Genomic DNA, 133,750 nt, shown 5'->3' with positions numbered 1-133,750 from the left:
CATGATTTACCTTTATCATACTATTAAATTACTTTGACATCTTTATACTCATCTGCTAGAATAATTAATTTTAAATAACAAGTTAATTGTACCCTCTAAAACATATTTATCAGTGGAGACAGTCAAAATTGTCATTTGTTAACAATATTCCAAATATATTCTAAAAGCAGGTTTCTTACCTGTTTGTTATTGCTGGCTGGCCAGCCACAGAAGTTTAGGGCTTTTTTAAAAAAGAAAAATGTCAGATCATGTGACTGTTCAGTGCTTTGATAAATGTTTACTTTTTTATTATGAAATGGAGATATGCCTCTCTCATAGAACTGGAAGGGACCTTGAAAGGTCAAAGAGTTCTTCACAGCAGGACCAAATACTGAGCTGGACAGATTTTTGCCCCAGATCCCTAAATGGTCCCCTCAAGAATTGAAGTCACAACCCTGGGTTTAGCAAGTCAATGCACAAACCACTGAACTATCCCATGCCCACACAAAATGGTGTTTTCTTTGTATTACTCTGAGGGTTGTGTGTGATACCACTTCAGTTGCTAATGGCATCCTTAAAAAAAAAAACAAAAAAAACAAAAAACACATTTTTTTATTAAGCCTTGAGACTGATGTAGTGAAATACTGCCCCAGAAATGACAGGGCCATTATGTAGTGACATACTGAGGCACCCACTGCTGTAAGATACATTTTGAATCTTGGTTTTCTTCATAAATATCACGCATGCCAACTCATCAGGGAGACATTCCCCTCATATTATAGTATTTCATTGTTAGGTGCATTATGGGGTCGCTTTCCATGCTTAAGTATATAGCACTGGTCACTGCCAAAGACAGGATACCAGCTATGACCACTGGCAGTTTCCAAAGTCTCATCAGTTTCCATCAGAGAAGAGTCCAAACCAGAACATGTTGTTAGAACACTGCCAAATTTGGGGAAGTTCTGATCTGGATCCTAACTTTGCAATTGCTTCCACTGTTGGTCACGGAGTGAATGAAAACCCAGGATCAGAAAAATCCTTGAACCCTAAAAAAAGTTCAGCTCTGAGTCTAATCCATACAGCACAGGCCTATCTCCAAAAGAGGGAAACTGAGACACACTAGTGTATGCTGTGTAGGCAAAAAGCAGATGTTTATCGTTCTCTTGCTCCCTTAGCAATTGTTTTAATGGTTTGGTGCTCCTGGGAGACCATTTGACTTTTGCTCAGGTCTATGCTGTTCTCTTGTACTGCTGACTATACAGAAGGCTGAAGCTGTCAGCAATCTGCTTTTGGTATTATGGAAAGGAAAGGAAAGGAAAACCACACTGACCTGTCAAGAGAGTGCCAGGAATTTATTTTTTTAAAATATAAAGCATGCATGGAATCAATATTAGAAACAATGCTGTTCACTCCCATGGAAAATGCAAATCAGTCTGAAGCGTGGGCTCCCCTTCTTCCCTAGTGCAGCAACTATCCATTAAAGCAAATGGTACTTACTCTGCCGGGGGAGCATTGTTGGGAGTGGTTTCTGAAGCAGTATAGTAGTGATTATTGTGCAGTATTGCCCTTTAATAATTCAAGGAATGCACTGAATGTTAGGATCTCTGCTCTACAGCTAGAGAATTACTTCCCAGCAATTGGACCATGGAAAGTATCATTCACTTCAGTGGAAAAGTCTTTGTGTAGAGTGGTATTATTCTTTTTTAAACAGGCTGCACCACTCCTCCACAATAGGTGGCCTTGGCGGCTGCTAGCCAACTCTGGGTATCACTTATGAAAGTCACTTAACTGGCCACGTCACAGTGAAGTCCTTTGTTATCTGCAGCATCATAAGATCTGTGCAGCCACATGGGCATGCACGTTGGGCATTTGACAGCTTTATATTATTCTCCCTCTGCTGTTAATAAACTATGGGGGACAACAAAGAATTGCTCTGTGCAGAAGGAAGGCAGCGAGAGCCATCATCACTGAGATTGAGTTGTTTGGCATTTTTAACATATGCTGGTGAGTATGACAAAGGAACAAGCTGAATGGAGGGTAGTGCTGGTGGGCAGAGGGGAGTAAAGTTAAAAAAGAAGAAAAAATAGCAAGCCTAATTCAGTCTGGATTTCAGTAGGAGTTAGGCGCATTTGAAAATCCTACTAGGCACCTATCTGTACATTTAGGCACCTAAATAGCTTTCCAAATGTGCCTGTGTCATCCAGGTCCACGCTGATTAGGTGGTAATTAGCAACGTATATTTTCTTGGAGAGAGAGATTAGATTAGACAGTCAGCCCCAAAGAAGTTGGCTTCAGCCAAGAGGGCATGAGTAGCAGGCATCATAGGACTGGCACTAACCGTGATGATTAAGGCTGCAAGTTTGTCATGGAGGTCACAGACTTCTGCAGAACCAGTGTGGCTGGCTCCAGGGCCAAACTCCCCACTCTCCCTCTCCCCCACAGAGCAGCAGGAGGAGTTTGGGTGTGAGAGGGGGGGCTAGGGCCTGGGAGGGAGCGAGGGTTCTGAGTGGCACTTACCTTGGGGGGGACTGTCATAAACAGATAATTAAGGGTTAATGTCTCTTTTACCTCTAAAGGGTTAAGAAGCTCAGTGAATCTGGCTGACACCTGACCAGAGGACCAATAGGGGGACAAGATACTTTCAAATCTTGGTGGAGGGAAGTCTTGGTTTGTGCTTTTTGTGTGTTGTTGTTCGCTCTCGGGACTTAGAGGGACGGGACATCAATCCAGGCTCTCCAAATCTTTCTGAATCAGTCTCTCATGTTTCAAACTTGTAAGTAATTAGCCAGGCAAGGCATGTTAGTCTTACGTTTGTTTTCTCAACTTGTAAATGTTTCTTTTTGCTGGAAGGATTTTTACCTCTGTTTGCTGTAACTTTGAACCTAAGGCTAGGGCGGGGTCCCTCTGGTCTATAGGAATCTGATTGCCCTGTAAAGCATTTTCTATCCTGATTTTATAGAGATGATTTTTATCTTTCTTTCTTTAATTAAAAGCTTTCTTTTTTAATAATCTGATTGATTTTTCCTTGTTTTAAGATCCAAGGGGATTGGATCTGTGTTCACCAGGGATTGGTGGGGGAAAGGAGGGGGGATGGTTAAATTCTCCTTGTTTTAAGATCCAAGGAGTTTGGATCTCTGTTCACCAGGGAATTGGTAAAGTCCCTCAAGGCAACCCAGGGAGGGGACAAAGCTTTGGAGGGAGAGTGCCCTAGACACTAGCATTCTGAGTGGTGGCAGTGTATACCAGATCTAAGCTAGTAATTAAGCTGAGAAGTGTCCATGCAGGTCCCCACATTTGTACCCATAAGTTAGAGTGGGGAAAGAAACCTTGACATAGTGAGCATTGGTTTGGGATTTTTTAGGAACCAAAAGTCAGTGGGATTTTTTTTCTTTCCTTTCTAGCTGCTTGGAAAGCAGCCTGAGGGCAGAGGTGTTAAGTTTTTTAACAAGGGTCTTTGTTAAGAGGAGGCTTCAAGCTGTGAGCAAGCAGCCAGCAAAAGGGAATTTACAAGCTGAATTGTTTTCTTTCTTTCTACCTCTCGGGTATAGCTAGTTAGAAAATCTCTGTTAACCAAGCAGCCCTGAACTGAGTGCAACCCAGTTAGGGAGCTGCAGGGGGGTGTGGCCAGCACAAGAAAGCAGGAAAATGAGTACCAATGAAACAGTTAAACTAGAAATGGTTAGGCTGGATGCAGAAGAGAAAGCCAAAGAGGCTGATCACAGGAGAGCTATGGAGATGAGAGAAAGAGAAGAGAAAGCCAAAGAGGCTGACCACAAAAGAGCTATGGAGATGAAACAAAAAGAGATAGAGATAAGAGAAAAAGAGATGGAAGAGAGGGGAAGAGAGAGAAAGCATGAACTGGACTTAGCAAAGGCTAAGCCAGATGTACCAGCCAACCCTAACAACCCTTCTCCAAGTACTGTTTCCCATCCCAGAAAATTTCCCACCTACAAGGCAGGTGATCATACTGAGGCCTTCTTAGAAAACTTTGAAAGGGCCTGCCTTGGGTACAACATCCCTACAGACCAGTACATGATAGAGCTGAGGCCATAACTCAGTGGACCCTTAGCAAAGGTGGCGGCTGAAATGCCTAAGGAACAAATGAACGATTATGATCTTTTTCAAACCAAGGCCAGAATCAGAATGGGGCTAACACCTGAGCATGCCCGTCGGCGGTTCAGAGCCCTAAGGTGAAAACCAGATGTGTCATTTACCCAACATGCCTACCACATTGGAAAGAATTGGGATGCCTGGATATTAGGAGCAAATGCTAAATCTCTGGAAGAGCTGGCCTTCCTAATGCAAATGGAGCAGTTCTTAGAGGGTGTTCCTGAGGAAATAGAAAGGTACATCCTAGATGGAAGCCCAAAACTGTAACCAAGGTGGGGGAGATTGGAGCCAGATGGGTGGAAGTGGCAGAAAAGAAAAACACTACTAGCAAGGGGAACGACTATCAGAAGGGGCAAACCGAAAATAAACCCTACCACCGGGGGCAACCCAAGACCCCACCTACAACCCAAGGAAAGCTCCAGACACCCTATTGTCCCACCTCACCAGTCTCCAGCAACCCACCTCGGCCCAGTGACCAGTCAGCTGGGCGATGTTTTAAATGTAATGAACTGGGACATATAAAGGCCAACTGCCCCAAGAACCCCAACTGAGTACAGTTCATTACACCACCGTCACACCAAAGATCCCCAGGCCCAGATGCCTCTGAAATACCCTCGGAGTGAAGGGAAACCTTGAGAGTGGGTGGAAAGAAGGTTATCGCAAGGAGACACACAGGGGCACAAGTGTCAGCTATCCACCAATCCTTAGTGAACCCCAAATTCATCAACCCAGAGGCCCAAGTGACAATTCACCCATTCATGTCAAAATCTTTAAACTTGCCTACTGCTGAATTGCCTGTCCAGTACAAGGGCTGGTCAGGAATGTGGACTTTTGTAGTCTATGACAATTATCCCATCCCCATGCTATTGGAGGGTGGGAATGGTCACCAGCAGCCAGGCCAAGCAAGCTTCCACACCCATCCCTGTTCCTGAGCCGTCCACCAGGGCTCCGTCTCTGTTACCAGAGACCCAGACAGAGGTGGTGGAACTGGATCCCCTACCAACGACTGCAACAGCCATAGTGCATCCAGTCCCAGAACCAGAACTGGAAAAGCAACCAGCACCAGAACCGTTGCCAATAATGACTCCAGCACTTGCAAACCCATCTACAACTCCAATGCCAGAGGGCACCAGCGGGCCTGAACTGGCAGAAGCAGCAGACAACCCTACCCAAGAGGCTCAGCCAGAGCCTGAAATATCACATAGTGCACCAGTGGAAAGCAGTTCACAATCAATGAAAACAACCCCATCACCTACATCACTTCCAGAGGGACCAAGCCCAAGTCCACAGTCTAAGGAGGAGCTGATGTCTCCAGCCTCAAGGGAACAGTTCCAGGCTGAGCAGGAAGCAGATGACAGCCTTCAGAAAGCTTGGGTGGCGGCACGGAGCACCCCACTGCCTCTCAGCTCTTCTAACTGATCCCAGTTTGTTGTAGAACAAGGACTTTTATACAAGGAGACTCTTTTTGGTGGACACCAGGAAGACTGGCATCCTCAAAAACAGTTGGTAGTTCCAACTAAGTACCAGGTAAAGCTCTTGAATTTAGCTCATGATCATCCCAGTGGCCATTCTGGGGTGAATAAAACCAAGGACCGGTTGGGGAAGTCTTTCCACTGGGAGGGAATGGACAAGGACGTTGCTAATTATGTCCGCTCTTGTGAGGCATGCCAACGAGTGGGGAAGCCCCAAGACCAGGTCAAAACCCCTCTCCAGCCACTTCCCATAATTGAGGTCCCATTTCAGCGAGTAGCTGTGGATATTCTGGGCCCTTTCCCAAAAAAGACACCCAGAGGAAAGCAGTACATACTGACTTTCATGGACTGTGCTACCCGATGGCCGGAAGCAGTAGCTCTAAGCAACACCAGGGCTAAAACTGTGTGCCAGGCCTTAGCAGACATTTTTGCCAGGGTAGGCTGGCCCTCCGACATCCTTACAGATTCGGGAACTAATTTCCTGGCAGCGACCATGAAAAATCTGTGGGAAGCTCATGGGGTGAATCACGTGGTTGCCACCCCTTACCACCATCAAACTAATGGCCTGGTGGAGAGGTTTAATGGAACTTTGGGGGGCCATGATACGTAAATTTGTAAATGAACACTCCAATGATTGAGATCTAGTGTTGCAGCAGTTGCTTTTTGCCTACAGGGCTGTACCACATCCCAGTCCCATTCGAACTTATGTATGGCCACGAGGTTAAGGGGCCATTACAGCTGGTGAAGCAGCAATGGGAGGGGTTTACACCTTCTCTGGGAACTAACATTCTAGACTTTGTAAGCAACCTACAAAGCACCCTCCGACACTCGTTAACCCTCGCTAAAGAAAACCGAAAGGATGCTCAGGAAGAGCAAAAGGCCTGGTATGATAAACATACCAGAGAGCATTCCTTCAAAGTAGGGGACCAAGTTACGGTCTTGAAGGCGCAACAGGCCCATAAGATGGAAGCATCATGGGAAGGGCCATTCACGGTCCAAGAGCGCTTGGGAGCTGTTAACTATCTCATAGCATTCCTCACCTCAACCCTAAAGCGTAAAATGTACCATGTTAATTCTCTAAAGACCTTTTATTCCAGAGAAGTAAAGGTTTTTCAGTTTACAGCCCAGGGAGGAGATGATGCTGAGTGGCCTGAAGGTGTCTACTACAAAGGAAAAAGTGACGGTGGCATGGAAGAGGTGAACCTCTCCACAACCCTCGAATGTCTGCAGCGGCAACAAATCAAGGAGCTGTGCACTAGTTGTTCTCAGCCACCCCAGGACGAACCGAACATACCACTCCATTGACACAGGTAATGCTCACCCAATTAGAAGCCGACTCTACCAGGTGTCTCCTCATGCCCAAGCTGCTATAGAACGGGAGATCCAAAACATGTTACAGATGGGTATAATCCGCCCCTCTAACAGTGCAAGGGCATCTCCCGTGGTTCTAGTTCCCAAAACAGATGGGGAAATACGCTTTTGCGTGGACTACCGTAGCTAAATGCTGTAACTCGTCCCGACAACTATCCAATGCCACGCACCGATGAGCTATTGGAGAAATTGGGAGGTGCCCAGTTCATCTCTACAATAGACTTAAGCAAGGGGTACTGGCAAGTACCGCTAGATGAACCTGCCAAAGAAAGGTCGGCCTTCATCATCCATTCAGGGGTGTATGAATTTAATATGCTTCCTTTTGGGCTGCTAAATGCACCCGCCACCTTTCAAAGACTTGTAGATGGCATCCTAGCAGGATTGGGAGAGTATGCAGTTGCCTACCTCGATGATGTGGCTATTTTTTCTGATTCATGGGCAGAACACCTGGAAAAAGTCTTTGAGCACATCAGGCAGGCAGGACTAACTGCTAAGGCTAAAAAGTGTCAAATAGGCCAAAACAGAGTGACTTACCTTGGACACCAGGTGGGTCAAGGAACGATAACTCCCCTACAGGCCAAGGTGGATGCTATCCAAAAGTGGCCTGTCCCAAAGTCAAAGAAACAGGTCCAATCCTTCTTAGGCTTGGCCGGATATTACAGGAGATTTGTACCACACTACAGCCAAATCGCTGCCCCACTAACAGACCTGACCAGAAAAACACAGCCAAATGCAGTTAAGTGGACTGATGAGTGTCAGAAGGCCTTTACACAGCTTAACACAACACTCATGTCTGACCCTGTGCTAAGGGCCCCAGACTTTAACAAACCATTCCTAGTTATGACAGATGCATCTGAGCATGGTGCAGGAGCAGTTTTAATGCAGGAAGGACCGGATCAAGAATTTCATCCTGTCATGGTTCTCAGCAAAAAACTGTCTGAGAGGGAAAGCCACTGGTCAATCAGTGAAAAAGAATGCTACGCCATTGTATATGCCCTGGAAAAGCTACGCCCATACGTTTGGGGACGGTGTTTCCAGTTACAAATCGACCATGCTGCACTAAAGTGGCTTCATACTGCCAAGGGAAACAACAAAAAACTGCTTCGATGGAGTTTAGCTCTCCAAGATTTTGATTTTGAAATTCAACACATTTCAGGAGCTTCTAACAAAGTAGCTGATGCACTCTCCTGTGAGAGTTTCCCATAATCAACTGGTTAAAAATTGTCCTTGAAATGTGAAAAGTCTTGTAGTTTTACATATTTAGTAGTATATGTAAAGGTGCATGTGTTTTATTAATCTGTTTATTCTAAAGTTCTAGGAAGAATTCACAGCCAGTGTGGTTCCACACTGTCAGCGATTTGGGGGGCGTGTCATAAACAGATAATTAAGGGTTAATGTCTCTTTTACCTGTAAAGGGTTAAGAAGCTCAGTGAACCTGGCTGACACCTGACCAGAGGACCAATAGGGGGACAAGATACTTTCAAATCTTGGTGGAGGGAAGTCTTGGTTTGTGCTTTGTGTGTGTTGTTGTTCGCTCTCAGGTCTGAGAGGGACGGGACATCAATCCAGGCTCTCCAAATCTTTCTGGATCAGTCTCTCATGTTTCAAACTTGTAAGCAATTAGCCAGACAAGGCATTTTAGTCTTACATTTGTTTTCTCAACTTGTAAATGTTTCTTTTTGCTGGAAGGATTTTTACCTCTGTTTCTGTAACTTTGAACCTAAGGCTAGGGGGGGTCCCTCTGGTCTATAGGAATCTGATTACCCTGTAAAGCATTTTCCATCCTGATTTTACAGAGATGATTTTTATGTTTCTTTCTTTCTTAAATTAAAAGCTTTCTTTTTTAAGAATCTGACTGATTTTTTCCTTGTTTTAAGATCCAAGGGGTTTGGATTGTGTTCACCAGGGAATTGGTGAAGCCTCTCAAGGCAACCCAGGGAGGGGAAAGTTTTGGGGGGACAGAAAGTGCTCCAGACACTGAAATTCTGGGTGGTGGCAGTGTTACCAGATCTAAGCTAGTAATTAAGCTTAGAAGGGTCCATGCAGGTCCCCCACATCTGTACTCTAAAGTTTAGAGTGGGGAAAAAAATCTTGACAGGGACTCCCTGGAAGCAACAACACGTCCCTCCCTCAGCTTCTAGCTCTGCATGCTGCCTCCGCCCGCAGGCACCACCCCTGCAGCACCCTGGGAGCTGCGGAGCTGGCAGTGCACAGAGCTAGGAGCTTAGAGAGGGACAAGTTACCGCTTCTGAGAAGGCGGGTAGAGAGACTTCCAGCCCTGTCAGCCCCCCCAACCCAGCACCAGTGGGGGTCCCAGGTTGCTCCCACCCAAGCACTCAGTGTCCCCTGGACTTCCCCCACCCAAGCACCTGCGGCACCCCACTCCCTGGGCCAACCTTCTCTGCTGAGCACCTGGGGCACTCCCAAGATTTTGCCCGGGGTATATAGTACTATCACAGACTGGTCACGGACCGTGAATTTGTTTACCGCCCATGACCTGTCCATGATTTTTACTAAAAATACCTGTGACTAAAATGTAGCCTTTGTGATGATCCCCATTCTTCCTTCCTCAAAAAAAGCAAGGAGATGGATATGGTGTCAGTCATGACAAGAGGAGCAGGGGCTGGGCTCAGCCAGGCAAATGGCCTAAAGAGGCCTTGGCTCAGGGAAGGAGCACTATGGGACAGTGAGTAAGAGAAAGTAACTGAAGCAAGTCAGCAAGGAAGAGCATAGGAAGGATGGGAAGTGAAGGTAGGAAGACTAAGGGAAAGAAAAGGCTTAGGCTTTAGAGACTGAAGAAAGCGTGGCGGGACTGTACACTGTGGTACATGGAGAGGGGAGAAAGAAAAGGGGCATGAGGAAGTCTGAGTGAAGACAAAAGGAAAGAATTAGAGTGGGAGAGAGAAAAAAGGAAAAGAGCTGCACATGCCTGTGTGTTCACAAGTGTGTGGATATTAATGAGTGTCAGGGTCAGGGCCAGGGCCAGGGGTGGGGGAAGGGGGAGAAGAGCCATAAGATACAAATCAGCCTTTATTTTACTTCTCATTCCTACATGCTAGCGTGTGCTTTAGGAGTGGCTGGCATGGATGTGATTTGTACATTTAAAAATACTGTCACTATTGACTTGCAAAAACTATGGATCAAGCCCTAGACCCACTGAAGTCAGTGTTTTCACTGAGGTTTCATGTCATTTTTCAGCCATTGGCTTCAGCGCAGCCAGGATTTCACCCATTGTATTGCCTTAGACGAGCAGTTCTCAAACTGTGGGTCAGGACCCCAAAGTGGGTCACAGCCCCATTTTAGTGGGGTCACTAGGGCTGGCATTAGATTTGTTGGGGCCTGGGGCTGAAGCCTGAGCTCCATTGCCCAGTGCCAAAGTTGAAACCCAAGCCCCACCACCTGGGGCCAAAGCCCAAGGGCTTCAGCCATGGGCAATGGGGTTCAGGTTTCAGCTGCAGGCCCAGGTGGTGGGGCTCAGGTTACAGGCCCCTTACCTGAGGCTGAACCTTTGGGCTTGGCCTCCACCCCCCACCAGGGTGGCAGGGCTCAGGCATGCTCAGGCTTCAGTCCCCCCTCCTGGGGTCACATAGTAACTTTTGTTGTCAGAAGAGGGTTGTGGTGCAATGAAGTTTAAGAACCCCTGCTTTAAACACAAACATGCTTATGGCCCCTTGGAAAAAGAAACATTAAGAATATGCAGAAGCAAAGCCCTTCACATGCAATACCTTAGATTTTCCAAAGAAAAGGGAAAGCAGAACAAGTGCAACTTTCCAAAGCTTCCATAGCCGAAATGAAAGGAAATTGCCTTTTCTACCAATCAAAGGTTTGTTTTTTTTCCTCCAGTGGCAGCCTAAGCATTTCCCAAACACAGCTGCCCAATTCTACATGCACTGCCCCAGGATCACTTGAGGACTTCAGGCAATTCCATTTTAAATCACCGAAAAGTCATTCCATTGACTTAAATTGGGACTGTAAAGGCAAGAGACATTGTTTAATCTGCTAAACTCACACAGGGAAGAGCCTTCTATGGTTTTATGGACATGGTTTCATGGAACCCTAGATAGATAAGATTAGATAGGACACTATCAGAGCCAGACTCACTAATGCATCACTAACAAATGGAGAGAGAAGCTGGCTGTCTATTAAAGTAAAACAAAATTACTAAGCAGGAAATGGATGAGTAGCTTGAATAAATCAATGTCTAATAAGGCTTTAAATCTAATCAGTTTTGTATTTATATCCCAGAGCTGAATAAACTCATCTCTGTCTCCTGAACATTTCCTAGAACTTGGTCCCTCTCCATGATGCTAGCACACACTGGGTCAAACTTAGCCCAGGCGTTAGCAGGCACAACCTTCACTGGCTTCAGTGAAGTTACAAAATACTCATGCCTGGGAGGAATTGGCATTCTGACTCTGCTGTGCCACTGCTATCAGAAAGTGTTCTGTGACAGGTAGGAAATTTGCATTTCCATTAGCGAGGCCTTTGTCAAATGAGATTCCTAAAGGCAACTGAAGAATGGGGGAGACTGGGAGAGAGAAATGCATTGTATTACAAAAAATGGGAATTTATCGTACAGTTCAGTGAAACATAAGAGTGGAGATAAAAACATCAGGAAACAAATTTATGCTCCGGAGAGTTGTACAATGAGGGGATGATTATTTATGCAAGCTCTTGTCACAGGCCAGCCGAGAAAAGAAAAGCCTTGACAATTTTGCTGGCTGGCAATTCATCAAGGGCTCAATTCTGCCACCCTAGTCATGATGAGCACTTGCACAGTCTCAATGAGATCAGCGAGGCTGCTCAGGAACTAAGGGCATCAGAATCAGACCCTGAATTTGGGCTTGATCCATCCTCCTCTCAGAGGGCATTCTGAAGAATCAGACAACTTTATTTAGTTGCCTAAAATACAGATACAAGTTAAAACATACCCATTTCAAAAGGTTTGACCAAAATCATCTACACATTAATGATCTTTAAAATATCCCTTCATTAATCTGGTTCCTGTTGTTTTATAATCTGTCACCCTTACTCACGTTGAGATCAATGAAATATCAAGAATTCCCTCAAGGGGATTACTCACCAAGATAGATATTACTTAGCACGAGTAAGACATAAAAAGCTGGCCCTAAATGCAGTTTGATCAGCCCTTGAAGGCTGAGAAAGTTTATCTGCTGTTTGTGACTGGCCTTGAGTTTCTAGGATGTCAAGTTACTTCTCTGTTTACAGTACTGGATTTTATTATGACCAAGAGTCAAGTCTAATTACTTTTCTATGTGCTATTTCAAGCTGTGCATACACTAGTTCAAATGATGAAAGAGACCGATAAATATGTTAAATAAAATTAACGTGTTTGACATGAAAAGCGCCTTAAGAAATCTGTAAAAAGAAGAATACATACTTTAAAGAACAGTGTAATCCAGGGGTTTAATGTCCTCAAGTCATTCCAGTTGATGGTCTGTTCCCCTACCCCTTCCCACCGCCGGCAGGTACCCTGTTTCTGCAGTGTTACCCACCTTCTCATATTTCTTCCTTTGGGTACTTGTAATAAATCAATGCTTTAATTAGGGCTGCAGGCCAATCCCTATCCTGATTATTTGTTTTAGTTTATATACATGTATTTGTACAACACCAATAGTTTGCCAAGTTCTTTACATTTAGGTACGGAGACAAGGTCCTAGCCCGAAAGAGCTTGCAGTCCAAATGTGCCATCTATGGGCGTGCACTATGAACTATAAAGACACATACAGTTCACCAATGGAGCCAGCACAAATAACTCCCAGCCCTCAGGCTGGTTTCTCAGGAAAAGTCCAAGGGTTGGAATTTTGAGTGCACCTCATGCCTCATCTACACACAAAAGGTGTACTGCTTTAACTACACTGGAATAATTAAAGCAGTACAACCTTCCTAGTGTGGATGCAGTTATACCAATACAGTTTATTCCTATACAGGAATGCGAAGCTATGCCAGTATAAAGCATCTCTAGGCCAGTATAATTGCATCCACACTAGGGGTTGTACTGATCTAATTATTTCAGCTGATATATCTCATACCTCTATCCAAAGTAGTTATACTGGTACAAAAACTGGTGTGTAGACCAGCCCTTAGGAATGCAAGTCCCACTGACTTTGAAGCACAAGACTTTCAGTGAGACTTGTGCTCCTAAGGCATTTATGTGCTTTTGCAAATCCCACCAAGTAAATACAAAAGCTTTGCAACTCATCCTGAAGTGCAGGAAATGCTGACTCTGTCAGACAGAGTAGGAAATGAATTCCAGAAGGGAAGGTTTGAATGGTAAACAATCTGCTCTTGACATGCAAATCCAGGGCCTGTCACCTCAAGCACTGAAAGATTTCAATGGCTGGGGTTAAGGGGATGGCGGGGGAAGGAGGGGAGAAGAGAGAAGAAGTGCTCACTGCGGTAGCCTCTTATTTTATATGCTTTAAAAAAAAAAACCAAACAACACAGTTTCTTACCTTTCATGACACTTCAATAAAGCAGTAGGATTTCTGCAGACTCGCCAAAGTGTTTCCTTTCTGGGTGAGTTTTTTCTTCTTACTTTCTCCTGCCTCACTAACTTTATTGTTGGCAGTTTTGCAGCATTTCGGTTTCTCTTTCCCCCCTTTTCACAGAGTAATAAATATTATTCAGTTCAACAAATGCATACAAATGGTTTCCATCAGAATTCTAATCTACTCTCAAAATGAAAGAAAAGCTTAATATAAATCTTTTTTAAATTACCAGAACATAAATTCAGACAGGGATATCTCCACCTAGGCTGAGCTGAAGAGTTCACAGTCCTGTCCTCACTCATAAATTAATTGAGGTCTCTTGGTGCTGTAAATGAACAGTGCACCCAGGAAAAGATCATATCTGTCAAGATTGCAGATTGGTTCTATCAGAGTTTGCAAAAGTCACAGCTTACAATGCCTTCATTATGTCGATGAGAATGGCTTCCCAACTGGAAGAAATGCGTGTTTTGTTCGGTTGGGCCAAGATTTACAGAAAGCAATTTTCTTCTGAGCTTGAGATATGACAACCCTTCTGAAAAATGTCATTTCACAACTTCTTTCATTCGCTCACCTTTTTACAGACAAATGTATAGTCTTTCAGCTCCATGTGTACGCAGCAACTGTGACATTTAATGGCCAAGTAAGGTTAATCATAGGTGAGTGCATAGCAGCATATACCTTATGGATATTGCAGGCTGCATGGCTTTCACCTCCACGTCCTCAACTTAAAATAAGAGCAGCTTTGGGCAATCTGAGCACGTGCCTAGCAACCCAGGTTCCACTGGGAATTTAGAATTACAAAGAGTTTTCCTAAGGTTTCCAACTCCTGCTGGAGCATTCACAAACTCCTCTCAGAAACTCAAAGCCAAGGAAAATATGTGGCCCTTAAATCCTTTTGTTTCTGCCCCTTTGACTTTGCAACGCTGCTGTTTAGATGCATATGAGGCTAAACGAATGACAACACATCAGGCGTAGCATGTCTTCACTGCAATTAGACACCTGTGGCTGGCCCATGCTGGCTGACTCAGGCTCTGTGTGGTTCGGGCTGCGGGACTGTTTCATTGTAGACCTGCAGCGTAGGGTATCTGGCTGAAGCCCAGGCTCTGGGACCCTGGGTCCTAGACATATACTGTAGTCCAAAGCTATGGGTATTGCCACTAGCCACCCCTAATCATTTGTGAAAGATTCAACTCACAATTGAGTTTGAGCAGCTCCAAAACCATTTTATGAGGCTGGAATTGGGAGCAGCCTAAGATCCATCATGGACTGGTGCCCGAAACACTGAATGGGAAGCTCTGACTGGTAGAATAGGCCAAAAAATGCTGGGGAACTCTGCCAGAAACTGTACCGCCACGTGTAGAGCCATTGTGGTGAGGTGTGTACATACAAGACTAGGGAGGAGTTAGAGAGGCAGATGATGGAAGTGGTACAATGTCATAGCTGTTTTATGTAAATGTGTACAGAGCTTTTAAGAATGTAGATTACCTGCTAAACATTAATGGGCTTGTTAATCCCTCTTTAAGTACCTGTCTTTGGTACATTATCCTAACATTTACCATCCAGGATACAAAGGTTGCTGCCAAGCATGAATGCCAGCATGCTCAAAATCTATATGAAATGTATATTGGAAATTCATTATTTACTTGACATACTCATCAATGCTATTGAAAAGTGATTTGAGTATTTTATAAAACAGTTAAAATGCACCAAAACTCTGATCTCCAAGATGCTCCCTTGAGACATTTTTCATCATCACACCATGATGCTGCATCATGACTCAGCAGCACCATGCCGTGAGACTCGCAAAACTGCATTTTAACACAGGTCAGAGCTTTGCAAGTGTAAACCCTAGCAGCAGTCCTAGAACTATATTTTAGAAAGAGTTGAAAAGGATATTTTAAACATACAGTTGTTCAGTTCTGGGCTCACACTTAAAAGTGCCTAACTGCAGCTAGCAATAAATTTTTAATACAGCAGAATTACAAACCCTTGAAAATAGAGGACTATAGCGGAAACACTGATAACATTAACTCTAGCATTGACAAGGCATCACTGTATGAAACAAGATATTTTATGCAAATACCTCTGCAAACCTAACCAAAATTATACAGTTACTTAGGCAAATATTGTACCCGTCTGTTGGATCTAATGGTACCACTGCTGTCTGTTAGACACAAGGAGAAAAACCTCAAATGTTTGTTAATTTTAAGCATGTTGCACTATGATAAATCAGACTTTAAAGATGGAGAAAACTGACCTACTGATGGTCATCCAGACCATCTCTTTATTAACATGGGGTTGCTGCCTAACACTACATTTAAAAAAAAATCCAGTTTAATTTTAAATAAAAATAATGGAGGTGGCCACCACAGAGACTCTCTCACTCAGGTAGTTTTCTTGATATTCATTCTAATTGTTCCCTACCTAGCTATAACCCTCTGAACCAAATAGTTCCTCTCCTCATCTCTGAATACTTTTTGGCAATTCTGTTAGGGTTGCCAGTCCTCCAGGATTATCCTGGAGTCTCCAGGAATTAAAGATTATTTTTCAAATAAATAGGTCATGTGATGAAACCTATATGCTTGTGGTGATTCTGTTGAATCCAGAATAGGCAACCCTATTCTATGTCTCTGCTTCATCGTTGTTTATACCAGTTACTGTTTTAAATTTTTCCTCATAAGGTCTCTAGCCTCCTAACCATTTTTATGCTTTTTTCTCTAAACGGCCTGTCATAAACAGATAGTTAAGGGTTAATGTCTCTTTTACCTGTAAAGGGTTAACAAACAGGGAACCAAACACCTGACCAGGGGACCAATCAGGAGACAAGATACTTTCAAATCTCGGTGGAGGGAAGCCTTTGTTTGTGTTTTTTGGGTTTGGCTTTGTTCTCTCTGGGATCTAAGAGTGACTGGACGTACTACAGGCTCTAATTTTCTATTCAAGTAGTAAGTGCAAGTAGAAAAGCGGTTTAGTCTTTTTAATTGGTTTTCTTTAGTTGCAAATGTGTATCCGGCTGGTAGAGGTCTAACGTGTATTGGGCTGGAAGTATTTTAAATTGTATTTCTGCTGGAGGAGGCTTTTTCTCCAGTTTCTAGAAGCTAACAGACCCTGTAATATTCCATCTTGAATTTACAGTGATTTTCTTTATTTTTTTTCTTTTATTAAAAGTTTTGCTTTTAAGACCTGTCTGATTTTTTCCTCTTGTTGAGGCTCAAGGGAATTGAGTCTGTACTTAACAGGGAGGGAGAAGGGTGGAATCCCTTTGTTTTAGATTCACGGAGCTTGAATCTGTATCTCTCTCCAGAAGCCCAGGGAGGGAACACCTGGAGGGAAGGAGAAGGGAAGGGAAATGGTTTATTCCCCTGTGTTGTAAGACTCAAGGAATTTGGGTCTTGGGGTGCCCAGGAAAGGTTTTGGGGGGGACCAGAGTTTATCAGGCACTGGAATTCCTGATTGGTGGCAGCTTATCAGATCTAAGCAGGTAATTAGGCTTAGAGGAATTCATGCTAGTACCCCAACTTTTGGACTCTAAGGTTCAGATTGGGGAAAGATACTATGACATGGCCTATAACAATTTCTGTCTCATACGGAAGCAGCCAGAACTGGATTCAACAGAATCACCAGAGGCATATAGGAAGACGACAACTCCAGGATTGCATACTATGACTCTTGGCCTTGTCATTGGAAATGTCTCAAGCTTTCTGTCCTTATTACTGTTTTCGCAATTTTTCAATCCCAAAGGATCTCTGGTACTTTTCCTCAGATGTATTAGTTTGTTCCCCCTCTCAAAATAATCCCACTTTCCTATTTCTTTACCATAACTTTATTCTTTCTAGATCCCTTTGTATTCCCCCCGATGCCTGCAATGGTCACAACTCCCTTCATTTTAGTATCATCGTGAATTTCATTAACTTTCTATTTACTCTCTTTTACAGATAATTAATGGCCATGCTACATAAGACTGAACCTCATACAGATCCTTGAGAAACCCAACTTTGCTTCAAGATGTAAACCAATCACTAGCTGCCTGCAGTTAGGGAAAAACTTTTATGATGTTATTACATAGTTATTCATTACACCTTCACCTGAAGCTGCTCACCACTGGAAACAGGACACTTGACTAGATGGGTCATTAGTATGCTTAGCACACCTGATTAGGTGGGACAATTCTTGTTCCCAGAAAACTCCCCTAAAGTAGACCTGGTCTATGGAGTGGATAAAAGTTCCAACAGTTCCAATAGCTAGTTGCAATTCCCCTTTACTTCAAGCAATGCCTGTGTTTTTGGAGGAGAAAGTCACTGAAGCTTTGTTTACAATTTCGATTTTGTCAGTAACAGATGAGGAAGGAGTAAGTGAGGATGGGGGAGAGCTACATAAGTTTAGCCGACAAAAGTGCTGGTGTGGACAGTGCTATGTCGGCAGGAGAAACTCTCCTGCCAGCAGAGAGTCGCTACATGGGAGACCTTTCAGTGGCACAGCTGTAGCGGTACAGCTGTGTCACTGTAAGGTCCATAGCGTAGACATAGCCTGAGTCTTCTTTTCCATGTTGTGAGCTGGTGGTTGAGCATCCAGTGGGTCTCTCTCTAATCACAGCCATTTTTTTTCTTCCCACCTTCCCATTATTTTTAAAGGTTTTTTTCCAGTTGAGACTGGTTATTAATTTATTCTAATGAGAGAAATATCACTCTCAGTAGGGTCTAGCCATAAATGTAACTGACAGCTTGGATCACATACACATTTTCAGGGGGATTATGCACTACATGGGTAGTTAGAAGGTAGCAGAGGAAAAGGTTCTCCAGCTTTCCAAAACAGTGACAATGAATAAAGTTATAAAAGAAATGTACTGTGCATGGAATAAAATGTGTGCCAGATACTGCCCTTTGTCAAGAGATGGAACTTCTACATATACAGTGGGAATTAGCCATCGGCAAGAGAAGCTGGAGGAAACTATGCTTCCACTCAGGGTTACACAGATAATGTATAAGCCAGAAATATCAGACAGGAAGCCTATTTGGAGCAATGAATCTTCAGTCTTGCCTGAGCAGACATGAAAACTGAAATATCACCTCAGTTCAGTAGAGGGTGATGCTTTAAACACTAAAAATGTGCTAGCAAAAGGTCAAATAGCAAGTATTGTACCTGCCCATATCAATTCAGATTTATTCAGTAACTGGGAAATACATTCACCTCTGATGTGCAGAGGGAGGTGACTTCACTTAGCACAATGATGGCTCAGAAAGTTAATTCTCTATTTAGTTTGATAAACTATTTTGCTGAGCAATCAGTTTCTCCTCTTGCTGGTGGGTAATGAGATTGCATGCATGATCTGTGCTGACATTAGGTCTTGCAACTAGTCCAGAAAGCAGCTTCTACTTTGTAGAAGATGCATACTACTGACATGTTGGGTGTGGGAGGGGTTATAGTACTAGTATAGCCAGTTAATCAGAGCTGTGCCTTTAAATCAACACTGAAGTTAATGGGAATTACTCTGTTGTACGTAACTGACATTTGTCTCAGTTGTGAGTACAATCCCCCTCTCACATTAAGGCCAGAGAGAGAGAGATTTAAGACTGCAGTGTATTTACTGACTTGGTAGGGATGGAAGACTTAGAAACAATATAGCACTAAAAACTACACATATTGCCTACGTCCAATCTTTGACAAACAACTCACCTCTCCCCTACAGTCTAGTGTTCAAAAAGAGAATATTCACTTTATATAAAGTTACCAAACTGTATTCTCACCAATAAATTACATATAGAGAACCTTGAATATTTCATTTGCAGAACAGCATGCACTATTTTAAACGTTACTTTCTTCATCATAGCTTGTGTGTAGGCTCAGTGCAGGATTATAAAACAAACTACTGGTGCCTCAAGCAGCATTTTGAAGTACACTATCAACCAGAAACAGTTCTATTTATCAATCACATTTTTCCCCTCCCCTCTTTCTAACTGAGGAATTTTGCATGAAAACAGGATCTTTATTTCTCAAAAGTTCATCAGCTCCTACCCCTTAGAAACTATTTCTATGGATTCCAAATGTGTGAGATGTTACATACATAATATGACAGGCTGACAATATCCTGAACAATCCTTGTGGAATTTAGATAATTTTTCCTGAATTAAGTTAATTATTAAATTAGGGTTAATACCTTTGGTGGGTACATTATCTTAAAAATGCAAGTGTGTTATTGTGGCATTGTATGCACCTTCTCCACTAGGGAGGGGGATGATAATGCACTTTCTCTTACCAATCCTTTGAAGTCCCCTGGAGAGGTTTGCATATACCAGTTCAAACTGGATTCTCCAGGGACTATCAGATACAGAAAAGGGTTTTTGGATTAATAGCCTGGTTAAACAGGCTTAGGGCCTTTTTCCTGATTGAACAAACTGACAGGCCCCGTGGCCCCAGAGGGCCCCAATCCTTCAGGTAGAGTTTAGGGTGACCAGGCATCTGGTTTTCGACCAGAACACCCAGTCAAAAAGGGACTCTGGAGGCTCTGGTCAGCCCTGCCAACCAGGCCATTAAAGTTCCAGTTGGGAGTGCTGCGGCACTATTCTGGCACCACGCTGCATCCTGGAAGTGGCCAACAGGTCCAGCTCCTAGGCGAGGGAGGCCATGAGGCTCCATGAGCTGCCCCGAGCACCGGCTCTGCTCTCCCATTGGCCAGGAACCAGCTAATGGGAGCTGGGGAGGCAGTGCCTGTGGGTGAGAGAAGCACATAGGCATGGGGCAGGAGAGTCTACTAGCTGTTTCTGGGGTGTGTGTAACTCCATTTCAGGACAGGCAGGCAGTCTACCTTAGCCCTGCTGACTGGGAGCTGTGCGAGGTAAGCCCACGCATGAGCTCCTCCCCCAAACCCAGAGCCCTCACACCCCAACTCCCTGCCCCACCCCAGAGCACCTTCCCACATTCCAAATTCCTCAGCCCCAGCCTGGAGCCCCCACCTGCAACCCAAATCCCTAGCCTCATCCCAGAGCCCGCACCCTCAGCCAGAGCCTTCACCCTCTCCCACACCCCAAGCCCCTGCCCCAACCCAGTGAAAGTGAGTGAGGGTGGAGGAGAGCAAGCCACCGAGGAAGGGGGAAAATGTAGCGAGTGGGGGGCAGGGCCTCAAGGAAGCAGCAGGGCTAGGGTGTTCAGTTTTGTGTGATTAGGAAGTTGGCAACCCTCGTAGGGTTGGAAGGACCAGGCTCACTGAGATCTCATAAGAATGGGGGCCTTTTCTGAGCGAAAGCTGTGATGAACTTGTAACCACATGGAATCCCATTAGGCAGGGTGTAACAGCAGTGCATCATGGCTCACCTAGGGAGTTAGCTCACCACTGTCCATGCACTGTCCTTCAGTCAGCCCAGTTACTCATTCTGCAGCCCTTCTCTCAGTAGTCAGGAGCTTCCGTGCCTCTCCTTCATGACCTAGATCTCCAGCCAAGTCACAATCATACTCCCCTTCAGGAGTCTCAGCAGCAGCTCTTTCTACAAAGTCTCAGGCAGTCTCCATATTCACTGCACTGATTGTGCCACTCCTAGAGTTGCTCTTAGGGGAACCTGAGTCCATTCCCCCAGGTTCCAGTCCAGGTATCCTCAAATCAGCAGTACAGGTCTATACACCCTGTCTTTGCAGCTCCTTCCCTGGACTATTTCCTACACTCCTATTACAAGCTCCTACTCTCCCCCCTTTGTATTAGGGAGCCTAACTCCAAGCTTCCTCTCCCCCTTCTCTATTGCTAGCCCCCTGGCTTTACAGAAGCCCTGCCTGTTTTTACCCAGGTGAGCTTCATCCCCAATTAAGCCTCAGTGCATCCTAGCTCCCCTCCAGGTGTAGTCTTTGGCTAATTGGCCTCTTTTTGGCTACATTAACCCTTCCAGGGCTAGTGTGAGGTGAACTCCCCATCACATGGAGTTTGAAGGACTTCTCTTGCCAAAATACATGTGAGAGTTGGGATGAGCTCTGGGAACTTAATAAAAATCAATAAAAGGATCTGCACACACGTTAATATGTTTTCTCTGTAGAGTGTTTACTTTAAGAATAAAGTAGGCTGCATAGGAAGAACTGAGGTAACTTATAACCATAGCAATTACACCTGTTACCCTTTCTCTTCAGCGATGGGTATGGCTAGACTTGGAGATGTGCAGTGCTGGGAGTTACAGCTGTGTTCGTACAGCTGTGTAGGGAAAGCGCTGCAGTGTGGCCACACTGACAGTTACCAGAGCTGCAGTGTGGCCACATTTGCAGCGCTGTTGGGAGTGGTGCATTGTGGGCAGTTTTCCCAGCGTTCAAGTGGCTGCAACGTGCTTTTCAAAAGAGGGGGGTGGGGTGGAGTGTGACAGGGAGCTTGGGGGAGATAGAGAGAGTGCATTTTTGGAGCTGACACTGTTCTCAGCTCCCTGCCTTGCAAGTTCTAAGGACTGGAAGATACACAGTGCCTACCTTCAATCATTTTAAAAGTTTTGACCTTTCCCCCACCTGTCTCTTATTCACTAAATGCAAATTATGCACTCCTAAATAGTCTTTAGACCATATAAGCAGCTGCTCAACACTACCCCTCCCCTCTCTCCTCAAGCAAACAGCTGTGAACATTCCAAAGCAATTCCCCTGCCTCCGCTCTCTGGAGCAAAGAGCAGCTGTGTTTGTTTTTTAGCTAAGTAGTTACGGGGAGATCGGAGTTCAACCATTTTTCCGGTTTGTTGTGGACAGGAATTCTGGGATACCTCCTAATACCCTGGAGGCCAATAACAGCGCTTTTGGTGGCTACACTTGATGACCAGCGCTGCATCACCAGTGCTGGAATCGCTATACCCCAAGCAAACCAGGTGTACAGCCAGTGCTGCAACCAGGGAGTTGCAGCGCTGGCCGTGCTTTGCAAGTGTGGACACAGAGTGAGTTGCAGCGCTGCAACCCCATCACCAGCGCTGCAACTCTCCAGTGTAGCCATGCCCAAAGCAAGCAGGTGTCCTTGGGCAGCCTGTCTGTGCTGGGAATAACAATGAAGGCAGCCTAGAGATACCCCAGTTAGAAGAGAGAAAAATACATGTCTCCAACCAAGTGAGGTGATGGCAAGGGGAAGGAGGAGCCTGACAGTGAGTTCCCTGGCTGGATGAACTGAAGGGAAATACATGTGTAGTTGTACTGAACTGTTACACACATGACTAGAGGAGGCGGAATAAGGGAGACATCAACTAACTTCTTTATTCTTCAGCTGTGCTTTTGGGCAACTGTGTAAACCAATGGTCACCAACCAATAGATCATAATTGACTGGTCAATTGCCTCTGACAGTTGATCGCGCTCTCAAGCTGCTAAAAGTCTGGTGGCACAGTGAGGTTAAGGCAGACTCCCTGCCTGTCCTGGTGCCACGTCGCTCCCGGAAGTGGCCAGTACGCCCCTGCGGCTCCTGTGGGGGAGGATAGGGGTCTCCATGTGCTACTCCTGCCTGCAAGCACCGCACCTGCAGCTCCCATTCGCTGGGAATGGGGAACTGTGGCCAGTGGGTGGTGCTTGCAGGCCAGGCACTCAGGCAGCGGCACAGTCAGCTGCAGCGGCACAGGAGGCGGCGAACAGAGCGGCTAACAGGGGAGTTTCAGTGGGAGTTTCCAGGGGGAGGTTACAGGGGAGACCCAGGCAGAGGAACCAGGAAGGCAGACCAGAGAAGAGGCAGGGGTCTGCAAGCAGCCCAACCCTTGTTGGTGGCCTGCAGAGTGGTGTGAGGCGTGGATTGCCAGGCACAGAGTTGGAGTGCTACAATGGAGGCGGAGGCAGCAGGTGCAGACACGCTGAGGATGACTGGATGCGGTAGCTGCGGCATGTACATGGTCCTAGAGGGAGCACCTGAAAGGAGTTTCATCTGCATGAAGTGCCGCCTGATAGAGCTGCTGGAGGAAAAGGTCAGAGGACTAGAGATGCAAGTGGAAACTCTGGCTGAGTTTAGAAGGGGATTTGAGCAGATGATGGAACACAGACATGACGAGGAGCAGGGGACAAGCTCAGACAAACAGATAGAAGCAGGACCAAAGGACTCTGAGGAGGGGCTGCTGGGTGAGGAAAGTGGACGATGGAAGCATGTGACTAGGAGAACCAGGCAGAGGAAAAGACGGGCCAGCGATGGAGAAATAGAACTCAGGAACAGGTTTGCTGAGTTAGGAAATCAAGATGGAGCACAGCAGGCTACTGAAGGACAAAGGGCGAGGAAGAAGAGGCGAGCAGCTAGTCCTGCAGAAAGAGGGGAGGAGTCGATGGAGGCAACACCAAGTGTGAGCCCTAGGAGGACTGTAAGGGCGAATACAAATCAAGAGGAAATGCAAGCACCTGCTGTGGGGGATAGACCGCAGAATCGCACTGTCGCCAGGAAAAGGCAAGTTTACGTGATTGGAGACTCTTTACTGAGAAGAGTGGATAGGCCTGTAACTAGACCTGATCGGGAGAACAGAAGGGTGTGCTGTCTGCCAGGGGCTAAGATACAGGATGTGGACCAGAGGCTGAATACGATCTTAGCAGGAGCGGGAAAGAATCCGTTGATTATCCTTCATGTGGGAACGAATGATACGGCTAGTTACTCGCTGGACTGTATCAAGGAGGACTATGCCAGACTGGGGAAGAGGCTCAAAGACATCGAGGCTCAGGTGATCTTCAGTGGGATTCTGCCGGTTCCTAGAGCGGGGCGACGAAGGAGTGACAAGATTATGGCGATCAACAGATGGCTTAGGGAGTGGTGTTATAAGGCGGGCTTTGGGATGTACGGTCACTGGGAAGCGTTTACGGATAGACGACTGTTCGCTCAGGATGGACTTCATCTAAGCAAGGAGGGAAATAGAATTCTAGGATGGAGGCTCGCCGACCTCATCAAGAGAGCTTTAAACTAGGAAGTTGGGGGAGATGGTTGGGAGATGTTCAGGAGATCTCCACGCCGGAATGTAACCTGGAGAGGAAAGTAAACAAAGTGAGAGGGGATACCCTTGTGGTCCCAAGATTTGATCCAAGGAGGAATAGTGGAGAAACCAGAGTAACGGGTGATGCTGGTGGTAAAAGGTCGCTGCACGACGGAGGAAAGAATGTCACTGATGCCAAACGCCGAGAATTAAAAGGTCTGTACACTAATGCGAGGAGTCTAGGTAACAAGATGGAGGAACTGGAGTTACTGGTGCAGGAAGTAAAACCGGATATTATAGGGATAACTGAAACCTGGTGGAATAGCACTCATGACTGGAGCACGGGCATTGAAGGCTATGTGCTGTTTAGGAAAGACAGAAAGAAAGGCAAAGGTGGTGGAGTAGCCTTGTACATCAATGATGACATTAACTGTAGCGAAATAAGAAGCGATGGAATGGATAAGACAGAGTCTGTCTGGGCGAAAATCACATTGGGTAAAAAAGCAACTAGAGCTTCCCCTGAGATAGTGCTTGGCGTGTGCTACAGACCGCCGGGATCTGATTGGGATATGGATAGAGACCTCTTTAATGTCTTTAATGAAGTAAACACAAAGGGGAAATGTGTGATTATGGGGGACTTCAACTTCCCGGATATAGACTGGAGGACGAGTACTTGCAAGAATAATAGGGGTCAGATTTTTCTGGATGTGATAGCGGATGGATTTCTTCATCAAGTAGTTGAAGTACCTACGAGAGGAGATGCCATTTTAGATTTGGTGTTGGTGAGCAGTGAGGACCTCGTAGAAGAAATGGTGGTGGGGGATAACCTTGGTTCGAGTGATCATGAGCTGATTCAGTTCAAACTAGATGGAAGGGTAAACAAATGTAGATCTGGGATTAGGGTTTTTGACTTCTCGAGGGCTAATTTTAAAGAGTTAAGGAAATTAGTTAGGGAAGTGGATTGGACGGAGGAATTAGTGGATTTGGATGCGGAGGAGGCCTGGAATTACTTTAAGTCACAGCTGCGGAGACTGTCGGAAGCCTGCATCCCGAGAAAGGGGAAAAAAAACATGGGCAGGAGTCGTAGGCCAAACTGGATGAGCAAACAACTCAGAGAGGGGATTAGACAAAAGCAGACAGCTTACAGAGAGTGGAAGAAAGGCAGGATCAGTAAGGAAAGCTACCTTGGTGAGGTCAGAACATGTAGGGATAAAGTGAGGAAGGCTAAAAGCCGCATTGAACTGGACCTTGCAAAGGGAATCAAAACCAATAGTAAAAGGTTCTACAGCCACATAAATAAGAAGAAAACAAAGAAAGAAGAAGTGGGGCCGCTATACACAGAGGATGGAATGGAGATTAAGGATAACCTAGGCATGGCCCAACATCTAAACAAGTACTTTGCTTCAGTTTTTAATAAGACTAGTGAACCTTGGGATGATGGAGGGATGATAAACGGGAATGTGGATATGGAAATGGATATTACCGCAACTGAGGTAGAGGCCGTACTTGAACAGCTCGATGGGACGAAGTCGGAGGGCCCGGACAATCTCCATCCGAGGATATTAAAGGAACTGGCGCGTGAAATTGCGAGCCCGTTAGCGGAAATTTTAAGCAATCGGTAAACTCGGGGGTTGTGCCGTATGATTGGAGGATTGCTAATGTAGTTCCTATTTTTAAGAAAGGGAATAAAAGTGATCCGGGTAATTATAGGCCTGTTAGCTTGACGTCTGTAGTATGCAAGGTCTTGGAAAAAATCTTAAGGGAGAAAGTAGTCAAGGACATAGAAGTCAATGGCAATTGGGACGAATTGCAACACGGATTTAGTAAAGGTAGATCGTGCCAAACCAATCTGATCTCCTTCTTTGAGAAGGTGACGGATTACTTAGATAAAGGAAATGCGGTAGATATAATTTACCTAGATTTTAGTAAGGCGTTCGACACGGTTCCGCACGGGGAACTGTTAGTCAAATTGGAAAAGATGGGAATGAATACGAAAGTTGTAAGTTGGATAAGGAACTGGTTAAAGGGGAGACTCCAGAGGGTCGTATTGAAGGGTGAACTGTCAGGCTGGAAGGAGGTCACTAGTGGAGTCCCTCAAGGATCGGTTTTGGGACCGATCTTATTTAACCTTTTTATTACTGACCTTGGCACAAAGAGCGGGAATGTGCTAATTAAGTTTGCGGATGACACGAAGCTGGGAGGTATTGCTAATACGGAGAAGGACAGGGATACTATTCAGGAAGATCTGAACCACCTTATAAACTGGAGTAATAGAAATAGGATGAAATACAATAGTGAAAAGTGCAAGGTTATGCATTTAGGAATTAATAATAAGAATTTTGGATATACGTTGGGGGAGCATCAGTTGGAAGCGACGGAGGAGGAGAAGGACCTTGGGGTGCTGGTTGATAGCAGGATGACTATGAGTCGCCAATGTGATACGGCTGTTAAAAAAGCAAATGCGATTTTGGGATGCATCAGGCGGGGTATTTCCTGCAAGGATAAGGAGGTGTTAGTACCATTATACAAGGCGTTGGTGAGACCCCATCTGGAATACTGTGTGCAGTTCTGGTGTCCCATGTTCAAGAAGGATGAATTCAAACTGGAACAGGTTCAGAGACGGGCTACGAGGATGATCCGAGGAATGGAAAAACTGCCTTATGAAAGGAGACTCAAAGAGCTTGGCTTGTTTAGCCTGGCCAAAAGAAGGCTGCGGGGGGATATGCTTACTCTATATAAATATATCAGGGGGGTTAACGTTAGGGAGGGAGAGGAATTATTTAAGTTTAGTACTAATGTAGGCACGAGGACGAATGGGTATAAACTGGATATTAGGAAGTTTAGACTTGAAATTAGACGAAGGTTTCTAACCATTAGGGGAGTGAAGTTCTGGAACAGCCTTCCGAGGGAAGTAGTGGGGGCAAAAGACTTTCCTGGCTTTAAGACAAAGCTTGATAAGTATATGGAGGGGATGTTATGATAGGATTGTAATTTGGGCAATTGATCTTGGATTACCACCAGATAGGTCTGCTCAATGATCTGCGGGGAGTTGTTGGATGGCATGGGAACTGAGTTACTGCAGAGAATTCCTTCTTGGGTGCTGGCTGGTGAGTCTTGCCCACATGCTCAGGGTTTAGCTGATCGCCATATTTGGGGTCGGGAAGGAATTTTCCTCCAGGGCAAATTGGCAGTGGCCCTGGAGGTTTTTCGCCTTCCCCTGCAGCGTGGGGCACGGGTCACTTGCTGGTGGTTTCTCTGCAGCTTGAGGTCTTCAAACCAATTTTGAAGATTTCAATGACTCTATCCTGGGATAGGGGTTGTTATAAAATTGGATGGGTGGGGTTCTGTGGCCTGCCTTGTGCAGGAGGTCAGACTAGATGATCAGATTGGTCCCTTCTGACCTATGAGTCTATGAGAAGCAGTGTGCAGAGCCTCCTCCCTCCTCCCCAGGGGCATGATGGCTGCTTCCAGGAGTGGCATGGGGCCGGGGCAAGTAGGGAGCCAGCCTTAGCCCCGCTATGCAACAGACCGGGAGCCACCCAAGGTAAGTGCTGCCCAGTGGGAGCATGAACCCCTCCCCCACCTCAACCCCCAACCCTGAGCCCCCTCCCAGAGCCAGCATTCCATACCCCCTCCTGCACCACAACACTCTGCACCAGCCTGGAGCCCCATCTTGCACCCAAACTCCCTCCCAGAACTTGCACCCCAAACCCCTGCACTAGGCTCAGCCCAGAGCCCCCTCCCAAACCTCTGCCCCAGCCTGGTGAAAGTGAGTGAGGGTGGCGGTAGAGAGAGGGGGGATGGAGTGAGCAAGGTGGGGCCTTTGGGAAGAGGCAGGGCAGATCCTGGGTTGCACTTAAATTCAAAAAGTGATTTTGTGCATAAAAAGGTTGGAGACCACTGGTGTAAACAAAGCCTTGGCTGGCCAATTGATCCCTCCCCCACATATTATTTACCCCATCCTCCTCCCCTCACAGCCCCCAGTCATCTAAGATTCAGTGCTTACACTGCCCATGGTCTTTGAAACATCTTCCGCTCCTCAAGAATAGAACTTGGTCTTAAAAGGTTGTTTGTTTTTGCTACTTTCCAAAAAGAGTGTTAATTTGTTGTTTTTAAGCCTATCCTTATAGCTTGTTAATTTAGAGTCTTAAATGGTGACTCTATCATTTAAAATTATATTCAATTTTTTCTCTTTAAGAAAAGCTCTCTTGCTCTCAGGTAAATAGCCTAGCAGTGAAGACAGACAGAATACAACTTCTCCATTGAGGAAGGGGGAAAGAATATGTTTAGGATGACGCTAAAGTTAAAATGTTTGTACTTGGCTCATTAATACTTGAGCGATTTATGCAAGATATGCACATAGCTAGAAGGGGATGGCTATTTCCCTACCTCTTATGGACTTCAGCTCAGCACCAATCTGAATACTTCTACAACCTAGCTCTTCCGAGGAAGAAGCTTAGCCTTGATTCCACTTCTAACAAGCAAACTTTTGTGGGGGTGGGATTTACTTGGTTTCTCAAATGTTAGGTATTTCAAAATATATCCTGCATAAGATCTCTCAGATGCTGCACAAGGCATATATCCCCGTTAGTACTTATTTGGTGTTTTGTGGGTTGCTCAAAACATTCTACCCAGGTTGCTTCCACCTGCCTCTGGATATAACTATTCTGACCTCACTAGTGGAGCAGGCAGGAGGAACCACAGACTCAGAGTATAGAGGAACCTTGATGTTGTTCCTAGATAAGCCTGAATGGATACAGTGGAACTTTGGGTAATCCCACTGACTCATATAACTATGAAACCAACCTACTTCTACAGCCTCTTTCACGACAGGATCTCAAAGGTGGGGACGATCCCTATTTTACAGACAAGAAAGCAGGTGCAGAGGTCAAGAAACTTGACCAGTCAGAAGCAGAGTGGGGAAGAGAACCCCAGTCTTTAGAGTTCTAGGCTGGTAATCTAACAACTAGGCTACGCTGACATCCCAACTGCTAAATGAACACAGTGAAGACATTAAAATGGGGGGCACTATAAACATCTCCTTCACTATGCTCCTTGCAGTCCTCTCAGATGAATTCTCTGAGCTTCTTCCATATTGCTCTGTGTAGTTGAAGAGCTTCCCACTTCTGTCTGCTAATCACCCCCTCCTTCAAATCCCCCACTCTTTCCCTGTGTTTGTGTTCTAGCATATAAGCTCTTCTGGTCTGATCATTTTGCAAAGCATGTGTAGAGCTACAGTGTTAGATAAGTAATACATAATAATGAGCCCATACAAAGTTACACTTTTACAAACATTTTAACATATTTTAAGCATTCAAGAAACAATCTTTCCCTCAATCATTACTCCCAAATCAGGCTTCTGTGACTTAAGATTTAGTTTCAGGATTGTTTTTTTTCACCCATAGGCGGCACTAGCAAATTCTACATTAACTACAATTAAACTTCTGCACGTTACGCTGAAACGTTTCTTCAGTTACACTTGGTAACTGAAGAAACATTTGTCTGCCATCAATAAAAAGGCTCATTAAGCCCAGCATCATTCCCTCTCCCTTGCTTTTACTCCTCCCTCACAGTGCTCCATACCATGGCAAAGGGTAGCCATATCAGAACCTAGCTATAGCTTGCAGGCTCCTGCACTATGATGAGATTCACTAGCTGAGAAGGGTTAGACATTACTCCTAAAACAGCCAGAAGGGAGAGAGACTTAGTTTCCACACCCTCACTCATAGCATGGAAGATTCGGTGTGAATATGATGCTCAGATCCCACAAGTAGGAGCATGTTGTGCTACTGATAGTTTGCAGCTCTGGGCCACAAGAAGGCTAAGGAGTGTGGTGTAATTTTGTAATCTCCTCCTACAAGAATTTGAAAACCCAAATTTAGGTTCTGTGTATAGCTTTCAGCAGTTCCTCTCCTTTCCTCTATTCCTTAGTATCCTTAACTTTATCTTTAGAGTAGATATAAACTGTATTTATTTGTTAAAACTTTGAACTTCTTGAAGTCTGAGAATGTCCCTCCAAATAAAGTCTCAGTCTGCTTTCCTTAAATACAGCTTTTGGCTATTTTTAGAGGCTTCCTTTCCAGACACTAGGTTCTGCTGCAGCTTTCAAAGTTTTTTTCCCAAAATTGGAACAGACAACCCATATAGGGTTGACATGCTTTTAGAATGCTTGCTGCTCACATCAGAACATAACTAGCCAAACTTCCTACGTTCCTAGTCCATATAGCCACTGAGTGAGGAAAAGGGAGGTGTCAGTGGTACATATGTACAAACATGCACCTTAGACAGGACCATTTTGACAAGTATCAGTAAAACTGGGGGGGGGGGGGGGAGAAGAACCAGCAGGTTTATATGTTTATAAGCACCAAGACTGAAAGGTCTAACACACAGAAATACATGAGTGCAATTTGCTTTAATTTGTGTCTCTGTGTACCCTGTTCTAACTCCCATTAATGTGAATGATGGTATCTTATTCATTGGGATAGGTCTGTCTTCTCTACACTGGGCTAAAACAAGTTAAATTTGCCAGCCCAATTGAGATCGCTATGCCTTACCTTTAAATGATAGTGTTTTGGGTTTAAAAAAAAAAACTCTTCTAGACTAGGATGCTAGTTTAAAGATTAAACAAAATAAAACTCACTACACTGGTAAGGTCTTGATGCTGCACACAGTCCCTCTGACTTTTCTGAGAATCTACACATGGGGCAAGATCATGAGCTAAAATGGCTGTGGCTTTTCCCCTTATTGGATAGGTAAACAATGCCTTAACTATGTTAGCTAGAACTATATTTTAGAGCCTCAGCACCTGGACAGGGCCTTGAATCAGAACATGTTACAATATTGCTAAAGTATCACTGCTTTGGAGCGAAGGTGGTTATAATCACTCTTTTCATATCCAGTATCTCTTGGAGTCAGGAAGGAATTTAGCTTCCATCTCTGTATAGGCCCCAATTTAGGAATGCACTTGCAGACTGCTTAATTTTAAGCATTTACTTAAGTCCCATTGACTTCAATCAAACTTAAGCACATACTTAAGTGCTGTCCTGAATTGGGGCATAAAATATTGCACACTCTCTCTGTTTTAAGGTGCTTATTCACTGTGGTTTACAGGGGTCTAACTTATTATAGAGGAAGGCTGGGATTTGTCTTCTACTGAGCAGTATACTACACACTACTGTCAAAGGCAGGAGGGCCTGGACAATCTTCATCCGAGAATATTAAAGGAACTGGCGCATGAAATTGCAAGCCCGTTAGCGAGAATTTTTAATGAATCAGTAAACTCAGGGTTTGTGCCGTACGACTGGAGAATTGCTAACGTAGTTCCTATCTTTAAGAAAGGGAGAAAGAGTGATCCGAGTAACTATAGGCCTGTTAGTTTGACATCTGTAGTATGTAAGATCTTGGAAAAAATTTTGAAGGAGAAAGTACTTAAGGACATTGAGGTCAAGTGTAATTGGGACAAAGTACAACATGGTTTTACTAAAGGTAGATCGTGCCAAACCAACCTGATCTCCTTCTTTGAGAAGGTGACAGACTATTTAGACAAAGGAAATGCGGTAGACCTAATTTACCTAGATTTCAGTAAGGCATTTGACCCGGTTCCACATGCGGAATTATTAGTCAAATTGGAAAAGATGGGGATCAATATGAGAATTGAAAGGTGGATAAGGAACTGGTTAAAGGGGAGACTACAACGGGTCATACTGAAGGGTGAACTGTCAGGCTGGAAGGAGGTTACTAGTGGAGTTCCTCAAGAAGCGGTTCTGGGACCAATCTTATTTAACCTTTTTATTACCGACCTTGGCACAAAAAGCGGGAATGTGCTAATAAAGTTTGCGGATGACACAAAGATGGGGGGCTTGGCTAACACGGAGAAGGACTGGAATATCATACAGGAAGATCTGGATGACCTTGTAAACTGGACTAATAGTAATAGGATGAAATTTAATAGTGAAAAGTGCAAGGTCATGCACTTAGGGATTAATAATAAGAACTTTAGATATACATTGGGGACACATCAGTTGGAAGCAACAGAGGAGGAGAAGGACCTTGGGGTATTGGTAGATCACCAGATGACTATGAGCCGCCAATGTGATATGGCCGATAAAAAAGCTAATGCGGTTTTAGGATGCATTAGGCGAGGTATTTCCAGCAAAGATAAGGAGGTGTTAGTACCGTTATACAAGGCGCTGGTGAGACCCCACCTGGAATACTGTGTGCAGTTCTGGTCTCTCATGTTTGAGAAGGATGAATTCAAACTGGAACAGGTTCAGAGACGGGCTACTAGGATGATCCGAGGAATGGAAAACCTGTCATATGAAAGGAGACTCAAAGAGCTTGGCTTGTTTAGTCTAGCCAAAAGAAGGCTGAGGGCGGATATGCTTGCTCTTTATAAATATATCAGAGGGATTAATATTAGGGAGGGAGAGGAATTATTTAAGCTTAGTACCAATGTAGATACAAGAATGAATGGGTATAAACTGGACACTAGGAAGTTTAAACTTGAAATTAGACGAAGGTTTCTAACCATTAGAGGAGTGAAGTTTTGGAACAGCCTTCCAAGGGGAGTAGTGGGGGCAAAAGACATATCTGGCTTTAAGATTAAGCTTGATAAGTTTATGGAAGGGATGGTATGATGGGATAGCCTATTTTTGGCAATTGATCTTTGGTTATCGCCAGATAAGTATGCCCAGTGGTTGGTGATGGGATGTTGGATGGGATGGGATCTGAGTTACTGCAGAGAATTCTTTCCTGAGTGCTGGCTAGTGAGTCTTGCCCACATGCTCAGGGTTTAGCTGATCGCCATATTTGGGTCGGGAGGGAATTTTCCTCCAGGGCAGATTGGCAGAGGCCCTGGTGGTTTTTCATCTTCCCCTGCAGTCTGGGGCATGGGTCACTTGCTGTTGGATTCTCTGCAGCTTGAGGTCTTCAGATCACAATTTGAAGACTTCAGTAACTCAGGCATAGGTTAGGGGTTTGTTATAGAAGTGGATGGGTAGGGTTCTGTGGCCTGCTTTGTGCAGGGGGTCGGATTAGATGATCACATTGGTCCCTTCAGACCCTAGAATCTATGAGACTGGATAAAAATGAATAATTGCAGTATAGAACATCTTATTATATACTTTTTATAATCAACACACAAAAACCATTCTTTTGTTCAGTTTTAAGCCTTACAAGAGCCACCACAGATTCCAGTAATCTTTCTGTAAAAATTAAAGAATCATATCTTATTATCAGTCAGATGTGATTTAAAGATCAGAAAGGACAAAACCATATAGCCAGATTTTCAACTCAGTCTTCCCCACACTGGCATTCCAATTCTTGGCCAACAGCTGATTATGTAGTAAAAGCCAATACTATAACATGCTATTATCCAAATGCAACCGTCTAAATTCCGTCTTTTTAAAAAGGAAATGTGGATTAACCCTGGATTCTGACTATGGAGTTCTCTCTAGTCACACTTGCCAGCTTTTCCAAGAAATATGAAAACCACCCCATAAAACATTACATAAATTCATCGTTACTAGGTTCTTTATTTCTTGTACTGTTATTAAAATGCTATAGTGTAAACAACAGAATTACAGTTGTAATCTTAATCAGTACTGGGTAGCCAACAGTCTGCTGATTAGTGGTAACAGCTGATTAAATATTTCAGGGAGAAGACCATGCTATACAAAAGCTTTCACACAAGCTGACAAAAGAGCTACCTGAGTTATGACTGAGACCAGCTAAAACATGTGTCCTAGTCTTGTTGGGTGTGTCTTGAATATACTCTATTTCTCTTCCTTTGGTGTGTTGAGACCTTTTGAACCCTTAGATGAAGCTAATGGAATATACATAGTCTTAAAAAAGGGGGGTAGGATGGGATGACCATGAGTAAGATATCCCAGGAAGCAATATTTGGTCATCTTTTTATTATCCATATTCTACTGATTGGGCACATTATTCTTGTTCTGTTTAGGACTTTGTCTTATTCTAACTAAGGTACAAAGAGCTGCATAGAGTAAACTATACAAACAACTAGGAAGCAGCTGCAGGTATCCCATTTCAATTGTCTTGTGTCTCACTTTTGTGGGGAGTAAACAATGGGAATACACTGGCTGAGACCAGATTTTCTATGGGTCCTTAAGCATACATAAAATATTTGGCAGCTGTCTATTCACATCCCCACTCTTGCGTTTCCCCTGAAAATCTAGCTCAAGAACAAAAAAAGTCAGCATAATTAAATTGCTCTCTTGCTTATGTTTTCCTTTTTAGGGCTGCCCCACTGCTGAACAGTTCACAGAAAGATGGTGCCCTTATTGTTACTTATTGGTGATGACAGACAGCAACATTGCTCTCAGATATAGTCCCATAATGCCACAATTATCTAGTCTTGCCTTAAAGGCACAAAGCTACTCAAGACTTCTTCCTTCTGGAATACTTCCCCTCAAGGCAACTAGTTCAAAGTATACCCCCTATTAACTGGAACACTGACATCTTCAAAACATTTCTGGACAGCATAATTCCACTCCTCCCGCAGATCAGTACCCTTAGGAACTAAGCTGCTACGATTAAGCTCCTACCAAAGCAAAAATAAAACATTTCATTTTTACATATTTTGATTAACCATATGCTTCATTAAAGCTTTCACCACCATTTAACAACATAGCTGCAAATGCCAAGGCAATATTGCTTCTCTGAATAAAATTGTAATACATAGACAATTCACCACCAGCTCCTCTTACAACCCTTCTCCCCAATTCCCCTGAGCTTGAGGAAAAAAAACCACTCAGCTTTTACAAAAGGATATATTAATTTAAACCATAACTGGGGTTACCATAGCAATGATAATCTATCTTCCTCATGCCTCACTGACACCCATCTTTTAGTGAGTGAATGTGAGATCTTAGAACAGACTTGGAGAGAAAAATACTTGACCAAAAGCATGTTTTACCTCCATTCTGAGTTTGCAGGGGGGAGATTTGCATTAAGCTCATAATTACACCCAGCTTTCAAAAGGAGTGGAATTCTAGAAACTCACCAGAATAGGCTCCTGTAAAATAAACCTTCTGGATCATTACCCCCAGAAAGAAAAATAAGATACCAATTGTGTAGAACTCTGTTCCTATCTGTAAGGTGATGGAAAGAGACAGTAGCAAGCTAGAAGGTCCTCACCAGCTGTGGTAATCTTCCAGGCTTTATTCTTGAGTCTTATTATGGATACCCATAACAGAAGAACCCAGCTGGGTTAACAAAACAGCCTTCTAGCAATTGAGTACAGCACTCTGCCTCTTCAGAGACCTCTGCTTGCTTGCCAAACAGATGAGTTTTTTCCCCTAATTTCCGGTACTCTGGGTGTCTGCTTCAGTGCTCAATCTCCACTATGTATACTAGCGTGAGATCAAGTAGGGAATTAACCTGCTGTTTACTGGTGATCGGATAGAGCAGGCCTGCACAACATGTGGTCAGGGGGCTGCATGCGGCCCACGTGGGGTGAGTAGGCAAGCGGTGGGTGAGGGAGAGGGGCTGAAGAGGCAGGCGGGCAGTGGCAGAGGGTAAGGAGGCAAGCTGGGGGGGCTGAGGAGGCAAGCGGGTGGGCAGATAGTGTCAGGAGCTGAATAGGCAAGCCAGGAGGTGGGGGGCTGAGGAGGAGAGCGAGGAGTCAGTGGCTGACCTGTTCTCCTGATCTGGTCTTACTCTCATCCCCTATCCAAGGGTTGCAGCTGTTTGGAGGTGTCTGCCTTCCACACTTTCCTCATTCACACCTCATTCATTCAACAGGACAATTACAAAGTTGGAGGAAGATCTTATTCTACTTCTAGCAAAAAGACATTTTTCTTTTACCTTAATTATACTACCTTAGGGGCCCGCTATAACATATCAAGGTTCAATATTGCTGTTTCGGTGGGGCAGTGGTGGGGAAGGAGGGTTTGTTTCCATGGGGTGGGTGGTTCAGGAGTGGGGGGGGGGAGAGTATTTCAGGGGGCTGGGTGGCACTGGGGGGGTGTTGTGCTTCATGGGGGCCGGGCAGCATGAGGGGGGGGAATGTTGTGTTTTAGGGGGCTGGGTGGCATGGGTTCGGCAGGGCCGGGGTGGTTTGGCCCTCAGCTGTTTTCTTTGGAGTAATATGGCCCTTGCTGCTTTATGAGTTGTGCAGGCCTGAGATAGAGACTCTGCACCTGGTCTCATTCCCCTTAAAAAAAAAAAAAGACACGACCACGCACTACAGCTCTTCTTTTCTGGCCTGTTCTCGTCACCTTAGAACCTTTGGCAAGATGCAGTTGATTAGCTGCTGTCAGGGTTAGAGCATTCATTCTGAGCATGGTACCTGAGGAGCCTCTAAAATAGGCCTTTCCAACCTTTTCCTGGTCATTTTGGTGCCAACAGCAATCTCATTCAGCCACAATACCTCTCTCAAGGGTGTTTATAAAGTCTTTCTAGTATACAAAGCAATAAAGTGACATTATTGCACAACCAAAGCTACTTCTATGAAGATTATTGCTGCTGTACAACAAGCCATACTATGAAAAACCACCACCCTCCTCTTTTGTGATGAGACTTTGAGAATAGGATATTGATTGTTTCTTAGATTTTTTTTTCCAGTTTCACAATATGCATGTCAGGGCAGTATCTAGAATGAAAACCTAAGTGGGGCAGGATTAAATTTAAGGTAGTTTTAATTTATATGCCCAAAAGGCATTGAATCCTATTCACTTGAATGACTACCTCACTTTCCAGCCAATACTACTGAAGTTACTATTAGCTAAGGCAGGGGTGGCCAAACTGTGGGTCTTTTACAGTTACAGTGCAGCTCATGGAGCCCCCCACACCTCCCATTCTCCCACCTACCAGACCATATAGGGGAGCTCAGGGGTTCTTCCCTGTGGCAGGGTGGTGGGGTTAGGGGCCCAGCAGGGAGGTGGGGGTTGTCTCAGGGCTTCAGCCCACCAGAGGTACCTGCTGGGGCTCAGGACTTCAGCCCTGCTCCTGCTGAAGCCCCAAGACCCCCAAACCCTGCTGGCTATAAGCCCCTAGCCCCAGCTCTTGAACTTCTGAAGATTGCCATATGCAGCATGGAGGGTCAGTAAGTTTGGCCATCCCTGAGCTAAGATGCTTGAAGTAACAGTTCCGTGGCTTAGATAGGGAGGGGCTGGCAGAAGGGAGAGTCCCTGGCTTTGGAACTTGCTTGCTATTTTGGCTTCCTAAGCCTAGATTTGGAAACCTTCATGCTACACTACAGGACTTCATTACAGGACATACTATTAGGACTTACCTGTTGCACCAGGTTTTTCCAGGGGGACTGGGTAGTAGAAGGAGGTAGGTCACAATCAGAATCTTGCTTGTGGTCAGGAAGATATCTAACAAGTTGTTGTTTTTTTTTTGGCATAATATGCACTGAAAGTATGAGACAGGTGCAAATGGAAAAGTAAATAAATAAAATGATCAAGTGTGAGCTTGTAAAGTGCAGTCTGACTAAAGCTAGGGCGTGTGTAAAAAAGGAGCAATGAGACTGGAGAAAAAACACTCAAAGGATTCACTGTCTTCTGGAAGAGAAATGTGTGATTCTCCTCAACTGTGAAATGTTACACCTGTTGTAATAATTACCAACTGTAAAGTTGAAAAATTTCCTTTATTCACATTTCATGTAAAAGCCTCACAGTTCTACAGATGCTTGGACCAAGAATCAAGAACTCTGATTTCACATCTTCCAATGACTTGTTCTCTGGCTTAAATTTAGGTCACTTTATGTAACTCAGCTCCCCAACAGCAGAACAGGGATAATACTTTCTTACTCACCGGATTATTGTGAGAATTAAGTTTTATACAGCATTTTGAAGGTGGAAAATTCTGCTATGGATTATGACTTGTTGGAATACTAGCGCTAATGTGCTGTAACTGGAATAAAGAGGCTGCTTTTAAGAAAGTACATAGAATCTCTGTGATCTGAACCTGTGGAAACTATCTCACAACAATCCAAACAAAGGAACTATCAACATCAGAGCAAAACTTGTTATGTAGGAGAGAGAGAGAGAGAGAGGGAGAACTTTAAGCCACCTTTGCACCTCTGCCCTCCGATCCTAGACTACTCTGGGAGTTCGAGTGGACCCTGGCATACTGCAGACGGCCCTGGGGGCATGTCTAAGCCCCTGCACTTTCCCTGGGTTGCAGCACTGCATGCTGTGGCCCTGTTCCCACCCATGCCCCCTATACCTGGAGGTCTTTGGAATGCAGCCTTATAGCAGTCTTCTGTCGTGTTTCCATTGGGGAATTATCCCCCAGCCAGAAGTAGGGCCCCTTTACACCACTTTTTCCTTGAGTAAAGGAGCTGCAGCAGGGATGAGCATCTCACCAAGTTTCGAGTAGCTCGCATGGCCTGAAATATTTAACCCTGTATGATTCATTGTAAGAAGATTTGTAGGTAACAGAACTTTACATGTAGGATCCTTCAAATACCACTATGCAGCATTCTTAACTCCACAGCTCTTGAGAACTATATACTTAGTACTGAAAAGGTTTTGAAAGTGAAACTTTGACTCTACAAAGTTTCCTTAGAGTATGAATGACTGCTAGGGTTTTTTTCAATATACTAACATGTGAAGTACACTGCCTCTGCAGCATTGGTAGAAGAAATGCAGTTTATTCCTGGGGGAAACCTGTACCAAAAAATTAAACATTTTGTGCACAATATTTTAAAATTCTGCATGTTATTTGTCAAAACAACAATATAATCATGCCAGTTTCAATTATTTTGGTAATTTATTTCAAAATACCTGTCAGCAAGTATGTCTGTAACAATACAGACAGCAACAACAAAAGAGATTACCCCAGGAGTAGAATGTTAAAGAAACATCTGTTCACATGGATCCTCACTGCAGGATCAAGGTATAAATTCCCCTAAAGCAGAAGAGATGGGCAGAAAGGCAGAGAGCAGATTAGTCAGTTGAGAGAATGCATTAGCTTAGGGGGGTCTGTCCCTAGTCTCTTCCCAGGGAGGAGATGGCTGCTCCCTGCTTCTCTGAGAGCAAACAGACCCAAAGGCCCCTTAGCTGCTCCTATTCCCCCTTCTTCAGCTTCCTCTCACTCAGGATCTTTGCCCCAGGGACTCACTGCCCCCTCAGTGTACAGCCCTATGCCCTCACCTCACCTTTCCCCTGGAGATTAACTCCCTTTTCCCACCTCACTGGCTCCCCCCAAGCTCCAATCACCCCACCCCCTTCACCACCACTGGGGCCCCTCTGCTCCCTCCACCACTACTAGGGACCCTCTGCTTCCTCCAGAGCTACCACCACCACTCCAGCTCCCATACTACGGGGGAGGGATAGCTCAGTGGTTTGAGCATTTGCCTGCTAAACCCAGGGTTGTGAATTCAATCCTTGAGGGGGTCAGGGATTTGGGGCAAAAAGTGGTCCTGCCTAGTGAAGGCAGGGAGCTGGACTCAATGACCTTTTCAAGGTCCCTTCCAGTTCTAGGAGATTGGAGTATCTCCAATTATTACTATTACTCACCTCTACCACAGGGTACCCTATGCTCCCACCACCACCCCCAGGGCCCCTGTACTCCCCCCTCCCACCCTGACTGACCACTTCCTTTCCTGCCCCACCCCCAGAAGCCCTAGTGCAATGGAGGAAACTGACTATAGGAGCCACAGCCACAGAGGTGGCTCTAGGTATTTTGTATCAGAGGGTAGCTGTGTTAGTCTGGATCTGTAAAAGCAGCAAAGAATCCTGTGGCACCTTATAGACTAACAGACGTTTTGGAGCATGAGCTTTCGTGGGTGAATACCCACTTCCTCAGATGCATGTAATGGAAATATCCAGGGGCAGGTATATATATGTGTGAGTCATCTGACCTCGTTATCTCTAGCTTGCTTGCTAGCACACATATATATACCTGCCCCTGGATATTTCCATTACATGCATCTGAGGAAGTGGGTATTCACCCACGAAAGCTCATGCTCCAAAACGTCTGTTAGTCTATAAGGTGCCACAGGATTCTTTGCTGCTTCTCTAGGTATTTTGCCACTCCAAGCACGGCAGGCAGGCTGCCTTCCGCAGCTTGCCTGCAAGAGGTCCCCGGTCCCGCAGATTCAGCAGCACGCCTGCAGGAGGTCCACCGAAGCCGTGGGACCAGCGGACCCTCTGCAGGCATGCCTGTCATAAACAGATAGCTAAGGGTTAATGTCTCTTTCACCTGAAACACCTGACCAGAGAACCAATCAGGAAACCGGATTTTTTCAACTTTGGGTGGAGGGAAGTGTGTGTCTGGGTCTTTTGTCTGTCTGCCTGTTTTCCTCTGAGCTTTGGAGAAGTAGTTCTATTTTCTAGTCTTCTGTTTCTAAGTGTAAGGACAAAGAGATCAGATAGTAAGTTCTATGGTTTCTTTTCTTTGGTATTTGCATGAATATAAGTGCTGGAATGCTTTGATTTGTATTCTTTTTGAATAAGGCTGTTTATTCAATATTCTTTTAAGCAATTGACCCTGTGTTGTATCATCTTAATACAGAGAGAACATTTGTATTTTTTCTTTCTTTTTTATATAAAGTTTTCTTTTAAGATCTGTTGGAGTTTTTCTTTACTTCAGGGAAATTAAGTCTGTACTCACCAGGGAATTGGTGGGAGGAAGAAATCAAGGGGAGAGCTGTGTGTTGGATTGCTAGCCTGATTTGGCATTTCCTCTGGGTGAAGAGGAAAGTGCTTTTGTTCCAGGATTGGGAACGGAGAGGGGGAATCACTCTGCGTAGTTTCACAGAGCTTGTGTCTGGGTATCTCTCCAGGAGCATCTGGAGGGGGGAAGGGAAAAAGGATTATTTCCCTTTGTTGTGAGACTCAAGGGATTTGGGTCTTGGGTCCCCAGGGAAGGTTTTTCAGTGGGACCAGAGTGCCCCAAAACACTCTAATTTTTTGGGTGGTGGCAGCAGTACCAGGTCCAAGCTGGTAACTAAGCTTGGAGGTGTTCATGCTAACCCCCATATTTTGGACGCTAAGGTCCAGAATCTGGGAATAAGGTTATAACATGGTGTAGCAGCGGCGGGATATAGACAGAATCCAGAAGCCAGTAGGAATATTATATTTTTCTTTTCTCTGCTAAGGGCTTTTTAGCAGAGAGAAACAGTTTGGTTTTAAAAGGGAACCAGAGAGAATTTTTTTTTTCTGCTCTCTAGCAGTTTGTGGTTTGCATATTAAGCGAGAAGACTGTTAAGGGTCTTTTGTCATGCAATAGCCCTCCCATTAGGAGGCAAGTACCAGCACTTATATGCATGCAGATAAAGTGGTTTTTCTGGTTTCCCTTAATTGAACATTAGCTAGAGAGAGAAAAGGAAAAAAGCACTGTTGCTAGGCAGACTTCAGGAGGCAACAGAGAGCCTGCAGTTCAGAAGATAAACATCGGAGGGCACCCCAACACAAGAAAACAGGAACCATGACTTCTAAGGCAAGGATTGACGCCGAAGAACAAATCAAAGACGCTGAACACAGGCGACAGATGGAGATGAAAGAAAAGGAAGAAAGCCTCAAACTGGCAGCCTTCCAAAGAGAACAGGCAGCCCAAGAGGCAGCACACAAAAGAAAACTAGAAGAAGAAGAGGTGGCCTACCGAAGGAAACAAGCAGAAGATGAGGCAGCCCACCGCCGAGAAATGGAAAAACAACAAAAAGAAATGGAAAAACAACAAAAAGAAATGGAAAAACAACAAAAAGAGAATGAAGAGAAGGAAAAACAGAGAAAACATGAACTGGAGATGGCAAAAGCTGGGCTGCATGTGCCAGCCAACCCTAACAACCCGGCGCCAGTTATTGCTCCACAGCACAGGAAATTTCCCACCTACAAGGCAGGTGATGACACCGAGGCCTTCTTGGAAAATTTTGAAAGAGCCTGTCTTGGGTACAGCCTCCCCGAAGACCAGTACATGGTAGAATTAAGGCCACACCTCAGTGGACCTTTAGCAGAGGTGGCAGCTGAAATGCCCAAGCCGCAAATGAATGACTATAAACTTTTTCAAACCAAGGCCAGATACAGGATGGGGATAACCCCAGATCATGCCCGTCGGCGCTTCAGAACCCAAAAATGGAAACCAGAGGTGTCATTTCCCAAACACGCCTACTACATTGCAAAAAACTATGAGGCCTGGTTAACAGGAAACAACATTCAAACCTTGGAAGAAGTGAACCTCCTCATACAAATGGAGCAGTTCTTGGATGGTGTTCCTGAAGACATCACACGGTACATACAAGATAGAAATCCCAAAACTATCGCTGAGGCGGGGGAGATTGGAGCCAAATGGATGGAACTGGCAGAAAGCAAAAAAGCTACTGTCAAGGGGAACGATTACCCCAGGGGGCACACAGACCATAAACCCTACAACCGAGGACAGCCAAAGACCCTCCATACCACCCAAGTAAAGCCACAGATACCCTACTCTTCAACCTCACCAGTCTCCAGTAACTCACCTCGGCCCAGTGACCCATCAGATGGAAGATGCTTTAAGTGTAATGAACTGGGACATATCAAGGCCAACTGTCCCAAGAACACCATGCGAGTGCAATTCATTACACCACCATCACCCCAAAGATCCCCAGGCCCAGATGCCTCTCAAATACCCTTGGAGCGAAGGGAAAATTTGAGAGTGGGCGGAAAGAAGGTTACTGCGTGGAGAGACACGGGGGCACAAGTGTCAGCTATCCACCAATCCTTCGTTGACCCCAAATTCATCAACCCAAAGGCCAAAGTTACCATTTACCCCTTCATGTCACAAGCTGTAGACTTGCCTACAGCTGAACTGCCTGTCCAGTACAAAGGCTGGTCAGGAATGTGGACTTTTGCAGTCTATGACAATTATCCTATCCCCATGCTACTGGGGGAAGACTTGGCCAACCAAGTGAAGCGGGCCAAGAGAGTGGGAATGGTTACCCGTAGCCAAACCAGGCAAGCTTCCAGACCCATTCCTGTTCCTGAGCCGTCCACAGACGCCCCGTCTGTGTTACCAGAGACCCAGACAGAGGTAGTGGACCCGGATTCCATGCCTACCACTGAAACAGCCACAGCATCTCCAGTACCAGGCCCGGAACTGGAACAGCAACCAGCACCAGCAAGTGCAACCACATCTTCAAACTCAACGCCAGAGGGCGCCAGCGAGCCAAAACTGGCAGAAGCACACGACAGCCATACCCAAAAGGCTCAGCCAGAGCCTGAAATACCCTCAGGTGCACCAGCGGAGAGCGGTTCACCAGCAACGGAAACAACCCCATCACCTACATCGCTTCCAGAGGGACCAAGCCCAAGTCCACAGTCTGAGGAGGAACTGGTGACCCCAGCCTCAAGGGAACAGTTCCAGGCTGAGCAGGAAGCAGATGACAGCCTTCAGAAAGCGTGGGCGGCGGCACGGAGCACCCCACCGCCTCTCAGCTCTTCTAATCGATCCCGGTTTGTTATAGACCAAGGACTTTTATACAAGGAAATTCTTTCTGGTGGACACCGGGAAGAATGGCAGCTGCAAAAACAGTTGGTGGTCCCAACTAAGTACCGGGAGAAGCTCTTAAGCTTAGCCCATGATCATCCCAGTGGCCATGCTGGGGTGAACAGAACCAAGGACCGGTTGGGGAAGTCCTTCCACTGGGAGGGGATGGGCAAGGATGTTGCCAAGTATGTCCGGTCTTGTGAGGTATGCCAAAGAGTAGGTAAGCCTCAAGACCAGGTCAAGGCCCCTCTCCAGCCACTCCCCATAATTGAGGTCCCATTTCAGCGAGTAGCTGTGGATATTCTGGGCCCTTTCCCAAAAAAGACGCCCAGAGGAAAGCAGTACGTACTGACTTTAGTGGACTTTGCTACCCGATGGCCAGAAGCAGTAGCTCTAGGCAACACCAGGGCTAACACTGTGTGCCTGGCCCTAACAGACATCTTTGCCAGGGTAGGTTGGCCCTCTGACATCCTTACAGATTCAGGGTCTAATTTCCTGGCAGGGACCATGGAAAAACTGTGGGAAACTCATGGGGTGAATCACTTGGTTGCCACCCCGTACCACCATCAAACCAATGGCCTGGTGGAAAGGTTCAATGGAACTTTGGGGGCCATGATAAGAAAATTCATCAACGAATTCTCCAATAATTGGGACTTAGTGTTGCAGCAGTTGCTGTTTGCCTACAGGGCTGTACCACATCCCAGTTTAGGGTTTTCACCATTTGAACTTGTGTATGGTCACGAGGTTAAGGGGCCATTACAGTTGGTGAAGCAGCAATGGGAGGGGTTTACGCCTTCTCCAGGAACTAACATTCTGGACTTTGTAAGCAACCTACAAAGCACCCTCCGACACTCTTTAGCCCTTGCTAGAGAAAACCTAAAGGATGCTCAAGAAGAGCAAAAGGCCTGGTATGACAGACATGCCAGAGAACGTTCCTTCAAGGTAGGAGACCAGGTTATGGTCTTGAAGGCGCAACAGGCCCATAAGATGGAAGCATCATGGGAAGGGCCATTCACGGTCCAAGAGCGCCTGGGAGCTGTAAACTACCTCATAGCATTTCCCAATTCCTCACTAAAGCCTAAAGTGTACCATGTTAATTCTCTCAAGCCTTTCTATTCCAGAGACTTACAGGTTTGTCAGTTTACAGTCCAGGGAGATGATGCTGAGTGGCCTGACGGTGTCTACTACGACGGAAAAAAAGACGGTGGCGTGGAAGAGGTAAACCTCTCAACCACCCTGGAACGTCTGCAGCGGCAACAAATCAAGGAGCTGTGCACTAGCTTCGCCCCATTGTTCTCAGCCACCCCAGGACGGACTGAACGGGCATACCACTCCATTGATACAGGTAATGCTCACCCAATCAGAACCCCACCCTACCGGGTGTCTCCTCATGCCCAAGCTGCTATAGAACGGGAGATCCAGAACATGCTACAGATGGGTATAATCCGCCCATCTACCAGTGCATGGGCATCTCCAGTGGTTCTGGTACCCAAACCAGATGGGGAAATACGCTTTTGCGTGGACTACCGTAAGCTAAATGCTGTAACTCGTCCGGACAACTATCCGATGCCACGTACTGATGAGCTATTGGAAAAGTTGGGACGTGCCCAGTTCATCTCTACAATAAACTTAACCAAGGGGTACTGGCAAGTACCGCTAGATGAACCTGCCAAGGAGAGGTCAGCATTCGTCACCCATGCGGGGGTGTATGAATTCAATGTCCTTCCTTTCGGCCTTCGAAATGCACCCGCCACCTTCCAGAGGCTGGTAGATGGTCTACTAGCTGGACTGGGAGAATTTGCAGTTGCCTACCTCGATGATGTGGCCATTTTTTCAGACTCCTGGCCCGAACACCTACTCCACCTGGAAAAGGTCTTTGAGCGCATCAGGCAGGCAGGACTAACTGTTAAGGCCAAAAAGTGTCAAATAGGCCAAAACAGAGTAACTTACCTGGGGCACCAGGTGGGTCGAGGAACCATAAACCCCCTACAGGCCAAGGTGGATGCTATCCAAAAGTGGCCTGTCCCAAGGTCAAAGAAACAGGTCCAATCCTTCTTAGGCTTGGCCGGATACTACAGGCGATTTGTACCACACTACAGCCAAATCGCTGCCCCATTAACCGACCTAACCAAAAAGACCCAGCCAAATGCCGTTAAGTGGACTAATGAGTGTCAAGAGGCCTTTACCCAGCTTAAGGCGATGCTCATGTCTGACCCTGTGCTCAGGGCCCCGGACTTTAACAAGCCATTCCTAGTAACCACAGATGCATCTGAGCGTGGTATAGGAGCAGTGCTCATGCAGGAAGCAACAGATCACAACTTCCATCCTGTCGTGTTTCTCAGCAAGAAACTGTCTGAGAGGGAAAGTCACTGGTCAGTCAGTGAAAAGGAATGCTATGCCATTGTGTACGCCCTGGAAAAGCTACGCCCATATGTTTGGGGACGGCGGGTTCCAACTACAAACTGACCATGCTGCACTAAGTGGCTTCATACTGCCAAGGGGAACAACAAGAAACTTCTTCGGTGGAGTTTAGCTCTCCAAGATTTTGATTTTGAAATTCAACACATCACAGGAGCTTCTAACAAAGTTGCTGATGCACTCTCCCGTGAGAGTTTCCCAGAATCCAGTAGTTAAAAAGTGTTCTTAAAATGTAAAAGTCTGTTAGTTATATACTTAGTAGTATATGTAAAGGTGCATGTGTTGTATTAATCTGTTTATTTTCAAGTTCTAGAAGGAAATTGCCGCCAGTGAGCTTCCCCACTGTCTGCAATTTGGGGGGCGTGTCATAAACAGATAGCTAAGGGTTAATGTCTCTTTCACCTGAAACACCTGACCAGAGAACCAATCAGGAAACCGGATTTTTTCAACTTTGGGTGGAGGGAAGTGTGTGTCTGGGTCTTTTGTCTGTCTGCCTGTTTTCCTCTGAGCTTTGGAGAAGTAGTTCTATTTTCTAGTCTTCTGTTTCTAAGTGTAAGGACAAAGAGATCAGATAGTAAGTTCTATGGTTTCTTTTCTTTGGTATTTGCATGAATATAAGTGCTGGAATGCTTTGATTTGTATTCTTTTTGAATAAGGCTGTTTATTCAATATTCTTTTAAGCAATTGACCCTGTGTTGTATCATCTTAATACAGAGAGAACATTTGTATTTTTTCTTTCTTTTTTATATAAAGTTTTCTTTTAAGACCTGTTGGAGTTTTTCTTTACTTCAGGGAAATTAAGTCTGTACTCACCAGGGAATTGGTGGGAGGAAGAAATCAAGGGGAGAGCTGTGTGTTGGATTGCTAGCCTGATTTGGCATTTCCTCTGGGTGAAGAGGAAAGTGCTTTTGTTCCAGGATTGGGAACGGAGAGGGGGAATCACTCTGCGTAGTTTCACAGAGCTTGTGTCTGGGTATCTCTCCAGGAGCATCTGGAGGGGGGAAGGGAAAAAGGATTATTTCCCTTTGTTGTGAGACTCAAGGGATTTGGGTCTTGGGTCCCCAGGGAAGGTTTTTCAGTGGGACCAGAGTGCCCCAAAACACTCTAATTTTTTGGGTGGTGGCAGCAGTACCAGGTCCAAGCTGGTAACTAAGCTTGGAGGTGTTCATGCTAACCCCCATATTTTGGACGCTAAGGTCCAGAATCTGGGAATAAGGTTATAACAATGCCGCCGAAGGCAACCTGTCTGCTGGCCTCGCGGCGACTGGTAGCGTGCCCCCTATGGCTTGCCACCCCAGGCACGCGCTTGGCATGCTGGTGCCTGGAGCCGCCCCTGCACAGCCGGAGAACCCTGGCTCCTGGAGGAGTGGCCCTGCCTGCACGATGCTGCAGGTAAGAGCTCCGCCTGCAGCTGGGGCCGTGAGCAGACTCCCTGGCTTCCTTAAATGGTGCCCCTAGCCTGTCATAAACAGATAGCTAAGGGTTAATGTCTCTTTCACCTGGAAAGGAGTAACCTGAAACACCTGACCAGAGGACCAATCAGGAAACAAGACTTTTTCAAATCTGGGTGGAGGGAAGTTTGTGTGTGAGTCCTTTGTTCTTGTCTTGTGTCTGTCCCTCTCGGCTATGGGAAGGATTTTTCTGTCTCCTGCTTTCTAATCTTCTGTTTCCAAGTTGTGAGTACAAAGATCATAAAATAGGGGTTATTGTTTTTTTTTCTTTTGTATTTACATGTGTGTAGTTGCTGGAGTGTTTTGAATTGTGTTCTTTTGAATAAGGCTGTTTATTCACATTTTTTTTAAGCAATTGACCCTGTATTTGTTACCTTAATACAGAGAGACCATTTTTTTCTATTTTTCTTTCTTTTTACATAAAGCTTTCTTTTTAAGACCTGTTGGAGTTTTCTTTAGTGGGGAACTCCAGGGAATTGAGTCTGTAGCTCACCAGGGAACTGGTGGGAGGAAGAAGTCAGGGGAAAATCTGTGTGTGTTAGATTTACTAGCCTGGCTTTGCATTCCCTCTGGGTGGAGGAGGGGGGGAGCTTGGCTCTCTCTCTCTGTACTTGTGTTTTCCAGGACTGGAAATAGGGAGGGTGGAGTCCCTCTGTTTAGATTCACGGAGCTTGCTTCTGTATATCTCTCCAGGAACCCCGGGAGGGAACACCTGGAGGGGGGAAGGGAAATGGTTTATCCCCCTTTGTTGTGAGACTCAAGGAATTTGGGTCTTGGGGTCCCCAGGGAAGGTTGTTATGGGGACCAGAGTGCCCCAAAACACTCTAATTTTTTGGGTGGTGGCAGCTTTACCAGGTCCAAGCTGGTAACTAAGCTTGGAGGTTTTCATGCTAACACCCATATTTTGGATGCTAAGGTCCAAATCTGGGAATATGTTATGACATAGCCAAAGCTCTTTGTGGCTTCCCCGCAGCTGCTTGGGTCAGCTTCACGCCTCTCTACAGAATGGGTGCAGCAACAGGGGCAAGCGGTGTGCACTGGGGCTCCTTCACTCAGCAGCCACCCCCACCCCAGGACATGGACTTTTTGGCAAGGCTGCACCTGACCCCAACACAGCGTAAGGGCCGGGCCTGCCCCAGAAACACCCCAGGGCCCTGCCCCTCCATGCCAGGCACACTGCAATAGCGAGGAAGAGGGACAGACTCTCACACGCACTCCCAGCACCACCTACCACCCCCCGCCTCCTCTAAGGTGGCAATTTAGATCTCTCCCGGCTGCTCCCGATGCCCAAAACCATGTGCCCATTCAGGACTACTGCCAGGGAGGGGCACAGGACCCTTCTCATGGTTTCCCTGTCAGAATCTATTATTCTGTGGGGGTAAAAAAAATCTGCAGGGTGCATGAATTCTGCACCTGCACAGAATTCCCTCAGGAGCATATGGTTTATAATTAGCACAATTATTCTTTATTTGGAAGTCAAAGGAGACATTTCATGTTGTGTTTACAAATATATTTCCCTCTGGATTAAAGGACTGCAGGCAAGTATCCATCCTACTCCAGATAGGATACAAAACAAACTTGGTACAGTCTAAATGCTTCTTTGGGGTTTGCCTTTACTGTTAAACAGCACATTAACTTCTCAGACTAAGCTCTCTCTTCAACTTGGCTTTTGTAGCATCCTTCCAATCTGCCTTTTGCTCTTTCTGTCCCTTTTTATATGGAGCTGGCTTGGAGCTCATAGGACCTACCTGTCAACATGAATAAGCTGAAATTACTCTTCAAGCTTTACACAGGGTTCTAACATCTTACTTTATAGTGACTCAGCAGAAGAGGCCTATTCTCCTACAGAGGTCCCAAGAACTTCCTATCGTATTATATGGTGATGCAGATTCAAATGTTTTGACTATGAAAAACTAATCTATTCCTAGACTAAGAATTTCTTGATGTCAAAATGTTCTGTTTTAAAATGGAGGGATGAACAGCAGATACTGTAAAAGACGTGCAAGAGAAAAGTCATTCTTCAGACCATTTACTCACTCTGAAATGGAGCTCACTTTTTTTTTTAAGATACTTTTGTCAGTATTATGTCTTTTCTGTCTGACATGATCCAGACACTGCAGAACAATAAATTTGTTCATGAGATATAGAGAAACTCCTAGTGATATTTGCAACAATTGCATTTTAACATCCAAAAATTCACTGTTGCAGCAGCTACCAGAATTCCCCCTCTCCCCCCAATTATCAATCCAGGATAATCTGACATACCCCTTTATATTACATCTCTTACAGACATACTGAAATAAACATGGAGTTTCCTAGTACAAGACTTTTGAGAATTGAGGTGGCGGTAGGAAAATTAGAAAGTAAATTTTAAATTCTCAAATAGTCAGTCCAATCCACCTCAAAATTAGCACATAAAAAAACCCAACAACCTAGACTTCAGACCAAATTTCAGTTGGGAAATAATTATGGAAGTTGAAGGGAGTAAGGTGAAGGTCACAAATGACTGACATCTTACCATTACACCATAACGTCCCTTCAGGGGCTAAGTGGTTTTTGAACATTACACTTTATGTAATGACATCACAAATGTACAAAATATGCTTTGCATATGATTGCAAAAACAGCAGCACTCTGGAGTCTAGCACATTCTGTAATATAATGAGTCTACTTTAGCATAGCAGATTTTAATAATACTTTAATAGTACTGGTAGGAAGCCAAATTACATAATGTCCCAAAATATGGAACAGAAAGCCTTTACAGAAAAAAAAAAAGCTTACTGAAATATAACCATATTTAAAAAATATATGATTACCTCTGGGATAAAAACATCTTCTAAACAAAGCCATTAGGCATATTTAATTTAAAAAAAATCAAATTAAAGAAAAGGCATTCAAATCTATTCCCAAACCTCAAAATAAAATTAAAAAGGATATTATTTTAGACAACATTTGTGAAAATGAAGGCACTGTGCCAGCATTAACAAATAAACTAAAATCACAATTACTACTTTTGGCATAGACAACCTCAACATGGGTTGAATATCTCTTGTTTCTCTCTAAGGACAAGAAATGATTCAGTTATTTTACAGGTTAATTCTGAGATTGAACTGTGTTGGATTGTCTAGTAGAAACTTAGACCAATAGACTAACTTTTTTTAGGCAAGAAAATCAAGTCCAACTCAACTCCCATAGGTGAAAGTCCAATGATTTATTCACTTAGCCCTGATTAAGTTCAAGGTGTCTTGGGGAAAAGAATTCAAAGTCTCTCTAAACCTAATCCAACACAGAAAATTCTCCAAACATAACTAAAAAACACACACACCATGTATTACAATGTAAGACAGCAATTAAAAGTAAAGTCACTACTACATCTGCAAATAAAAGTACATTGCAACAGTATAGTTTGACACCACAATATTTTAAACTAATTGTTGTAACTCTTTAACAAGAATATTCTAGTGCTACCGTAGATTGAATATCAATATTTGCATGGACATCTCCTCTTACATTTCACCTGGATTAGCTATTTAGTTCCCTGCGTCCAATAAGGACAGATCCACATACGTAAGTGAGGTTTTCCAGCATGCTATTGCCTACAATAAATACTGCTGTCTACAATGATTCTGACTCTACTTAATAGAGCACATGATCGACATAGTAGGAATCAAAACCATTTTCTTGTAGTACATATGCTGTACTATGTTTCCTCTATATAGTTCTAGATTTTAAAGCAGGCTTGAAAAAAAAGCAGCAACCAAAAGTTTAGATGTAGATTCTGTATGACAAGGCTGATGGAGAAAAATTTTAGGCCTTACATTCTTCAGATGTCTACTTTAGCTGTAGTGGCTATTAAAAAGTTGTGTAACTTCAAGATGAAAGGCATTAGCAGCTTCTCAGAAAAGGATAATCACAATCTTCTAGAGATTTAATGAGCTGCTAACTCACAGAGGCTTTTGACTTGGTCTGCCGTTAATTGAATCAAAGTCAATGATGATCTTATTGCACTTGGGTTTGAATTTCCTGAAAATAAGAAAAAATATGGATAGATATTAGCCAGTCAGTAGTTAAATGTTTTGTTTGCTTTGGCTCCAACTAAATTTTTTGAAGAAAAAAAATTTCCTTCGATTCACTTAGCATTTTATCTCTATAGGAGCCAATTATAGTGCATCATACAGAGAGAAACCCGGACAAGAAAGACTAAGACAAAAAGACACATGGGGTTGTTTAGTCTGTATGTTCTTCAGCTATTGGAGTTCATAAATTACCCAGGAATCAAAGGATTTCTAACAACTTAGCTGCAGGAGGTGGCATCACGTTACCAGCTTTTCTGCAAAATTTGATCTCTTTTCCTTTTCTGCCAGTTTTTACAGCAAACTTTAAAAGTTTACTTCAATAGTTTTTGAGCAAAAGGAATAGATTGTATTATGCATCATACAAGAAATAACTGAACTGGCTAAGAAGGAATCATTTAAAAATTATAACTTTAGAATTGTAAAATTAATGTTGACACAAAATGCATCCTTTTACACCATTAGAGCATCTGCTACTGCAATTAGCAAGGGAGGTATCTGGGGACTGAATATATAATTTACAATCTACAAATAAACGAAGGATTATGCCAATGGTGTGAATTTAGTGTCTTATTAGGCTCCACAATTCAGTTCCAGAGATTCATTAAGTACAACCTGTATCCTTAATAATCAGTACAAAAGGTGAAAACAGTACACACACTAAAGGATATGTTGTTGACTACAGAAACCTTGAAGGATTATGATGCCCACTTTGTCCAGACCAGCAGTCTGAAAAGCAAATAACACTAACCATGGGGAAACTGTGGTAAGATTTCACTTGTAACGGAATGATTTATGCCTTACTTAGCCAAGTATCAGAGGGGTAGCCGTGTTGGTCTGGGTCTGTAAAAGCAGCAAAGAATCCCGTGGCACCCTATAGACTAACAGACGTTTTGGAGCATGAGCTTTCGTGGGTGAATACCCACTTCATCAGATGCATGTAGTGGAAATTTCCAGGGGCAGGTATATATATATGCAAGCAAGCTAGAGATAACGAGGTTAGTTCAATCAGGGAGGATGAGGCCCTGTTCTAGTAGTTGAGGTGTGAAAACCAAGGGAGGAGAAACTGGTTTTGTAGTTGGCAAGTCATTCACAGTCTTTGTTTAATCCTGAGCTGATGGTGTCAAATTTGCAGATGAACTGAAGCTCAGCAGTTTCTCTTTGAAATCTGGTCCTGACGTTTTTTTGCTGTAGGATAGCCACCTTAAGGTCTGCCATAGTGTGGCCAGGGAGGTTGAAGTGTTCTCCTACAGGTTTTTGTATATTGCCATTCCTAATATCTGATTTGTGTCCATTTATCCTTTTCCGTAGGGACTGTCCAGTTTAGCCGATGTACATAGCAGAGGGGCATTGCTGGCATATGATGGCGTATATTACATTGGCAGACATGCAGGTGATGGTGTCGCTGATCTGGTTAGGTCCTGTGATGGTGTCGCTGGTGTAGCTATGTGGGCAGAGTTGGCATCGAGGTTTGTTGCATGGATTGGTTCCTGAGCTAGAGTTACTATGGTGCGGTGTGCAGTTACTGGTGAGAATATGTTTCAGGTTGGCAAGTTGTCTGTGGGCGAGGACTGGCCTGCCAGCCAAGGCCTGTGAAAGTGTGGGATCATTGTCCAGGATGGGTTGTAGATCCCTGATGATGCGTTGGAGGGGTTTTAGCTGGGGACTGTATGTGATGGCCAGTGGAGTCCTGTTGGTTTCTTTCTTGGGTTTGTTGCAGTAGGAGGCTTCTGGGTACACGTCTGGCTCTGTTGATCTGTTTCCTTATTTCCTAGTGCGGGTATTGTAGTTTTGAGAATGCTTGGTGGAGATTTTGTAAGTGTTGGTCTCTGTCTGAGGGGTTAGAGCAGATGCGGATGTACCTCAGTGCTTGGCTGTAGACAATGGATCGTGTGATGTGCCCGGGATGGAAGCTTAAGGCATGAAGGTAGGCATAGTGGTCAGTAGGTTTTCAGTATAGGGTGGTGTTAATGTGACCATCACTTATTTGCACCGTGGTGTCTAGGAAATTTCCACTACATGCATCTGACAAAGTGGGTATTCACCCACGAAAACTCATGCTACAAAACGTCTGCTAATCTATAAGGTGCCACGGGATTCTTTGCTGTTTTTACTTAGCCAAGTAGCTTTAGTGGCAGAAAATACACGGACTTTAAAAGTGAATTTCAAATACTGCTGTACTGGTTCATGGGTATTTCTTAGCCCAGCAGGTAGCTTTCATCCTAAAATTTTCTCTGTCAGAATTGCTGTATTTGTAACATTTAAGAAGGTTTTATATTAATATTGTAAAACTTTTTGGAATTTTAAAGTCTCCCCATGACTGCATAATTAGTTTCATCCATAGCATGTTATTGGTATCAAATTAGCTGTCAAACAGATTGTCTTGAGATATCTCTGTCACTACTCTTCAAAAAATCTACTCTTAACAGATCATTCAGATTCTCATTAGCTCAGGACAGATATTCCAGGTTTTATTCTTTTCCTTTAAGAAAGCAGACTGCGGAAGACCAGGGGTGATAGGGACTGATAAATGATTATACAAGAACCTCTTACCCTACGTGGCTGTGTGGTAGGGTGATTGCCCCACACAGGTAGATGGAGGGTTAAAGCAGTCCTCAGGGAGGCGGCACAAAACCCTACCAATGGGAGGAGGGCATGTAGAGAGCCAATCAGCAGGTTTGTTGTAGCAGCAAATCAGGGCCAGGGAGGGCCATATAAGAAGGGCTGCTCAACCTCTCCCTGAAGTGCAAGAGAGAAGGACTGGCTGCTTTAGAGGTGTACCTTAGATAAAGCAGTGCTGGGCAGGGTCAGGGGAGTAATAGGGAGCCTCCAGCCTGAGGACTGCCAGACTGAGGCCCCTGATACAAAGGGCCAGGCAGGTACTAGAGCTATGGGGAAGTGGCCCAGGGAAATAGGCAGTGGGAGTTGGAGGAGTGGCAGCACGTGGCCACTGGCTAAAGGGTCCCTGGGTTGGGGCCTGGAGTAGTGAGTGGGCCCAGCCTGCCCCCCTCCCCCCCCACCTGTCACAGAGGGAGTAGTCAGTAAACGGACTGCAGTTTACCTCTTGAGGTGAGGGGCTAGACCAAAGGCTACAGTAGGCTGCAGCGGAAAGTAGATGGACTAAAGACAGCCAATTCCCCCGGAGGGAGAAAGTGTAGTGGGGCACAGCCCGAGGGCATGCCCAAAAGAGGATGCCATGGTCTGGGGAGTGATGTGCGTCTTAGAGGTGGAGCAGAATTGATGGTGGAGAGACACCACTAGAGAAAGGTGCACCGGCAACCAAGAGTTAATTCCCAGCACGGCCAGAAGGGGGTGCTGAGGTGGTGAGTCCTGCCCCATCACAAGCTGATTTAACTCCAGCTCAGACTGGTTGTGACCGAAGGTTATTACCCTTCCAACAGGGCTCCATGGTCTACATAAAATGAATTGGTGGTTTCAGTCCAGCTCCTATGAGTACACACACCAGAAACCACCACCCCAATTGGCAATCTTGATGGCAGTCTCAGGAGAAAGGCCAAGGACTGAATGAAGATTGGGGTGAGAAGGCAGGTCACTCCCAAATCCCATGAGATTGGACAGCACCTGCTGGTGTTCTCCAGGGACCAGACTTTCAAAAGCTATCAAAGGTGCTGAATTGACTGCTACTAAATCTGCATGGGAGTTTTTGTAAGAGAATTAACTGTACCACACAAGTTACATAACATAAGGAAAAAAAGCTTTTGCCTAAAGGTTATCTTCCCTCATACAGCAATTTCCTCATTTTCACATTTAAAAGTCAAACCACCACCAACAGTCAAGGCTCTGTCTTACCTGTATATAATTCCAGCTAAATCAAACAGGCGTCGGGCAGCTGTCATTTCAGGGCTATCATGGTATTTGTCAGACATAAAAATAACTTCTTTTATACCTAGAAACATCATGAAAAAAGACATGCTACAATTACAGCAGAAATAAATATGGTAGGAGAAAATTTAGATATATACAAAGGCTAAAAAGAGCACCTATCCATACACCCTAGGTGCCACATCACATTAAAGAAGTATTACAAATTATACCTTAAGAATGGAGCAGTACAAAATAGAGCTGTTCAGAAAATAGCCTCTCCATGGAAAATTTTTGGTGAAAATAAAAAGTTGAAATTTTCCCTGAAAAACAGAACTTTCAGCCAAAACCTCAAAAGTATATGGGTGGCTTTTTGTTTGTTTTTTAACTGAAGAGCTGAAGTTTTCCATAGAAAGCATACACTTTCTGTGAAAAGTTTCATTTAGTTGAAAACTCAGTTTTCCATCAGTAACAATTTTGATGGAAGTTTTTCACTTAGTCTTTGTACAAACCAGTATGACTCATCACAATTAAGCTAGGCAGCAACTTAAAATCTTAAGTCTCCAGCCACCTTTCAGAAATTCCCTATTTTTCAAATACATGTCCTAGATATGGGTAACTGACTGTGCCCCAGCTCTTAATAAACTACTCTTGCCTAAAATATGTCAGAGGAGAAAAGAAGAGGCAGAACCAGGAGTGATTACAAATTTTTCAATGGCTACCACATTTTCTCTGTTAAAATGCATCCCTAATTATAACTATTAACATTTAGCTATTTAACTACTGATCAAAGCACACAAAGAAAATGAACCACCATATTGTGAAGAGCTGCAAATCTGAGTGGAATCTTATTTTGGTGTCACAAATGAGTACATCTTGGTTTGGATTCCAAACAACGCTAGTTCTTTTTCACCCCTGTTACAATCACTGTAAAGTTCAGAACGCATTAACTGTGGATTAATTTGGTTCTTCCAGAATCTTGATCAATGTCACGTTTACTCCCCCCCTCTCCTGGTCTCTCTGTGTATATCGAGGTAGAGGTGTACCCCCACCTCCATAGGAATCAGACTTTTTAACTCTGAAGTCCTTTTATCTGGTAGATCCCAGTATCACCAAACAACATTTACAGCATATGGGACACAAATTATAGGATCTCTGAAACTAAAATTTGGGTCCTCTTGTCTTTCTAGTATATATCTAGATGCACTTACTTGGGAAGCCATTGAATTACTTTCTTGTTCGTTTTTCTAATAGCACCAACATAAATCAGATTAATGCATCAAGGAAGAAGTCTTATAACCCAATATAGAATAACTTTCCCTCACTGATCTAGTTATATGCAGGACTTTGTCTATATGAACACTCAGTTTGCAGAAAGCCTGGCTACTCCACACTAAGCCTGCCATGCACTAAGTATCTGAGGACCTTGCTGCCATGCACTAAAAGTTCCTTATTGCACTCCAATCTACTCCTGTTTCAAAGCAGGACAGATTAAATTGCATTAGGGGACTTTTACTGCATGGCAGCAGGATCCACACAGACACTCAGTGCCACCGGTATATGGGGTGTTCACTTGTCCCCAGGGAAAACCCACAAATTTTTCCCCAGAGCCAAATTTAATTCTCTGCCCTGCCCCCAGGTGTGCCAGGACTCCTAGTCCCATTGGGCGATACCTTGGATTCCATGGTGAGGAGAGGGAGTGGACTGCATCCTTGCCCCCTGAGTTTGCACTCTGTGATGGCTGTGGAGTCCCTCTTTTCCTCCCTACGTGTTGGAGTGAGGCAACCAGCGCTTCCTCCCATCTGCCTCAGGTCCGTTTACATTTTTATAAATCGTTATGCAGTTATAGATGAAGGAACAAATGTCTTTTCCCCTCCCTCCTGCTCTGGTGGGTACCATATGGTTAGCAGCATTCTTTACCAGTCTCGGTGTCCCTTCTCTCAGTGAAGTTTGGATACACAGCACCTTTCACTTGTGACTTAGTTTCACCCATTTCTGCTTGTGATTTTGGCTACAGCAATGCTCAGCTCTGTCTCAGTTTCCTTGGTAAGGGTAGGCAGTGAGCTAGCTTCCCTAGTCACAGAGTCAGACTTAAGAGAATTTACATGTGGACCTGTGTGACTGTCATCTACCATGCAGAAATGGATAGAGGTCCTTCACTTTATACACTTGTTCACAGATGCTGCAGATGTAGCTTCACCTTAAGAGCCTGTCCCTATTATCACAAGAAGGTGGAAATTATACACCCTCCTTCCATCCTAGCCTCTCCATTCACATTTTGGATGACAGCTTCACTCACTCTTATGGCCTGATACCAGTCTTTTGTTTGTACAGGGAAAAGATCAGGATTTTGGCTTAAGCTTATACTATATCATACTCAAGTTTTAATACATCAAAAAGGTATATCTTCTAGCATCCCAAACACCAATATTCCCTAACCTTCCTGGGTATGTATAGGAAGGTGGACCAAAGGCAGGACGAAGGGTTCTGCATTGGGTACCTTCATCCATATTTTACATTCTCCCAGAATTTGAGGAGATTTCACTACATGAGGTCAGAATATAGTTCAATCAGTCCCAGAATCCCTATACCCTGTAAATGTCTCCCCATGAACTTTCACCTTCTGCTCTCTCAAGAGATAACCCCCCTTTATAAACACACATTTTGTTAACTCAGAGTTTTAGAAATTTAGACAGGGAGCTTTATGGAACAAAAGTTTACTGCAGTTACACCTAATAATCTGAAAAAAGGCAAAACATTCAGGCCAGCACACTTGCTGCAGTAGCATAGATTTATAACAATTGTAATGAAAGATATAATTAAAGTAGGATCATAGAAGTCTTATGACATTTACGAGCAAAGATATTTTAAGATTTTAAAATATCTACCATGTATTACATTCAAATTAAAATTTCATGTATATACTCCCAACAGACATTGTGTCAGGCAGAAGTTTATTTCTTTTCCCCATACTCTATTCTGTGTGTCAGAGCACAGTAAACTGACAGTAATGATATGCAATGCCTGTGCTGTTCTTTGTCAGCGCCTGGTCTAAGAAGTTGTAAACCTAAATTAAAAACACGCTAAGAATCACAGAAGATGCAATTAGCACTGGAAAAACTTGGCACCACTCAAATGCAAAAACACAAGAAGTATTTTATGAAGTTGATAGTGCAATTAATTTAGATCTAAACAACAGCAAATTAAAATCAAATAAATCTGTTATAAGGTACTGATGAGCAAGCAGTGCTGCAACTCTGACGAATCAAGCTAGCATCATTGCTCCTTACCTGCCTGGATGATGAGCTTTGCACATTCATTACATGGAAACAAGGCAACATACATGCTGCAACCTTTCACATCAGCTGAGTTTTTGTTCATAATGGCATTCAATTCAGCATGGCACACTGGATTTAAAAAAAAGCAGAAGAAAAATATTCATAATACTGTTCATTAAAATGAGTCAATCTAAAATTAACTAAGTGTTAAGAGGTAGCTGCTTGCATTCTTTCAAAGTCAAATAACCTGACTTGTTCATTATAGAGGGAAAAGAAAAAAATTAAACCAGAAATACCAAGATTAATGAAGGTCAATTGTTCTGACCAGACTGCTGATTAGGAATGAAATCATTAAGCACATTAGCATTGCCATTTCCTAGCACCTATAGTAGGCAACGAAGCTCTAGGGCTGAAACTACTTGGTCTTCAACCACCCTAAGTGTAGCAATATCTCACAGCTTCACAACTCTCTAGAGTATCTAATTGCCAATATAAAACAGCTCATTTATTGTTTACATGCACAGATAGGAACATTCTTATGGCTACACAAGTGCTATGTGCACTCTTAAGAGCAGGAGAATCATGAAGTAAAACCGAGCAGTTCTGTCCTCAGGGTGTCAGAACTGCTCAGCTTTGCTGCATGATTCTCTCACCCTGTGAATACACAAGAGACACTCATAACCATAAGAATGTCCTTATCTTTAATGTTAAGTGAGTATACTGATTGTCATGGTATAGCCCCCACTCTGAACCTTAGCGTCCAAAAGATGGGGTACCAGCATGAATTCCCCTAAGCTTAATTACCAGCGTAGATCTTGTAGTGCTGTCACCAACCAGGACTTGCAGTGCCTGGTACACTCTGGTCCCCCCAAAACCTTCTCAGAGGACCCCAAGACCCAGTCCCCCTGGATCTTATACAAGGAAAGTAAACCCTTTTCCCCACCGTTGCGTCTCCCAGGCTTTCCCTCCCTGGGTTATCCTGGAAGATCACTGTGATTCAAACTCTTTGAATCTTAAAACAGAGAGGGATGCACCTTCCCCCCTCCTCTTTTCCCCTCCCCAAGAGGTAATACAGATTCAAGCTCCATGAATCTAAAACAATCTTCCCCCCTCCCTCTCTCTCCCTGTCTCCCACCAATTCCCTGGTGAGTACAGACTCAATTCCCTTGAGCCTCAACAAGGGGAAAAAAATCAATCAGGTCTTAAAAAAGAAAAGCTTTTAATAAAGAAAGAAAAAAGTAAAAGTTGTCTCTGTAATTACGATGGTAAAGTTTACAGGGTCTTTCAGCTTATAGACACTAGGGAGAAGCCTTCCCCCCAGCACAAATACAAATTAGAATCCTTCCAGCAAAATACACATTTGCAGATAAAGAAAACAATCAAAAAGACTAAACCGCATTTCTATTTGTACTTACTATTTGAACAGAAAATTAGAGAGCCTGTAGGTACGTCTGGTTACTCTCAGAACCCAGAGAGAACAACAAACAACACAAACAAAGACTTCCCTCCACCGAGATTTGAAAGTATCTTGTCTTTTGATTGGTCCTCTGGTCAGGTGGTCCAGGTTCACTGCTTGTAACCCTTTACAGGTAAGAGAGACATTAACCCTTAACTATCTGTTTATGACACTGATCATGAAAAGATGCCAGCTTTCTTGAATGAAAAAAACAAAGTCCTCTATTTCTCTAAAGCACAGATATAGCAAAGGCAGCAGCTTCACTGTACCATTCCACCAGCATATCTCAGCTCTTAAGAACAGACCACATCTATAGGTCTAAATTCTCATACTGGACACATCAAGAGGGCATTTAATGTCTTGCAAACTGGAGTATATTTCAGTCTCCCTGGACATTCAATCATTTAAGGCCTCTGGGCAGGGCAGTGCAGTGATGTGTGCAATATAAAATACTGGATAGATGAAGTAGATGGCAGTTCTAGCACAGTACCCCCTGCTAAGTAGTATCAAGAACAATAGCGGATTTTGTGATTCGGATACCTGATGACTAGGAAAAGGACCGAGATCACCAATTTATTATATAGATAGAATTCCAGAAATGCCACTCTGTGGGTCTGAAGCCTGTTATGTCTGTAGAGTCAGTGTGAAGTGATGAAAACAGCCATAACCAGGGTTAAGAGATCCTTTTGTTTAGAATGTCACCAAGCTGAATCATCTCTGAGTTCTTCAGTCTGTTACTGTCCAGTATTTAAGTTCTCAGCCATTTTGACATTACAGATTACACTGGATAGCGTACAGCTACAACGAGGCATGTATTTATGCCAGGCCAAGAATCTCAGGCCTGGTCTATACTACAGAGTTAAGTTGACATAAAACATCTTAAGTCAACTTAATTATGTCAGTGTATACACTACAGCCTTGTCCCACTGATGTAAGTGCCTCGTTATATTGACAGAACTCTCATCTCCACCAGAGGCATAGGGTTTATGGTGGTTAGGGCAATTAATGTCTGTGTAGACACTGCATTCTGTACATTGTCTGTTGTCTATCTTATCAATTTTACCGTGCTGGTTCTCAAACTACCGGGAGGTGTGAACTGTGTTTTTCCCCTTTTTTTAAAAAAAGGTTCCAGCTGTCAGCCCTGGGTGATTGGGGCTGGTGCAGAAGGGTTGTGTACAGCTGGGGTGCGGGGGGGGGGGGAAGGGATAAAAGTGACAGCTGGACCACCCACCCCCACAGCTGTTAGTCTGAGCCCCACCACAGTGGCTTGGACTCGCCTCCCCTGCACCCACTCATTCACTGGGAGGCCGTCCATACTCTCCTTCTGCCCCTCCCTCAATCCCCCACCTGGAGGTGACAGTGGGGTTCCGGCTGACAGCCTTAAGGCTGCAGCAGCGCAAAAGTAAGTGTGGAAAATTGGTGCTAAGTTTGTGTGAAAAGTGATACTGACACTTTAACATGGGCATAGTTTTGGGGGAAAGGGGATGGCATTTCTCCACCCCCCAAACTACAAGTTTTGGGCAGGTGGCCCACCGCTACATGCCTGCCAAGGCTTGTAGTATGGCAGTTGGGGGGAGACAATGCTGCTACAAAGCGCAGCCCCTGCCAGCGTTGCTTTGCACTTGCCTGAGGCTTGCAGTTTGGAGGGGTAATGCTGCCTGTTCCCTCAACTACACCCATGTTAAAAAGTGGGGGGCATGGTCCCCAGGCCCCTAGTTCTGGCACCAGTGCCCTCCCTCCCCCCCAGCTTCTACAGTGGTTCCGGCACCCTTGCCTCCATGCCATGGTAAGGCTTTGGATAAGACTCTAGAAGGTGAACAGTCTGGTTAATGTGAAATTCAGAAAAACACCTTAGGGATGAATTTGAGATGCAGGTGCAAAAACACTTTGTCCTTGTGAAAACTGTGCATGTCAGGTCCACCACAAAGGCCCCAAGCTCCCCCCCCGCTCCTCTACTAATGGAGGTAATTGGCTGCCAGGAAGGCAACATTCATGAATAGGTGAAGAAGAGAACAGGAGGCCAAAGGCTCAAATGGTGGTCTTATAAGCACAGAGAGGTAGAACCCTACAAATCTGCAGATATCTGCTTTATAGGATCTCAAAAGGTGGGAAAGCAGCTGTCTGCAGCTCAGAGCCTAGAAAGCTGCTTCCCCACCTTCCAGATCCTATATTCCCTCTCTGCATACTTACTTACTTTGCAGAAGTGGCTGTCTCCCTCTACAACTGATGTGATATGGCAATGACATCAGGAGAGGTTTCCTAAATTGCTTGGCTGCTAAACCACCAGGATAGGAGCACGGGGGATTTTGCTCCCTGTCTTGACCTATGACTGCCCCTTTCTCTGTATACAGGGGAGAGAGAATATAGGATCTCAAAGGTGGGGAAGTGCAGACAGCTGCTTCCCCACCTTTGAGATCCTATATACAGTAAACATGCATGCACACAGACGCTCCTCCCAAGATGGAGTGCAGATCCCAGGTTGGATACAAGCTGATTCTTGAGGATGTGGATCGAATGCGGATCCACATTTTTGTACCCGCACAGGGCTCTACAGAGAGGACATTATGCCATGATGCCATCTTCAGATGCCATGTAGGGACTGGTTGAGAACTGGAAGGAATGTCCTTATGATATCCTTCAGGAACCTTGCAGTAGTGGAATGGGTAAAGACTGAGCATGCCTCCACACATGGCCTTCTAAAATTTCCCCCACCTCACCAAGATCTTCACCAGAGGCAAGGTCCCCACAGAAACAACACAAACTCAAACCGGCACCAGACCCTACCAGAACAACAAATGCAAAACCTGCATACGTATCTCTGCTACTGCAATGATCAATACCCACCTTCCCAACACACATTTCAAAATTCATGGGTTCTACAGATGCCTATGACAGCATGTGGTGTACATCATCCAATGTATCAAATGCCTCAACAACTGAAATCAGATAATCACAAGGCTCTTGAGTGAACTCACACAGGAAAATGATAAAAGACAAAAATACTATCACCCATGGGCAAACAATCACTTTGCATCTGACCTCTCAGTACTCATCCTCAAAAGGAAACCTGCATAAACCCTGCATAACAAGTGAGCCTGGTAACTTAAATTCATAACTCTGCTGGACACTAAAAACCATGGACTCAGAGACCATGATTTTATGGCTCACTACATCAGTTTGTAGACACATCCCACTGCTTGCTAACCCTTAATTGTCCATTTCATTTTAAGTGATCCCCCTACAACGTGTGTTAACCCTTCATGCTTAATCTGTCCCAACTTGTATTTAGCTCAGACACACTGATTTCCTTCTTGAAACCTGAAGAACTCCGTGATGCTCACAAGCTTGTACTTTCCAACAGAAGTTGGTCCAATAGATGCTATTATGTCACATGCCTTGTCTCACATATATAAATATAATAAATAGACATCTTGTCTGATTTGACCTGAATGTGTGTGGACCAGATAGTAAGTAGAAATGTTTTGAATGCCTCATGGACTGTCCAAAGCTCAAGCAAGTTGATATGCAACCTGGATTCCTGTGGGAACCAGGAACCTTGGGCTGTCTGGTCATCCAGATGTGCTCCGCATCCCAGGGATATCTTTATGATAAGTAAAAGCAGCAAAGAATCCTGTGGCATCTTATAGACTAACAGACGTTTTGGAGCATGAGCTTTCGTGGGTGAATACCCACTTCCTCAGATGCATGTAATGGAAATTTCCATGGGCAGGTATATATATGCTAGCAAACAAGCTAGAGATAACGAGGTCAGTTCAATCAGGGAGGATAAGGCCCTGTTCTAGCAGTTGAGGTGTGAAAACCAAGAGAGGAGAAACTGGTTCTGTAATTGGCAAGCCATTCACAGTCTTTGTTCAATCCTGAGCTGATGGTGTCAAATTTGCAGATGAACTGAAGCTCAGCAGTTTCTCTTTGAAGTCTGGTCCTGACGTTTTTTTGCTGCAGGATGGCTACCTTAAGGTCTGCTATAGTGTGGCCAGGGAGGTTGAAGTGCTCTCCTACAGGTTTTTGTATATTGCCATTCCTAATGTCTGATTTGTGTCCATTTATCCTTTTCCGTAGAGACTTTATGATAAGTGTCTTTGCAGGTAGTGAAGGAATAAAGAGAACTCTCTCAAATACTTTGAAGTCCCACCAGGTGAGGGATGTCAGCATGTTCTATGGAAGTGAGACCTTCCTGTTCAAGGAGCCCATGCTGAACCAGACCTGGAGGCACCATAAATGCAGACGTAGGTGATGTGCATGTAGTGGTCATGTGACTGACATTCTACTCACAACACCTCGAACTGTAAGCCAGTGCGTTACCCCAAAGCCTCAGCAAAAGTGACAGTGTGTGTCAGCTCCTAGCCATACCAGTCTGTCTGATTCACCAGCAAACTCTGAGATTCTTCCAGGCCAATGCTTGCTTTGCAGTTAACAATCAGTGAACCCCAGTTCCCCAGATGTCTTCCTGTAGCATCCACTCTCTCTCACTGGACACTCACAGAAGTTAAGTTTGCAACCTCCAAAGAGACAGCGCACACACCAGTTTGTTAGTGTAGTTGAGGACTCACACTTATATTGAAGAATAACAGTGCTAAGATGGTTTACAATAAAAACTAAGAATAAGTTTATTAACAAAGAACAGAGATTTAAGTAACACTAAGCAAGAGGAAAGAAAGGTATGGTTACAAACAAAACTAATACAAAGAACATTTTCTAGTGACAAACTTAATTTTAGCAAATTACAATCTTTGTCTAATATTTCTTATATCAAGTTAAACAGCATCTCTAGGCCCCCACCCCACCCCCCAGGCTAAGGGATCCAACTTTCACAGGTTCAGAAAGTGCTGTCCCTTAAGTGACGAATATTTAAAAATTCATATTTGGTCCTCTTGTGTTGCCCAGAGTCCACTGTCGCTGCCTCAAGAGCCAGGAAGGCTTCTTAGAATGCAGTCTCAGGCCCCAGTGTGCTCACTATACTGCTGCTTGTTAGTTTGATTGCTTTGTTTACTTTATATGTAAATGCACTTTCACTGTCCCCTAGCTTTACCTTGCTTAAATTTACATTGGAGACACAGGAACACAACATTCCTTTGTTCAGCACAGGCTGAGTTTATGCACTGCCTCCCAAACACATTTCCAGAATGCATATGTAAGTGTTTGTATACAACCCATACACACATCACACAAAGAATGACAAAGGTGTAATGTGGCGGTAGCTGCTGCTTGCACTTCCTGATGTGATTGACCTGTGAGCAGTCAATCATCCAAGTGCGAAATATCAGATTGCCCTGTCTGCAAAGGTACACTGAGGCCACCACCACAAGCATCTTTGTAAAGACTGCTTCGTAAACTGAGACTGTTAGAGCTACCAATTTTACAATATCCTGTGGGTAAATCCTCCCTTCCCTCTGTACGTGACAATAGGGTCAGAACATATGCTAAGTTCTCATTACATGGTTATTTCTACTGCTAACAACATCTTTGTAGAATATTCTCCAAGCCTCTTTTTCAGAATGGAAGCCAACATTGGAACCTTATCTACAGCGTTGAGTTTTTATGAATGCTTTAGTAAAAAAAAAAAAAAAAAAGGGTGTGGGGGACTAACTTGACTACTCTTTAGCATGAGTATATTTCTTACTAGTATCTTATTGCCTACTTTATCACATTTCTACTTCCTTTCACTATATTGTCTCATGTTGAATGTCTGATCTAGTGTTATGATCCAATATTTAACCCAAAGTCTTTCCTACTGTACATCAAACAAGAGGCCCTTCTTTACACTATTCCTGTTGCTTTCTGCATATCCTCTATCCTGCCATGAAAATGTCCTCAGTGGATTGTAATGTCAAACTACTCTTCCCACCTAATAAAAAATTTTTTTAGCCCAAACACTGATAATAAGAACCATATGAACATTAATACTATTATGTTTACTTGCTCGACCAAGAGGTTTGATAATAGATCACTATAAAATTTCACATAGTAAGTAGCAGTCACAAAGGAAATCCAGTGAAAAGTTTGATTTTTCTATGTTACTATGCATTAACAATTACCATTTGAAACAGACACTAAAGTGTTTTGAAATATTATGCACTAGAGATGGTACTGTAAATACATAAAATTCGTTATGTTATAAACTCTCATTTTACTATAAAATAGAGTTAAATAGTTAACTCTTGCTTTATTAACAATGTGGTTAGTTGGGCAGTATGAGAGTTTATGAACTATGCGATACTTGTATGTGCCTTATGTGAACATATTGCCAACTTTTGTGGTTTTAAAGCAAGTGTCATATTTGGTGTGTTTCCTGAAAGTCCCAGCTCCTGGAGTTGTGTGAATATGTGACAATCTCAGCTTTAATTAAGATATGGTACTGTAGAAAAGCTTGAAAATGTAACTTGAGTGTACCCTAGAAGTTCAAAGAAAAATCAGAAGGCAAATAAATCCCTAATAATTCATTGGGGGGGGGGTCGCACTAACAATTTTTGAATGCTTAAAGTTGTCAATACAGAAATTTAAATATTAACATCAAATCAGGTTTTACCTTGTCAGCTTGTTACTGTGGAAAGGGATCTGGGGGTTATAGTGGATCACAAACTAAATATGAGTCAACAGTATAACACTATTGCAAAAAAAAAAAAAAAAACCCACAAACATTCTGAGATGTATTAGGAGGAGTGTTGTAAGCAAGACATGAGAAGGAATTCTTCAAACTCTACTCCACAATGATTAGGCCTCAAGTGGAGTATTGTGTCTAGTTCAGGGTGCCACATTTCAGGAAAGATGTGGACGAATTAGAGAAAGTCCAGGAAAGAGCAACAAAAATAATGATTATAGGTCTAGAAAACATGACCTATAAGAGATATTGAAAAAATTGGGCTCGTTTAGTCTGTAGAAAAGAAGGCTGAGGGGGGGACATAGTTTTCAAGTACATAAAAGGTTGTTACAAGGAGTAGGGATAAAAATGGTTCTCTTTAACTGCTGAGGATCAGACAAGAAGCAATAGGCTTAAATTGCAGCAAGGGTGGTCTAGGTTGGACATTAGGAAAAACTTCGTAACTGTCAGGGTAGTTAAGCACTGGAATAAATTTTCTATGGAGATTTTAGAATCTCCATCATTGGAAATTTTTAAGAGCAAGTTAGACAAATTCCTGTCAGGGATGATCTAGACAATACTTAGTCCTGCCCTGAATGGAAGAGACTGGACTAGAAGATCTCCTGAAGTCCCTTCCAGTCCTATGATTCTAGAAAATAATGAACCTGTAACTATATATATTTTAAAACACTTGCTTAAAATATTTTTCAGAGGTTAGCATCTGAGGTTATTTACAAAGAGCCCATGCCCTAACAAAATTATAATGCTGATACTTAGAACAAAGCCAGTTTGTTTCAAAGCACATACAGTGGAATGAATGTATATTTATGTTTTATACCATGCACATTTTATTAAATCTATTTTCAAATATTTACTGCTTCAGGTTTGCTCAATTTATTCTTTATATAATGGCTCAAAGGTTTCCCATATTTGCAAGTCTTTTTATGCAAAATCTTTAGACTGTCTCACAAATATTTCCAGATTACTGTGGAGACAGAGGACTTCAAGGGAATGAAGCAAAAAGCATTTGTAGACATATGCTGATATGAGAAAAACTGAGTACTTTAAGTTTCACGTGAGAGGACACAGACAAATCTATGGATTTGATGACTTGCTAACAAAGCCAGAGAACATTCAGTTTCAACTTCAATTGAAATCAAAAGTTTGATCTAATTATGAAAAAGCTTCTGCATGTTGTACTGAACATATAGCTTTAGGTTCAGCTTTCAGCAAGCTCTTAATAAATCAACCATTCACGACTAACCACACACACACACACACTCTGAGATCCCCTATTGGCAAGAGACTGAAGGCTTGAACCAGCAAAGGGCAAAGTGCCTCCCTGTGGGATACTGAACGCCCTCCTCTGGAGGAGTGGAGGGCACTCAACAGCTTGCTGTCCCAGCCCTACTAAATCACTAAATGTTTGTCTGTTTAAAACCGTGAATACTGAAAGGAGATTCACAGTGTCCAACTTCAAGAATCACAACACATTATCCAGGTACTATGGTGCTCCACCACAATCACTATAGTATCCGAGTGCCCTGCAACCTTTAACATATTTATCTGTACACCACCCCTGTCAGGTAAAGCAGCTACAAATTATCCCAATTTTACAGAGAGTAAATTAAATTAAGAGAGGGTGAAACTCTGGCCCCACCATAAATACAGTTTTGCCAGTGATATCAAAGGGCCTAGATTTCACTGAGAGGGTCTCACAAGAAATATGTGGTAGACCTGGGAACAGCCCAGGTCTCTCAAATTCCAATCCTGTATCTCAGCCACAAAACCATCCTCCTTCTCACGTACATATTCTGCATTTCCTTCCAGTCAATGCTGCTGAACTAGAGAGAGAGAGAGAGAGAGAGAGTGTGTGTCTGTAAAAACAGAAGCCATCTCTCAGTGTACAGATTGTACCACTATACAATCCAGTTCCTTTAGTATAGTGCTAGTGACATGGAGATAAGCACTTCCACAATGATGAATTGTAATGTAGCAAGCACTGGGATTATGTCATATATGAACAAATGAGTCAGGAGGAGCAGCAAGCAGGCAAGGATGAAAGGAGAAAGTTTTAATTTACACACAAACACTGTGGTGATCACCAAAAATAAAGGAAATGCAGAAAAACAGGACAGTTTAATGAGGTTTTGGAAGCATTTGCAAAGGTTTCCTTGAGTGTAGCTGTAGTTTTAATCTAGAGAAATTCCATTCTTGCCTGGTATGTTAGCTGCATTATGAGGATTAAAAAGAAAACCTTTAGAAAATAAAGTGATCTACGGATTACAAAACGTGTATTTTATGCAGTTTCTCTTAATGACATTTATTGTAGGAAAGTTAATGGGGAATAAAAAGCATTAATGGTGAAATAAAAAGATAAGAATAAGGTCTTTTTAGGCCATTTTTTTATATTATGAGGAAAAAAAATGTTCAGCATAGTCTTTCACTTGTCCTGGAAATATGACCCAATCTTGCAGGCTGTGTATTCAACTAGAATATTTTTTTTTTTGGGGGGGGGGGGAGGAACAAACAAACCCTATAGCATCAAATATTAATGGTGCTTACTTGCTACAAAAAATAAATGTTTTTCACATTTCTTTAAGCCCCAGCCGATAGCTTAAAAAAAGTCAGCTTATGTAAAAGATTAAATAAAAGGCAGTTTTTCTTGGAAAGCTTACACCTCCCCATTGCAGTCCCCATCCTGCCACTGGCTCTATGCAGATGCAGAAGTCCTCCCACACAAATCTCACTTGCAGGACTGAGACCTAATAAATAGAGCAAAAGGTGTCCTACATCTAGTTGCATCCAAGGCAATTGGCACTGGCAGAGCTACACTTTTAAAAAAAAAGTACGTATTATACTTCAACAATTTCATAATTTCCAGGGTGAGCAGCCAGAGGAAAAACTAGTTCTCCTTGCCAAAGTAAAAGTAGTCAAAATTAAGTCCTACTATTATTAGTCCTTTCATTATACGCAGTACTATGAGCCCAAGATGGCCCAATACCTCTCTATTTTCAGCTGCTTATAACTTTGCCACACTTTAAATGTTAAAGCTGAAATTTTCCATGTCTGCCTCTCAAGCTGATTTGTTTACTTATGTATCATAGACCATTAGGGTTGGAAGGGGACCTCAGGAGATCATCTAGTTCAATAACTCCCTGCTCAAAGCAGGATCAATCCCCAAATGGCCCCTCAAGAATTGAACTCACAACCCTTGGTTTAGCAGGCCAATGCTCAAACCACTGAGCTATCCCTCCCTACGGGGTGGGGAGAGGGGATTTCAGCCATAATAGTTCATCTGTTTCAAACAACAAAGTTGGGGGGGGGCACTGCAAATATCCCCTTACTTAGACCAGGGCCTTGAAATTTGGCAGGGTGTGGCCTTCGTGTCAGGGATGTGCTTTTTGCTGCCCTTCTGAAAATTCTCCCAAGTTGTAAGCCTGTGGGGGGAAAAAATGCAGTGGAAAAAGTAGTATCTGATGAGGCAATTAAACACTGTAAAGATGAACATGTGAAAAATAGCAACACTTACACCTATTGTAACCATGTGCTATAATAATGGAAGTTTATCTAACTTGTTTACTAATTTTGACTCAGTAAAGCAATGTGGAAAATTGTTAAGAATCTTAAGTGTTTATTAAAAAACCCACTGTCAGTGCATTACTAGGAAGTAGTAAAATACAAGATGATGCTGTTTGCCTGTCCTACTGCCTCTGCAAAAAGAGAGAGCTAATAAACACTATTTCTAGAGCTGTGATTGCATGGTGGTATTACCACATGAATACCTATTAAAGTCAGACATGCTGAGGGGAAATGAAATCAATATTTACCATCCTGGGACATCATTTGGACTCTCATATTCAAATGGATGAGTCTAATTTGCAACACATAGGAAGTCTTGCCTAGAAAGTGTTCCTTACCGTAAGGATATTTTGTGTCTAGCTTACTCTGTGCTGTTCTTGTCCAGGGCAGCAAATCATCACTGCAACCGTTAGGCATCCCATTATATCCAATTCCAACAATCTTGTTTTCTGAATTCACAATGCAAGCACCAACCTACATAAAACAGATATTTACTATCATTTATGGCTGTCACATGATTTAAAATAAAATAATAGCAATTAATCATGAGATTTAAAAAAATAGTCATGATTAATCAGTTTTAATTGCATTGTTAAACTAATAGAATATCAATTTAAATTATAAAATATTTTTGGATGTTTTTCTACATTTTCAAATTTAACCATATGATTAAAACCGCAATTGTGACTTTTTTTAATCTAGTTAATTTGTTTTGCATTAATCGTTTGCCTTAACTGCAATTAATTAACAGCCCTACTATTATTTAATATACGCAATAGGAGTATGCAAGCCACTTTACAGACAAGAAGAGACAAAATTCATAAAACTAACAATTGAAGGGCCCATTCCTGAAAACCCTTAATCATGTAAGACTGCAGGCAGAGAGCCTAAGGGACCGATCCTAATCTGTTATAAATTGGCGTAGGTCTAGCGATTTAGGTCTCATCTATACACAAATTTGCACCAAAATACTAGACATCTGTTTTAATTCTCACCTTTTATTATATCACTCCAATTCTGTGTGCTGGACTTATTTTGGCATAAACTGTCTTATTTTGATTAAGCCTAAATCACTAGATGTACAAATTAAAAACAATTTAGTTATTTCTACATAATAGAAATAGAGATGAGCTCTTAGATAAGACCAGTTGAGGATTTGGCCCTAAAAAGAACATTTGAGTAGAGTAAGGAGGTCTAGGATACAACAAACAGCAAGTAAGTGAGTAGTGATGGATAGTGGGCATCTTCTCATCTCTTTATTTTTGTTGGGATTTCACTCTCCCATCTTCCCCCTTTTCTCTCAGCTGTTCTGTTAACAGCAGTTTGCAGGGAGGACTATGGAACCAGGCAAAGGGTGTGAATACTAGTCAGGAGTTCTGTGCTGAGCAAAAAAGACAAACAAACACACACAAAAACCCATGCAACCCAAGAGTAAAATAAGTTGCAGTGCCTAGAAGGGGAGGAGAAGAAACTTCAATCAGATATGGAAACAAATATGATCTAGCCATTCAAGATCAAATTTGCTTGTCCAATTATCTCAAAACTGTCAGCACTTATTCCTATTTTTCCCTCCTTTCCTTTCCTTAACTTGCGCATATCCTACAAGGAAGACCTTGCAATGGGAGAAAAGCTGGATGTTGCCAATACCACTGCTAGCTCTTATTCTGTTTGCACCTGAGAGAGCCCTGGCAGACAGGAATCCTGACCCTGAAGGCTTTCACTCAAGCCCTAGTCTTGACTTGCTGGACATGTGGCTTGCATGTGCCTGTTATCGAAACCCAGGCTCAGGAACTACCCAGTGTCCCTGTTGATGGAATCCCCTAGGAAGAAGGTAAGAGAGCTGCAGGAGGGGCTGACTCTTCTGCCTAGTATCTGGGAGTACTATGACTTCACTGACAGGACGCAAGTGGAAACATCTGGGACAGAGGATGCGAGTGGACTATAGTGGTACCAGAATAGGAAGGCGAACAGGCTGCTCTACAGGAAAGATTGGCTGCTAGTCACCTCAGACAGACAGTGCTCCATCCCCACGCAGGTCCCTGATCCATCTTGGTCAAGAACTGGTATGCAATGCCTGCAACAGGTGGTGAGGACCAGACCCAAATGGCTGAGGAGGAAATGTCACCTGTCTCTCAGGCAGGGAGGCTCACAGACACTAGAGCCAAGAGGAGGCAGCTTAAAATGCTGGTTGTCAGGGTCTCCCTTCTGAGGGGCATGGGGGAAAACCATCTGCCAAACTGACATGATGTCCCAGCTGTGCTGTCTGCCTGGAGACTGCATCAGAGAAATACCAAAAGGTTTCTGAGGTTCTTCTGACTATTAGCACATACTGATGATTTAAGTGGGCACTAATGATACTGCCAGTTATCACCTGAGCAGATCTGCAGTGACTAATGTGGGCTCTGGGAGTGAGGGGCATGTGTTCTCATCCATGCTCCCACTTGAGAGTACAGATCCAGGCAGGGACACAAGTTCTGGAGGTTAATCCATGGCTGTGTAGATGGTATCAATAGGAGGGCTTTGGCTTCCTCAACCACATGATGATCAAGTACATAGGCCAAAATTTAAGCTGCTAGGAAAGAGACTGAAAACCAGGACCTCTATGGTAGCATTCTCAGAAATGCTTCCAGTTCCACGCACAGGGCCAGGTAGGCAGGCAGAGCTTCAGAGTCTTAATGTGAAGCTGAGACAATGGTGTAGAAAGTAGGGGCTTAAATTTATTAGGAACTGGGGAAACTTTTGGGATAGGGGGAGCTTATACAGGAAGGATGGGCTCCACCTAAACCAAAGTGGGTCCAGACTGTTGGCACTTAGTTTAAAAAATGCTCTGCAATCTTTTCAGTGTTAAGAGATGGGAGAAAGCCGATTGCTGCAGAGGAGCATGGGGATCGGACAGACTTCTCTTAGAAGAGAGCCTATTGATAGAGATTCTTTAGGTTTTAGTCAGGAGGAGGATGGAAGAGGATAAAGTATGGGCCAGATCAGACGAGAAACATTCACATAAAAAAGAATGACACATCAGAAATGGACAGAGAAATAAACAATGACAAGTTTTTAAAGTGCTTATACGCAAAAGCTAGAAGTCTAAATAATAAGATGGGTGAACTAGAGTGCCTTGTATTAAAGGAGGATACTGATATAATAGGCATCACAGAAACCTAGTGGAGTGGTGACAATCAACGGGACACGATCATTCTGGAGTACAAAATATATCGGAAGGACAGAACAGGTCATGCTGGGGGTGGGGGGAGCGGAGTAGCACTATACGTGAAAGAAACTGTAGAATCAAAATGAAATAAAAATCTTAAATGAATCCACGTGTTCCACAGACTCTCTATGGACAGTAACTCCATGCTCTAATAAGACTATAAGAGTGGGGATCTATTATTGACCACCTGATCAGGACAGCGATAGTGACGATGAAATGCTAAGGGAGATTAGAGAGGCTAACAAAAAAAAGAACTCAATAATAGTGGGGGATTTCAATTATCCCCATATTTACTGGGAACATGTCATCTCGAGACGAAATGCACAGACAGAATTTCTCGATTACTTTAAATGACTGCTTCTTGGAGCAGCTGGGACAGGAACCCACAAGGGAAAGGCAATTCTTGATTTAGTCCTGAGTGGAGAGCAGGATCTGGTCCAAGAGGTAACTATAATAGGACCACTTGGAAATAGTGACCATAATATAACAACAACATTTAACATTCCTGTGGCGGGAAGAACACCTCAACAGCCCAACACCATGGTATTTAATTTCAGAAAGGGGAACTATGCAAAAATGAGGGGGTTAGTTAAACAGAAATAAAAAGGTACAGTAGTTAGAGTGAAATCCCTGCAAGCTGCGTGGACATTTATCAAAGACACCATAATAGAGGCCCAACTTCAATGTATACCCCAAATTAAGAAACACAGTAAAAGAACTAAAAAAGAGCCACCGTGGCTTAACAACCATGTAAAAGAAGCAGTGAGAGATAAAAAGGCATCTTTTAAAAAGTGGAAGTCAAATCCTAGTGAGGTAAATAGAAAAGAGCATAAACACTGCCAAATTAAGTGTAAAAATGTAATAAGAAAAAAGTCAAAAAGGAGTTTGAAGTTAGCCAAAAACTCAAAAGGTAATAACAAAATGTTTAAGTACATCAGAAGCAGGAAGCCTGCTGAACAACCAGTGGGGCCTCCAGACAATCGAGATACAAAAGGAGCACTTAGAGATGATAAAGTCATTGTGGAGAAACTAAATGAATTCTTTGCTTCAGTCTTCACAGCTGAGGATGTTAGTAGAGTGACCAGACAGCAAGTGTGAAAAAAAATTAGGACGGGGGTGGGGCGTAATTGGCACCTATATAAGAGTCCCTTAAAAATGGGATATCTGGTCACCCTAGATGTTAGGGAGATTCCCAGACCTGAGCAGTCCTTTGTAGGTGACAAATCTGAGGTATTGTCAGAGATTGAAGTGTCACTAGAAGACGTTTTGGAATTAATTGATAAATTTAACAGTAACAAGTCACTGAGACCAGATGGCACCCACCCAAGAGTTCTGAAAAAACTCAAATGTGAAATTGCAGAACTATTAACTATGGTTTGTAACCTGTCCTTTAAATCAGCTTCTGTACCCAATGACTGGAAGATAGCTAATGTAATGCCAATATTTAAAAAGGGCTCTAGAGGTGATCCGGGCAATTACAGACCGGTAAGTCTAATGTCAGTACCAGGCAAATTAATTGAAACAAGAGTAAAGAATAAAATTATCAGACACATAGAAGAACATAAATTGTTGGGCAAAAGTCAACATGGTTTCTGTAAAGGAAAATCATGTCTTACTAATCTATTAGAGTTCTTTAAAGGGGTCAAACATACATGTGGACAAGGGGGATCAGTCAACAAAGTGCACTTAGATTTCCAGAAAGCCTTTGACAAGGTCCCTCACCTAAGGCTCTTATGTAAATTAAGTTGTCATGGGAAAGAGGGAAGATCCTTTAATGGACTGAGAACTAGTTAAAAGACAGGGAACAAAGGGTAGGAATAAATGGTCAGTTTTCAGAATGGAGAGGGGTAACTAGTGGTGTTCCCCAAGGGTTAGTCCTAAGACCAATCCTATTCAACTTATTCATAAATGATCTGAAGAAAGGAGTGAACAGTGAGGTTGCAAAGTTTACAGATGATACTGAACTGCTCAAGATAGTTAAGACCAAAGCAGACTGTGAAGAACTTCAAAAAGACCTCACAAAACTAAGTGATTGGGCAACAAAATGGCAAATGAAATTTAATGTGGATAAATGTAAAGAAATGCACATTGGAAAAAATAACACCAACTATACATATATATATAATGGGAGCTAATTTAGCTACAACTAATCAGGAAAGATCTTGGAATTATCGTGGATAGTTCTCTGAAGACGTCCATGCAGTGTGTAGCGGCAGTCAAAAAAGCAAACAGGATGCTAGGAATAATTAAAGGGAAAATAAGACAGAATATCGTATTGCCCTTATATAAATCCATGGTATGCCCGCATCTTGAATACTGTGTACCGATGTGGTCTCCTCATCTCAAAAAAGATATTCTGGCATTAGAAAAGGTTCAGAGGAGTTTGTAACGGGTCCCATATGAGGAGAGATTAAAGAGGCTAGGACTTTTCAGCTTGGAAAAAAGACGACTCTGGGGGGGATATGCTAGAGGTATATAAAATCATGGGTAGTGTGGAGAAAGTGAATAAGGAAAAGTTATTTACTTCTTCCCATTATATAAGAACTAGGGGTCACCAAATGAAATTAATGGGCAGCAGGTTTAAAACAAATAAAAGGAAGTTCTTCTTCAGGCAGTGCACAGTCAACCCATGGAACTCCTTGCCTGTGGAGGTTGTGAAGCTAGGACTATAACAGGGTTTAAAAGAGAACTAGATAAATTCATAGAGGTTAAGTCCATTAATGGCTATTAGCCAGGATGGGTACAGAATGGTGTCCCTAGCCTCTGTTTGTCAGAGGATGGAGATGGATGGCAGGAGAGAGATCACTTGATCATTACCTGTTAGGTTCACTCCCTCTGGGACACCTGGCACTGGTCACTGTCGGTGACAGGATACTGGGCTCAATGGACTTTTGGTCTGACCCAGTATGACCATTCTTATGTTCACTTATGTTCTTATGTTCACACTAACATAAGTAATGACAGAGCTATATCTGAGGTCAAACCCATGAACAAAATTCCTGTAGTAAAAGAGCCCACTGCGCTCTAACTCGGGTAGCCCTATATTGAAATAACTTCTAATGAAAATCCACTGTATATAAACTGGGTGTGTGACACACAGTGCAATACAACCTATGTTACACTACTCCTGCATGCTGCTTTCTTACCTGAGAATTTGGATCCTTGCTTCTTTGTGCTGATAAGAAGGCTACTGCCATGAAATATTCAGGCCATTCCAAATAGTCTTCCCGTTTTTTACAGAGCATTTCACTGCCAAACCTATAAAATCAAATAGAACAGGCAGTCAATAAAGAGGCTTTAGCTTGCATTTCCTAATTTTTATTTATTTATTTTTAAAGAGATAAAGTAAAGCCCTTTTATCGCTTGCTTTCCAAACACACTGGGGACCAGATTCTGTTCCTGGTTACACTGATCTAAAATCCAGTGGAGTTACTCTGGATTTACACCATTGTAGACAAGTATCAGAGGGGTAGCTGTGTTAGTCTAGATCTGTAAAAGCAGCAAAGAATCCTGTGGCACCTTATAGACTAACAGACGTTTTGGAGCATGAGCTTTCGTGGGTGAATACCCACTTCATCAGTTGCATCTGACGAAGCGGGTATTCACCCACGAAAGCTCATGCTCCAAAACATCTGTTAGTCTATAAGGTGCCACAGGATTCTTTGCTGCTTTTACCATTGTAGACGACAGCAGAATCTGTCTCTGAATGTTATGGATTTACATTAGAAGTTTAATGGTAAAGCATATCAGTGTTTTTCCCTGAACCTATAAGCAACACTTCTCTTCAAATAAAAAGAGGCTCAAAGGCGATCATAAATTGCAGCTTTAGATGAAATAATTGGGCCTTTGAATAGCTCAGTGCCAGGTATTGCCCATCCCTCAAAGATAATCACCTGCATCTCTCTCAGAAAAGGATGTCCCCTGTTCCTGTATTACCAAAACTCTTTCCACTCAGACAATGTAATCTCTTATGCCCATTGTTCTAATTGCAAACATCTGATTCAGGCTATTTGTTATGGTCAATAATAAAGACTATTAAGCAGACTTGTGTTTGGAATCGCTCTTTGTGGTTAAACCTCTCTCCTGGTGCCACTACGACCACGAGTTGCCTTCATTTACAACATCTACAATATTCCTGATGTGTACAATCAGACTACAAGTGGTTCAAATGGCCTTATCATGCATTCGCTGCAGAACAAACTTGCCACACACAGAAGCAGCTACAAACTGCCAGTCTCCCCCCCACCTCGCTGCCTCCCCTATCTTGTTTCCTATCATATGAGTCAACACATCTCATCAAGCATAAACAGGTAAATAGGGCTTTAAATAATGCATTTATGATGGTGGGAGCATGTGTCCAGCTTTAAAGTGAGCCTTCCAGCCTTCTCTCTGAACTGAGGGGGAAAAAAAAAACAGTTTCATGCATCAAGTTATGTTGAGGTTAAACAACAACAACAAAAAACACAGAAAGACAACTGATCTGCATAACCCACACCACCACACAGAGACTATTATCTATCAAGGCATTTACTCACTGTTCACCACAATATACAAGCACTAAAGCAGGTATAGCAGCAAAAGTTATCAACTCTTCCATCTCAAGCAGGAGACTCCTGCAATATATCTCCAAACAGTTACGTAATAATTTGTTTTTAAAAAATCAAGAGTAGAAAGTTTTGCTCGGATACAGGCACTTTAAAGGTGACCTGCAAAAAAATGAAAGGAGCAAAATGAATTTATGCTCCTTTCTCCACAAGCTGCCGCTATTTTATATTATATATATAGGCAGCTTGAAAGGTAGTAGTTTCTCCTCCTGCTTGCTTTTTATTTTAATACATAAAAACCTTGTCTTCCCTATTTTTTGCTGAGGAGTGTTGGGAAGACTGGAGAACTGTACTGAGTACTTCCATATCCCACAGCTGAAGGAGTGGGTGCAAGAAATCTCACAAAAATATTTTCTCTCAGCTATAACATATTTGAGCTAAGCAGACACATCAAAAGAGAAAAAGAGCTTGAAACTACAAACTGACCATAAACTCTTCCTTTCCCAACTGCACTTAAAAAACAAAACAAACAAACAAACAAAAACAACCCACCACTTGTTATCTCATAATCCCATCACTTCTCCAGTCATCCACAGAGTACTCTATATAAAACATGGAGGATAACTTGTAAAAACATATCGGAACAAAGTTCTTTTCTTTTTTAATCTAGAGTTGCTGTTACTAAAGACCCTGGTTAAAAATATTAGAAAGATAGGAAAAGAAGAAAGTTGTAAAATACTGTCCACTCTAGTAAAAAACTCCAAGACAATGGAGAATGCTCTGCAAGAGGGGACCTCAGAGGCACGTTTCAGCAGCAGGTGGCCTACCATCAGACAGCAGGACACCTCACAGCAATGCAGCCCTCTGCATACAAAATTACATTAGGAAGGCGATTTAACAGCAAGAGTCTTTCCTATGTTATTTTGTTCTAAAAGTTGGGTGGGGAAGCAGTCCAGAGGCTAATAGTACCACCATTAAAAATACAGGTTGTGAATGTGGAGATTTGACTCTCTCCTGAGAGGGGAAATTTTCATGCTCTCCATTCCTGGGGAAGAGAAAAGTTTGTAATGCTGGACAAGCAAAACATATTAGTCATCCCTCTATCCTAAATATGCAGCACAAGTAAAGGATTCTGCCAGCACTAGCCTGAGGACTTTCCTACTGCCTTATAAGGAAGGAACAATTCTTGGTGAAGGATGACAGTGTGATAGAAAAGGAGAAACTGGAAACCTGTCATGAAGTCCCAATACTCACACATCATCACAGCCTCAGGGTACTCAAGCTGCGACAATCTGAATGAATTAATTTCAACAGATTTGAGTGAGACTAGTGTCTCACTGAAATACACAAGAAAAAAAAAGGGAAGGGTGGGGGGAGAATCACAAATGGAAGAGTCTTTAAAAGCTACCTTCCTTAAAATCAATCCAAATTGAGCAAGATTCACAGTAAAAATTTTGGGGATGTATAACTGATGATGGAAATAGCTCCATATTATGTGTAATATATGCCAAATACAAATTCTGGAAGAAGCCCTCCAAATAGCTAATGCTATATTGAATAGAGGGAAAGAGGAACATTTTTTCCTGCAATCTCTGTTGCTAAACTATTTCCTGGAAACCATATTTACATAGAACAAAGGACCAAGCTAATACATTTATTCTTCTTGTGTTAGGTAGAGTTTGGCACACAACTAGAAATCCTCCAAGGTACCGACTTTGCATGAATGGATTAGAGAAGTGACACACTACAAGATCAATGACAGGCTTGTACAGAAAGAAAGAGCTCTACAGTTCTGGTTTGTTTTTTAATGGCACTTATGGACAGACTTATGACTAACAACAACAACTTTGGCCAGAGTCTCCACTCCCTGCACCTTGTGCACCTATTTACACCAGCACAGAATGGGATAAAATGCTACTGTTCTGATTTAGAAGCATCCAAGCTAGGGGTGCAGTCAAGTGCACACAAGAAAGGAGCTTGAAGACTAAGGAACAGACCAACTGGTGGAGATGCATGTAAATTTAGCATATTTTAGCAAGTTGCCATTCCTAACGCCCAATCTGTGAAACCTGGAAGTATATGATTAGAAATTACCACAGGAAATTTTCAGATATCTACCACATATCTTAATAAGGCTGAACACTGATGTGTTCCAAGGCTCTGTGAATTTAACTGATAAAAATATTGGGATGATAATTCCCACAGAATAAAAGCGGAATAAATTGCCTAGGGAGGTTGTGGAAACTCCATCTCTGGAGATATTTAAGAGTAGGTTAGATAAATGTCTGTTAGGGATGGTCTAGACAGTATTTGGTCCTGCCATGAGGGCAGGGGACTGGACTCGATGACCTCTTGAGGTCCCTTCCAGTCCTAGAGTCTATGAGAGCAAAGTAGGAAATGTACAACTATTAATGCTTACTTCTGCTCAAAAGATCCCTGATGAAAGAGATCTCTTCTACAAATTACAGAATTGCTGGCAATGTGTAGGCCACACTGTGCAAAATGATATTGAAAGCAGCAAGAGAAAGAGAAACTGAAATGTAAAGAATAATGTATTTTTTTCTAAATTACACCTCCAGCCTGGCTAAGAAGAACATAAGTTATTCTTCAGTTAAAAAAAAAAGTCACCTTATGAATAAGGCATCTCAACAGCCTTCTTTTTTTTTTTTTTAGTCCAGATAGCCTTCAAGTTAGTTATGGCAACACACGGACAGTTCCAGTGCACCTGAAAATGCAACAATTGCATTTAGCCAAAAAAAAAAAGGGGGGGGGGGGAAGGAGAGTTCACTAATTATGAAATTATGGAAGATTTAGCACAGAATCCTGAAATAGACTATGACCCTGGCTCTGCTCTCAAACCAGAGTAAATTGAGGTCAATGGAGTTGTAAAGTATTGTCTGAGGAATATTGGGCCTTAGGTCCCTGGCCTTATTATTATTTGTAGTTTTTTTCTCTATTTTCATTGTCTGACCTATATACATGTTACAGCCACATCTGAATTAGGGTTTATATAACATTAAGTCTGTTCCTGGAAAACAATCATCAATACTTTGTCATATTCAATTGACAGGATTTGAGTATTTATTCAGAAATTGGAGTCTTGAGTGATGCTCCACCTCCCAGGGAGGCACAAGGAACATGTGGACTTGACCTCTGGCTATTAACTTCCCTCCCCACACCCCTAATTGTTTTATTTACAGCCTCTAGTCAAGAAAATTAGTTGATACCTTTACTTTAATTAGATTTTCTTCCCTCCCCCAGATGATTATTGAGGGGTGATACTTAAATGTATTTTCCAGCAAAGAATAAAGAGTATTCCTTACAATTGCACATTATCCCCCACATAGAAGATTGGCTATAATCAAAATCTTTACAGAAGATAATACTGTTTATGTTTACAATTTCCAGGCCTTTTGGCAATAATCAGTCCCTCCTGAGTACTCTGCAAGAGTGAATAATGTTTCCATAATTCACACCGTTGCATTCACAGAATCATTTTGGGAATTTAATTTTTGTATTCTTTATGCCCATCTGTTTTGGGGCATATTGAATCTGGTGTGCTTTAACTAAAAGAATGAACAATTCTTGGATCAGGATCTGTAGCTCCAGGATTGTGGGAAGTGCTTTCCTGTGTAGAGGACTCAGGACCCATTCCTCTAAGTGACTCAGTGGTCGGCTGGCATGGCACTCTGCGAGAGTCCCAATGACTTCAATAAAGGTCTTCCTGCTGGGAGTCAATTACAGGACCAGGGCTTAAGTCCACAAGAGAGCCAATATACAATCACAGTGGCAAGTTTGTGCCAGTTCTCAAAATGATTACTTGTGATAAGTAATCCCAGAATCCTCCAATCTTTGCATGAAACTTGGTTGGAATTGTTGCCATAATATAGATGGACAAGACTATATATACATTCTGCCCCAACCTACCCCATTTATAGTATGCAACCATTTTAGCATGCAGGGATTTTTAAAAAAACAAAACAAAACTGCAATTATTATATAATCAAGATATATTAATACCTGTTTTTCAATGGGTTTTGAAGTTTTTAGTGTCTAGAAGATAACCAGTGATGGTAAAGTTACTTTTACATTACACACTTAATCTCAATAAGCGTTGCAAATTGCAAATGAGGTAGTATTTTTATACAAATAGCTACACTGATCTGCTGCCACATCTTGGGTTGGGAAGCAGCAATTAATTAGCACACTTCAGGAAGGATCTGTGCATGGAAATATTGGCCAAGGGCACAAGGGCAAATACCAACTATCAGGAAACATGCCAAGAAGAGTGTAGTATCCATGAAGAGTAAAGGCCTTTTTAAAGATACTTTCAGAAAGATATATCTGGATGTAAACATCAAAGAGACAGATTATTTAGTGGAACAATGTAGCACCTAACCAGGAATAACTAGATATAAGTGAGAGGGGAAATTCGGACTAAATAACAGAAAAAGCTTCTGAATGTAGGGATCGGTCCTGGCTGGCAAACCACCAGAAACCGCCCCCTGCAAAACCCCCTTTTGCCTTTGCCACAGAATGCTGATTTGTCTCGGAATGCTGACTCCATATTATCACAAGATTAGGAAAATACCGCACGCTCTGCCCACATGCAGTGGGTGAGGGGAAAAGGGGAAGAGAGAGTCCTCCACCAATGCGAAACAAGTAAACAAGGCTGTAAGCTATGCATGACGCTGTAACTGAAAGAATAAAAAGGTTGCCACGCCTCACGGCGGGGCGCTCTCCTGAACACACAAGCTGTCTGCGTCTGGTTCCTTCCCGCATCTGGTGACCCCGACGTGATTCCAGCCCTCCGTACCCACCGGCCGGTCGAGCCGTGGTGCACCTCAGTGCGTCTTTGCGCACTCCCTCGTGAGTATGGGGGGGGACTTGTCCGTGCAACAGAAGGCTCATGCGAAAGAGCTGGTTAAGTTACTCAAGGTAACCAGTCGCATCACAGCATCACAGCAACATGTGGAGGATTTGCTCCATGTTATAGAGGTTAAATGCCCTTGGTACCCCGAGAAAGGAACTCTCGAGGTTTCTGACTGGCAAAATGTAGGCGAACGGCTCTTAAAGGAGCCACGAGCGCCCATCCAACACATTTTGCTGTGGCAACATTGTGCAGAGGCAATCGGGCGTTTGTGAAAGGAGGCGCCCCCGCTTGCCTCTCCCACCCCTACCCCACCTCCCTCATATGTCACGGAGGTTAAAACCCCAAGTCCTGCACCCAGGGCGACAGCCCCTAGTCTAGCCCCCTCTGAGTCCTTGCTGTCGTCGCCCCCTCCCTTTTGCCCCCTCCGGCTCCGAGCGCAGTACAGGCTGCTTTCGGCCCCAGCTGGCTGTGAAGGAAAAAATATAGACAGAGGCGGAGCAAAAGGAAATACAAGTTACAGAACTGAAATTACGTTTGCAAAGCTTAACTGTCCAGTAAGACCCAACAGTGTGCCTTTGTGACCCTGGAGTCGGAAGCCACAGGCAGCCGACCTGGACTGGAATCTCTGAAAGAGACGCCGCAGGAGATTCCAGGGTGTAAGAGAACAGCCCTCCCAAGAGCAGAAGCATGTTGGAAATTCTGGACAAGCTGTATACAGGATAATCTCCCTTCCACCTCTCCCCCTCCTCTGAACATTACACACAGAAGTGGCCAGTCTGGACGTACCTGTGTAAGTATGAAAGAAGCTTCGGGCTTGGGGCATTAATATTTTCCTGAGTGATGTGGGAGCGTTCCCAACACTCTCCATTGTTGTTTTATTATTTTATTAATGAAGCTTCAAAATTCAGTTATATGGTGTATTTTCTTTATCTTCCCCCAGCGATCCTGTAGTGTCAGCCTGATCACCTGACACGAGGGATAGATTGGTAACAGAAATTTGTCACAGCTTGGTGAGCAATTTAGAAGGGGGGAGCACTGCAGAATTTACACCATCTATTTGTTTTACCCTTGTTATTTTGTGTTTGCTTTGGTTGGTACTGTTGGTGCTATATGTTAAGAATTGCATAAGTAAAAGTATGCCTTAATAGGATAAGGAAACGCTATTTGGTTCTGGTTCTGTTCTGTTTAACCGGTTACTGTTGTTTTTCTGCTCTGTATACATTTGGGCGTTAGGAGTGTGGGCGGAACTGAACCTCTCGTTCGTAATTCCTTGGAGTGGAAGCCAAGAGTGCGAGGAAGCTCTGAGGTTGAATTGAGATCCTTCTGTCCCGTCCCCTGTAGCGGACAGTGTATAGAAGTGGGAAAGTCTGACTTAGACTGTAATTCCCTCTGCGCTTTGTGTAATTTCTTTTTTCTGTTTAAGTGTCAGCAGACAGATGGGTGGGTCTCTAGGTAAACTCTCTAAAGGGGTTTGGATTTTTGTTCAGGTGGCAAGCCTCATGAAGGAGGACTCGGGTAGTCTTGTGAGTAAGAAGGTTTAAAAAAAAAAAAAAAAAAAAAAGACCAGGAGGGGTGGGGGCTAGTTAAAAAGCCCACCCTCCTAGCTAAACTAGTAGTGGAACAAGTTGGTGCCCATGGAAGGGACGGTTCAGCAAAAAAGCAGGATCGGGCCCAGGCAGGCAGGCAACAGACAGAGAGATTGGAAAACAGGTTGGAAAACTTTAAGGGTGTAGTGGAAGGAAGGAGTCAGTAAGTGTAAGCATGGAGATTTCAAATACCCAGGACTTACTTGGCATGGTGATTTAAGTTGATAAAAGTGGCTGTTGGGAGACAAGCAAGTGATTTAAGGGAGAGTGACAAGTTAACTCTGTAGTTGCTGGAGGAAACAGCAGTTGAACTTTGTAAAAATGCTAAAGAAAAGGGCTCTTGGTGTCTGTAAAATGTTTGTAAATAAATTTAGGCAAAGAAATTATTGGATTGCTATTATTTGGTTTGGCTATGAATAATTTAGTTAAATTAGCTGAAGAATGTATACAGTGTTATGTAATTGAAAACCTAGGCTGCTTATGAAACAAATATAAGAAAATCTGGGGTAATTCCTCTGTTCTTGCCTCAAGTCAACAAGGGTATTTGTATATTTCAAGCGATGATTGTCTGCCCAGAAGGGGTGGGTAGACCTCTGTTTTTTGTCTTTCAGATAATCAAAGAAAACTAATGCCAGCTAAACAGCATTCAACGTATCATGCATTTACTGGCACAACAGGAATTATGTTTTGTGTTCTATGTCCTGTCTTGTGGTGTTTGTCTCGTGGCCAAAATTGTTGTGTTTAATATTTTCATAGGATAGTCTAGTTAAAATTAAATAAAAGGGTTAAATGCAGATACTTGTTTTATTCCCCTTTGGAATACAAGGTGTTTGGATAAATCACAAAAATGTAATACACTAAAGTCTAATGCATTTGCTTAAGTAAGAAAAAGAAGCTTCATTGGCCAAATTGTTAATTAAAGAAATTGTTGTTATAATTTGCATGCCAACGGTCTTTGAAAGCAAAGACATGAAAAGTTAACCCACTCCCCATATTGTACATGGGATCTTTCTGGCTGCCTCAAATTTCTAGCCAGAGGGCTGGGGATGGTGGAAAGCCATTGGACTAGAGGTTGAATTCAATGAACTCCTCAAAGTGGGTGTGCTTGTTCTAGCTCGTTGCTCCAAAGTTCTGTAATAAGGTTATTTTAGTAAAAAAGTATGTGTGACATATATTAAATAATAAGACTAATGTACTGTATAATGGCAATGTTTACGTGTTCGTTGCTGGGAAAAGGTGTATAAGTAAAAAGTAAAAGTTTCCTTTGCAGGTTAAAGGAAGCCAAAAAGGGAAAACAAAAAAAAAAAAAGAACAGAATGAGTTAACTAAAAAGAAAAAAGAAGCTAGGAGACTGTAGATAAGACACTGTCTCCATTCAAGGACACTGCTCACAGCTAAAACTTGGCTGATAACCAAGGAAAGGGGGGTGGGGCTTGAATGTGCCCAAGCAGCTATGAGATTTGCAAAACACTGCCAGGCACTAATGAAATGTGTTAAGTTTCTTTTCTCACAGGTAAAGAAGCGCTACCCAAAGACCGAATCAGCCCTTGCCTTCCCGGATGCCCTTCAACTAGCCCTGGCAGGCTTTGTGGGCTCCCTGTCCTATCATATTCAGAAAGATCCTCGCCTGCATGCCATTTGTCACATTCCCACTGTATTTTGTAATTTTTGCCAGCAAACCCCCATAATTAATGCACTTACAGTTTTTACTGATGGCAGCCCCACCCGCGGTGTGGTTTCCTGGCGTTCTAACGCACAATGGCATTCAAAATTTACTACTCCCCAAACCAGCCCTCAGCAAGCAAAACTTGCTGCTCTCTGCTTAGCTTTTTCTCACTTCCCCAATATTCCACTTAATGTTATTACAAACAGTCTTTATGTTGCAAATGTTGGCACTGCTATAGCCGGCAGTTATGTTACTCCACTCATGGAGCGGTCACTCCTTGCCCTTTTCCTTACCCTCCAGCAATTGTTACGTGCCCGGACCCATCCCTTCTTCATTGCACATATTCGTAGCCACCTTCCCCTCCCCGGAATGTTATCTGAAGGCAACGCTTATGCTGATGCACAAGTGCGCATTTCCTGGGTTCACTCCCCTACCTCCAGCCACGCCTTTCATCATCAAAATGCTAAAGCGCTTGCGCACCAATTCTCCATCCCATTGGACGAAGCTAAGGCTGTTGTCCAACAATGCCCGCAGTGTTCCTCCCTTCATTCCTACCCTCCCACTGGCGTTAACCCCCGCGGCCTCGGTGCCAATCAACTTTGGCAAATGGATGTTACACGTTTTCCCCCTTTTTCCCCTTGGAATTTTCTTCATGTTACTGTTGACACTTACTCAGGTTACCTTTGGGCCACACCCCATAAAGGAGAACGTGTCCGACACGTTATCAATCACTTTGTTCGTTGCTTTTCTGTTATGGGCATCCCAGCCAAGCTCAAAACAGATAATGGGCCTGCATACTGCTCTCAACAATTTGCTGCATTTTGCTCCCGTTGGGGCGTTGTGCACACCTTTGGCATCCCCTACAACTCACAGGGCCAGGCCATTGTGGAGCGTGCCAACCGCACCTTAAAAACAGCTCTCCTCCAACAAAAAACAAAAGAGGGAATTCCGCCCACCTTGCCAGACAAGGAGGAGTGGTTAGCACACGTCTTATATACAATCAATCATTTAAATCTAGCACACGTCTTATATACAATCAATCATTTAAATCTTGTTTTTGATGGTACCCATTATGTTTCCCGCTTACAAAAACATTTTAGGTGCAAAGAAGAACTCCCCGCCCCAAAAGTGACGTATCGGCAACTCCCCGGCACTTCGTGGAGTGCCCCAGTTCCGCTGATAACCTGGGGGCGGGGATACGCGGCTGTCAGCACGCCACAAGGACCGGTGTGGGTCCCAGCTCGTTACATACGTCCGTGGAAGGAGGACCCCACTTGCAACCCACAGCATGGCGTGGCACCAGAGCCTTAGCGATCCCATTCCTGATTTTAACCCGTTAATAACTACAACAGTGACTTTGTCTCAAGAGCGATACCGCAGTCCTCCCAATGCTCCAGTGACATGGGGGCAGATGAAGTCTCTCTCCCAACAGGCTGACCACCTGCTAAAGCAACAAGATAAGGAGAAGTCCCCGGAGAATTTTTTACTTGCCCTTATTGCTTGCCTAAATGCTAAATTTTGTGTGATGTTATGTATAATGCCTTGGCCACCTCCTTGGTTGACATACCTGGCTTAATAATTAGTAATAGTAAAAATTTTAATTGGTTAGCTTGCTTAGCGGTTAAAGCTCTTAATGCCACGTCTATTGCAGTGGCATTGCTTAATGAGGAACAAATGCAGTTACGCCATGGTATTTTGCAAAATAGAGCTGCTATTGATTATCTTTTGCTTTTGCATTATTAAGGCTGTGAAAAAGTTAATGATATGTGTTGTTTTAATATTTCTGATCATTTTTATGCTATTGACAATCAATTAGCCATTATTAAGAATCTTACTGCTCAGATTCAAATTGACAGTGACCCCTTTTCATCCTGGTGGAACTGGCTATCTAGCTGGCTGCCGGGATGGGGTTGGCTACATCAGCTAATAACCTACGGAGGACTCTGCCTCTTATTCCTCGTGCTCACCTGCTGTGGCATTCAGTGCATTCCCTCCTTAATTTCATTGTGCACCCAAGGGTGCCCATGGTCCAAACAAAAGCCTGCCTTTTCCTTTTAAAAACAAAAGGTGGAGATGTAGGGATCGGTCCTGGCTGGCAAACCACCAGAAACCGCCCCCTGCAAAACCCCCTTTTGCCTTTGCCACAGAATGCTGATTTGTCTCGGAATGCTGACTCCATATTATCACAAGATTAGGAAAATACCGCACGCTCTGCCCACATGCAGTGGGTGAGGGGAAAAGGGGAAGAGAGAGTCCTCCACCAATGCGAAACAAGTAAACAAGGCTGTAAGCTATGCATGACGCTGTAACTGAAAGAATAAAAAGGTTGCCACGCCTCACGGCGGGGCGCTCTCCTGAACACACAAGCTGTCTGCGTCTGGTTCCTTCCCGCATCTGAACAGTAAAATCTAACAGGTTGTGGAATAGACTCAAGGGAAGAGGCAGAAGCACTCTCATGTGGGAAGATTTTAAATCAGATTTGGCAAAGAACATCTAATAAACGTGAACTCGGGAACAATCTCGCACTGGCAATACATTTGGACTCAATTTATTTAATTCGGAAGGGCTCTACTGCCACTGAGGATTTGAACCTGAGGCTTAAGACGGTAACCCACCTCTTCCTGCTAGTGAGTAGCACCTACCTAGACCCCAGGGCAATGGGCACATTATAAACCCTTCCAGCACAGTCGTGTCACCCCTAATGCCCAGGATGGCTGTTATTTGAAGGGGCTTTTATATCATTAGCCCCTGGTACTGTGCGGTGCCCCATCCACGATACCAGCCCCCGCATCGTCCTCCTTCCCATCCCATCCACCCCCGGCCCAGGGGGCATCCAGCAGCTGGCTCAGCCCCCACCCTGCCCTCACTCACTCCCCACAGAAAGACCCTACTTCTGTGGATTCCCTCCCTGCATCGAAGAAGAGCAGCAATTAACCGCGCTCCGCACCCCACCCCCGCGCTGCTGCTACCCGCCCCCCCGGGGCAGGGGCTGCACCACAGCGTGCGCCTCAGCCAGTGCAGGAGCGCCCCCGGGGCGTGGGGGGGTGCCTGAGGCCAGGGGACCCAGGGTGACTCCCAACAGCGCCCCGAGACACGCGGCCGGGGCCGATTCCCCTCCTCCGGGATGGAGCTCAGGGGCGACCGCTGGCTGTACCCGTTAAACTGGCCGCAGGGGCTAGGCTGATCCCCGTTCATCTCGCTAACACCAACTCCACCGCTTCTGCTGCCCCCACGCGCGCGTTGTACCCGTGCTCTTTGGCGCCAAAGCTGGAGGCGGGGGGGGGGGGGAGCCGCTGGGCCCCGCCCCCGCCGCTTGACCGCACCCAACCGTTCGCTTTGGGGCGCGCGTCGGGCTCCGGCAGAGGCCGGTGGCTGGGCTGGGAGGGGAACGCAGGGCAGAGCTCCGGGACTTCAGCTCCCAGCATGCCACGCCCCATCTCGGCGAGGCGGCCCGGGCAGCATGGCATGCTGGGAGTCGTAGTCCCACGGGGGTGGGGCCGTGCAACTCCTGCCCCGGTTCACTGCTGTTCAGCGCAGGAGGCTGTTAAGGCAGAACTAGTCCTCGGGCCTGAGCTGCTGGCAGGATGTCTGCACGGTCCCCTGATCCGGACCGAGTGCCATCAGCCCCCTGCGGGTGAACGCATAGGAAGTCACCAGCACGCCCAATGGTAGCGAACGATTAAAATATCTTGTCTGCCCTCCAGTGCCCATAGCTCTGCTCCCCACAAAGGCCACGGGAGCGGCGGAGGGCAGACTTTGGCAGAGGTGAAAGTAAGACGGTACCGAGGACAGGTAAGAAAAGGTGCAGTAGCTACAGGCAAGAAAATGGAGCATTCTCTCCGCCTCCGCCTCTGCTCCAGCAAAATAGAGGGTCCGGGAGCCCAGCTCCACGAATCTTCGGGGCCGGGTCTCCCCCCGGCCCCACCTGCTGCCCCCTGCGCCTCCCCTGAGTGTGCCTCGGCCCCCTTTGCTGCCCCCATGCACCTCCCTGGGTCCCAGAGCAGAGCGTTTGTCTCTCCCTGTCCCCTGCAGCTCCATGCTGCCTGCCCGCATTAACTGCCGCCACGGGGTCCTAGTGCCCCCTGCACTACTACCAGGGCAGGCTGCCCTTCCCCCTTGGACCTTTTCATTTTCCAGTGGGACCCTCCACCAGTACAGCCACCCCTCTTCCCGCAGTCACTGCTCTTGCCCCACACTGGGCATGGGACAGCCCCAGTGAGGCTGCAGTGAGGGGCAGCAGCGGGGAGGAGGCGCACATGTGATGGCAGCTGCCCCCCCCGGCACCCACGACAGGGGAGGCGAGGGGGATTCCTGGACCAGAGAGGGGCCCTAGGAGCATGTGCAGTGACGGGGGGGGGGGGGGTGCTGCCAGGGGGAAGAAGGGGGTCCCTACCCCAGAGCTCGCTACTGCCAGCAGGGAGAGGGTGGGGGGAGCCCTTCTCTCTGGCTTCAGTCCCAGGGTAGCCTGCCTGCACCCCAAACTCATCCCCAGCTCTGACCCACCCCAGAGCCCACACCCCCAGCCAGAGCCCTCATCCCCCTGCACCCTAACCCTCTGCCTCAGCCTTGAGTCCCCTCCCAAACCCCTCATCCCCAGCCACATCCAAAATCCACCCCCAGCCTCACCCCACAGCTCTCACCGCTTCTCCCCTTCCCTCCACACCCCCTCTTATCCTCAAACTCTCTCCCAGAACCTGCACCTCCTCCCTCCACATGCCCTCCCATCCCCAAACTCCCTCCCAGAGCCTGCACCCCTCCTGCACCCTAGTCCACTGCCCCAGCCCAGGGCCTGAACCCCAGACCTCCTCCCCCACCCAAACTCCCTCGCAGAGTCTTGGGAAGGTGAGGGGTGGAGTTTGGGCAGGGGCAGGTTCTGGGCACCACCAAAATTTCTACTACCGCTGCCGGCAAGAGCTGGTGCATCATACCGGGGTGGACTGGCTTCCTGAGGCAGCAATTTAAAGAGCTAGAGCCCAGGGCCCTTTAAATTGCTGCCAGAGCCCCGCTGCCAGTGCAATGAGGTAGTGGCTGTGGGGCTCGGGTGGTGATTTAAAGGGCCCAGAGCCCTTTAAATCGCCACTGGAGCCCCACTGCCACTACCCCAGGGCTCTGAGGACAATTTAAAGGGCCTGGGCCCTTTAAATAGCTCCTGGAGCCTGCTGGAGCCCTGAGGTAGCGGTGGCAGGGTTCTAGTGGCTATTGAAAGGGTTCGGGGCTCCTGCTCCCTCTACCACCCTGGGCCTGGTTTAAAGGGCTCGCCTCTTCTGGTGGAGGCCCCCCCTCCTCCAGATTCCAGAGTACCAGCAAGTCCTTTAAATTACTTTCAGCCCTGGACTTTGGATACCCATGCGCAGTTTGCAGACATCCCTCCTTCCGAGGGACATCTTGGATTTGAATCCCAGAGTCAGCTGTGTTTCACACAAACCAGGCCACTCCCCCCTCTGGGGCTGGAAATTATTTACATCAGGAGTAAGGTACCATGGATGGAGCCCTGCAGGGATCTGCATCCCGTGATCCGCAAACATGGTCCACAGATATCCACCGCATCCGTGGATATCAAGCAAATATCAATGAGTTTGCAAAGCTATAACCTGGGGTCATAGTTTAAATGAAGGAAATTAAACCAACAGCATTTTAAGTTTCTTGCATGAGTAACTTTTGTGTGTTCCTCATTGAGGGTCTGCCACATTTTGCATCTTATTCTTGGGTCTTTGCATAGACACATACACTATGTGCATTTCACACAGATGTTTTACAAGTAAACCTTGTTTATTCAAACCCCAATTATCAAACTTTTAGGTTATCTAAAATTCATTTTTGTCCCCAGAATATGAGATTCATATAGAAAGTAAATTGTATTTATCCACCACCTAGCCAAAAGTTTTAGCTGTCTCAAAAGATATTCAGACAACTGGAGTATACCTACATATACAGTGTCTAATACAGTGCAAGTAAAGATTCAAGATCCAGTGCATAATATAATGCTAGTTATGTGCTCCCTTCTGTGGCTGGCCAGCTCTACCAGCAATCCGTGGTCTTATTTCCTGTCTGTCCTGTTAGGGTAGCTGGCAGCATTTGCTCTGCAGTCGTGGCACTCAAATGAGTGCAAGAAAGAATTGCACTTATTGCTGTCTGCTGCACAGGGCTGCGAGGAGGAGGTAGAGAGTATACAAAAGGACTGGCAAAAATCCATCCCTAAGTGTTTGAAGTGGACACTAATAGTAGGCTCAAAACAGAGGTCCTTATCACTTAAATGTAAAGAGCTTCTTTAGAGTTCTGAATCAGCAGACTATCATTTTTGAGCATAGGAAACTACAAGGTGGAAGACATTTCATTTCAGATATATATTCCTGTTCATTTGTAAACCTGAAAAATCTATCAATGCAGTAGCCAGGTATACAAGAGATCAGTCCTACAGCCTTTACTCAGGCAGAATTTCCATTTACTTTAACATCTGAGCAAGGACTACATAGTCATGTCTCTAACTCTGTTAATTTCATATGTACAGAAAATGTTTTTGCAAAGTTATAGTTAACTGAAACAGAAAAAAAAATTAAAAGGAAAAGAAAATTAACTAAATAATTATCTGCAGGGAAGACAGAATCCTGAAGGTGAAATGAAAGACCTGATTATGGTTGTTCATGGAAAGTTAAAGAACACTTATTTAATAAATCTTATTCTCCAGAGAATAATTTAGCAGTTAAACAAGTTTCTGGTATCTGTATGCATATATGTGCCTTCCCTAAGTATAAAACAGAGAATTAATGCTACAATTATCCATTCTAAATTAGGTTTTGTTCCTAGTTATTTTTCTTATTTGCAAAGTTTATGGTTCTGAAGACAAACCATAATAAATATTTAACATTTCAAAACAGTTTATTTCTTTATGCTACGCACACACAACAAATTATTTTTTCTCTTCTGTGCCCTGAAGAAATAATATATTACAGTAAAATTATAAGCATTTGTTTCTTCCAGTGTTTTTTTTGTTTAGCCAGAATGTGGTAGTGTTCCCTCCAGTGAATTTTTCATAATCTAAAATGATTAGGTACCTTTGGAGACAGTTCCCTCTGTCTACATCCACTGCACTTTCCACCAAGGAATAATATATAAAATTCAGCCAAAAATCTGATCTCTCACTTTGCAAACAGGATCATGTTAAAAACAACAACAAAGAAATAGATATAGTTTGTAAAATAACTATTCAGACTATTTTGTGCAGTTTTAATATAAAAACTGATATTTTAGGACAAGTAATTATAATAAAATACATTTTGAAATATAATAGTGAAATTTCTCTGGCATTGTTATCAAAAGAAGTTTCAGTCCTTTACCAGAACAAGGACATTCAGCCCTTATTGATAGTGTCACGGGAATATGGTACTTTAAAGTTATCTTTAAAGTAGGTGTGAGCTCTGGAAGAAACAGGTTTAAGCAAAACCTCTCTCAGGTACTTCACTCACTGTTTTTGTTGCCTATGTATCTGACATTTTAGCTCTTTCACTATTCCTTTCTCTTTTGTTCCAGAGGAGGAGAAAGTGAAGAAAAGTGAAGTATTTCAGAAAACCTATCATATAAAGAGAGAGGTTAGAAGTTCCTCCTGAGTTTTCTTTTTTCTTAAGAGTTTTCAGCAATGCCTATTGCAAGCACATTTGTATAGATGTCAATACATAATATTACATTTAGCCACTTAACCTATCAAGTGGATTACAAACATTTGAGATGTCCTTGCAATGGAGAAGCCAGTTAGCTGCAAAAGAGACTCATATGCTAAATATTTAACCACTTGGCAACTGTTCATCAATTACTCAGGAAAAGAATCAGTGTAGAGAAATCCCAGCAATATGGTTAATTTTTTGCCATATTCTTGGATTTCTCTACATTGATATGGGACTGGTTTTGCTAATTTATTTCTTGTAAATTTGATCTCTTCCCCATTCTCAGACTGCTACCAGCTTGCATAAACTGCTTCCTTATGTTCTCAGGATGTTGCTTCCTTGAACAACTTGAGTAAAGATGGTGGTATTGAAGGTATGACCAACACTGAATTCAAGTTTTCTACTGTCTCCTCCAAGATCTCTTCTCTTTTTGAACATCTTATTCTCTGTCTTCCAGTTTCAAAATCTCTGTCGTTTATCAGCCTCCTAAATCCGACTTCCTCCCTGGGGGAAGGAGAAAACTCTTTAATATCTTCTCCCTGATTCTCTCTGAAGTCTCCTTTGCAAACTTCACCCTTACTGGGGACTTGAATGAACATATTGACAACATATGTTTATATTTCTTCTAATATACTTTCCATTTTTGACTGTCACAGCTTTGTATCGTTTATCATCTCACTTAAGAATGTCCATAGACATACAATAGTTCTCCTTATCCCCCATCGTTTTCTTATTTTACTCATGCCATCGTAAGAACAGCCAATGGGCCATACTGGGTCAGACCAAAGGTTCATGTAGCCCAGTATCCTGTCTTTCAACAGTGACCATTACCAGATGCTTCAGAGGGTATGAACAGAACTGGTAATCATCAAGTCATCCATCCCTTGCCGCCTATTCCCATCAACACTGACCACTCTGGTTACAGTTAGACACTCTCTCCATTGCGTTGCTCCTCAGAAAATTACCCTGTCTCACTACTCATTGCTTTGATAGATTCTCCAACTGAATTTGCTCGTTCAAACCTTTGCTTGCTGATCCTTCCTGTGGCTCACACGTTAATATTTACAGCCCTAACCAGTTTCTGCTTTTAATCAACTTGTCTCCATCAAAACCCACACTATTCCTTGCACATCAAGTTCCCTTGTTACACAGACCAGCTGCACTGAAGGGCACAGACCAGTACCTCAAAAGACAACAGCACAGGTTCTGTCTCCAGGCCCACCACAGGAACTGGAAGTTCTCATCAGACACTTAACTAGGATGCTCATTTGTGATGGGGTGGACTAGGCCCAAAGGCCCCTGCTTGAGGCCTCAGGGTTCTGCCACACCCATCCTGGGGAAGGAGCAATGGAAAGGCCCTCCAAGCAGGATAGAGTGGCTGCAGGGGAAGCAGCCAAACAGCTGTATAAAAGGAACTGCAGCGCAGTACAGCAGTCAGTTGCTGCTTAAAACAGGAGAAGAAAGGACTGTAGGCCTGGATGCCTGGAAGAGCAGCAGGGCCTCAGGAACCATTGAGGGAGCACCTGGCTGGTTGCTAGAACTGTGTAGGGACTGAGCCTGGGGAGGGCTTCAGGAAGATAGGGTCTCCAGGAAGGAAGCTCTGGGGATACAGCCCCATACCAGGGCTCGACTACTTAAAGACCACAGCCCAGGGAGGGCTAGAAGGAGACACCACCAGAGGGGTACTGAGAGAGATCTCGGTGGACCGTATACCCCTAAAGGGGTTTGTGCTAGTTAACATGCAGACAGTGTTAACATGCTGTGGCCAGAGCGCTGTGTCACTGACAAACCTGCCTGAAAATCACAGAAAGGGGTTACTGGGGGGGGGGGGGCACTCATGAGAGGTGGGTGCCAACCCTGTTACACCACTGGTTTGCAAAGTAAATCATCTATTCTTATTTCCAATGGTTCAGGCAATCTTTGCCCCCTGTCTTCCAGAACATTATCTTCTCCACCCACTCACACCACACTCTAATCCCAATCATTTTCCAGGAATTTGTTTTCTGCTTTCAGTATACAGTTGCCTGTTTCATGACAATATCTCCTCCACCTGCAATACCTGCTCACGCTTTTCTTAGCTTTCTTTTTCCTCTCCACACCTTTCCTTGTTCTTTGTGGACATTTGACATCATCTAGCCCTTTATGAAAATTACCTACTCTCTTGACTCTTTCTCTTTTGTCATTCATTTCTGTCTCTTTTCCTTGCTTTCCTACATTACTTCCATTGTCTGGTACCTGTTCCCAATGCTTTAAAATCTGCTACTGTCCATAAACTTCTTAAAAACCCTTCCTTAACCATGTAGCGTTGTTGCCATGTTGATCTCAGGATATTAGAGAGACAAGGTGGGTGAGATAATATCTTTTATTGGACCAGCTTCTGTTGGGGAAAGAGATAAGCTTTTGAACTTACAGAGATCTCTTCTTCAGGTCTGACCATGACATTCTCTCTTGCCACCACTTCAGCTTTAACCTTGCCTTTCTTGGCAAAATTCTTAATAGCCTTTTCTCATCTCTTCCAGCACATATCAATAGCCTTGAGCATTAGCAACTTGGGGTTTACTTTGGCCATATCAGGGAAACTGTTTTTCCTTTTATAGTTATTGACCTTTTTCTGCAGATGTAACTTCCTTCTATCTACTTATTCTCCTTGACCTCAGAAAAGCATTCCATCCTGTGGGACAGCTTCCATTGCTATTGCAAACAATTCTCCTGCCAGTTTCATTCTTAGTACACCTATCAAACCCCTCTGTTTGCAGTGATGGCTTCTCATCTGTGCTAAGCCTAAAATTTCTCCTGTATGGAGTCCCACAAGGCTTAATTCTTAGTCTCCTGCTATTTTCTATCTACCTCTCCCTTTCAGTCATCTTAACTCTACCTTTAATCTTAGTTATCACAGTGATGATACTCAACTCTCTATATAAAAGAAGCTATACCAAATAGATGTGTTATATCTGTATGTGAGCCTTAAAGCTAGAAGGCTTAAAGTAGGGGTATCAAAAATATTTCCGTGGTGAGGGCTGAATTACCCTTTCAGCAACAGTCTGTGTGCCCAAGTAAAAACCACTGGCAGGAGGCATATTTTGCAGTCTTCTATGACTTCAGAATACTCCTCTTCAGTTAGCAAAGTTAAACAGTGATTTCTTTTCTTTCTTTCTTTTCTTTTTTAAGGAAATACACTCATACAATCTCCCTTCCTCTATTCATTAAGTTACATCTCCATGCACTCCTCCTTTGACCAGTATCCCTCCTCCTGCCTTCCAACACTGTGTGAATTTTCCATCTTTCCCATCTTCCCAGCCCCACCTCGGATGTTTTCCTTCCCCCATAATAATGTGGGCATTTTTCTTTCTCCTCACCCACCCACTTACATTTTGGGATTCCCTCCGTTCTTTATCTCTTCCTCTCTACTCCCTTTGAGATTATCCCCATCCCCTTTGGGATTCTTTTCACCCTCTTGTCTTCTCTTTCCCTTCCCACTACTCTGAGTCTCTAGTCCTTTCACTCTTGGGGCATTTTTATCCTGGATCCTGTTTTCTTGGGATGGCAGGAACTGGGGGAGCAAGAGGGGTGGGAAGTAAGTGCTCACCTGAGCCTACTGTGGTAGGGGTCCACAAGGATAAGTGCTCCCCTGAGCCCAATGCTACAAGCTTGATGGCAGTAGTGACAGAGACATAGCAGAAGAGGCTGGAAAGGAGCCCCCATTTTGAGCCCTGGCTGTGATGCTTGGAGCAGTGTCTGCTTAGCAGTAAGAGAAGGGTGAGGGAGCTCAAATACCTGTGCCCTATCAGGTTTGAGCTCTTTTCTCTTTTTCTCCCATTCGTGCTCTGTCTCTGTCTCAGCTTCTTTGAACTAGTTATAGAGGAACAGCTGAAAGTTGCTTTGATGTGTCAAAGGTGCACAGTGGGCTGGACTGGGTCCATAGGCAATATATTTAACACCCTAGCTTCAAGGGAACAGAAACTGTCTGCTCACCCTATAGATGTAATAAGAAAATGTAGCTGCTGATAGGCTTAATTTATATCATAGATGGAGCTGGTATCATACTTAAGATTGCCTCACACTTTCGTATTGTAAAACCCTATTTTCAGTTGCTTTTAACTGCCAGTCTTTAATCATCTCGGCTGAAATTTTCCATGTTGTGTGTCTTTTTCTGTAATTATGTTATTCTTTATTTTCCATTTTGTGTTGGTATTGAGTTAATGATATTACAGTTCTAAAATCTTTATAAATGAAAGCAGCATTCATTCAGCAGGGTTGGGCCACTTTTAGACAGGAGGCAGCAAATGAGAGGTGGAGAATCCTTGCATGGAGCCCCGAGCAGCTCTGTGCTAAGGAGCTGGTGGGGTCATGAAAGCAGTAAGCAGGATGCTGCCTGCCCTCAGGGGGGAACTTTAGGTACTTTGGAAAAGTACTTAGATGAGGTAGGTCTATGGGCAGTGTTGAAGGAGAGGTGTGAGCTGGTTATTCTCCGCTCTTATCCCTCCAATATTACAGAGGAATATTAGGGTTGTAAGGGTTGATGTTAATAGAAGTTATCTTTGCTTTGAGGCTACCCTTGGTTTAGAGCTACAGGGGAAAATAAAGCAATCAAAATAACATAAAATATTAATTTATTTTTCAAAACTGATGAAGCAGAAGGAAGTTGAAATGTGACATTAGTCATTTACAAGCAAGTCCACCAAGAAATTCCCTATAGTTGCGACAACAGTCCTGAAGAATCTGTAGAGGCAGCTAACAAGGAAATCTCTAAAGGTCTTCACTGTACATTTGTCTTTTCAGATACATATTTTTCTCCACACAAGCTAAACATTTTATACAAGCACAGTAAGAAATAGTCTAGGAAACATAAAAGCTTTATGGCTTTTTTGAAAACTTGCTGGTTTTGCTGATACAACTCCCTATGATATGGTTCAATTTTAATAACAGTGGAAAGTGTTTCAGTGCATAGGGTTTTTTAATGCATTTTAAGAATCTTTCAAAGGGATTTAAGAACTGCTCTTTTGTACAAAGGCTTTCAGCCTTTGGAAGACATTGAGCAGTGCTTCAGATGAACTACAGTGAGAGAACCTGAAATTATCTAGTGCACTGGAATCAATATCAAGCAATATTTTTTTTTCTGAAAGAAATTCAATCTGACAGAAAAGAGTAAGAGCAATGTAAGGAAACCAAGACTCTGGCTAAAGAGCTGGATATAGAAATTCCCTGTAAACCCGTACAAATTAGTTGATGTCACCAGAGCAAGAAAACCAGAGTGACAGAATAAAATGTTATCCAGGTTCCGGAATACTTTATTATTGCCACCTTGGGTCACTAAGCTTCGCAAGCTATATCCATCAACTTTGATAGCAATTTATAAACTAACAATGGAGGCTAGATGGTGCAGTGTTTTAATGTACTAACAATTTACATTGAAACACCTGGGTTCAAAATTGGCTAAGACACAAGTAAAAACAGTTTGTTGGTCTCAGCCTGCTCTCTAGTGGACAATTGCACATACATCCAATCCTATGACAATTTTATCTGAGGAGAATCTAAAGAATGAGATACATTAAGATACTCTTAAGAATAGAGGGGGTGGTGTTTTGTATTTTCTAGATTACTTTGAAACCCCATGAGAGGTATTCGTGATGCTGGCAGACCAAGTGTCAGGTTATGCAAAGGCCCCTGGGCCTCACTGAACTCTGATAAATGCATAGTTGGAAACCAGTCTGGCTCGCCTGTGTGTTAATATTGTTAAAACAAATTAGAGTAATAATAATGTGTTTAGTGTTTAGACTTTATGAAATGTTTGTAGGATGCTGCATGTATTACTCTTTCTTATAATATTTGTCCCCATGTTATAAGGTAATATTTAAGTATTTGCTCTGTAACTATAAAAGTGTTTGCTCAACCTGTAAAATCCCACAGTTAGGAGAGAAGCATTACCAAGTGTGAATTACTAGTTTACCACAAGAGGTGGTGTATAGACACTAGACAAACTATTGTGCAACATCAGTGGGCAAAAGACTGTTAATGGCTTGCCCCACATCAGTGAAGAGGGCACCTGCACAAGCCCTTGTCCCATCACAGCTTGAGTGCTGGGGGAAAGGAATAAAAATCCCCATTAAGGAGAAATTATCATCACTATGCTGCTTAGAATTCAGAGAATGCAATATTTCTGAGCATAAGTAAGGGATCTCCAAGCTACTTAATATGGGTTAGCCCTAAAGGACATATAGAGCTTGCACATAGAGTAGCTACTATCATCTTGTGGAACTTAAGATTGTAACTCATTTGTTTCAGAGTAGCAGCTATATTAGTCTGTTTCCGCAAAAAGAACAAGAGTACTTGTGGCACCTTAGAGACTAACAAATTTATTTGAGCATAAGCTTTCATGGGCTAAAACCCACTTCATTGGATGCATGCAGTGGAAAATACAGTAGGAAGGTATATATATACACAGAGAACATGGAACAATGGGTGTTACCATACACACTATAAGGAGAGTGATCAGTTAAGGTGAACTATTACCAGCAGGAGAGAAAAAAAACCTTTTTGTAGTGGTAATCAAAATGGCCCATTTCCAGCAGTTGACAAGAAGGCATGAGGAACTGTGGGGGCGGGGTGGGGGGAATAAACATGGGAAAATAGTTTTATTTTGTGTATGACCCATCCGCTCCCAGTCTTTATTTAAGCCTAATTTATTAGTGTCCAATTAGCAAATTAATTCCAATTCAGCAGTCTCTCGTTGGAGTCTGTTTCTGAAGTTTTTTTTGTTGTAATATTGCGACTTTTAGGTCTGTAATCAAGTGACCAGGGAGATTGAAGTGTTCTCCAACTGGTCTTTGAATGTTATAATTCTTGACATCTGATTAGTGTCCATTTATTCTTTTACGTAGAGACATCAAGACATCCCAACGGTACTGATGGAACGTTATCCTCATAAATACTGCATTCCTTTCTTGGCCACCCCAGCTCAAAAAGTGCACAGTAGAATTGGAAAAAGCCCAAAAAAGGACAACAAAGGTGATAGAAGCTTCCAGATAAGGGGAGATTTTAAAAGATAAGGACTATTTACTTTAGAGAGAAGATAAATAAGTAATGCCATAATAGAGGTATGTCAAATAATAAATGATACAGCAAAAGTAAATTGTCTTCACCTACTTACCCTCTCTCATAATACAAGGACAGGAGAGACCTACTGAAATTAAAAGGTGACAAATTTAATACTGATAAAAGGAAGTCATTTCAGAAGGCAAAATTAACCTGTGACATTCATTGCTAGAAGAGTTTAGCAGGACTTTTATGTAAGTGCCTAATACTTTTTTATCTGGGCGCCTAAACCCAGACTTAGGTGCCTTAGGCCATGGCTACACTTACAGTTCTGCAGCGCTGGTAGTTACAGCTGTGTTCGTACAGCTGTGTAGGGCCAGCGCTGCAGTGTGGCCGTACTGACAGCTACCAGCGCTGCAGTGTGGCCACATTTGCATTTGCAGTGCTATTGGGAGTGGTGCATTGTGGACAGCTATCCCAGCATTCAAGTGGCTGCAACGTGCTTTTCAAAAGAGGGGGGTGGGGTGGAATGTGACAGGGAGCGTGGGGGAGACAGAGAGAGTGGATTTTTGGAGCTGACACTGTTCTCAGCTCCCTGCCTTGCAAGTTGTAAGGACTGGAAGATACACAGTGCCTACCTTCAATCATTTTAAAAGTTTTGACCTTTCCCCCACCTGTCTCTTATTCATTAAATGCTAATTATGCACTCCTAAATAGCCGTCAGACCACATAAACAGTTGCTCAACATTATCCCTCCCCCCTCTCTCCTCAAGCAAACAGCTTTGAACATTCCAAAGCAATTCTCCTGCCTTCGCTGGCTCGCTTGCTGGAGCACAGAGCAGCTGTGTTTGTTTTTTAGCAAGTAGCTACGGGGAGATCGGAGTTCAGCCATTCTTCTGGTTTGTTGTGGACAGGAATTCTGGGATACCTCCTTATACCCCGGAGGCCAATAAAAGCACTGGTGGTGTCCACACTTGCTGACCAGCGCTGCATCACCAGCGCTGGAATCGCTACACCCTAGGCAGACCAGGTGTACAGCCAGCGCTGCAACCAGGGAGTTGCAGCGCTGGCTGTGTTTTGCAAGTGTGGCCACATCCTGAGTTGCAGCGCTGTAACCCCCTCACCAGCGCTGCAACTCTCCAGTGTAGCCACGCCCTGAGTCCCAGTTTTAGGGTCCACTGTGGTCCACAAAACTCTCACCAAAGCCTGTAAGTGCCTAAAATCATTCAAGACCTAAGTTTTCAGGGTAAAAGTTCCCTGGGTGCCTATGTTTCTGCCTCTGGGCATACACACTGTTGCCCCACTCTGAGTGTCTGGATACCAATCTCACATCCACAAGCTGAGGAAGATAGGTGTTTGCTCGCTTATCTTGCATGCAGGGCCTGATCTGGTTAGCAAGAATGACTGAGAATGTGGTGGTAAGGCTGCCCACCAGGTAAGTATGAGACCCAGGGTCCAAGGTCCCTACTCCAGTCACTGTTTCATTATTTAGCCACATTAGAAGAGCTTCAACAGGAGAGTCTAAGACACATCTCTCTCTCAGGCCATGTCTACATCTAAAATTTTGCAGCGCTGGTTGTTACAGCTGTATTAGTACAGCTGTATAGGGCCAGCGCTGCAGAGTGGCCACACTTACAGCAACCAGCGCTGCAAGTGGTGTTAGATGTGGCCACACTGCAGCGCTGTTGGGCGGCTTCAAGGGGGGTTCCGGGAACGCGAGAGCAAACCGGGAAAGGCGACCAGCTTCGCCGCGGTTTGCTCTCGCGTTCCCGGAGCCACCCAGCAAACCGCAGGGAAGGAGACCTGCTTGCTCGGGGTTCCGGGAAGAGAGAGCAAACCGTGGAAGGAGACCAGCTTCGCCGCGGTTTGCTCTCGCGTTCCCGGAGCCACCCAGCAAACAGCAGGGAAGGAGACCTGCTTGCTCGGGGTTCCGGGACCGAGAGAGCAAACCGGGGAAGGAGACCAGCTTCGCCGCGGTTTGCTCTCGCGTTCCCGGAGCCACCCAGCAAACCGCAGGGAAGGAGACCTGCTTGCTCGGTGTTCCGGGACCGAGAGAGCAAACCGGGGAAGGAGACCAGCTTCGCCGCGGTTTGCTCTCGCGTTCCCGGAGCCACCCAGCAAACAGCAGGGAAGGAGACCTGCTTGCTCGGGGTTCCGGGACCGAGAGAGCAAACCGGGGAAGGAGATCAGCTTGATTACCAGAGGCTTCCTCCTTCCACGGAGGTCAAGAAAAGCGCTGGTAAGTGTTTACATTGGATTACCAGCGCTGGATCACCAGCGCTGGATCCTCTACACCCGAGACAAAACGGGAGTACGGCCAGCGCTGCAAACAGGGAGTTGCAGCGCTGGTGATGCCCTGCAGATGTGTACACCTTCAAAGTTGCAGCGCTGTAACTCCCTCACCAGCGCTGCAACTTTCTGATGTAGACAAGCCCTCAGTCTCCATTCATTATATAGGGAGCTTAGATACCCAGCTCAGGCTTTGTGGATCACAGTGATTTTCTAGGCACCTAACAGTTTGATGATGTGATGCTGAGCACTGCAACACTTTGTGGATCTGGGCCTAAATGGCTGGGGCTTAGGGAGATACTTCTCCCATAGACGTCTTAGGTCCACTACAGAGGTTTTACTCCATCTTCTGAAACAGTCAGAATTGGATATTCTTGGAGACAGGTGCTGGACTAGAAGTCATTCTGGAATGACTATAACTTAAGTTCCTTGAAGAGCCATTGCAAAAATCATCAGTAAAAAGTTCTTCAGTTCTGTGAAGAACTCTGTGACCTAACTTCAATGTAGCTTTACGTTATTTAATCTTCTGTAAGTGAGGGGAGAATTTTGCTCAGGGGTAGCTGACTGTTTATGATTACAATCATATACTAACTGTAGTTGCAGGATGCAAACTTTATCGACTTAAAGTTTTTTTTGTTAAATGTTTTCAGTTTTTAAAAATATAATATTAATCAGCATTACTTTGTAATCTACCATTCATGTATTAACATCCATTGTAAATAACTGACATGATTTGTCCTGGTGTAGAATGACCACTACATCATAGTGAGTATCATGTCATCTAACTCATTTGTTCACAATCATGTTCAAATACAATAATGTTTTGTAGGCCTATATTTAAAAATTCAACCAGTTATTTTTATCTTTACATTACCTCTTGGAATAGGTACTTTTTATGCCATCCTTGGAATGCTAGTTTTATTGATTGTATTAAATTTAAGAGAAAAGTGCCCTGGGATTAGTTAAATAGTAGTGTTAATTCTATTAAATAGGAATCCCATTTTCCACAAGCAAATATTTTTGTCGTCATTTTTGGTAAGAAATGCATCTGTGGAAGGGTGGTAGAAGGAGGACAATCAAACATTAATTAAATCTTTTTAAAATGTACTGCATTCTCTCTCAATCACTATTTATATCTGCAGGTAGAACTGACCACAGTTCTTCCCAGTATGCTTCCACAGTGTGGCCAACTGTCATGACCTGTCCTTTCCTGGACACACACCTTATTCAACCCTGGTGTTTCTGAGTCACTAGAACAGCCTTTTGACCCCTCCAATCTCCTGCTCAGGACCACCTGCCTGTAAATATCAAGCGAGCCTGGCTACTTTTCCAAACTCTGTTTCAAAACTTCTGCAGATCTCTTCAAAACCCACCAACTGACGACGCCTCTAAACTCCTGGATTTGAGAAAACACTACACTTTTATTTAACCCAAGTAAGTGGAACATAAAACAAAACACCATTCAGTGACCTTCATACTTCTTACTCCTATAGGAACAGCCTAATCTCATAAGAGCCTAGCAGTGCTTCCCCTCCTGCCACACTCTAGCTCTCTAACCCCTATTTTGATCCTGGTCCATCTCTCCAGGAGCTGACAGACATTTCTTCAAATTCAATCCCTGCAAAGGTCCAAACATGCAGTCTGCGTGGAGCTCTTGTCCAGATGTCCAAGCCTCTGTGTCTCAGTGCACTGAATGGGATATGTTCTTTTTTTGATCTTCATCCCACAATATACCATCATACAATTTCATTTAATGCTTATCCTATGCCAACCTCTCATATCAAACAATTTTCAAATCAACACAGCTCCTCCACTTTTATGAGTCTCTCAATATTTGATATTTTATTTAAAGGCTAAGCTCCTGGAGACAACTACTTATGTGAGAACCTCAGCTTTAATTTGTTTAACCCCCATTCCCCCCCCACCCCAAAAAAAACCTTCTAGCCCTTGTGATTGTAGAATAAACCTTGAAAATGTGACCCAAGTGCATCATGAAGGCTCAAAAATCAGAGCCCAAATAAAAACAACCCGCAGTTTATTTTATTTATTAAAAGCTCATGATTTGAATAGTCCTGGCTCATGACTTTTGAACATTTGAGGATGACAGTACTGCTTCCATGGGCAAAATATTGCAGCAAAAATATGTATTTATTGGGGAAATTTGAGCTGTATTATTCCTTTTGCATGAGGGGAAATGTAATTATTAATGTTAAGTAGGAGCTAATTTTATCAAACATGATGCAGAGGTATAAGGGGGCTAAGAGTCTTACAACTTCAAAAGAATGTGAATTATACATTTAAATTCAGATTTGTGGACTGAGATAGTTACTAAGAAAGTATCGGCTTTTGCAGTCAATAACAGACACTGCACAGAGTTTGTCAATTTCTGAGCTGACAAATGAAAGATGATATCCGCTGAAATGAGTTACAGATTATATGTGAACTGCTGTGGCTCATGTGAGCTCATGCTTTTAGTCTCAAAGCCAGAACCTGTAAAGAATATTAATAGAGCTATATACATTTTTTTGCTAGTTGCAATATAACAGATGTCCTCTAACGTAAGAAGCTTTTTGATAGATGTACTGTTCTGTTTCCAATTGGCACCAAACATTGCTCTTTAAAAAATATTTGTCCTCACTAGTCTCCTGATAGTTTTACAGTAGTAGTAATAAGAAAATTCTATTGGAGGTATAAACTGCTTGTGCAGAATTTCTCTTGTAGATTGTGTGCTGGCAATTACTAACTTACATAACTAAAATGAAGAAAAAATAAGTGGCAGCTAGAAAAGATGTACTGTATATCTCAAAATGAATGGTGCTGGCGGAAAGGAATATAACAATGGCAAAGAACTAAATCCTGCTTCTCCTAGCATTGCCACGCAGGCAGGGGGCAAATTATCAAAACCAGTATATTTATGCTGTACAAGGGCTTGGATCTCGATTTGTGATCCTGTACGAGGGCTACAGATCCCTTGCACTGTGCACAGCAGAGCTTCATTCATGCCAGGGGAAGAGCAGACTGGATCCATCACTGTGCAGATACCACAGACACAGATCCCCACAGAGTGACAGCTAAGGAGCAGTAATGATTAATGAAGATTCAAGAGTGCTTCTCCCTAGCTCCTGTGGGACCCTCATGTGAGAAGCTTATCTCTTTAGACTTGGCATATGGATGTGTGTGGGAGTTAGTGTTTATTTTTACTTACATAGTGGGTTTTGTTTTGTACTAAAATAGTCCCCAATACCCTAGTTCTGAATTTTCCTAAAGGTTTCCATCTCTCATGATTTTATTGCAAAGTCACTATATTTGGTGTTTTTCTTAAAGCTGCAAGCTCCTGGACTCATGTGAATAGTTCTCTGAAAACATCCACGCAATGTGCAGTGGCAGTCAAAAAAGCGAACAAAATGCTGGGAATAATTAAGAAAGGAATAGATAATAGGACAGAAAATTATCATGTTGCCTCTCTATAAATCCGTGGTATACCCACATCTTGAATACTGTGTGCAGATGTGGTCACCCCATCTGAAAAAGATATATTGGAATTGGAAAAGGTTCAGAAAAGGGCAACAAAAATTATTAGGGATATGGAACGGCTTCCATATGAGGAGAGATTAATAAGACTGTGACTTTTCCACTTGGAAAAGAGACGGCTAAGGGGAGATAAGATTGAGGTCTATAAAATCATGACTAGTGTAGAGAAAGTAGATAAGGAAGTGTTGTTTACTACTTCTCATACCACAAGAACTAGGTAATTCTTAATAGGCAGCAAGTTTAAAACAAATAAAAGGAAGTATTTCTTCACACAATGCACAGTCAACCTGTGGAACTCCTTGCCTGAGGATGTTGTGAAGGCCAGACCATAACAGGGTTCAAAAAATAACTAGATAAATTCATGGAGGATAGGTCCATCAGTGGCTAGTAGCCAGGATGGGCAGGAATGGTGTCCCTAGCCTCTGTTTGCCAGAAGCTGGGAATGAGTGACGGGATGGATCACTTGATGATTACCTGTTCTGTCCATTGCCTCTGGGGCACCTGGCATTGGCCACTGTCAGAAGACAGGTCACTGGACTAGATGGACCTTTGGTCTGACCCAGTAGGGCCATTCTTATGTTCTTATATGATTCCATGAGAATCTCAGCTTTTGTTTTTTAAAAAAATTTTAGGTTCTCCTGGTGCAGTGAAACATGAACCTAAAGACCTGACCAGAAGGCAAATAAAAAGACCTCCAAATATATTATTATTTTAAAATCATATGATTTTTAAAACCAAACTGGTGAATTTGGGGGGCCTGAATCATAATAGTTGAACATGTGGGATTGGCACTACTGTTAATTCAAGAAAATGGTAATAGGGATGATGAAGCCTTTCACCTGCAGTTAATTAGTTCAAGTCCAATCTAAGTTAGTAGCATCCAAAACTGATACTGCTAGAAGGCTGTTTGGTGTCGTGTGAAATTATTTGATGGTGTCATTAGAATTCATATTACAGCATAATAGCACCATTGTACACTGGCACCCTTGTTGCAGTCTTAGCAGTGACGGCTTGGGGCACGGAGACTCAACTATCTTTTTGATTCTTCCTTCAAATCAAGATTGAGGCACATTGAAAGGCAATGTGAGGCAGATTTTCACCTTTACAGCATGGCATGTGGATAAACAGAATACTTCAGTGTCCGGTGATTATCTAGTACCATATACATGAACCAAGAAAACAACTTTTCCCATCCCCCTGTTTTCTTGGTGTGTGTTTGTTTCATTAAGAAACCCAGATCAATTCATAAAACAAAATTTAAGTATGATTTGTCTATAATGTGGGCAAAATCAGTGTCACTGAGAGGGGCATATACTGCCCTTGATCTGCACACAGACCTCTTAAAGTCAACAGAAGTTGTGTACGTGGGTGTTGTCAATCCGTCTGAAGAGGTTCACAAATATGATGAGTGCCAACCTCAGGGCAGACTTTCAAGAAACGGCACAAACTCCAAACTGGTTGTATATTCTATAATTACATTTCACCAATCATATAACAAGTGTGAACTCCTAAAGCACTATGGAGTCACATGCCCTTGGGCACTCCGGTCTATCTTGCCACCCAGGCAAGCTTGCTTTTGTGATAGATGGCTTTCTACACCAAATATCACATCAATATTCAGGCTACTCCTAATCCTAAAGGACCAGTCACTTACCCCAGGTCAAGTGCACCCTAGATCTCTCATCAAACACAATGCTTGTAACCAATCCTATAATAAACTTACTAAAGGTTTATTAAGTAGGAAAAAGAAATGAGAGTTACTTATAAGATTAAATCCAGTACACATACACACACTGATGAGATGCAGTCTTAGGTTCCAAAAGGTTATATTAGCTACTATAATATGTAAGCTTTATATGTCCTTTAGGGCTAACCCAAGCTAAACAGCTGGGGACCCTTTGCTTATACTTAGAAACCTTTGCCCCTCAGAGTTCAAGCGGCATAGGGATACAAATTTCTCCTTAGGGATGTATTCCCTTCCCCCAGTGTTCAAGCTATGATGGGATGAGGGCTTGTGAGGTACCCTCTTATGGGTGTGGTGGAAGAAATCAATGAAGTCTTTTGTCCACTGATGTTCCACCATGGTTGTCTGGTGCCATAGGCCTTCTTTTGTTGGGGAGGAGATGACACCTGTTGTGGTAAACTAATATTTCACACTTGGTAATGCTCCACCCCTGACTGTGAGGGTTTACAGTCTTAGAAAACATTTGTATAGTTAAGGAGCAAACACTTAAATATTACCTTATAATATGAAATACAGATATTATAAGTAAGAGTAATACATGCAGCATCCTACAAGCATTTCATAAAGACTAAACACATTCTTATAACTCCAATATCTATTTTAACAGTATGAACACACAGGTGAGTCTAACTGGTTCCCAGCTATGCATTTGTCAGTGTTCAGTGAGGCCTGGGGACCTTAGCATAAGCTGGCATCTGGTCTGCCAATGTCACAGGGCGACATTGGCCCTTTAAGAGGGAATAGGCCAGTGCAGCTTTGACTGGTCAGCTGTCTCCAATTGGGCTTAAAAGAGGGGACCCATGTCACAGAGGAAGATAAGGTGAGAATTGCTAGAGATCAAGATAATGTAGGAGCTTGCTGAAGGAAGCTGACGGTGTCTCCTGAGCAAAGGCTGAGGGTAGGACAGCAGTAAAGGGGTTTTCCAGCTGACCTCCCCAAGCCAAAGAGCCAGGGCTGAAGACCAGAAAGCAGCACCACGAATTTCTGGCTAACTTCTAAACTGGAGGGCTGAAGGCAGGGGAACAGCAGAGGGACTTGTCTGCTAGTGTCTTGATGCTGGAGAGCTGGAGCCAGAAGAACAGTGCAGAGCCAACTGGCTGGTTTGTCTGAGACAAAAGGTGAACAGAACGGGGTAGTGATAGATGATCCCTGAATTCCTAGCAGAGAAGAGCAGCAGGTGGTTCCTGCTGAGAAGAGCAGGATTGCCCTTGAGTTCGAATGGCGGGGGTACTCTCCTGGCAGAAGAATATGAGAGGACCAAAGAAGAGCCTAGGAGTAGTGGGAGATGGAGTGTTGTATATGAGCTCTCAAGATTTTAAGAACTATATGCACTGGGGGTGGTAAATGGGTTATGTTTTGGGATTTTTGTTATGAACTATTTTGCACCATGTTTTGTTTCTTTAACAAACTGGCTCCAAGGAGAGGTGTACTGAGGAAAAAAAAAGCTTGTGTGAGGTTACTGGGAACTCTGAAAGAGGGAAAACAAGACAAACACACCTGTCTGTCACAGCTTGCTGCTGGAGAGTCTCCACGGGTGGGTGCCCTATCACAACAGTGGGTCAAGGAAAATAGATGGCAAAGGGGGCCTAAATTGCATTCTTTGCACAGTCAAAAACTCCCAGTGAACGCGGGGAGTTTAAATGGCAAGGAATTCAGGGTCAGGCTCTAAATATATAACTGACACACACAAAAAAAGATTAAAAAATTATAAGAATTTTTCCCACATCAAACTTAATGGGCACTTTTTAGATTTAATGTATTTGTGACACTTTTGCAGCCTCATATTTCCTTTGGCTGAACATTGCAGCAGAGTTGGCACCCCAGGGTACCTTATGTAACTGAAGTAAAAACTTGATTGGCAGATTTCTGTGTCTAAAATGTGTGTTTCATGATGTTTTAAGGTATTTCTTTATAGAATCTATTTTGTTCTTGATTAGACTGTAGTTCACTTCTGTTACGTAAAATCACACTTTTACTCTGGGGAGTGTCACAAATACACTATTTGCTATACTTGTCTCTCTGTAAAATATTAAATGCTGTTTCTGGCATTACCACAGGTATCCAAAAAATCAAGTTCTCTATTTTGGTAATATGCTCAGAGCTTCCATGTAAATAGAATTTTAAATATTTCTGTGAAAAGATTACCAAGAGGAAAGTCATGCGTAACACACTTGGTTAATTTGTTTGAGGAAGTGACAATAAAAGCAGAGAAGGGTGAAGAAGCAGAAATTATTCACTTGGATTTCAAGAAGGCTTTTAATGCGGTACTGTGAATGATTAATGCATAAGCTTAGGAAATACAGTACTAATGATGTAATACTCAGCTGGATTTAAAAAATGGCTTGGTTACACAGGTCAGTATGTTTGAGTAAGAACGAGGTGATAAATGCAGCACCACAGAGACCATTTTTGAGTCCAGTCTTGCTCACAGTAAACATCAGTGAACTGGAAAACTGGCTGAGCAGCAAGGCATGCAGCATGCGGGTATCATGAATGTGGGACAGCTGACCAGTACCCAAGAGGAGGAAGACCAATGGGATATGAAAACAATGGGGGCACTTAAGCTAACAAGAATGAGGTCACAATAAAGCAAAGGACACTATGCCTTAAATTATACACATATATGGGGTATGTAAAGGATCTGGCAGTGACAGTGGCTATAAACTTTAAAACATTAATTAGATAAATGAGTTAATTCGTTAACATTTGTACAGCTCTGTAAAATAATACAGATGCTGTTAGCAATTTGATGTCTGGCAGAATCTGGCAGTGGTTTCCCCATGAACTGAAGTTAGAAGGGGTTGTCAAGGTTCCTTCCCCACTCTGAACTTTAGGGTACAGATGTGGGGACCTGCATGGACATTTCTAAGCTTAATTACTAGCTTAGATCTGGTACACTGCCACCATCCAGAATTCCAGTGTCCGGAGCACTTTCTGTCCCCCAAAACTTCCCCCCCCCCAGGTTGCCTTGAGGGACTTCACCAATTCCCTGGTGAACACAGATCCAAACCCCTTGGATCTTAAAACAAGGAGAAATTAATCATCCTCCATCCTTTCCCCCCACCAACTCCTGGTGAGTCCAGATCCAAACCCCTTGGATCTTAAAACAAGGAGAAATTAACTATCCCCCATCCTCTCCCCCCCCCAACTCCTGGTGAGTCCAGATCCAAACCCCTTGGATATTAAAACAAGGAGAAATTAACCATCCCTCACTCCTTTCCCCCCACCAACTCCTGGTGAGTCCAGATCCAATCCCCTTTGATTTTTCCTTGTTTTAAGATCCATCAGGTTCTTAAAAAGAAAGCTTTTAATTAAAGAAAGAAAGGTAAAAATTATCTCTGTAAAATCAGGATGGAAAATACTTCACAGGGTAATCAGATTTATATAGCCCAGAGGAACCCCATCTGGCCTTAGGTTTAAAGTTACAGCAAACAGAGGTAAAATCTCAGCAAAAAGGGAAATTTACAAGTTGAGAAAACAAAAATAAGACTAACACACCTTGCCTGGCTGTTACTTACTAGTTTGAAACATGAGAGACTGATTCAGAAAGATTTGGAGAGCCTGGATTGACATCTGGTCCCTCTTAGTCCCAAGAGCGAACAACCCCCAAAACAAAGAGCACAAACAAAGACTTCCCTCCACCAAGATTTGGAAGTATCTTATCCCCCTATTGGTCCTCTGGTCAGGTGTCAGCCAGGTTTACTGAGCTTCTTAACCCTTTACAGGTAAAAGAGACATTAATCCTTAACTATCTGTTTATGAAACGGGTGTTCAAATTTACAGGCAGGGTTGGAAAATGACTAAATTGGCAACACTGCTGGGATGAGAGAGTTCAGAGATGGTGTAGGGAAATTCCCACAGAACAGCAGAGATTAAAAGTAGTTCCCACCAGGCTGTTGTATAGTGATCTAGGAATGGACACTGAACCATTCTCAGGACTTAAGGATAGTGTCAGCAGGTCAGGTTGAGGCCCATTGGCAGGGGACAATATTTGTGGGAACACTGGGAAGCTTGCACTGCCTCTTCTGGGAATTAGCAGGGATTTTAGTCTCCATGGTTGGAAAGTCTGGTGCCTTTTATAAGGAGTCAAATCATTTTAAAAATCATAAAGCCCAATTTCAACAGGAGTTTTGACACTTTCTTTAGTAGGAAGCAAAATTGAGCTTTATAACTGGAATAGTGACACTACATTTGAACTATTGTAAAAATTTTGGGTAGCACATTACAAACATGATATTGCATAATTGAAAGCAGGGAGTGAAAGTCCACAAGGACAATGAGAGATGTTGGAGGCTAATATGAGAGATTGGGAACATTTGACTTATCCCAGTAAAAATGTTAAGAAGTTAAGGTTAAAAATGCATACCAGTATTTTCAGAAAGATAAAACCCTTTGGGGCATTTTAGTTAACAAAAAGCTGCCATTAATAAAACAGGAATTTGAGTTAAATTTTCATGCAAACATTTTAAAGGATGGTAAATCACAGTTAAGGTACCCAAAATCTTTTAAATCTTCTCCTCTAGGGATGTCAGCTCACTATTCTTGTGGGTGGAGTGTTGAAAATGTGCACAACTGAAAACAGGTTTTATGATGTACATGTAGAAAGCAGGTCTCCAGTATTGTGATGCTTTGTCTCCACATTATTTAATATCTTATACTGCACACACCATCATCACCACAGCATCTCAGTGTTCGCCTTTGCTTTTTTCCCTCACAGAAATTGTCATTTACTGATCTGAAGGAACAGGGCTGCCTTTCAGCAGACACTAGGAGGTGTGCAGCAGTGTATCTGGAGAAGACAGGATTGAGAGCAGATGGTTGTGGGGAAAGAAAAAAATCCAGCCTCCTTTCTCACTGGGTTCTGTGATGAAGATCTGGGCAGTGAACATTTTTCTCCTTCCTCTCCCTTACCCCTGGATACCTCCTTATGCTTTCCATATTAATAGTGGCAATTTCTGAGTTGAGTACTTAGCTTTACACAGTAGTGTTCATACAGGGGCGGCTCCTGGCACCAGCACGCCAAGTGCGTGCCTGGGGCGGCAAGCCAAGGAGGGAGCTCTGCCAGTCGCTGCGAGGGCGGCAGGCAGGTTGCCTTCAGCGGCATGTCTGCGGAGGGTCTGCTGGTCCCGTGGCTTCGGCGGACCTCCTGCAGGCGTGCCACCGAATCCATGGGACCAGGGACCTCCTGCAGACAAGCCGCTGAAGGCAACCTGCCTGCCGTGCTTGGGGTGGCAAAATACCTAGAGCCGCCCCTGCGTTCATACCATTGACATTGGTGGAGTTGTACCTGACTTGGGAACTAGGCCCACTGGGTTGAGAGGGAAGATTTAATTTTATAGCGGAATACTCTCTTGGGGAGCTCCTTCTAGATACTTATCATCTGAATTGCTTTACAAAGGTTGCAGGGCATCTATAGATTTTAGATGGATGCTTGTTTATTAATAAGTTGAAAGAATCAAAATAACACTTTGGATAGCTATGTAGTAAATGGAACTATATGGAAAAAAATGATGGTACAAGCAGAAACAGAAACTATCTTTCTACATGCACTGGAAGTCAGCTGCACTGCAAGTTCCCTGCTTTACATTCAGGGGCAGCGAGTTATATGGGCCTGTGGTGCCCAGGCTTCAGCAATATTCAGGGCACAGAGGGCCGGCTCCACCAATGTTTGGGGCCGTGTCTCTCCCGCGCTCCTCTTCTGAGCGTCCCTGCCTGTGCCCTGGGCAGCGAGTGGCTGCCCCCTGCAGCTCCGCACTGCGCTTTGCTCTGCCAGCTCCCAGCATCAACTGCTGCCACAGGGTCCTAGCACCCCCCCCCCAAACAAATAGTGCCAGGGCAGGCTGACCCTTCTGCCTTGGATGGATGGACCCTTCCCTTTTCCGGTGCAACTCTCCACCAGCATGGGATTCCCGCCCCCCACAGTCGCCGTTCCTGCTGGGCAAGGGGCAGCCCATCCACCACCCCCTGTGAGGCTACTGTGAAGGGGAGCAGCAGGGGAGGAGGTCACATATGATGGCAGCCCCACTGCGCACACATCACAGGGGAGATGAGGGGGCTTCCTGGACCTGAGGGGGGCCCTATGAGCGCATGCAGTGACAGTGGTGCGAAGTGAGTCTACTGCCGGGGGGGGACCTTCCCCAGAGCTCACTGCTGCTGGCAGGGAGACGGATGGGGGGAGTCCTCCTCTCTGGCCCCAGCTGGGAGTAGCCTGCCTGCACCCCAAACTCCTCATCCATGGCCTTGCCCCACCCCAGAGCCCACACCCCCAACCAGAGTCTTCACCCCTCCTGCATCCCAACCCTCTGCCCCAGCCCTGAGCACCCTCTTCCAGCATGAACCTCTCATCCCCAGTCTCATCCCAAAGCCCTCATATTTTTACATTATTTTAAAAAATATATATATCTATTGGCTTACAAGGCAGGTTTGTGTGTGGCGGGGGCCTTGGACCCATTCAGGGCACCACCAAAAATTATACCCACCTGCTGCCTCCATTTACCTTGTTACAGAGAGCAGAATTAATGCATGAAACATCTTCTAGTCTAATGTATCATGTACAGCCAGCATTTGCCCATCAGCGCAGCCTTTGTGGTGATGCTGAGCACAGTCGTTTGAATTCTCAACCTTTACACATAGTCTGTTTCATTCCCTAAAATAATCATTGTCAAATGTTTCAGCTGTGATGTTTGTAATAAAAATAAATATGGTTTGAGGCACCAACTGACAATATTCTCTGAATTGGGGGGGAGGGGGGAATCATTAATCTTAGAGACAAACTGTTAAAAACAAATCAGTTATAAAAAATAGGCTCTTTCAGATAGCTTTAATTGCTAATTATCATAAACGCCAAGACTTAGTATAGATGCCTTAGGCATCAGCTGAACAGACCTAGGATAACATTAACAGCGTTGCCATGATACCGGAGTTAAAGTACTTGAAAAAAATTATCTTCCCTTTTTTTCTGGTTTGTCACTGAATCTTGAGGCATTGTCTGGTGGTGCCAGCTCCCTAATATGTCCATATAAATTCAATGTCATTTCCTAGAGCTAAAAGATGACCTATCATGCTAGTGTTTGCATATATAGGTAAATAATATTGTACATCAGTACCATTAGCTGGAAACACTTTCTCCCTAGAACTGCCCAAATTCAGTCTTGTGTTTGCCTTCTTTGACCAAAAGCACTAAAAGAAAGAATGGCTTGATGCATGTTGGGCCTGATCCAAATTCTTGTGAAGTCAGTGAGCTGTGGATCAGCTTGTTGTGCAGAAAATTCTAGTTGCTTGTTTCAGTGCAGTACTTTTTAAAAATATGTTTGACTAAGCAAGTTCGGTTTCCATTCAGATTATCACTGACAGAATCTGTAACAATTTATATTATTTACTGTCAAGGCTAATTCGCCACTCTGGCACTTCAAGTGCAAAAGTTGGGGGCCTGCAAGGATTCTACTCCAGGCTTATACTAAATTCCCAAGGTTACAGCTTTTCTCTGACTTTGGATTGGTAGATGCTGCCACCACCCAAGTGCCAAACCCCTTTGAGAGCTCAGGAGAGCACACATAGGAATTTCTTCCTGTGGGATACCCTCAAGCCCTACCCCCTACTCTGGGGAAGAGCTGAGAAAGGAAAAAAAGGTTAATCAGCTGTTGCCACCAGCTAATTGAACATGTGCACAAACCTCTTAAGACACAAAAATCCAATTCTGTTCTTTAAAAAGGTAAAATTTATTAATAAAAAAAAGAAAAACAATACACTGGGAACTCAGGCTATTGCTAGATTAGGATTAAGCACCAGGAATAGCTTTCTTGAGGTCTATCTTAAAAGTTACAAGCAAAATAAAAGCACCTGGGGTTAGCACAGAGGAATCCAAAAACCATAACAAAATAAAAGGAATAAACCTAATCGCGTCTTCCTAGACATTTCCGGATCTGCTTACATATCTGTGGTTTTAAATGAGTAGTTTCTAGGTATGATACTGATGATTTTTTCATACCTGGCCCAAGCTTCTAACAGCATAGCTCTGTCCTGTCCACTCCTCACAACAGACAGACAAAAAGGGAGTCTTGTTTCAATTTTAAAAAGCTCTAGACTTCCTATTGGCTCTTTTGGCCAGGGGCCCACTCACTTCCTTTTACCTATGCATAGCAGTGAGACTTTTTAACCCTTTACAGGTAGAGCAATTAGAGAACAGCTACTAAGAGGAATTTTATAACTACTGGCTGGCTGGGTGTCTATAAAAGGGAGTTACCCCCCACACACACTTCATTTATCACACTTAACCAACTCCTGCATCTCCTAGGCAAAGTAGGCAAAATATAAGCTTTAACCAATACATTTTAAATATTTCATTTTTTTTCTTTCCCTCCTCTCCTTCCTTATGATCTATATGAGGCCGCTTTGCATCTCACTCACTTATGCACACTACTATGAACACTTGCCTTCCCCCACAAAAATAGCAGAATTAAAGAACCAAAGCAGAGCCAAGACTGGAGTGGTGGGTATATTTTATGTATACTTATAATTCCATAGCTCTATATACTTTTCCAAAAATTCAACAGTGGATAAAAATCTAAAATATGTCATGCTTTGATATATCAATCCATCTCACACAATCACCTTACAAAACAACAGTCTGCCATCACATTCGTCTTCCCTGGTTCAATTCCCTTTGAGATTTCAACTTGGGTCTTCCAGATCCAAGCTAGGGTGACCAGACGTCCTGATAAAATCGGAACCGTGCCGATATTTAGGTCTTTGTCCTGTGTCCCGACCGATCTTTGATCAGCACACAATTTGTCCCGATATTTTGTTCCGCTGCTGGCAATCACCTTATTTATTTATTTATTTATTTCTTGCTGCTCCGCCAGCAGCAGTCACCTTTTTTTTTTCTCCCCCTCTTGCTGCTCCGCTGGCAGCCCTCGCCTTTTTTTGTTTTTGCTCTTCTGGCAGAAACCGCCCCCCTCCCATGTGTCCTGATATTTTCTCCCTCTCATCTGGTCACCCTAATCCAAGCTGAGTGCCCTTATTATTGGACTAGACATTTATACCGTAACTCTCAAAATAACCAGCTGAGGAGGAGGAGATAGTTGTGCCCTTCCTTTCCTTTGCTTTTTATGTGGAAGAAGTGCTAGAAAGTAAGTGAAACCTCCTGTTTTGAGGTCAAATGAAGCATTCTGTTCAACCCCAAATGAGATTTTTGGCAACTTTTTCAACTCACCAACATTTTTTTGAATTTTCAGATTTGGGCTGACGTGAAACCAATTTTTTGGAAATACCAGAGGACACCCAAAAACGGTGGAGAGGGTTTATTAGTGGAGGATGGTTATTAAGGGCCTAGTTCTGTCAACCCCTCAAGACAGGAAGTCCTGTGAGGCTTAAGTGATGAACAGACTTCCTGCTTGCCCTCTGCACAGGGTAAATGTCACCCATAGATCTCAGTAGAAGTCCTCTATGAACCCTATTTCCACTGCATCTAGAGGAAAAATTAGATCTTTTCAATTTATCACCATTCCTAATCTGTTCTAGATCTGTTTTTGCAAAGAAAAATATCCATTCAGTTTAATTACAATTATTCTGTTGTTTAAGGTCTAAACAACTTAAAGAGGCACTGAGTTCTCCTGGAAAACTTTGAAAATCATTCTACTTAAAATCAATTCTGCAGATGTAACTTTTTCAGATTTTTTTTCTCCTCTCACTTTTAATTACTAACACATTTACATGAAAATAGGATCTTTGTTTCTTAAGAGCTCATCTGCTCCTGATGCTTATTTCTCACTAAGATGTCAGAAGCAGAGGATTATATCTTCAGGTGAGGAATAAGCGAAGCAAGAACAGATGTTCACTTAAGGAACAAAGATCCTTTTTTATGTAAATGTCCTTTCAAATAAGGATAGGTGAAGATAAAAACAGAAAATACATGCTCTGAAAGCAAAATTGCAAATGTTTTCCATGAGGCATTGGTATCTTTAAAGCAGTAACAATTCAGTGTGTAAAACTTTAAAATTGAATATAATACATGGGAACACAAGAGCAAAGATAGATTAGACTTTTGTTTGATATCACTATTAACTTCACATGAAAGAACTATCAATGACCCAGGCCTGGTCTACACTTAAAATTTAGATTAACATAACTGTATTGTTCAGGTGTGTGAAAAATCCATACCCCTGAACACCTTAGCTATGCTGACCTAATGCCTGCTGTAGCTGGGGCTAAGTGTAAGCTTTTGTCAACCTAGCTACTACCACTCGGGAAGGTGGATTATCTATAGTGACCCTTCTGTCACTCTGGGAGGCAGCTACACTATGGCATTATAGCCCTGTAGCTCTGCTGCTGTAGCGCCCATAGTGCAAAGATGGCCTCGATTAAACTAGTTTCTTATATTGTGATGAAATTTATTGCTGTGCAGACCATGCATTTAAGACCTCAAAATAGGATTTACATGATGCATAGATTTTCTTGTGGCCCACTGTAGAGGAGTCAATTTCACCCACAAGGTTTTAGTATGTAGAGATATACTGGCAATAGGAAATAAAAATAACAATAGTGCATCCTGCTGGCAAACTTTCAAAATGCAATATTGTCAGTTATGCATGTCTCCAGAATCTCTAGTTGGCTCAAGGGTTTGGTACAGTGATTGGATGCAAAGTCTTTTATTCCCATTCCCTTTTTGAATTGAACCTGTCTTGTAGTGACTGAAAGTATAGTTACCTTTTGATAGATGTTTGATCTCTGTGAAATGAGCAGGTGGTCTCAATCCAATTCCCATTGGACAGGCCTCCACATTACAAAACCAGCCTATCAAATCTGTACACACTAATAGAAACTGTTAGTAGGAGAGGCCAAAAATTGACTGAGCATAAAGAGCGAATTATCTGTTGGCCCAGCGGTGTTCAGATCCAGTTTGAAACACAGTGGTGGGCTAGTGGAGAGAAGACTGCAATGCCATTTGATTGTGCCGTAGATGTTCAGGGGCTAAACAGAGGACTTCAGTTTCCAGTATTTATCTGTTGAAGCAATAAAATCAGTTAAAAATCAAAACAAAACAAAAAATTAAATAAAATGGGGTCTAATCTACAAGGTGGTTAGAAGATACTGGGAATTGAAGGCCCATAATATATTTCTCTCCTTTCAATAATTTTTGTTTCTTGATAACAGAGCTTGATTTCAGCTAGCAAAATAACTGAGTGTTTGAATGCAACCGTGACAGCCTGGGCATATAAAGAACTAGAAAACTCATCACAAAATCACACACTAAGGTAAAATATTACTGCTCTGAAACAGCAACAGGATCTACCAAATGCTATCAAAGAATTGGTCTCAACATCGCACTACGCATCTTGTAAAACTGTATAATAGATGTGACTGGGAATGACAGTCATTACCTGCATGCAGCCGATCAGACAAGCATCCTAAACTTCTTCATATGCTAGGGCCCATTCTGGCGTCCAAGGTAAATGAACAGTTCATCATGTTTTCCAAAACTATGTATAGAAATGTTGGCTGTATAAAAAATTACAGTTGCAGAATGATAGAACATGAATAATTTCCAAGGTTCAATTGCCATCTCACCTAGAGTAAAATATCAGTCAGTTTCATTTCTGCAGAAGCGGACACCATTTGGGTTTTTTTTTTTAAAGTTTTGAGTGTGGGTTCTTCTAAAGACAATGCAACTCTGTCAAAAAGCCAAAGGTGAAACTCTACCACTTTCCCCCTAGTACGTGGGACGTCAATTTGCCTGGAGCCAGGAGAAGGATGACTGTGCATTCAGAAGATTTCTTTTCATCTATGATCAGAATAAATTAATACTAATAAAAACAGAACACAGATCCCCTTTTGACATCATTTTATACTGTTTAAAAGACAAACATTTGCATACTGCAAGCCACAAATGGATAAAAGCTCCGGTGAGAATTTATAATCCATCTGTTAGTTTCCTAAAGAGACCACTAACTATGATTGTTTACAGGTGAACAGTGGGGGTCATGGGTATTTGCTATAATGAAAGAGTCAATTCATCACTGTAGAAGCCAACTCCACCTCCCTTTTTTTTGTTGTTTCAGAAGGCTAATGTAAAATACAATAAAAAAGGAAATTTCAAAAAAACTTCAGATACACAGAGAAATATCTCTTGCCAAACTAAATATAACATGCAACACTGTTCTGTTTTCTAACAGTCTCTGCTGTCAAATTCTGATTACACAAATAAAATCACAGAAAGTTACTCTTTAGAATTTAACTAATAGCTAATGACCAAGAATTACTTTGCCCCTAGCCATTTAATCTTTGGAAACCTCTTTGTGTTATTTGTATGTCTGAATTTAATTATGAGGTGTTAACTGCCACTGTAACTGTTGCTCTATTTCTATTCGATATAGGTTCCTATACCATACTCAGACACCAATCTGAGTATCTTCCAGTAGTGTATTAAGCACTATTAACTACATTTCTGTCACATGTTGCTTGTTCTTTTGTCCTTCCTGCAGAGGGAAAAGTGTGTGCAGTGGTGTCTTATTTTGATAGAGTTGTAGGTTTTGTTTGTTTAGTTTTTAAATATACGTGTTGTGGATGACGAGATTGTGATATATGAAAGCTTGGCCCAGCTAGTCTCTTAAAAATTACCTAAAACTTGGTTGAAGATTGTTTAATGTACCATGTTCTGGGTAATAACATGAAAGTTATCCATGTTTCTTAAACTAAACTGGTTCTTTATTAAGAGAACTATTTACTGAGATATGCAACTGCAGCTGACATTCCAGCCATGTGCACACAGACCATTTCTCCAGTGCCTCCTCCAAACTCCTTCCAACCTATGTTCCTCTCTTCAAGTTCCATTCAGGTTGTTACAGCTTTCCTTTCAACAGTTGTTGTGACTTTTGTGCAAGTGTTAGCTTACCTGCTGGAGCCAGAGGTTACTAGTACATAGCCCACAGCAATGACATGACCTTTACTGGCAGCCCTTGTGGCCTGTTGGGCCTCACAGTCCTTCAGGTTTGCTGGTCTTGGAATCAGTCTCCCACTGCCTTATTTTTGTTATCTCTGTTGTTGAGGGGCTCTAGTTCCACCCTGTCATTGCCTTTGTTCTGTTGGTTGGTGTCACAGAATCATAGAAATGTAGGGCTGGAAGGGATGTCAAGAAGTCATGAAGTCCAGCCATTAGGGCTGAAGCAGAACCAACTAAACTTTAGACCATCCCTGACAGGTGTTTGTCAAATCTATTCTGAAAAATGTCCAGTGAAGGATATTCCACAAGCTCCCTTGAAGCTTATTCCGGGTCTTAACTACCCTTATAGTTAAGACATTTTTCCTAGCGTCTAATCTAAATCTCCCTTGCTACAGATTAAGCCCATTACTTCTTGTTCTACCCTCAGCGGACATGGAAAACAATTGATCGCTGTCCTCTTTATAACAGCCCCTGACATATTTGAAATCTGTTATAAGTCCCCCCACCTCCAGTCTAATTTTCTCAGGACTAAACATGCCCAGGTTTTTAATGAGATGAGTTTTTCTAACCTTTTATCATTTTTTTTTGCTTTCCTCTGGACTCTCTCCAACTTGCTCACATCTTTGCTAAAGTCAAGGGTTCTGGTGGATTCTCCATTACTGATAATTTTTTAAATCAAGTATGGATGTGTTTTTAGAAGATCTGCTTGAGGAATTATGTTGGGGAAGTTCTATGGCCTTTGTTATACCTGAGGTCAGACTAGATCAGAGGTCAACAACCTTTCAGAAGTGGTGTGCCGAGTCTTCATTTATTCACTCTAATTTAAGGTTTCGTGTGCCAGTAATACATTTTAACGTTTTTAGAAGGTCTCTCTCTATAAGTCTATAAACTATTGTTGTATGCAAAGTAAACATGTTTTTTTAAATGTTTAAGAAGCTTCATTTAAAATTAAATTAAAATGCAGATCTTCTCAGTTTAGTGCAGTGGTTCTTAACCTGGGGTGCACGCACCCCCTGGGGCAGGGCCAGTGCAAGGATATTTTGCACCCTATGCAAAACTTCCACCTTGTGCCCTCCCACCTTGCACATTGGTTCACTGAGAGGCAAATCCCAACAAGCCTTCATAGACCCCAGGGTCCTGCCTGCCCAGGGGCCAGCCCTGCCCAGGGGCTGCTCCCTAGACCAGGTTCCCCCCTCCCTGCCCCTTGAACTCCCCTGGAGTGTGCACAGCCCCCCCATGAGCCCTCCCCATCCCACCCAGGTGGCCCCCGCCCCGAGTTCACTCACTGGCTTTGCCGGGCTTGGGCTGCTGCAGCAGCTCAGCAGGGAGGAGCCGCCTTCCTGAGGCACCAGAGAGCCAGAGTGTCCTGCTTGCGGCAGCAGCAAGCCCCAGCCATGGAGGAGCCGGCGCGGTGCAGGGGGGCAGTAGCCCTGCAAAGGTGGTGGTGCCGCTAGCAGGGAGTAGCTGTGCCCCCCCCGCCCCTCCTGCCCAGGCTGCGGCCTGGCTCCCCTCCGGGGGCTCCTGCAGGCTGCACTGCATGTATGCAGGCACCAGCCTCCATGAGCCCCCCGGCTCCCCCCTTGCCTAGGATTACCATATTTCAACCATCAAAAAAGAGGGGAGAACCCTGTCCTAGCCCCGCCCCCATCCACTCCCTCCCACTTCCCACCCTGATTGCTGTGGTCAGAACTCCCAACCACCCCCTGCTCCTTGTCCGCTGACTTCCCCCTCCTGGGACCCCTGCCCCTAACTGCCCCCCAGAACCCCACCCCCTACTTAAGCCTCCCTACTCTTTGTCCCCTGACTGCCCCCTCCTGAGGTGCCTCCACCATAACTGACCCCCTAGGATCCTACCCCCATCTGTTCCCTGACTGCCTGCCCCCTTATCCACACCCCCACCCCCAGACAGACCCCCGGGGACTCCCACGCCCCATCCAACCACTCTCCGCCCCCTGACAGGACCCCCAGAACTTCTGACCTATCCAACCCTCACCCTGCTCCCTGACTGCCCCCCAGGACTCCTCTTACCAGGCTCATGCCAGTCAGACGCTGGCTCCACATGGAGGCAAAACTCCATGTGGAGTGCTGAGGCAGCAGGAGGAGGGGAGCTGTGAGAGGGGCAGCAGTGACGGAGGTGGCTAACACTTCCGGGAGCCGCAGAACCTGAAAGAGGTGAGGGGGGAACCGAGGGGTCCGCCTGACGCTGGTCTGGGGTTCTGTTCACTCAGCTGGCTGCGTGCTGAGTGGGGCTGGCAGCTGGGACCCTGGCTGGCAGCCACGTGCCAGGCAAAATCAACTCTCGTGCCACAGGTTGCTGACCCCTGGACTAGATAATCACAATGGCCCCTTCTAGCCTTGGAATCTATGAATCTAGTCTCTGTAATTTTGATGGTTTAGCACTGTCAGGTAGTGATTCCTACCTGTCTGTCCTGCCTTTGCCAACAGCCTTCTGGTCTTTACTGCTGACTCTGCTTTCCTATTGCTTTGCGGGTAGTCAGAAGACATATCATGCTCAGATTCCCATTTAGTGCTGAATTCTGCTTACGTGTAATGTAGGCCGTTGTCTGAGCATAGCATGTGAAATATGCTACACCATGCAAAATGTGCCTTTCTTTTCCAGATCATAATTCTTGCCTGAGTGTCCTACAGATTGTCTACCTCCCAGAAACTGGAGGAGTAATATATGACAGTGTTGTTCCTGAAACTGAACAGAACTGTTCCAACCTTTCCCCAGGGTCAGGTTGGAATTTTGTGAGGCTGTACAATCTCCTTCTGTTGCCAGTCACTATACTCTTTACACACCTCACACAGTTCCATGTGTGCTCTCAGTTAGGCATTCATGCCTGGCCAGTAGATACACTCCTTGGTTCATCTCAGGCATGCCTGTATATCCAGGTATGAATCATCTATGGCTCATGATGTCAATTTTTAAATCTGCTAGGATGACTGCTTGGTCCCTGTGATTGAGCGTCTGCCCCACAGGGGCCTAAAAAGGGTTAATGGTGCCCTAGGGAGGCAGTGCAGACAGCAGCCAATAGGAGAGGGACTGTGAGGAGCAGCCAATCAGGGCTGGGTAGGCCCATATAAGAAGAGCCACGGGGAAGAGCAGATTCAGTTGCTCTCTGTAGCTTGAGAATAGGGAACTGGCTGCTTGCAGGAGGAAGACAGCTGGCACTTTGGACACGCTGCTAGTAGGGAGCTAGGGAAGAGATTCTGGCTGGCAGCTGGGAGTTGCAGGCTGAGGTCTTGAGGCAAGGGTGATGAAGGTCCTGGAGCTGCAGGGAAGTGGCCTGTCAAGGGTCCTGTATAGGCTCTCCCACTTTTGTGCCTGCACCTTGTGTTTAAGCTGGCATAAAGAGTCTTTCACCCCTCTTTCTGTTGGATCACCCCAGTGTCTTTATTTACAGTGCTTGTGCAGTTCCCAGATTCCCCCAACAGTTAGTGCCCCATAGACCCTCCCCAGGGTCTCCTGGCCCTTTAGGCTTCCTTGTTGGCAAGGAGATAGAGATACTGCCCTCCTGTCTCCTCCCAGGCTAGTCTCCTCACTGAGGTTTGCCCAGGGCATTTATAGCCCTCTCCTGCTCCAGCCCAGCTGTCATTACTTAGCTCAGTATGTTCCTCTGACCCAGCCCTTGTTAGGGCTCACAGCTGGGCTCCCTGCTGAGTACCTGCATCTCTACACCTGGCCAGAGAGCAGGCCACAGACAGCATTTTGACAGGGCCTTAAAGGGGGTTTTACTCCTACTCTGCCACATAGCCCAGGAAAATAGACTGAGAGGTTGGAGGGGATGCAGCACGTGGCTGCCATCTACAGGGTCCTTAGGTTGGGACCTGGAGTAGTGGGTGGGCTTGGGGCTGCTCTGCCCCCACTTGCCACTGATGAAGTGGCTGAACTGATGGACTGTGGTACTGTTCCCCTGGAAGAGGGGAGCACAGAGTGTGGTACAGTGGGAGGCCTGTGTCCTGAAGAGGATGCTACAGTCCTTGAGTGACATGGGTCCGGGAGTAGAAGTGACAGCAGGTGAAACATCACTAGGAGTCAGCATACTGACCTGTGGAGCTGATCCACAAGATGACCAACAGGAGGTGCTAGTCACTTGATGAGTCACACCCTGTCACAGTCTCCTTTAAACAAAATCTTGTGAAGCACGTTCAGCTTGTCTCTCACCTAGTTATCTCCTTTGGCACTTGCTCCTTGTGATCTGGCCATCCCTGGAGTGTGTATAGTTTTACTGTTTGTAACATCCCATCCTATTTGGTGCTTTGTTGGGTTGCCTGGAGTCTCCATCAGAGACATGAAGGTGTTGTAGCCCATTGATAGACTGGCTCCTGTTTCACAGAGCCATCTATGTTGTACTCTGAAGATTTTGGCCTCAGGACCTCTTTATGCCAACTAGCAGAGGACAAAGGTGAACTGATGGAATTGTTCCATTCCAAAGAGCACTGCCAGTAGTTCCTTTTGTATTTGAGCATATCCCCTTTATGTGTCTATCATGGCTCTTCTAGCAAATTATATGGGCTACTGATTTTGTATCAGTGCTACTCCTGAGCTTTCTTTGGAGGCATCACACTGTAGATCTAGCAGTTCCACAGGTGGGATGCTTCCCAAGGTTGTGAGGCACCTCGCTACCACCTGCCCTTAGCATGTCTGTGCCTGCCATGGTTCAGTTCTCCAGCTCTACTGGCAACACAGGCACTGCTCCCTAGGCCTTGCAGGCCCCCTGTTATCTTACAGGTCAGTGACTGGCACATCCCAACCCTTGAGCTATCTGAGTGTCTCCCTGGAGAGTCCAGCTCCTGGTCCACTGGATAAGCACAGCATTCACAGATTCACTGCTTCCAAAGAAACAGTTCACCCCAGCTTACGAGTTCCACCTCTGATCGCCAATGACTTAACACACAGCACTTAGGCCAGGTCTACACTACAAACTTACGCTAGTATAACTATGTTGTTCGATGTCGTGAAAATCCACAACCCTAAGCACTGCAGTTATACCGACCTACCCCCGGTAGACAGCGTTGTTGCCGTAGTAGTAGTTCTCTTGTCAGTATATTAGCGTCTTCACTGAAGTGCTACAGAAGTGTTTTAAGTGTAGGCGTGCCCTTAGATATGTTTACAGTGAAATCAAGAACGTTTTTCACAAAGCACTGAGATTCAAATAACAGCAAGTAGAAGTGTTGGCAACAAATGGTTACATATAAAATAAACTCATAACATACATTCTGAGCCTAGACTTAATGTGTTTCCTTGCGCTCCAAGATATACCAGAACAATCCTTTGTTCTTTATTCATAAACATCTGCTGTTTGCTTATACCTGTAGATTTCCTTTCTTGTGGATTTTGCAATCTCTTCTTTTGCCTGTAGCTCAGCATGCAAATAGACATATGTTGGGAGGCATACAATACACAAATGACCAGACCGGGAGATAGGTGTCTATCTCCTGCCTGAGAGAACATGATTATGCTGGCCAGCGGGCTACTGGCTCTCAGTAGAGACCTCACATGCCACACTTCAGTGAACTATTATGCATATATCCAACTCAGGGGATCCCTGTAAAGCCCTATGCTCTCCTTATTCCCTCTGGCACCACAGGGACCTGTGTCATAGCAGGATTGTAGTTCTTTAGCACTGGTGCCTCATTTATGATTTCTTTTTACCCTTTTGAATGCCTGTTCTTGGGCACACTGCATTACTGGGAGTTAACTATCTCAAAGGTTCACAGGCTAATGATAGGTGTGCACAGAGTTTGGAAAGATAGCTGGCCATCACTATAAATCTCTGGATTCCTTTCCCAGCCTTTGGTCTGGGCATTTCCTTAATTGTTCTGTTTCTCAGGGCCTGGCCAGAGTCAACAAACATGTGACACAGAAGACCTCAGTTCTCTTCAGCCTCATCTTGTCTGCATTCAGTCTAATATTCCACTCCTGGCAGCTCTTTAGGAGTTGTTGGAGTTTGATGTCATGGTCCTGGATCCCATCTTCCTTGAAGCACCTTTTTCTTCAATAAAAATCTTGTCAGCTACATTTGTGATGCCTAGGATTCTGTAGTGCCTGGATCAGTTTACACTGGAACACCTCTAGGACCAGGTTAATGGCCTTCTGCATTCTTATCCAGCATTTTTTTGCCAAAACATGTGGCAAAGGTTGTCAGGTGGCTGGATGGTTCATCTAGCTCAATATGCCAGAACCCATTCTTGACATCACAAATAACAAACACTTTTGCCTTGGATAAATCAGTTAGTACATCCTCCTTTGTTGGTAATAGGTAGTGACTTCTTGTCAATGCTTTGTTAAGTGGTTTTGGATCAATGTAGATCCTGAGATCAAAGGTTTCTCATTTGGCTGCTAATCCACTGTGTGCTGGTTTCAACAGGTGTAATGACACCTCTTCTTTGCAGGTTTACCAGTTCATTCTTCAGTGGCTTGACCAAGGCTAACAGTACTCTGTGTTTCAGTAGTCTCATGGGCTGCACATTGGAATCTATTTCTAACTTCCAGGTGGCAACATTTTCTTGAAATGTGTCCTTCTACTCTGTTAGAATATTGGGCTTGTGGTGACTGTTCTCTTCCCCTCTCATGTTGAGGATGGCAACAGAGTAGCTGATTTTTAAAAGAAATCAGTGGCCCAGCTCTCCTATTCCAGTACAAGTGCACCCTACTCTAGTATAATGAGGGTGGGGCTGCCCTGGAAGTTGTATATGAGAGACCATACAAAGGCAAAGGCAAAGAGTCCAGAGTCCTGAGAAAGGAAGTGTGAGCTCAGAAGGAGAGAAGAGGTGGGTTGAGAGCTTCAAAAAGGGGAGATGCCTCTGAAGGAAGGAGTGGTGAGTTGCCTAGTGAGCAGTGGAGCCATATCAGGCTGGTGAAGGCAGTCAGGGGCCAACCTACACATTTCCCTAAGCCAGAGAGCCATGGCCAGGGAGTGGCTCAAGGCTCAGAGTAGCAGAGGGCCTGCTGGGGCTCTGAGCTAGGGACCTTGAGCCAGAGGGCCAGAGAGGGCTAGGGAATGATGGAGGGGTAAACTTGCTGATCTGTTCAGGAGAGAGCTAGAATCATATCTGAGGATGAAAAAGGGCAGAGAATGAACCCAGGAGAGACTGGGGATGAGGTGTGGTGAGAGATGCTGGAGTTAAGCATGAAAGCCTGAGCGTGGTGAGAAATTCCAGAGAGGTATTTGTGTGTTGATAGAGTGTTAGAACTTGAAAGATTGAAAGTACTTTTTGGACTGTGCTGGGGAATTCTGAATTATGGTTGTTGAACTTCTTTGATAAAGGGCTATTTATTTTCAGACAGCTTGCATTAAGTTACTGGGACTCTGGAAGAGGGAAATCGAGGAGGCAGCTGCTTGCAGGGCCACCCTGAGCCCATAAGGAAGTGCCCTAGAGGCGGCCACACTCTGAAAAGGCTATTCTGGCATTCTACTGTGATCAAATCCATGGCTTGCACCGCCCTGCTTCTGAATGGGTGGTATTCCTATGCATCAACTACTATAAACTCCAAGTGATAATATCTCTTGTTTCATGTTGACAGCCTGCATTTTCCCACTGGCCTCAGAATGATTTCATTGTACACCACCTGGTCACACTTCTTCACTGCTTATCATTGTTGCTGGGATTACATTGCAGTTGACTCCATAATCTCCCTGGAATCAAATTTGTCTAATAGCATAGATACAAATATAGTAGTTGAATGGCTAGCAACGTTCTTCTGCAGTGCATATACATGGAGAGACTTTGGATCTGCTAAGGTGGCATTGGAAATCTCTGCATCCACAATCACTACATGTATTGCTACTTTTTTCTTCCCAGAGTGGCTGTGGCAGTAGGACATAAACTGGTTCTGTTTTCCATACACTTGCACTGCTGCATTTTTCTGGGCATGTTTCTGTGCTGGGCATTTTTCTTGCTGCCTTAGCTGTTGCTTTCCACAGTACGTGATGTCTACATTCTCAGTCAGTGTGTCTCTGTCCTGCTTCCTGGGTTCCTTTAGTTTGAGCCTATGTACTTGTTCTGCACTAGCCGCAGCCATTGTTTTGATCCTTTCTCTGGATAGTTCAGCAGCCCTTGCTATTTGGAGGCATTCCTCTAGAGCGATAACTGTTTCTTTCCACACTCTCTCCTGTGTGTGGCTATCATGTGTCCCACAATTGCTCCTGTCTCTAATTAGAGAATCTTTAATATGTCCAAATTTACATGGGGATACCAGTGTTCTCAGCTCTATTCCCTCTCCTACTTGATCTTGGGTAAAAGATCATCTCTCTACAATTGCATTCTGTCTGGAGTCACACACTCAAATACATTTCAGATGTTCCAGTGCTTTCGGTATTATTCCTAGTAACAGTGTTTCACTCACGTTTCCTCCTTTTCCCCAGTGAGACAGTAAAAAAGCATTGCCTTCATTTTCTCATCTTTATCCCCTATCATCAGCTCTGTATATGGACTTAGTTCTTACTTCCATGCTCGTGTAAGGTTTTTAGTCTGGAAATCCAGTATTCCTGGTGGTCTGAGTCCCTGCATGCCACCTGTTTGCTCCATTTCAAGACGCTCTTTGTCTTCCTGTTAATCACACTCCCTTCCTCACTGTGGATCTCGCTAGACTGACCACTGCCACCAGGTTTCATGTACCATGGGCTGGGTACTAACATGAGAGAACTCCATGTTTCTAAAAGTAAACTGACTCTTAAATAAGTCACTTATTAACAGAGAGGGTGCAATGTCAAAAAACAGACTGACTTCCTGGTGCCTCCTCTACACTCTTCCCTCCTGCAATCTGTGGTCCTCCCTCAAAGTATATTTGTAGCAACATGCATGGGAAATAGATGAACAACTGTGATGTGTGTTTCTGTCTGATGCATCACACAGAGAAAAATAATCTTACACCATAAGTCAGTCCCAATATCTATAAGAAACAGAATGATAATTATTGGGGCCCTTGCATCTTAGAGGGCTCCCAGATTCATGACCCTGATGTTTTTTAAGCTATATGGATGGCCTTGCACCATGCAGTAAGCATGTCTTCTTCACTTGGTCTCTGATTCAGCAAAGTTCTAAGCATAAGTCTCAATGTGCATATGCTTTGCTGAACTGGAGCCCCCAAACTGACAATTCTGTTCAGAGATGTTCATATGCCCTAGATGCTATCAGGCCCATCCTATAGCTCTGTCTAAATAGCGCACTCTTCTCTCTTTATTTGTAGCATGAGCAGAGTGAGAAAAATTCTTCTGATAACAATGGAGCTAGATGCAGTATAAAAGCCTAAATAGCTAACTAGATTGGATTGATAGCAGCACACTAATCAATAGCACTGTAGTACTAGATCCTGCACTAGATCCTGCAGCAAAGAAAGGCCATGAACAACACTGATACACAACAGCAGTAAGTATTGGCGAGATGTGGAGAGGAATCTGGAGCTTGTTGCTGGAATCAAGCTGAATCCAAAATCAAAGGGAAGAATAAGGATCATAGCTATGGGCGGAGGACTGGACTGCTTGTGAGGGTTTTACAGGGTGGTAAGTGCTATAGTAAGGGGAGACACAGCAATTGGTGGAATAGCTAGATAGAGGGTTATAAAGATAACAGACCCTGAACTCTGAAATGCCCTGGGGGTCTAGAATTTTTCTTAGCGGATCTGCTGGATTTCATCATACAAACTAAGCAAATGAGAGATTTGATCTAGGGATTACAGCCCAGAACTGGAAGCCATGAATGATTGAATTTCAGTTCCTGCTCTGACAATGGCTCTCTCTCTCTCTCTCTGCTCATTTGGGTGAGTCACAATTTCTCTAGCCTAATTCTCTTGACTGTAAAATGCATGAGAGTGCTTATTTACCTAAATCACAGGCAAACATAAGGGGATATACTTCCTTTCCTAAACTACCGGGGTGCTGTGAAGATTATTTGCAGTGTGCTTTGAAGGTAAAGCTCTCTAAGTGCTAATTATTAAGTCAACAGTTTATTTGACTATGTTATTGAACTGCTAATAAAGTAAATTACATAGCAGTTACAGGTTTGAAAAGCCACTTTTGCTGTCTAAAAGAAATAAAGGTTTTAATTAGTGAATGTTTGGAAAATGCTTTACCCTAATGAAAACAGTTACAAAATACAAACACTTGAATGCAACTATAACTTCTGGATATATTAAGCTTTGTCCCCTGAAAAAAATAATTGCATTTAATGCTCTTTCTGTAACATTGCTGAAAAACTTGATTATATTTGTCAAATTCTGAAAAATAGAAACCTTACACCATGTATATATAATACCAAACTATGTTTAGATGCAGGAAGAGATTAAAAGTATTGTTCTTATTGGAGAATAGCAGCATCTCCTGTATTCTAAAATTTTACATATTAAAGGATTTTCTCCAGTCTAAACTTGCTGTTGATACAAAAATGAAATGCTCTTAGGCCTGTGCTAAGTCAGAGAGCTTCCACTCTCCCAAGGGTTCCGCACTAGATGCACATACCTGACCTGCTAACCAGAATGCCATCACAGAATTTCAGTATGTGGTTGCAGAACTCCAGTACGACCAGACCGTGGCAAAGATTAGATCCCAAACTGCCTTCCTCCATTTGGAAAGCTTTTCATCCCCAGTCTTGGTCTATGTAGGGGGCTTCATAGAGAGGGTAATGATCTGCTAAAACTTGAGACAGTGCTACAAGCAGGCAGAATACAATCTGGGGAGATGAAGCAGATTTTATAGGTATGCAGAAATAACAGAATCTGATCATGGCTCTAATCCTGGAATTGGATCCAGGTGGGTGGATGCTTGTGTACCCCACATTCTTTATACTGCAGCATTTGACTTCAGGAGAGAAGGGAAGCAGTGGAGAGGATACATGGATCTTAACTAGGTAGTCTGTGTTTCTGCATAACATAATGCAGGGAGGCATAACTCAGAGATAAAAACTTCCAGAACAGTCCGTGGCAGTCATAAGACATGCTCACTGCTGTTCTGAGACTGCATAGGAAGTTTTCATTGTGGGCAATCCACCTAACGGGTCACAGCTTAGTTACCTTTTGAGAGCTGAGCCAAGAAGAGAACAAGAATGGGGGGATGGTTTTAAATGCAAGAGTTAAAAAGAGCCCTGTGGACTCAGCCACTGATCAATACAGCTGAGTCCAGGTGTCACACACTACATGCTATGATCTGTATTAAATTAGATAGAATATATGAGCCAAAGGTGTTAATATAATCCAGTCACTGTTCAATATTAATAAGTTTTAAACAAGGTTTGGTATTTTCTATAGAGGCCTCAGCCTGCTTAGTACCATGTCAAAAACACCATTAAAAATCCTTTTAACCTTTTATTAAATATAAAGAAAAGGAGATCAGATAAACCATTTGAAATGTGATGTATTAATTATGGCTTTCATCTTAATAACATCCCTTGTTCCCTTTTCTTTTAGCTGGAGAGAGTTTTTAAAAGGAAAAAAGCCCTCCCTGATACCATCTAAAGCAGAGCTTCTCAAAGCTGGTCTGCCGCTTGTTCAGGGAAGCCCCTGGCAGTCCGGGCCGGTTTGCTTACCTGCCTGGAAAGGCGAACTGCGGCCAGTGGGAGCCACAATCTGCCAAACCTGCGGATGTGGCAGGTAAACAAACCAGCTCGGACCACCAGGGGCTTTCCCTGAACAAGTGGCAGCCCGACTTTGAGAAGCACTGATCTAAAGGACTGTCAAAAGATGCTAATAGCAGACACTTGGAGGAAAGGAGAAGTTAGCTGAGATGGGCTGGAGCTGTTAAAGTCCATTCCCATTTCATCCCAGGAGATGTTTGAGATTCATCTGGAGCCAGTAAAGGTGGTGATGTCACTGGGTCCCTCTCACTGGTCTGATCTGGTCAGGATATCTCTCAGGAAAAGGAAAATACCAAGGAAAAGGATGAAGAAGGCATGGGGTTCTGGGAGATGGTGGGGGTAGGAGTCCTGATAGTAAAGCTTGTTGCAGTAGCCAATTTTTCTTTCAAAGTCTTTCTTTAAGGACCCCAAAATGGAATGATGGGTGGAATAGCCCATCTCCTCATTAGTTTGTCTGCCAATTAGGCCTAGTTTCTGATACACTAGTTTTGGTTCGCTGGTTTCTGGTTCCACACTTTTCTACATACTACACAGACCACAGTGAGAGATTATGCCATACTCTATCAAAGAAACTGAGGAATTACCTGATCAGCATCCTATACAGCAAAGAGGAAAACATCAAAAAAGAGCTCTCCAACCTGGAGACTCTCATCAATAAGCAAACTTCCATACAAACGGACTTCACT

The 133,750-nt window shown here is 43.7% G+C and overlaps 1 protein-coding gene and 1 long non-coding RNA gene across 9 annotated transcripts; one reads left to right on the top strand and one right to left on the bottom strand.

Moving 5' to 3' along the window:
* Positions 1 to 50,293: 50,293 nt before the first annotated feature.
* Positions 50,294 to 89,681, bottom strand: DCTD (dCMP deaminase). 5 transcript variants are annotated; one of them, XM_030563511.1, is made up of 7 exons: positions 89,454 to 89,622; positions 80,803 to 80,899; positions 76,777 to 76,888; positions 70,761 to 70,896; positions 58,799 to 58,915; positions 55,497 to 55,593; positions 50,294 to 51,636 (listed from the first exon to the last, which is right to left on the bottom strand). In XM_030563511.1, exons 3-7 carry the CDS (start codon positions 76,873 to 76,875, stop codon positions 51,558 to 51,560), a joined length of 528 nt encoding a protein of 175 aa, XP_030419371.1. In that variant the 5' UTR covers positions 76,876 to 76,888; positions 80,803 to 80,899; positions 89,454 to 89,622; the 3' UTR covers positions 50,294 to 51,557. The 5 variants fall into 5 exon arrangements, with proteins under 5 accessions (XP_030419371.1, XP_030419372.1, XP_030419373.1 ...); XM_030563512.1 differs by lacking the exon at positions 80,803 to 80,899 and adding an exon at positions 78,727 to 78,776; XM_030563513.1 differs by lacking the exon at positions 80,803 to 80,899 and having other exon boundaries at positions 89,546 to 89,681.
* Positions 89,682 to 89,792: 111 nt separating this feature from the next.
* Positions 89,793 to 121,013, top strand: LOC115652034. Of its 4 annotated transcripts, XR_004000518.1 has the most exons (6): positions 89,793 to 90,091; positions 94,244 to 94,330; positions 100,836 to 101,051; positions 104,421 to 104,712; positions 119,705 to 119,805; positions 120,265 to 121,013. It is a non-coding gene; the product is annotated as an uncharacterized LOC115652034 (long non-coding RNA). The 4 variants fall into 4 exon arrangements; XR_004000517.1 differs by lacking the exons at positions 119,705 to 119,805; positions 120,265 to 121,013 and adding an exon at positions 113,271 to 113,615 and having other exon boundaries at positions 100,836 to 100,962; XR_004000516.1 differs by lacking the exons at positions 119,705 to 119,805; positions 120,265 to 121,013 and adding an exon at positions 113,271 to 113,615.
* Positions 121,014 to 133,750: the final 12,737 nt, after the last annotated feature.

The sequence above is a fragment of the Gopherus evgoodei genome, chromosome 5, assembly GCF_007399415.2.
Source record: "Gopherus evgoodei ecotype Sinaloan lineage chromosome 5, rGopEvg1_v1.p, whole genome shotgun sequence".
Taxonomy (NCBI): Eukaryota; Metazoa; Chordata; order Testudines; family Testudinidae; genus Gopherus; species Gopherus evgoodei.
The sequence above is the reverse complement of the archived record's forward strand: the minus strand, read 5'-3'. Positions and strand labels throughout refer to the sequence as shown.

What these genes read in the sequence shown, in the direction of transcription:
- DCTD (XM_030563509.1), bottom strand. Translation starts at nt 89,494, where the DNA reads ATGAACGGGGATCAGCCTAGCCCCTGCGGCCAGTTTAACGG. An exon ending in AGACACAAAATATCCTTACG is followed by an intron (nt 58,916 to 70,760) that starts GTAAGGAACACT and finishes TTTTAAATCCAG; the next exon opens with TGTGCCATGCTGAATTGAAT. An exon ending in TTAGCTGGAATTATATACAG is followed by an intron (nt 51,637 to 55,496) that starts GTAAGACAGAGC and finishes TCTTATTTTCAG; the next exon opens with GAAATTCAAACCCAAGTGCA.